This window comes from Oncorhynchus nerka, linkage group LG10 (genome assembly GCF_034236695.1).
Source record: "Oncorhynchus nerka isolate Pitt River linkage group LG10, Oner_Uvic_2.0, whole genome shotgun sequence".
NCBI classification, from domain to species: domain Eukaryota; kingdom Metazoa; phylum Chordata; class Actinopteri; order Salmoniformes; family Salmonidae; genus Oncorhynchus; species Oncorhynchus nerka.
Window position 1 is genome coordinate 16,340,801 of NC_088405.1, and position 144,179 is coordinate 16,484,979.

The following is a 144,179-nucleotide window of genomic DNA, read 5'->3' on the forward strand; positions in this document are numbered from 1 at the left end:
AACTAATTATGTGACTTCTGAAGGTAATTGGTTGCACCAGATCTTATTTAGGGGCTTCATAGCAAAGGGGGTGAAGACATGCACAAACCACTTTTCCTTTTTTAAATTTTTTAATAATTTTTTTAAAACAAGTTATTTTTTAATTTCACCTCACCAATTTGGAGTAATTTGTGTATGTTCATTACATGACTTCCAAATAAAAATCAATTTAAATTACAGGTTGTAATGCATCAAAATAGGAAAAATGCCAAGGGGGATTAATACTTTTGCAAGGCACTGTACAGGTCTCCCATGACAGATTGAGTAGCTTGTCAGGCTTTTAAGACTTGGGTTCGGGCTCTGAGATTACTTAGTACTGATTCATCCAGGGCAATTCCTTGCCTGCCCTAGGCAAGACTCCTGCCCCCCCCCCCCCCCAAAAAAAAAAACTCCCAGCGAGCAAAATGACGTTGAAATGACATGTAAAATTTGTATTTTTCAGACGTTGAAGCTAGGTTCTATTTAGGTTCTTATTGAAAGGTGAAAATATTTATTTTCCATATGTTTAAAATTCAAATTTTCCAGGAACGTTGAAAAGGCGTCTTTTCTGAAAATGGAAAAATATCTATTTTTCTGGATGTTTAAATCAGGTTCATCATCAAATCTGAAACAATCATAGACATCTATGATTTTGTTACGTTACAGCCTTATTCTAAAATGGATAAAATATTTTTTCCCCTCATCAATCTACGCGCAATACCCCACAATGACAAACCAAAAACAGTTTTTTTAAAAACATTTTTGCAAATGTATTAAAAATAAATAACAGAAATACCTTAAGTATTCAGACCCTTTGCTATGAGACTCGAAATTGGGCTCAGGTGCATCCTGTTTGCATTGATAATCCTTGAGATGTTTCCACAACTTGATTGGAGTCCACCTGTGGTAAATTCAATTGATTGGACAGGAGTTGGAAAGGCACACACCTGTCTATATACGGTCCAACAGTTGAAGTAATTGTCTGTAGAGCGCAGAGACAGGATTATGTCGAGGCACAGATCTGGGGAAGGGTACCAACACATTTCTGCAGCACTGAAGGCCCCCAAGAACACAGTGGCCTCAAACATTCTTAAATGGAAGATGTTTGGAACCACCAATATTCTTCCTAGAGCTGGCCTTCTGAGCAATCTGGGGAGAAGGACCTTGTTAAGGGATGTGACAAAGAACCCGATGGTCACTCTGACAGAGCTCCAGAGTTCCTCTGTGGAGATGGGAGAACCTTCCAGAAGGACAACCATCTCTGCAGCACTCCACCAATCAGGCCTTTATGGTAGAGTTGCCAGACGGAAGCCACTCCTAAGTGAAAGGCACATGACAGCCCGCTTGGAGTTTGCCAAAAGGCACCTAAAGGACTCTCAAACCTTGATTAACAAGATTCTCAGGTCTGATGAGACCAACATTGAACTCTTTGGCCTGAATGCCAAGCGTCACATCTGGAGGAAACCTGGCACCATCCTTATGGTGAAGCATGGTGCTAGAGGCGTCACTACAGACCCTGGTTCAATTCCAGGCTATATCACAACCGGCTGTGATTGGGAGTCCCATAGGACAGCGCACAATTGGCCCAGCAACGACCGGGTTAGGGTTGGCCGGGGTAGGCAGTCATTGTAAATAAGAATATGTTCTTAACTGGACTTGCTTAGTTAAATAAAGGTTAAATAAATCAAAATTAAAATAAATGATGGTGAGAGGATCATGCTGTGGGATGTTTTTCAGCGGCAGGGACCGGGAGACTAGTCAGGATCGAGATAAAGAGGAACAGAGCAAAGTACAGAGAGGTCCTTGATGAAAACCTGCTCCAGAGTGCTCAGGACCTCGGACTGGGGATGAAGGTTCACCTTCCAACAGGACAATGACTCTAAGCACACAGCCAAGACAACGCAGGTGTGGCTTCGGGACAAGTCTGAATGTCCTTTAGTGGCCCAGTCAGAGCCTGGATTTGAACCCGATCGAACATCTCTGGAGAGACCTGAAAATAGATGTGCAGCAACACTCCCCATCCAACCTGACAGAACTTGAAAATCTACAGAGAGGAACGGGACAAACTCCCCAAATACAGGTGTGCCAAGCTTGTAGCGTCATCCCCAAGAAGACTTGAGGCTGTAATCACTGCCAAAAGTATTTCAACAAAGTACTGAGTAAAGGGTCTGAATACTTATGTAAATGCAATATATCCATTTATTTTTAATACAATTGCAAAAAATAAAAAAAATAAAAAAATAAACTGAGTTTTTGCTTTGTCATTATGGGGTATTGTGTGTAGATTGAGGGAAAAAAACTATTAAATCAATTTTAGAATAAGGCTGTAACGTAACAGAATGTGTAAAAATCCTAGGGATCTGAATATTGAATTATGTGAGATTTTATGTGTTGTTGTTGGAGGTGTGTCTTGGTCAGTTTAGCTCAGAAAATGCCGCCCTCGTCAATCTGCCACCATAGGCAGCCGCCTAATCCTGCCTAATGGATTCATCACTGCAGTGACATCTAGGTTAATCTAGCAGCTCATCACATGAGCACTGTGTTAATATAGACCTCAACAAGACCATATAGCTTCTAGCTGCTATAGACAAGGGGTAATCTGCTGCAGTTTAGGTTGGGTTGCCAGGTTACACTTTATTTGACAGACCACATTTATTTTTACTCTTTGGGAGTCATTCAATCGAGCATTTAACACATGCTTTCTGAACAACTAACAGCCATGTAAAACAACTTCCAGGACTGTAAAATTGAGTTGCTGTATTCCATCATACGAGCACAGAGAGACAGAAAGACAGAGACGGGGGGGATAGATAGAGGAAAGACTAATACTCACAGCCAACATCCTGTGCCCCAGATCCCTAAAATAGTCCTAATCAGTCATTTCCCTGTGTCACACACACACACACACCATAACTCTACAGAGGGATAGTCTGAAGAAACAGCCTTTCTTCCACATGAGACAGAGAGGGGAGTGCCTACTCCTTTCCAAGAAATAAGAGGAATAGCAAAGCTCTGTACCTGACAGCTGTGGGGGGGATTTATTTTCACTATAAACCGACTTATTCTCATTCAGTCTAATGCCATCATTGAGGACATTAACGTTTTCTGAGCATACATTTAGCTGAACGTGGTGCAAGCCTTTTAAAACAACATGTGGCAACAATATCACCTTGACACTGTCGCTGGCACTCAAGTTACGAAAAGGCAGTACTTTGAACGAACAGCTAGCTGTCTTACCTCCTGCATGGACGGTGTGTCACATTTTCCGATGTTGAAGCGCGCCCCCGTCATCTGTCAACGCGCAGCCCCGCGGTTCTGACAGCGAGCGCTCTGGAAGCCAGCAGCCTAAAGTCCGATAGGAAATAGGCTAAACATTTGACCACTAAATAGTACTCGTTGCAATACCAGCAACGATAAGCCTATGCAGCATAGAATATTATATTTCTATTAGGCCTACACAGCTATAACCTAGGAGGCCATCGTATATAATACAGGAAGAGCACATCAGCATTGACTGGCATCAGAGTCGCAACAAAATAACCAACCCAAAACAGTAGGCTATACAGGGTTATTGCTCGATTCATGGCTACCATGCTGTAAAAGGCTAGGCTACTTACCGTCCACTGTTTCAGCAGTTACAATCAGGGGAACAAAGTGACATCCACATAAACCAATGTTCTTCTCCACAAGACCGCACAAATTACAAGAATTAATGATATGTTGTGGTCCTCTGGTATATCGACGCAAAATATATTTGGGCTAGTCCTGAACAGCTGGCTTTGGAATGGTCTAGACATGGCGAAACAAGGAAACATTTTTCTCTATTTCCCATTAATACACACATTGGTTGTTATTATAAATGACATATATTACATTAATGTCATCAAATTAACATAGTCATTTTCAAGACTTCATTAGGCTAGGATATATTTCCTCTAAATACAATAATGTGGAACTTGTTGATAAATAAATCCCCTCAGAACTCAAATGGTTCAGTCCGGGATCAGCTGTGAAAATGCATGATTTGTTCCAAAGGAACCATAGAGAAAGTAAGGAATGAAATTAAAGGAGAACATCAGTCATTTAATTTGTGTAAGCAGATATGTCTGATTGTGTTATAATTACTAAGAACTACCTGCTACACACAGTGCATGGATTTCACTACACTTAAAATCAGCTTTTCTTGTGAGGCCAGCCCCCCTTTGGAGGAACGAGAGGTCGACAGGATGGTGCTGAGAGGTAGCCTACGGTGAGACACGTTTTAGTGTCTAGAGACAATAATGCTTTATTTTAAATTGGTCGACTCACTGTGCGGTGCTGGTGACCTCATGATAATAATTCACTCATCTTTAAATAATGTGCATGTTTTGGTAGGCAGAGACGGTATAGAAATTATAGAATTCCGTCAATATCTCTGGTACTAGGTATCCTAGTAGCCTAAATAGCCCATTGACTTGGACTATCCTGCTTAAGGCAATACACATTTGATTATATGTTTAACATTTAATTTCTTGAAAAGTGAGGTGAGCAAGCGAAGAAAAAAATGTTGTTAAATTACAATTGCAAATGCAACCTTAGTTCAACACCTATAGTAATCAATACATGTTAGCCTCTTGAAGACGTTACAAGTGGCATAGTTCTATAATTTTCTATAATGAATAAAAAAATATTCCTTAAAGGGGAATGAAAACGTTTAACAAGCTCAAATAAAACAATCTATTCAAACCCAACATGTATGACCTGGGTGTTTGTCATATACACATTTCCACCTTAAAATAAAATACTAATTGGGTGCTGCATTGAAATTGCCATGGTAACGAGATGCTAGCTGCAACATCATCTGCTGGATAGAACAACTTGGATTGTTGATTTAGGATGGATTTTACTGTGGGGAGGGAATGCTCTCTCCTTCAAATTTTGAACAAAATGACCTTGTTAAAATTCAAAGTAAACAAAAACCAGTAGTCACTTTTATTATTGCACTACAGTAGCTATTATTTATAGTAGCCTAGCTAGCTACTAAGATCGTAATACACTTTTGATGTGATTAATTACAGGTGTTTTCTGAAGAAAAAAAATCTAAATATATTTTATTTTTTATTCTATTATACTTGTTGGACATAAAAGCAAATCAGCTCCAAGTGATTTTAATTTTGAAAATCTGTTCCCACGCATAATAGAGAGCTATATGTGATTGTATACAAATGTAAGCAAGGTTTGAAATGATTATATTTTTGTCAAATATTATATCTGTTTGGGCTTCTTACGGTCAATTTGCAGTCTACAAATTATTTGTTATTATGTTCCGGCCCCCTGACCAGCCGCACAAGAAAAAATTGTCCCGTGCTGAATCAGGTTAATGATCGCTGCCCTGTAAAAACAGAGCGATGAAGCATCCGTCTATTCCAATCATTTGAGCCAAACTTTGAGCCACACAAAACTACAGTATATACAATTAGTGGAACTGTAGACAATGGTTCTACTAGTTCTACTAGTATAACCTTAATGTAACAGATATGTGGTGATAATGAAAACAAACACAGCAGACTGTCTTCAGTAGTTTATTACACAAAAGGATAGAGGGGTCTTTCTGCAGATACATGTTTTGACACAGGAGAGGGAAGTGTGGGCTGTCCTTCCAACATAAAGACTCGACCAAGGTCTTCTCAGTCAGTAACTGCTTTGCTGCTGCTGCCCTCTGCTGGAGAGGAAGAGAAACATTATGTCAAAAGTTCCGTGGTGATGTTTCCCCTATGTACTGATCTAGGATCCTCTTCCCCTCCCCCAACGCATAACCTTAACCAATAGTAGGAAACATTACAAAACTGACCCGAGATCAGGGTCTAGAGGCAACTTCATCCTAAACCCAGTCACACTCAACACTGTAATGCTATCGATACACTGATAACAATGAGGTTAGCTGGTCACAATGTGATGAAAAAGTTTTACATGCAGCAAAGTAAAAAGACAAAAAAAATTGTGTGTTTAAAGGCCGACTTTGGGTACAAGAAACTGTCCATCGCTGCCTCTTTTTGATTTGATTTGATTCGTTCTAAATTTTCAAACAGAAATGGGCTGTGCCTTTGGTGGTTTATGGATGTGTCAACGCGCACCTCGACCAATGTAGCTAGCTAAGCTAGGCAATTTAGCTACCCAGTAACTCTTGCAGTATGTAAAAACTAAAATAAATCTTCCAGTATGTGTTGACGTCATTTCACAGGATTTGTTTTTGGACGGATGCGGTAGAGATCGGTTAGAAATTGCACTTCTGTTGCCAAATTCAACAATTATGTTTTGTTTTTAAGCATTAAATGACCTGGTATGATGGTGCATTGATCAGTTATACAGTTGAAATCCGTTATTTGTTAGTTTTTGCCCAAAGTCGACCTTTAAAGAGTGATGTTTAGTACACATAGTAATGTGGTGTTGTCTGTATCTTTGTTGAGAGATCAGCATCATCTGGTACAACAGACAGAGGAGACACCAACAGAGGAGACATCAATCTATTTTCAACATAATCATCAGAACTATATTTCTTGGAATTGCGTAGAAAATATTTGACTGGGTGGTTGAAATGATGTTGAATTTTAGATTTGATTAAACATATTTTATTTAACCTTGTTTCAATGTTGATAGTAAAATGGTATGTTTCAATAAACGTCATTGTTTCAACGTCATGCTATTAACCTAAATAAAGAGGTGGTGCAGTGGTCTGAGGCACTGCATCTCAGTGCTAGAGACATCACTACAGATCCTGGTTTGATCCTGGGCTGTAACACAAACGGCTGTGCTCGGGAGTCCCATAGGGCGGCGTACAATTGGCCCAACTTTGTCCGGGTTAGGTGAGGGTTTGACTGGGGTAGGCCGTCATTATAAAATAAGAATTTGTTCTTGCGACTCTCAAACCCGGATCCGGGAGCGTAATCATCGCCTCAAACTAATTAGCATAACGCAGCGGACATAATTATCCATAGAAAATCTTTCTATTCATGAAAATCACAAATGAAATATATTGAGACACAGCTTAGCCTTTTGTTAATCACACTGTCATCTCAGATTTTCAAAATATGCTTTACAGCCAACGCTAGACAAGCATTTGTGTAAGTTTATCATAGGCTAGCATAGCATTATGCCCTGCTAGCAGCAGGCAACATTTTCACGAAAATAAGAAAAGCAATCAAATTAAATCATTTACCTTTGAAGAACTTCGGATGTTTTCACTCAGGAGACTCCCGGTTAGATAGCAAATGTTCCTTTTTTCCAAAAATATTATTTTTGTAGGTGAAATAGCTCCTGTATGTTCTTCACGTTTGGCTGAGAAATCGACTGGAAAATGCGGTCACTACAACTCTGAACTTTTTTCCAAATTAGCTCCATAATATCGACAGAAACATGGCAAACGTTGTTTAGAACCAATCCTCAAGGTGTTTTTCACATATCTATTCGATAATATATCAGTCGGGACAATTGGTTTCTCATTAGAAGCGATTGGAATAATGGCTACCTCAGTACTTTACGCAAGATTTTCTGTGGGAGCCATCATGTGACCACTTGCTCAATGTGGTCCCTTACGGCTATTCTTCAACATAAATGCGTAAAAAGACGTCACAATGCTGTAGACACCTTGGGGAATACGTAGAAAGCGTAAGCTCATTCGTAGACCATTCACAGCCATATAAGGAGTCATTGGCATGCAGCGCTTTCAAAATATGGGGCACTTCCTGATTGGATTTTTATCTGGGTTTCGCCTGTAACATCAGTTCTGTTGCACTCACAGACAATATCTTTGCAGTTTTGGAAACATCAAATCAAATCAAATCAAATTTTATTTGTCACATACACATGGTTAGCAGATGTTAATGCGAGTGTAGCGAAATGCTTGTGCTTCTAGTTCCGACAATGCAGTGATAACCAACAAGTAATCTAACTAACAATTCCAAAACTACTCTCTTATACACAGTGTAAGGGGATAAAGAATATGTACATAAGGATATATGAATGAGTGATGGTACAGAGCAGCATACAGTAGATGGTATCGAGTACAGTATATACATATGAGATGAGTATGTAGACAAAGTAAACAAAGTGGCATAGTTAAAGTGGCTAGTGATACATGTATTACATAAGGATGCAGTCGATGATGTAGAGTACAGTATATACGTATGCATATGAGATGAATAATGTAGGGTAAGTAACATTATATAAGGTAGCATTGTTTAAAGTGGCTAGTGATATATTTACATCATTTCCCATCAATTCCCATTATTAAAGTGGCTGGAGTTGGGTCAGTGTCAATGACAGTGTGTTGGCAACAGCCACTAAATGTTAGTGGTGGCTGTTTAACAGTCTGATGGCCTTGAGATAGAAGCTGTTTTTCAGTCTCTCGGTCCCAGCTTTGATGCACCTGTACTGACCTCGCCTTCTGGATGATAGCGGGGTGAACAGGCAGTGGTTCGGGTGGTTGATGTCCTTGATGATCTTTATGGCCTTCCTGTAACATCGGGTGGTGTAGGTGTCCTGGAAGGCAGGTAGTTTGCCCCCGGTGATGCGTTGTGCAGACCTCACTACCCTCTGGAGAGCCTTATGGTTGAGGGCGAAGCAGTTGCCGTACCAGGCGGTGATACAGCCCGCCAGGATGCTCTCGATTGTGCATCTGTAGAAGTTTGTGAGTGCTTTTGGTGACAAGCCGCATTTCTTCAGCCTCCTGAGGTTGAAGAGGCGCTGCTGCGCCTTCTTCACGACGCTGTCAGTGTGAGTGGACCAATTCAGTTTGTCTGTGATGTGTATGCCGAGGAACTTAAAACTTGCTACCCTCTCCACTACTGTTCCATCGATGTGGATAGGGGGGTGTTCCCTCTGCTGTTTACTGAAGTCCACAATCATCTCCTTAGTTTTGTTGACGTTGAGTGTGAGGTTATTTTCCTGACACCACACTCCGAGGGCCCTCACCTCCTCCCTGTAGGCCGTCTCGTCGTTGTTGGTAATCAAGCCTACCACTGTTGTGTCGTCCGCAAACTTGATGATTGAGTTGGAGGCGTTCGTGGCCACGCAGTCGTGGGTGAACAGGGAGTACAGGAGAGGGCTCAGAACGCACCCTTGTGGGGCCCCCGTGTTGAGGATCAGCGGGGAGGAGATGTTGTTGCCTACCCTCACCACCTGGGGGCGGCCCGTCAGGAAGTCCAGTACCCAGTTGCACAGGGCGGGGTCGAGACCCAGGGTCTCGAGCTTGATGACGAGCTTGGAGGGTACTATGGTGTTGAATGCCGAGCTGTAGTCGATGAACAGCATTCTCACATAGGTATTCCTCTTGTCCAGGTGGGTTAGGGCAGTGTGCAGTGTGGTTGAGATTGCATCGTCTGTGGACCTATTTGGGCGGTAAGCAAATTGGAGTGGGTCTAGGGTGTCAGGTAGGGTGGAGGTGATATGGTCCTTGACTAGTCTCTCAAAGCACTTCATGATGACGGAAGTGAGTGCTACGGGGCGGTAGTCGTTTAGCTCAGTTAACTTAGCTTTCTTGGGAACAGGAACAATGGTGGCCCTCTTGAAGCATGTGGGAACAGCAGACTGGTATAGGGATTGATTGAATATGTCCGTAAACACACGGAGTCAGAGTCTTTTCTATCCAAAGCTGTCAATTATATGCATAGTCGAGCATCTTGTCATGACAAAATATCTTGTTTAAAACGAGAACGTTTTTTATCCAACAATGAAATACCTCTGCCAGAGTTCCAAGAGGTTCTGACTTGCCTAGTTAAATAAATTACAATGTGAAGCCACAGTCCAACAATTCCTGCCTAAACAGTGACTCCTACTGGTATATGATGGGTAATGCACATCAGAGACAACGAGTCTACCATCCAGGTGCCTTTCTCTTTGAACGCTGCTTAGCTTTGGAAACGAGCTGTGTTCAACTCAGCTAAACTGTAATGTCAGCACATTGATCATTTTCCACACTCAATTTCCACACTCATTTGCATAGACTACCTACTACTATAACATGAAATAGTTGAAAGTAACTTCTCTAACTTTTCTTACACAAGCTGTACGTGAAAGTAAATTCAGAGTGAGGTTGGGTTTATGTAGGCTACACTGACATCTGATTAGCCCAACAACAAACACCATAATTTCAACGTGAAGCTAGGTATGCTATCATTCGTCCATGGTTGATTGTATCTTTGTAAGTTTAGAAACTTGAAGAGATAAAATGTTTACTGTTGAAATTACGTTAGTTTTATGTGTGCAACATGACCTTGCAAATGAGAGAGTGAGAATAATACCAACATTGCGGCTACTTCTCACAAGGCAACCACAGAGATGTTCTACCCAGGAGGAAGTGATAACAGTCTCTATATGCATTTAGGGAGGGTGTTTGGTTTGCATTAACTGTTGTAGTGTATGATGGAATTGTAATGTTTCTCTGAGTTCATATTATCTAACAACATGTGGGATAAAACATCTGAAGGAGTGATAATAACCTCTGGTGGACTTCCTCCATGTTCCCCTCATCTCCTTGACTTGTGTTGTCAGTCTGAACAGGCTCAGCAGTTGGAGAGGCAGAGGGTTGTTGAGGGGTTGGATCTTGGGTTGCTGTGAGGTAAAACAACAATATCATCAATGAAGTTAATGGTAAACCAGATAGTCAGGTTGTATAGCAACATCACATTCATAGTTCATATTACAATTAGTTCCAGATAATACCAGTGGATAAAACAAAGTGAATCATATTGATCATAAAGTATGTGATTGATCTACTAACTTGAGGTCATCTTAGAGGTTCTCTGTGTTGCAGTTTGTTGACTGACAGTGATGTGAACAGGCATCTCTAGTTCTCCAACTCTACACCAATACCAGTCAGTGTTCTCCATCTTCAGTCCACTCATAGTCACTGTTAAGACTTTTCTGTTGTTGGCATCACTAGTCCGCGTTAATGCCACTGATGTTCCATGTAAAGTCCCAGAATACCCACTCACACAATCACCACCCATCCTGCACCACTTCATGTCTCCAGAGTTACTATAGTAACAACAGACAGTGACACTCCCTCCTTCTACTCCAGTCACTTCCTGTTGGTCCACATAGAGTTCTGGAGTACCTGAACACAGGTAAAAAACAAGAATTCAGGGGAGAAAAAATGACTTTTACAACAGCCTCCTTACAAATTCCTTCAAGCTGCATTCTGTGACTGGTACATCCATTTTTGGTCTTTTAAATTCATAATAATTATATTTAGCCGTTGATTCTTGAAGAATGTAACTTGCATCACAAGCTCAGTTACATTATTCCCCATCATGACCCAAAATATAATATTGTTTTACTCAGCTGTTTTTAAGCAATCTAATTGTAAACAAACACTGTACAGCTTCAAGACATGGTCAGTTCATTGCACATAGATGTAAGGTATAAATCTGTCTATACATTTCAAAGTGGTTGCACAATTCTCATTTCATTTGTTATAAATAGCTAGTCATAATTGGGTCATTATTTCGTATTTGACATTGCAGGATTACAGGACACTCCATAGGACATTGCTGAGCACTATTCATTCCACTTTACTAGATACAAGCAGTGAAGGGATCTTACCTGGAGTGACAGACAGGTAGAACCATTGTATCATGATATCTGGTCCTCTATTGATCTCCACAACACACCTGTAAGTATTAGAGTCCCTTGAAACCAGGTCAGTCATGGTCACAGTGAAGATTCTCTTGTTGATGTCATCAGAGATTGAGGTCTTACCACTGCTCTTAGGATGGTCAGTACGTACTACATAAGAACATACATCCCAAACTAATCCTTTACACCAGTACTTCACATGGTTGATGTAATACTGATCATAGCTACATGGGATGGTGATGGAGCCTCCTGTCTGCACAGACACAGTCCTCACTGTGGACACATCAACACAAATCACATTTCAATTCGAGTTAGCATTTAACACAATCTGTACAGAGGAAAAATAACAAAAATTGCATTGCTCGAAACACTTTTAAACAGCTTGTTCATGATTGAGATCGATTATACAGTGTTTAAAGTGAATTGACTCAGGGGACTTCACCCTTAATTCATAGAAATGTTACCCTTACCTGCTGAGACTCTGTAGAAGATGAGGAGGAGTTGGAGGAGGGAGAGATGAAGAGCCATGTGAGAGTTAGAGTCTGCCTGTTATGTTATATTGAACTTGAGCACAAACGTGTGTCAAGGACAACGGCACCAGTGATAATTACTTCTTGTTCACAGACCTCACTTTAACTTTCTTCCTGTTTGTGTTTGTATGGACATGCCCCCCTCAGTGGAAGATAGGAACTATTGCATCATATAGACTACTTTAACCCCAAAATCATAGTCACAACACTATATTTCAGCTTCTAGCTTTCTCCAAGAGCTCTTTGGGACCAAGAGTCACTGTTATCATGTTACTCCCTACTGGAACATAGAGGCCACTAATGATTATCAAGATTCAATAATTGGGCGACATGCACCACATTTCCATTGGCAAAAATCTATTTTCCGTATATAAGAAACTATATCATGAATGTCTATGCTAGATTTGAGGGGTCATGTGCTACTGAGATGTAGTGATGGGTACTAGACCAAGACCTACACAGACTCTCACTTTAAACCAGGTTCATGTTTCAGGATTCTCTGGACCACAACCCAGTCTGATGTGATTTTACATTCAAACAGAACACTCTCTGTTTCTCTCCACCTTCTATAAAGGAAATGTACAGCTCATAACACCAGATGTCCTCTAACAGAAAGTGTGAAAGTTAGCTCAGAATGCTGCAAGTTTCAGCTAAACTCTTTCTATGACGTCATGTTATGTTGAGCTATACGTTCTGTTATTGGCTCCAAGATCTTCGGGGGCTATACTCGGCCTTGTCTCAGGGTAGTAGGTTGGTGTTTGAAGACATCCCTCTAGTGGTGAGGGGGCTATGCTTTGGCAAAGTGGGTGAGTTTTATCCTGCCAGTTTGGCCCTGTCCGGGTATATCGTCGGACAGGATCACAGTGTCTGGCATGGGCCCTGTCAAAGAGGTGGGCATGGGCACCGTCAAAGAGGTGGGCATGGGCGCCGTCAAAGAGGTGGTCATGGGCACCGTCAAAGAGGTGGGCATGGGCACCGTCAAAGAGGTGGGCATGAGGCCCTGTCAAAGATGTGGGCATGGGCACCGTCAAAGAGGTGGGCATGGGCACCGTCAAAGAGGTGGGCATGGGCACCGTCAAAGAGGTGGGCATGGGGCCCCGTCAAAGAGGTGGGCATGGGCACCGTCAAAGAGGTGGGCATGGGCACCGTCATTGAGGTGGGCATGGGGCCCCGTCAAAGAGGTGGGCATGGGCACCGTCAAAGAGGAGGGCATGGGGCCCCGTCAAAGAGGTGGGCATGGGGCCCCGTCAAAGAGGTGGGCATGGGCACCATCAAAGAGGTGGGCATCTAATGAAGTCCGGCCATTTTTGTTGACCTTGTGGTAAACAGAGGCCTTACCATGGCAGAGGCTGCCAGATTGGTTCACCCATATCTGATAAGATCAACTGTCAATTCAACCATGATAACATTTTGTCAAGAAAACCGGCAAGTCTGCAGAATATACACTATGGTTTACAATTGCATTTACAGTAAATGACATATTGTAGTACATGTAAATTCACAAAACATGTTACAGCATTCCTACAGTATGAACTATTGACAGTACACTCTGTTCTACCACCAGAATTGACAGAAGACCCCATGGTGGTGGCCGTGGCTGTGTGCTGACCGTCCAGCAGTAGTGGGACTTGGTGGAAATGGTGAGGGCCAGGAATGACATACGGCTGTCCGAAATCAAGCAGGCCATTGAGGAGAACGATGACACCTTTGCCAATGTGGCATCCATCAGCCTACCAACAATCGGCCACCTTATGAAGAGGCACCAGGTATCTATAAAACACATTTACCTGGTGCCTTTTGATGACCGGGTGAAACAACTGCGGGCTGAGTGTGTTCAGGTACAGCCCTGTATTACTGTTACTATTTGATGCACATGCTACTTCACAATATTATGAAGGAACAATACTGTAAAAATAACTAACCCAAATGTATTTTGACTGTCACACCCTGATCTGTTTCACCTGTCTTTGTGATTGTCTCCACCCCCCTCCAGCTGTCGCCCATCATGTCATTATCCCCTGTGTATTTATACCTGTGTTCTCTGTTCATCTGTTGCCAGTTTGTTTTGTTCCATCAAGCTTACCAGTGTTTTTCCATCTGCTCCTGTCTCTGGATTGTTCCTGTTTCCTAGTTTCCCCGGTGTTGACCATTCTGCCTACCCTGACCCTGAGCCTGCCTACCCTGACCCTGAGCCTGCCTGCCCTGACCCTGAGCCTGCCTACCCTGACCCTGAGCCTGCCTGCCGTGCTGTACCTTTGCCCCACCTATCTGGATTACTGACCTCTGCCTGCCCTTGACCTGTCATTTTGTCTGCCCCTGTTCGAATAAACTTTGTTGTTTCGACACTGTCTGCACCTGGGTCTTACCTTAAATGTGATAGTGATGGTGCTTGACACTGTTGTTAACCATCATAAGTATATCTTTGTTGATGAAGCGGGCTTTAACCTGGCTAAATGTCGGCGCCGTGGGTGGACTCTCATCGGCCAACGGGAGACCGTCCAAATGCCTGGACAATGTGGTGAAACATCTCCATGTGTGCTGCTACCTCTGAAGATGGTGTGGAGGACGTAGGCCATTACTTGGATCTTACAACGCTGCACACCTCATTGTGTTTCTTAATGAAATTGAGCAGATCTGTCAAGGTGAAGGGGTCACCTATGTGGGACAATGTCAGGTTCCACCATGCAGAGGTTGTTCAGGCATGGTTTCTGCCCATTCCCATACCGTGACCCTATATCTGCCCCAAAACTCTCCTTTCCTCAGCCCTATTGAGGATTATTTTTCAGCATGGAGGTGGAAGGTGTGAGGTCACCATCCCCATGAGAGTGCCATCCTCCTTCTGGCCATGGATGAAGCAGGCTACGACATCAATTCAGAACAATGTCTTCATTGATCACACCTTTAATTACACATTGGATAGATATTATGGAAAGTTAAAGATTTTCTGTCAATTTTGTTGGGTAATGTAAGTGTATTGCCTAATGTGATACAATGTAATGTAATGTAACCTAATGTAATTTACAGTACTGTAGCATATTACTTTCAGCACTTATAAGGGCGATTTAAAACACTTATCTTGCATTGTTTGCTATTGGATTAACTGGTAGTTAAAAGGACTAAATTCATTATGTTGAGTTTTTGTGATTAAACCAATGTCCTCAGTACATTTCACAAAAAACATATATTTTGAATCAGTGGTTGTGTGGTTAGAGATGTTGACAATCCAAATGTCGCACAATGACAGGTTATGAATGAAAGACTGACTGCATTACAAGGTTGACCAGTTTGGAGTTTTGTACTAAGAGTTGTGAAAATGAACTACATACTTTCGAAAATAGAATCAAAGCACTAAAAAAAAACTTTAACTAAGCATTTATATATTCCATTAAAGCTGGAGAAGGTAAAGACAGAATAGTTCTCCAAGGCTCTGATTCAACAAGGAGACGATTTGTTACAGAAAACCAGACAACCAAATATCAACAATGAAGCAACTCAAGAACTCAGGATTCATATATGAACCAAAAACATTTAAATGTAACCTTGATTTCTGTGTGTGTGTGTGTGTGTGTGTGTGTGTGTGTGTGTGTGTGTGTGTGTGTGTGTGTGTGTGTGTGTGTGTGTGTGTGTGTGTGTGTGTGTGTGTGTGTGTGTGTGTGTGTGTGTGTGTGTGTGTGTGTGTGGTTTGGTTTTCCTATCCTTGTGGGTAACAAAAGTCGTTACAAGAAAGTCAAAAATCTACATCAAATCAAATATTCCATTAAAGCTGGAGAAGGTGAAGAAGATAAAGACATAGCCCGCAATGAAAAATGTGCAAATGCTAAATAAATCTAGTTTCTACTCTTCCTGTTTCACCTCAGAGTCGGGTTGCTCTGAACTTCACCACAGCAATGACGTTGCACAGGATGAAGAGCACTGCATTAACAGTTTTTGGAAGGTAGAAGAGTGTTCTCTCCCATCTGTAGAAGAACAACACTGCTTTGAGGACATGATACTCTGCAAATGTCAATCAGACATATAATTTAAGAATGAGGCATTCAGGGGACATATCTCTTTTGTATGTGCTTTTAAAACAACACAATTCATTAATCCAATAATTGACATTTAAATAAATGACCTTTTTGCTTGTTGAGTACCGGTTGAAGAGGTGGTAGTGTACACTTACCCCTGGGCTACATGGTGTGTGTTGTTGACTGGGGCCTGAGAGGTGGAAGAGGAGACAGCAGTTGACTTCAGTTGGATTCTGTGAATTTGAAAGACTCATTCCACTATTTTTGGTTATAACTGGTCTCTCATTACTTACTAATGATGGTGTCAGTCTGTGTTGTGGTCAGTTGATTAACAGTGGAGATGATGATGGTGGAAGAGGGGGTAGGGGTGGTGGTGGAGGCAGGTGTGGTACTATAGTAACAACGGACAGTGACACTCCCTCCTTCTACTCCAGAAACTTCCTGTTGGTCCACATAGAGTTCTGGTGTACCTGAACACAGAGGTGCCGACACAAATTCACCAAGGGAGAAGCAACACATGTCATATCATAGGCAATGATGTACACTGATGGACAAAACATTAAGAACACCTGCTATTTCCATTATATAGACTGACCAGGTGAATCAAGGTGAAAGATACAATCCTTTATTGATGTCACTTGTTAAATCCACTTCAATCAGTGTAGATGAAGAAGAGGAGACAGGTTAAAGAAGAGTTTTTAATCCTTGAGACAATTGAGACATGGATTGTGTATGGTCAAGACAAAAGCTTTAAGTGCTTTTGAACAGGGTATGGTAGTAGGTTCCAGGCGCACCGGTTTGACTGTGTCAAGAACTGCAACGCTGCTTTGTTTTTCACAATCAAAAGTTTCCCCTGTGTATCAAGAAAGGTCCACCACCCAAAGGTTATCCAGCCAACCTGACACACTGTGGAAACCGTTAGAGTTAACATGAGCCAGCATCTCTGTGGAATGCAACTCAATGTTAGTGTCCCTAATGATTTCTACCCTCAGTGTATACAAACACTAGATTGCTGAAGCTATGTATTGGCCAATGCGAGGCTTTGAAGCACCTGTCTACCATATTGGTACTCCTCAGAAGGAGTCGTCTTCAACAGGAATGAATGGAATTCCACAGTATTTCAACTTAATGTCTCAAAGATAATTAATGCATGTATTTAAAGACACACTCCAGCTATTAATGAACATTTCCTGTTGAGTAATAAAATCCCAAATACATTTAAGGGTAAAAAAAATAGGTTTTGAGCAAAATAGTGTTTTTTGTTTCAACGTTTTGGTCTAATGGGAATCTGTGATGTCATCGGCCTCATCCTTGTGGGAACAATAGAGGAACGATGGACAACAAAAGAGGAAAGGTCCATCCCCCACTTGTGCCATGTCATGAGGATACCTCGACCACCTATTGAGATGTGATAAATGAGGTGAAAAGGTGACTGGAGTGAGACTTTATGTATTTCTCTGGTTTAGTGAGGACAGAAATATTAGTACTCTCAAGAAATTTGATTGAAAATGTTTTTAAATGTTTTTTTACTCCAATATTTGTAAACATGCTTAAAACTATAATTGTGTTAGCTTGGATGGTCACGCCTTGCATCCATAGCTCTGTCTATGATTTTTAGTGGTTACATTTCTCCAGGCTCATTCCTCATTACCTGTTCTTGGTAGATAGCTGTGGAACTCTCTTTCTTATTGGTCTTAAAGTAGACCCGGAGGTCTGTCTACTGGGTAACTTTACTAACACCAATCTTAGGCAAAGCCATACTATAAAGCTAACAGAAATATTGCTAGCGATGGCCAAGAAATATATTGCCTTGAAATGGAAATTGGATTCCTTCCTGCCAGTTGCAATGTGGCTATCGGAAGTTAATCTGTATCCCTTTGGAGAAAACCACTTACTGCTTGAGGAATAAGTTAAAGACATTTTACAGAATTTGGCAACCTTTTATTGACTATATGGAGAATCTCTCCCCACATCTCATTGATTGAATCTATATATAATCCTTTTATTGACTATATGGAGAATCTCCCCCCACATCTCATTGATTGAATCTATATATAATCCAACCTTTTATTGACTATATGGAGATTCTCCCCCCACATCTCATTGATTGAATCTATATATAATCCAACCTTTTATTGACTATATGGAGAATCTCCCCCCACATCTCATTGATTGAATCTATATATAATCCTTTTCTTGACTATATGGAGAATATCCCCTCTCATCTCATTGATTGAATCTATATATAATCCTTTTATTGACTATATGGAGAATCTCCCCCCACATCTCATTGATTGAATCTATACATAATCCTTTTCTTGACTATATGGAGAATATCCCCTCTCATCTCATTGATTGAATCTATATATAATCCTTTTATTGACTATATGGAGAATCTCCCCCCACATCTCATTGATTGAATCTATATATAATCCTTTTCTTGACTATATGGAGAATATCCCCTCTCATCTCATTGATTGAATCTCTATATAATCCTCACATAATGTTTCACACGTAATGTAGAATATGTAGCCTACGGCAGGTGATCCAATGTCTCGTAATTTTTTTTTTCTTATTGTATGTTTGTATATATAATAATAATTATAATTATTTTTTTGTTACGCTCGTCTGTTACTGTCACTTTGTCCTATCGTTGTCTAATATCTTTTCACTTTTGTTTTGAATGTTCTTAATTGGAAAATGCAAAAATAAAATATTTTTAAAAAAGAAAGTAAAAAGTCACAAGGGGGTGTGGTATACGGCCAATATTCCACGGCTAAGGGATGTTCTTTCGCACGACGCAACGCAGAGTGCCTTGATACAGCCCTTAGCTATAGTATATTGGCCATATACCACAAACTCTTCAGTTGCCTTATTGCTATTTAAAACTGGTTACCAATGTAATTAGAGCAGTAAAAATACCTGTTTTGTCATACCTGTGGTATACGGTATGATATACCATGGCTGTCAGCCAATCAGCATTCAGGGCGGGAACTTCCAAGTTATTTGAACTAATTTACAGCATGGTGATTGCACCATGGATTGCCACAACTCCATCCCACCAAAACAGGCTGACATTTTAGGCTCTTTCCAAACAGCTCTTACACTAAAAGAGCATTAACATAATTTTCACAATTTCACAGTATTTGTCCAACCTCATAGTGTGGAAATACAGTATATATAAAACACAGGAAAATCACGTTTTGGGACTTTAAGGTGTCTGTAATAGAATATACTTGGCAAAAATATTTGTAGACATTACTAAATGCATTTCTATATCTTCAGATAATGGCAGTGCAGTTGCTTTAAAATAGAAGGTTGTTCTCATTGTAATGGCTGGAATGGAATAAATGGAACGGAGCCAAACATGTAGTTTCCATTTGTTTGATACTGTTCCATTTATAACATTCCAGCCATTACAATAAACCTGTCCTCCTAAAGATCCTCCCTCCAGCCTCCTTTGGTGTTTATATATAACATTGGATATAGGAGGATAGCAGCAGTGCACTGAACCATGAGACTTTATTACTTCATAAAAACATTTTACGCTTATCTGAGAGTCTAGAGAAGATGAGGAGGAGGAGGGAGAGATGAGGAGCCATGTGTAGTTTGTGTTTCTGTGTGGTACAAACTGTACACAAATGTATGTGTCAAGGGAAGAGGCACCAACGACAATGTCTCCTATACACATCACAGTCTGTACCCCTCTTTCTGCTTCTGTTTAAGTGAACATGCCCCTGATTGGCTGGTAACAATACATTCTGTGGATCAGTCAATACAACTGATATGACTTGATTTATTCAAATAAATTAATTTACATTTTTATTTATGTACTTTTTTCCAAGTGAAGTTTGACCAATATCTCCACAGACCAGACCAAAAATCAGATTCAAAGTAAACCCATGATTAGACCTACCATAATCCAGTCTACGTGATTTTATGGTGTTTTGACAAAATCCAGATATGAATGTCTTAAAAATACTAAAAAGGAATAGAAAAATAAACCCTGGTCATAGACACATCTCAAAACCACATTGTTCTGTAAGGTAGCTCATCAGCAGTAGCTCAGGAAGCTGCTGTACCACAGGACTCATTTCATTACATGTTGATAAAAGACAGTTTAGCTAAACTGTAGGGTTAGTTGACCCTGCACTACTAGAGTGGAGGCAGCGGCTGGTGTGGAGTTACTATTGGTTTATTTGACAAAAATGTAGTTTTAGACGATGCCCATATGTCTTGGGCCCTAAACGCTACATTCTTCTGCATTTACGGTTCATTGCTGCATTCACTTGCTATCGGAGTTCTGTGGAACTCCTAGTTCCGGAATTACAACAGAAACTGAGAAAAAGCTGCTGCCGAGTTGCCGATTGTGTTACGTTTCACCACTGACCTTTGAACCTTTTCAACCAAAAGATGACAACAAATTCGTTGTTGACCAATACAGCCTCATCAGTATGTATAATGTAGCTAGTTCGACCATATTGTCAATGTTAAGAAAGCTAAACTCTTATTGGTTGAAGAATTGTTCCAAACAAATCAGCAAAAAGCACAAGAATGAAACATGTGGAGAGTCTATATACCAGTATTCCCTGTACAGGGGCTGGCAGCACTAGCTCACTACTTGAGAGACAGAGATACTAACGAATATCCACCAACAAACTTTATTCTATAGCTGAATATGTTTTGACGTACAGCTATTTCAGGTTTGATGATGAATACCACCTACAAACGAATGGAACGTCGATGGGCTTCACATTCACTCCGAGACATGCTAACCTTTATGTGGGTCTTTTTGAAGAACGTTTTGTTAATAATGAAAACAAAAATCAATTTTTGAATAAAGTCCTGAAGTGGTATCGATATATTGACAGCATGTTTTTGCATATGAGGAGGAACGGAAAAAGAGCTGTCAGACTTCATGGCATTACTCAATGATATTGACCCCAATCTCAAATTCACTATTGAATGTGACACTAAACGTGTTCATTATCTCGATATGTGGATTGAGAAATGAAATGGAACCCTGTTTACCACCCTGTATAGAACAGAAACGGACAGAAATAATATATTACAGGGGGACAGTTTCCAACCTGAGCCATTAAAAAGAGGACTTCCAAGAAGCCAGTTTTTCAGACTGTGCAGTAAATGCCTCCACAGAGGATTATCTAGAAAAAGCAGAGGAGATGCGTGATAGGTTTCTAAGAAGAGGCTACTCTCCACAATGTGTGGATGAAGCTCTTCATTTGGCATTGGGGAAAACACGAGATGAACTGCTACAAAAAGACCCACTGGAGCTAAATAACATTCTGGAATGTTCACCAACACATACACTTTAAACTCGTAAAAAATGGTTGATGCTGTCAAGAAATGTTTTATCATCGGACCCAGCTTTTCCAGCTGAATTTAAGAATCCACCACTTATTGTATATCGGAGAGGTCGCAATTTACGAGATAAATTGGTCCAACTGCCAGCCACAAAAGAAAATCAGCCAGGCTCTTTACCGCCCTCTTCAGAATGGTTGCTATAAATGCAGAGGTTGCGCACAGTGCAACAATATGTTGAAGTGTGAATATTTCTGCCACCCACACACAGGAAAATGGTTCCAAATAAATGACATTATTACGTGCTCCACCACCCATGTTATTTACATTATTAAATGTCCATGTGGGCTCTGTTATGTCGGTAAAACCTCTCGTTCTTTCTAACAGATAATCTGTGATCTTAAAAATTCAATCAGGAGAAACGACAGGGATTATCCAGTCGCAGTACATTTGAATGACCTAAAACATGACATTTCTACCTTTATATTTTGTGGCAGAGGGAAAGTTAAGATATCAGACAGGGAAGGTGATATAAATAATACTCTGAGCAAACATTATTTCCTAAAGGTCTTATTGATGAAATACCTATGTATGTTATGTTGTTAATGTGACCATGAATTATGTCCCTATTTCAGATTTCTCTGACCTTTTTCTTGCGCTGTACCCAATGATTGATGAAAATTATCTTTTTTGCAGGTGCATGGTAACAGTTGAATCAACTTGAAAAAAATAAGAAACCAGCACACTGCCCTTATATTTTTCTTATTTTTCACATTTATTCAACTCTTACCATGCACCTGCAAAAAAGACAACTCAGATGTGCGAGTGCCTTTTGAATTGTCAAGTTAGGAAATAGGAAGTTCTGATGAGCACGTAATTGCAGCATTTGATAGTTGTCACTAGCTTCCATAGCCACAAAGTCATAAAGCCCGCCCATTTCTACAATTAATCTTCTTAAAATTGTATTTTAAACCTATCTTTAACCCTAACCTAGCCACACTGTTAACCTTATCCATAACCTTAAATAAAATGCTGACTTTGTGGCTGTGGAATCTGACTCTGTGGCTGTGGAATCTGACTCTGTGGCTGTGGAATCTGACTCTGTGGCTGTGGAATCTGACTCTGTGGCTGTGGAATCTGACTCTGTGGCTGTGGAATCTGACTCTGTGGCTGTGGAAGGTAATGGAATCTGCTTATCATGGTCTGCCCACGTCTCCGGTTCTGGGACGAGCTCAACCCCAGCCTTTAAAACAATACATTCAAAATGACAAATAATATTCAAAATAACATAATAAAAGGTGCCATAAATGAATCAAAGTAAATGTTGATGGATACCAACTTAGGGTACTTAAACAGTAACCTATGATAAACGCCCCACTGTTAATAACCCCCCTCCCTCATACTTTAACAGATTTGGTTTGAACCCCGGGAACTCCTTTACATGTGTCCTTCAACTCTCCACTTGGGTTCATCATTTATTTTGGGCAGACAGAGACCAGGACACGTGAGTTTTCAATGGCGACCACAAACAGTTCTGATTTTGTATATAGGTTTATAACTTTCATGAAACAGCACAGTTGGAAAATATATGGCAAATATAAATCAACACTGAGATAGGGAGGGGAGGGGTAGAGGGGAGGGGTAGGGGAGAGGGGAGGGGTAGAGGGGAGGGAGGGGAGGGGAGGGGGAGAGGGAGTAGAGGGGAGGAGTAGAGGGGAGGGGTAGAGGGGAGGGGTAGAGGGGAGGGGTAGAGGGGAGGAGTTGAGGGGAGGGGTAGAGGGGAGGGGTAGAGGGGAGGAGTTGAGGGGAGGGATAGAGGGGAGGGGTATAGGGGAGGGGTAGAGGGGAGGGGTTGACGGGAGGGGTAGAGGGGAGGGGTTGAGGGGAGGGGTAGAGGGGAGGGGTAAAGGGGAGGGATAGAGGGGAGGGGTAGAGGGGAGGGTAAAGGGGAGGGATAGAGGGGAGGGGTAGAGGGGAGGGGTAGATGGGAGGGGTAGACGGGAGGGTAGAGGGGAGGGGTAAAGGGGAGGGGTAGAGGGGAGGGGTAGGGAGGGGAGGGTGAGGGGAGGGGAGGGGAGGGGGGGGAAAGGGGAGGGATAGAGGGGAGGGGTAGAGGGGAGGGGTAGAGGGGAGGGATAGAGGGGAGGGGTAGAGGGGAGGGGGGGTAGACGGGAGGGTAGAGGGGAGGGGTAAAGGGGAGGGGTAGAGGGGAGGGGTAGAGGGGAGGGGTAGAGGGGAGGGGTAAAGGGGAGGGTAGAGGGGAGGGGTAGAGGGGAGGGGTAAGGGAGGGGAGGGGTAGAGGGGAGGGGTAGATGGGAGGGGTAGACGGGAGGGTAGAGGGAGGGGTAGATGGGAGGGGTAGAGGAGGGTAGAGGGGGGGTAAAGGGGAGGGGTAGACGGGAGGGTAGAGGGGAGGGGTAGATGGGAGGGGTAAAGGGGAGAGGGGAGGGTAGGGGAGGGGTAAAGGGGAGGGATAGAGGGGAGGGGTAGGGGAGGGGAGGGGTAGATGGGAGGGGTAGACGGGAGGGTAGAGGGGATGGGGGGTAGATGGGAGGGGTAGAGGGGAGGGGTAAAGGGGAGGGGTAGAGGGGAGGGGTAAAGGGGAGGGATAGAGGGGAGGGGTAGAGGGGAGGGGTAGAGGGGAGGGGTAGATGGGAGGGTAGAGGGGAGGGGTAGAGGGGAGGGGTAGAGGGGAGGGGTAGAGGGGAGGGTAGAGGGGAGGAGTTGAGGGAGGGGGGAGGGGAGGGGTAGAGGGGGGGAGGGGGCAGAGGGGAGGAGTTGAGGGGAGGGGTAGAGGGGAGGGGTAGAGGGGAGGAGTTGAGGGGAGGGGTAGAGGGGAGGGGTAGAGGGGAGGAGTTGAGGGGAGGGGTAGAGGGGAGGGGTAGAGGGGGAGGAGTTGAGGGGAGGGGTAGAGGGGAGGGGTAGATGGGAGGGGTAGAGGGGAGGGGTAGAGGGGAGGGGTAGAGGGGAGGGGTGAGAGGGGAGGAGTTGAGGGGAGGGGTAGATGGGAGGGGCAGAGGGGAGGGGTAGAGGGGAGGAGTTGAGGGGAGGGGTAGAGGGGGGAGGGTAGAGGGGAGGGGTAGAGGGGAGGAGTTGAGGGGGGGGGGTAGAGGGGAGGGGTAGAGGGGAGGAGTAGAGGGGAGGGGTAGAGGGAGGGGTAGAGGGGAGGGGTAGATGGGAGGGGTAGAGGGAGGGGGAGGGGTAGAGGGGAGGGGTAAAGGGGAGGGGTAGATGGGAGGGGTAGAGGGGAGGGGTAGAGGGGAGGGGTAGATGGGAGGGTACAGGGGAGGGGTAGAGGGAGGGGTAGAGGGGAGGGGTAGAGGGGAGGGGTAAAGGGGAGCTGAAGGACTAAAAACAAACAAAATACAACTAATGTCAAATATACTGTGTCAGTAAAATGTATATAGTATGTAAAAGCTGGATATAGAAGCCTAAGTGTTGTTGTCAATTTTTAAATATATATATATATATAAATGATTCCCAGGGTAAAATGATTCCCAATAAATATATAATGATTTGCAAAAAGAAAATGTTTGTGTAATCCTACAAATAGTTGTAGAATTTTAAAAATTGCATTAAAGAATCAATTTCCATTGTTTAATATATATAGTACATTTGATTATTGCAGTACAGTAGTTATTATAGTAGCTGTCTATACTAAGATCTTAATACACGTTTGATCATGATTAGTTACAGGCATAGGACATTGAACTAGAATAAGATCATGATGTAAGAAATAAGAGACAAGGGGAAAGGTGGTGGAACATAACTAATAACAGAAATGTGATGATAATCAGAACAAACACAGCAGACTGCCTTCAGTAGTTTATTACACTATAGAATAGAGGTGTCTTCCTGGGATGGGTGAAGAGGTATGACAGAATCATATTGGAGGCAGATAGATGTTGTGACACAGGAGAGGGGAGTGTTCTATACTTCCAGTAAAAGGAAGGTCTTCTCAGTCAGTCACTATTGTGCTGCTGCTGCCCTCTGCTGGAGAGGAAGTGAAACATTCAGTCACAATCTCCATTGTGACGTTTCCACTAGATACAGATCTAGGATCAGGTTCCCCTCCTCCTATCCTAACCTTAATCTTCAGTGGGATTTAAAAACAAATCTGACCCAAGATCATCATCTAGGGGCAACGTCACCCTAAACCCAGGTACAGTCCACACTGTAATGGTATGGATACACACCAATAACAATAGTTTAGCTGGTCACAATGTGATGATAACATTTTACATGCAGCAAAATAAAAACACTAAGAAAGATTTATGTGGTTAAAGAGTGATGTTTAGTACACATAGTAATGTGGTCTGTATCTTTGTTGAGAGATCAGCATCATCTGGTACAACAGACAGAGGAGACACCAACACTGACCTGTGTGGTCACCTGTAGAGCTAGTGAGCTGTAGACCACATGATCATCTGGTTCTGCTGACTACAGAGGAGGAACAGGTAGAGAGGTGAACAGGGACAGTTCTGTCATGATGGAGAAACACTATAAAACACACTTCTATGTGAAATTAAAAGTGTAGACAGTTATAATTGTGATATGTAACATAAAGGTGATATATTAGGCCTACAGCTATAATGGTGATGTAACCATGACTATATTAACACTGAGGAAACATTCACCTACTGTTGTTTCTGATAACATAATACTAGCTGTGGATAATCAGTAGAACAGCTTTACCTTGGTCTGTCCTTTTAGTTGGGTCTTATGCTGGGGGATGACAGTGCTGTATGTGACATCATCATCAGCTTCAGGAAATGGATCCTGTTGGTAGAGAGACGCCCAAGTAACAAAAACGTGTTGTTATACTGTTATAGTGTACATTTACCTATTGCTTGTTCCAAGACAGAAAGTGATACTGGAAATACAATTGTTTTCTAAACCGATGCACATTTGCCAAGGCAGTGACGTTTTATGAGTAACAGCAATAATGTTGTCTACGAGTCGAGATGATTGTAGCCACATGTTGACATTCTCTTCTGTCCTGAACTGATCAGGCATCACAGTGCTGTACATGACGTCATGGCGTCTCTCTGGGTTTGGCCTCTGAGAAATGGACAGCACAGAAGATAAACACCTGGCTACATGCATTGGAAGAGACCCAGAACTTCAGATGCTCAGCTCACTTCGCTCACCCTAGAGGAGGAGCTCAACCATTTCCAGGCCCAGGGACATGGACTAGTCTGTGGCGACCTAAATGCCAGAACTAGACAAGAAGCCCTTAGCACGCAGGTGGTGAAAACACCTACCTGGAGGTGACAGCATTCCCTCCCCCATATGTCCCCCTAGACACAACTACGACAACATAACCAACAAAAATGGGTCACATCTCTTGCAGCTCTGTCGGACAATGGGAATGTACATAGTCAAAGGTGGTTTTAAGGGGACTCCTACGGTATTTACACCTATGGCTCATCTCATGGCAGTAGTGCTGAGACCCCTATCAGATCACAGCAAAATCACACTCTACTCAAACAGGGCTATGCTCAATCATGAGGCATCAAAGCCAAAGGACCTGAATAATATTAAGAAATGCTATAGATGGAAGGAAATTATTGTGGAAATCTACCATAAAACAATTAGGCAAGACACATTCAATCCCTTCTCAACAATTTCCTGGACAAAAATACACTACAGAACAAGAATGTACCGAGCAAATGTCAAATTGGCTTTTTACCAAATTACGGTATGACAGACAACGTATTTACCCTGTTCACCCGAATCGACAAACAAACAAACCAAAACAAAGGCAAATTCTTCTTCAAATTCTTGTTAGTTTCAAAAAAGCTTTTGAATCAATTTGGCATGAGGGCCTGCTGTACAAATTGAAGGAAAGTGGTGTTGCGTGAAAAAAATCGTAAAATCCTTATCGTAAAATCCTTGTACAAAAAACTACACATTTCTTCCACAAGGCCGGGGGGTGAGACAGGGATGCAGCTATATATATATATATCAACGAATTGGCGAGTGCACGAGAACAGTCTGCAGCATCCGGACTCACTCTACTTGAATCTGAAGTTAAATGTCTACTGTTTGCTGATTATCTGGTGCTTCTGTCTTCAACCAGAGGGCCTACAGCAGCACCTAGATTTTCTGCACAGATTCTGTCAGACGTGGGCCCTGATAATAAATCTCAGTAAGACAAAAAATAATGGAGTTCCAAAAAAAGTCCAGTTGACAGGACAACAAATACAAATTCCATCTTGACACCGTTGCCCTAGAGCACACAAACTATACATACCTTGGCCTAAACATCAGCACCACAGTAACTTCCAGAAAGCTGTTAACGATCTTAGAGACAAGGCAAGAAGGGCCTTCTATGCCATCAAAAGGAACATAAAATTAGACATACCAATTAGGATCTAGCTAAAAGTACTTGAATCAGTTACAGAGCCTTTCGTGGTTGTAAATTCTGGGGTCTGCTCACCAACCAAAAATTCACACAATGGGACAGACATCAGATTGAGACTGCATGCAGAATATTGCAAGAATATCTTCTGTGTACAACGCAAAACACATAATAATGCATGCTGAACAGAATTAGGCCGATACCGCTAATTATCAAAATCCAGAAAAGAGACGATAAATTCTACAACCATCTAAAAGGAAGCGATTCCCAAACCTTCCATAACAAAGCCATCACCTAAAGAAATATTTGACTATGTACAGACTCAGTGAGCAAAGCCTTGCTATTGAGAAAAGCCGCTAAAGGCAGACCTGGCTCTCAAGACAAGACGGGCTATGTGCTCACTGCCCACAAAATGAGATGGAAACTGAGCTGCATTTCCTAACCTCCTGCCAAATGTATGACAATATTAGAGACACATAATTCCCTCAGGTTACACAGATCCACAAAGGATATTTTTTGTTTGTTTTGTTTGATAAGCTGCCATATCTACTGGGTGAAATACCAGTGTGCCATCACGGCGGCAACATTTGTGACCTGTTGCCACAAGAAAAGGTCAAGCTGTGAAGAACAAACACCATTGTAAATACAACCCATATTTATGTTTATTTATTTTCCTTTTTTTTTTTTAAATGTTTTGTACAATTTGCACATCGTTACAACACTGTATATAGCCACCACATTACATTTGAAATGTCTTTATTCTTTTGGAACTTCTGTTAATGTAACGTTTACTGTAATTTATATTGTTTATTTCACTTTTGTTTATTATCTATTTCATTTACTTTGGCATTGCTAACATATGTTTCCCATTCCAATAAAGCCCTTTGAATTGCATTGAGAGAGAGAGAGAGAGAGAACCCCAGCTCACACTTCAGAGATCGAGGAGAAAGAGAGAGGGAGAGAGAGAGAGAGAGAGAGAAAGAGAGAGAGAGAGAGAGAACCCCAGCTCACACTTCAGAGATGGAGGAGAAAGAGAGAGGGAGAGAGAGAGAGAGAGAGAGAGAGAGAGAGAGAGAGAGAGAGAGAGAGAGAGAGAGAGAGAGAGAGAAAGAGAGAGAGAGAGAGAAAGAGGGAGAGAGAATACCCCAGCTCACACTTCAGAGATGGAGGAGAAAGAGAGAGCGAGAGAGAGAGAGAGAGAGAGAGAGAGAGAGAGAGAGAGAGAGAGAGAGAGGAGAGGAGAGAGAACCCCAGCTCACACTTCAGAGATGGAGGAGAAAGAGAGAGGGAGAGAGAGAGAGAGAGAGAGAAAGAGAGAGAGAGAGAGAGAGAGAGAGAAAGAGGGAGAGAGAGTACCCCAGCTCACACTTCAGAGATGGAGGAGAAAGAGAGAGCGAGAGAGAGTTTTGAGTTTTTACAAAACCTTTATTTTTTACTCAAGTGTTAACATAAATAATGACACACTGCCTTTTCAGAAATGAAACAACAAATGTAATTCCTAAACAAAAATAAATATATAACATATACATTCAACTTATATCATCAGCAAAAAATAATTTCCCCTCCTCTACAAAACAAAGCGCTCTTTCGTAGGCCCACTTCTCCTCAAATAATAGGAGATCTTTTACAGCTGAAAATAACTCAAAATCTACTTTTATTCTTGCTTTCACTAATCCTTTAAAAACACATCTTACATCCTTCCCATATCCCGTTACTATCTTATGTTTCCCACTCAGAAAAATTGACATCTTAGCTTGTCCCAAAATAAAATTTAACATTTGACATTTTCTTTTCTGTTGTTTACTATATTGAAACCCCAAAATAAAAACAGTGTTATTGAAAAACTCCCCTACAGCTTTAAACAAAGACTCCAGCATTTCCAATAGAGGTTTTATCCTCTCACACTCCATAAAACAGTGAAAAATGGTTTCTCTTATATTACAAAAAGGACATCCATCTCTAACATCTGAGTTAATAACAGATACAAAAGCATGAACTGCAATGATGCCATGTAAAACCCTCCATTGCATATCACCAGTACCCTTTTGTAACGGTGGCTTGTACAGTGCTCTCCATGCTGGCTTTACCTTGTCATCAATGCCCAATTTTTCCCTCCATGGAGTGTCTTTTCTATTTTTCAATTTATCTTTATTCAACTCCTTGACACACCCCCTATACAAGTCCTTCCCATTCACCTCATCCAAACCCACCTCCTCCAACCCTCTCAAATCCAGCAATAACGCCTTTCTTTCTGACTCTGGGATATTTGGTGTAATCCCTAGTTTTGGAAATGAGACGTCTTCATCTTGCACCTTCTTCTTGTGGCTACTAAGCATACCCCATTCTTCCGCTGACAGAGCCTTCCTACAGCTCCCCAGCATTTGTCCGACAATCCTTTCCGACCTCATCCCCAAATGTTCTGCCACCCGTCTTCCATCCATTAAGGCGGGCCCAGCCATGGCCATTAACTGTCTTAAGGTGATGATTTTCCCCTTCACCAGAATCTTGGAGAAATGTGGAACAGCTGCAGTTGTACAATCCAGTCTTGCCCCATACACCAGAGGTTCCTCCAACAGCCAATGCACTGACTCCGCTGAAGTTCGTCTGGACACCTTCATTATGCTCCACACTCTGAGAAGGCCTCTGTAAAACGGAGGTACTCCCTCCCTAGAAATCTGGCTACTATCAACCAGAAATAAAGCCTTCTTTAAACCTAATCCTCCAACCCGCTGTAATATAAGACCTGCCACCCCTCTCCACACCACATTTTCCGGTCCATAAAGCAACCTTTGAATAAACTGAAACCGGAAAGCAGCAGCCCTACTAGCAAGATGTACAAGACCTTGTCCCCCCTCCTCTTTTGACAAATACAAAACACTTTGTGGAACCCAGTGATATTTATCCCAAAAGAAATCCACAATAATTGCCTGTATCTTAGCCAGAAGGCCAGATGGTGGTTCTAAAACTGACAACCGATGCCACAGTGCAGAGGCAATCACATTGTTAACTATAATAGTATGACTTACGAGATAATAACCAAGCCATCTCCTCATCCTCCCTTCCACCATTTCAACCACCCCACTCCAATTTTTTTCCATAGTCCCCTCATCTCCTAGGTACACTCCAAGATACTTAAAACCTCCCTTACACCATTCTAGCCCGCCTGGCAAAGCCATGATCCCTCCAGACCATTCTCCAATCTGTAAAGCACAACTCTTTTCCCAATTTGCCTTTGCAGAGGATATTCCCCTAAAACGATCAACCATTAGACTCAAGTTATCCACCTCCGCTTGATTTTTCACTAGCACAACTACATCATCAGCATAGGCTGAGAGACGAATAGGAGGAATATCCTCTGAAAGGCACACCCCTGCAATGCGACTTCTAATGCTATTTAGTAGTGGCTCTATAGCAATGGCATATAACATTCCTGACATAGAACATCCCTGCCTAATACCTCTACACACTTTAAAAGGAGCACTCAAACCACCGTTAACTTTCAATACACTTTCAATGTCACCATATATCACCTTTATCATGGCAATAAAACCAGAGCTGAACCCAAACGCCTCAAACGTGTGCCATAAATATTGATGTTCAACTCGGTCAAATGCCTTTTCCTGATCAATTGAAATTAGACCAGCATCCAACCCAATAGCCCTAGAGACGTCCAAAAAATCACGAATCAGAGAAATGTTATCCCCTATCTGCCTGCCAGGAATACAGTAGGACTGATCCGTATGTATGATTTGCCCCATCACCTCACTCAGCCTGTTGGACAAAGCCTTTGACAATATCTTATAATCAGTGCACAATAAAGCCACCGGCCTCCAGTTCTTCACCTCCCTCAGGTCACCCTTTTTGGGCAGTAGGGTGAGGACAGCCCTTCTGCAGCTTATTGGTAGTAACCCTCCGGTTAAACTATCATTAGCTACGTCTAACCAATCCTCTCCCAACATAGCCCAAAAAGACTTAAAAAAGTAAACGGGAAGCCCATCAATGCCTGGTGCCCTTCCATTTCCCATGCCTTTTAATGCAGTGTATAAATCCTGCAAAGACAATGGTTGCTCAAGCTCAACCTGAGCTTCTGCAGCCACCTTTGGGAGCCCATCAAAGAACTGCTGTGTCACTGTTTTGTCCTCTTTGTACTCACACTTGTAGAGCTCAGCATAGAACTCTACTGCCCTCTTTCTAATTTCACTAGGGCTAGTGAGCTCTTGTCCAACAGCTGATTTGAGACAATTAATAATTTTTCTTTGTCCATTCTTTTTCTCTAAACCAAAGAAAAATTTGGATGAGGCATCCATTTCAGATATTCCCCGAAACTTACTTCTCACCAGTGCCCCCTGTGCTCTGATACCCAGCAGGTCTGCCAATGCAGCTTTTCTCCTCTTGAGGGCCTGAGTATGGCCTCGATCTCCTGTGGTCTCAACCAACGTCACGAGTTCCACTATTTCAATCTCTAGGGCTTTCATTGATCTGGTGATATCCTTGGTGACATTCCTCGTGTATTGATTACAAAATGGTTGAATCTGGATTTTCCCTATATCCCACCACTGTTGAAGGGATACAAAACTGGCCTTTTGAGACCTCCACCTCTCCCAAAAAAAACTAAAACAGTTCCTGAAGTGAGCATCACTCAATAAAGTTATATTAAAATGCCAGTATGCGCTTTTGGGTTTTACATCATTAATGAACACCACCTCTGTTATTAAACAATGATCAGAAAATCCCACTGGGGTTATCACACTTGATTTACAGACCTGAGATTGATGCTCAAAAACATAAAACCTGGCCATAGAGATGATGTTCTCTCTCACATGCGCCCAGGTGTACTGCCTTGTTCCTCCATGTTGACTCCGCCAAATATCACAGTTCATTTGTTACAATGAGGCGTTTTAAAAAACGTCCTTGAGGCTATATGAGGTTCTTGGTGATTTCTATCTAAATCGCTAACTGTGCAGTTAAAATCCCCAGCAATAAACAAATAATCTTCTTTGTTACATTTCTCAATGGTATTTGATAATGTCTCTAAAAAACATACCCTCTCAACTGTCACCACTGGGGCATATACATTTATCAGACATATAGTGATGTTTTCATACCTTGCTCTAACTTTTAATAACCTCCCCTCAACTACCTCTTCAACCTCATATGACAAAGGCAAAAACCCTTTTGAGAACACGATAACCACACCCCCACTTTTTGAGTTTTTATGACTACACACCACTGTCCCCCCCACTCCTGTTGCCACATAACTTATTAATTTTCTAAATTACTATGCCTTTCTTGTAGAAAAATTATGTCACTTCCCTTTCCCCTAATTAACTCATACACCATGGCTCTTTTTTTAACATCTCTTGCCCCATTTACGTTTAAAGAAGAGATCTTAAAACTGCTCATGGATTTTAAAAAATATACAGAGGAAGATACAGCCACCACATCTCTTTACAGAGTTAAAACTGCAACTGAACTCTTTCATTTTCTTTAGAATTTACATCACTTATCACTCTCGTGACCACTTTCTTGAGTCTAGCAATTTCAGGGCTTTTCAAACTTCCCCCTGTAATTTTTGACATCAGAAACTTTGCTGATTCAATAAACAATTCACGTTCAGGGAAAAATCAGTTACATTGTAATCCTGCATATATTTCTTCCCTTTTGTCAACTTCAGAAATTGACGTATCCTCTCGATCCCATACCTCCCTTCCACCCCATTTATATCACTATATTGTTGTGACGCGTCAGATGACTCACTCTCGCTATCCTCCCCAGAAGAATACTTCACCATCTCTACAACTTGTTCATCTTCAACTGATTTATCAATCTCTACCTTTCTCTCAGAATTAGACCCTTCACCACCCCTTAAATTCTTCCTTTTACTCCTCGGTATTCTGAAAACATCCGCTTCCTTTTCCGTTATTTCAATCTCCTCTTGACTTCCAATTTCATTTTCCAGCACCACCTCAGCGACGACAGTCGCAATCTCACCTACTTTTTCCCCTCCCTCTTTGTTCTGATCTACCACAATTGCCCCCGTATTCACACTGCCTTCCTCTCCTACTTTTCCAACCACCTTCTCTCTTCCCCTGCACCCGTAGTATTTTCATCCCTTTGCGGTGGTGCGTTAGTTGCACCTGCACTAAAGCTACTACCAGGCTCAGCTCGCTCATTCTCGGGACAACTACGCACCAAATGCCCCTCTCTTCCACATCCAAAGCATTTCATTGATTCAGTAGATGCATAGAAGACATAATCAAATCCATCAATCTTAAAACTAAACGCTAAATTCAGTTAATCTCCTTCCTTTTTAAAAATCATATGCACTTGTCTCCTATGAGACACGACATGTTTCAACAACGGAGATTTGCATCCAAAAAGAACCTTCTTTATTGTAGATACGATTTGACCATGGCGAGATAACTCTCGCTCTAACACTTCATCTCTAACAAATGGTGGCACGTTAGAAAGCATAACTTTCTTCGCCGGATTCATAAGCGGAAATACCTGTGTGTCGCCCGCAACACAACACCCCTCTCAACTATCTTATTCACCTTTTCAATTGAATCTAAGAATATCACTACAGCGCTATTCATCCTTGAGGCTGATTTGATGCTATCATACCCAATGATAGCACCCACAGCCAAGCTACATTCTTCCACTGAACACCCGGCCGCAGCAGGAATCTTTACTCCATGCCTCCGACTAAGTTTTTCAAACTCTACATTTCCACGAGTGGCCATAGCAACCAGCCCCACCCGCTGGTTGTGCCCTCGCGAAAAACCAACCTCAAAGATCCCACCACCCCTATACGTGCTTATTGATAGTTTAAACAAGATACCCTTAAAACAACTAAACTAATCAATATATATATATATACATACCAAAACCCGATAGAGTGAAAATAAATTCCATTCGCTCCCACAATCACTCCTGCTTGACGACTCACTCCCAGCATGCACTCCGACGAGAGAGAGAGAGAGAGGAGGAGAGAGAAAACCCCAGCTCACTGCGAAGATGGAGTGATTGGTACTAGTCCAAGATCACCACAGACCAAAACCAGGTTTATTCAGTTTGTACCTGCGGTGCTGTTTCTCTGGTGTGGGTCACTGTGCTGTATGTAATGTCCTGCTCAGGGTCAGCAGACTGCAAAGAAATCAATAGCCAAGAGAAACAGGACTTGTCTATTTACCACCTTAACCACAGTTTGTTTCCAATGATATGATGCAGTCAGGTGTATATTTAGTGAACTGACAGTATTCACAACATTTTTCAACATATTGAGCACTGTAAGAGCTTGGGTTCAGTTAGAATATGGGACCTTTTATGTCAACTCATTGATGATCAACTGAAGAGGTAACGCTGGAGTCAAATGGTAGATGATCCCAGATCAAGAACAGAAAAGCAGATGGTTGAAAATAATACAATTAAATAAGTGTATCCTACCACTGAGTTGTTAGTTGTCTGGTCCTTGGCCTTATTGTTCTCTGGAATAAGGAGAGGGAGATGTCAGTAACTTCTGAGTTTGTTATAGTACAATAATACCTCTGAATGGGTTTCTAAAAGACAATTCCTCCAAATGTTTTCTGTCATTCAAGATAAATCACTGGCAAGAAATATACTGTTGGTCACAATATCAATACATTTAGTATTTTCTAAACTATTCTCCTTTTTATATTCACATAAAATGACTACTTACTAGGCCTTCTCCACATCTTCCATGTTACTAGGATACCAGCTGTCACCACCACCAACATGCCCAGAGAGATGAGTAGGACTTTCACAGACCTGATGACAACTTGAATTAATAATACAATTAAAATAGATCATTATAAATGGATCATTTGTGAAAAGGTAACACCTTGTATGATAAGTGGAACAATTATTTATCTATTCACATGTGTGGAAGTTGACCATGCAAATGAAGAGATGATATGATTATCATTGAGATTATTACTATACAAATAATGTTTTTTTTGTGTGTGCAACTTGTCCTTGCAAATGAGTGAGTATAACACAATAATGCTGCTACTTCTCTCAAGGCAACCACAGAGATGTTCTACCCAGGAGGAAGTGGTAACAGTCTCTATATGCATTTAGGGAGGGTGTTTGGTTTGCATTAACTGTTGTAGTGTATGATGGAATTGTAATGTTTCTCTGAGTTCATATTATCTAACAACATGTGGGATAAAACATCTGAAGGAGTGATAATAACCTCTGGTGGACTTCCTCCATGTTCCCCTCATCTCCTTGACTTGTGTTGTCAGTCTGAACAGGCTCAGCAGTTGGAGAGGCAGAGGGTTGTTGAGGGGTTGGATCTTGGGTTGCTGTGAGGTAAAACAACAATATCATCAATGAAGTTAATGGTAAACCAGATAGTCAGGTTGTATAGCAACATCACATTCATAGTTCATATTACAATTAGTTCCAGATGATACCAGTGGATAAAACAAAGTGAATCATATTGATCATAAAGTATGTGATTGATCTACTAACTTAAGGTCATCTTAGAGGTTCTCTGTGTTGCAGTTTGTTGACTGATAGTGATGTGAACAGGCATCTCCAGTTCTCCAACTCTACACCAATACCAGTCAGTGTTCTCCATCTTCAGTCCACTCATAGTCACTGTTAAGACTGTTCTGTTGTTGGCATCACTAGTCCGCTTTAATGCCACTGATGTTCCATTTAAAGTCCCAGAATTCCCACTCACACAATCACCACCCATCCTGCACCACTTCATATCTCCAGAGTTACTATAGTAACAACAGACAGTGACACTCCCTCCTTCTACTCCAGTCACTTCCTGTTGGTCCACATAGAGTTCTGGAGTACCTGAACACAGAGGTACAGACACCATAGAAAGACCTCAGCAGCACACCTTTATTTCTAGTAGGTGTATGACCTTTACCCATAGTGTTACTAGGTGATATGGTGCTGCTTGTGGTAGACAACATTGAAAGACACAATGGAGATAAGCAGACTTGAAACAAAGTTTACACCAACATCTACATATAGAAAACATAAAATAGACATATACAGTGGGGCAAAAAAGTATTTAGTCAGCCACCAATTGTGCAAGTTCTCCCACTTAAAAAGATGAGAGAGGCCTGTAATTTCCATCATAGGCACACTTCAACTATGACAGACAAAATGAGAAAAAAAATCCAGAAAATCACATTGTAGGATTTAATGAATTTATTTGCAAATTATGGCAGAAAATAAGTATTTGGTCAATAACAAAAGTTTATCTCAATACTTTGTTATATACCCTTTGTTGGCAATGACAGAGGTCAAACGTTTTCTGTAAGTCTTCACAAGGTTTTCACACACTGTTGCTGGTATTTTGGCCCATTCCTCCATGCAGATCTCCTCTAGAGCATTGATGTTTTGGGGCTGTTGTTTGGCAACACCTACTTTTCAAATCCCTCCAAAGATTTTCTATGGGGTTGAGATCTGGAGACTGGCTAGGCCACTCCAGGACCTTGAAATGCTTCTTACGAAGCCACTCCTTCGTTGCCCGGGCGGTGTGTTTGGGATCATTGTCATGCTGAAAGACCCAGCCACATTTCATCTTCAATGCCCTTGCTGATGGAAGGAGGTTTTCACTCAAAATCTCACGATACATGGCCCCATTCATTCTTTCCTTTACACGGATCAGTCGTCCTGGTCCCTTTGCAGAAAACAGCCCCAAAGCATGATGTTTCCACCCCCATGCTTCACAGTAGGTAAAAATCTTGCTTGTTTGTAGGTGACCTAATACTTATTTTCCACCATAATTTGCAAATAAATTCATTAAAAATCCTACAATGTGATTTTCTGGATTTTTTTTCTCATTTTGTCTGTCATAGTTGAAGTGTACCTTCAATGAAAATTACAGGCCTCTCTCATCTTTTTAAGTGGGAGAACTTGCACAATTGGTGGCTGACTAAATACTTTTTTGCCCCACTGTACCTACATTCCTCAGGTCAACTTGAACAACAATGGTAATACCAGATACCAGACACGGAACTTGATACAAGGAAATGAAACGAGAACACCAGTCATGTAGTTTGTGAAAGCTGGTATTTTCGGAGAGTCTGATCCTTACTGAGAACTACCTATTCTACTTTACTGAATTGTAAGAGCTGCAGGGATCTTACCTGGAGTGACAGATAGGTAGAGCAGTTGTATCATGCTATCTGTTCCTCCATTGATCTCCACAACACACCTGTAAGTATTAGAGTCGTCTGGCTCCAGATCAGTCATGATCACAGTGAAGACTTTCTGGGTGATGTCATCAGAGATTGACGCCCTATCAGTACTCTTAGGATGGTCAGTGCGTACTACAGAGGAGCAATGAGTCCAACCATACCCTTTACACCAGTACTTCACGTGGTTTATGTAATACTGATCATATCTACATGGGATGGTGATGGAGCCTCCTGTCTGCACAGACACATGCCTCCCTGTGGACATATCAACACAAAACACATTTAGGTTTGAATACAATACAATCTGCACTGCAGAAAACAAAATCCCATTGCTTGTAAACTATAAAACAGCTTGTTAATGATTGAGATTTATTACACAGTGTTTACGGTGAATTGACCCACTGAACTTCAGCCCGTCATATAAACATGTTTCACATACCTGCTGAGACTCTGTAGAAGATGATGAAGAGGAGGAGGGGGAAGGAGAGATGGTTAGCCATGTGAGGGTTTCAGTCTGCATGTAATATTAAATGGTACCTGAGCACAAATGTGTGTCAAGGACCAAGTCACCAGCCAGAATGACTCTACTTCCTAATGTTAGTACACTGTCTGTAACTCTCTTCCTGCTTCTGTTTGTGTGTTTATTCCCCCCTCAGTGGCAGACAGCAACTATTGCATCATATGGACTAATTTAACCTAAAACTAAACCTAAAATATATTTCAGCTTTCTCTAAGGGTTTTGGGACCAAGAATCACTACTATCCTCATACTACTCTCTACTGGAACATAGGTCACTAATGATTACAAAGATTTGATAATTGGGCAACATGCACCATATTTCCATTGGCAAAATTCTATATTTCACTATATATGAAACTATATGATAAATATCCTACATATGCTAAAAAATGTAGTGATGGGTACTAGACCAAGACCTCCATAGACCCTCACTTTAAATCAGGTTCATGGTTCAGGGTCCTCTGGACCACAACCCAGTATGATGTGGTTTTACGTTCCACAAGAACAGACTCTTTCTCTCTCTCCCTCTATACAGGAAATGAACCCTGGTCATGTACAGCTCATAACTACAGATGTCCTCCAAGTGAAGGTGGTAAAGTTAGCTCAGGAAGCTGCATTTCCAGAATGCTGCAAGTTTAAGCTAAACGCATTCCATGATGTGACGTTAAATGCTGAGCTGTACGTTCTGTTATTGGCTCCAACACAGCAAACTACTTCAGATACATCAGAATTGAACTCTCAAACCTACAGACCACAGTGCTCACATTATGTTATGACAAATTATCTTGAGAATAATAAAATGCCTTTGAAAATGTTAATTACAGTTTTTTTAATTGCTTTGGTACTATTATTCACACGTGTGGAAACATTTCACAACGTTTAGTACAAAACAGATCCTCAAAAATGACACACAAAATCACTCAGTAACTTTTTCCACCAAACCTAACCAGTATTTAATCTATAAACACCTTTCATATAAAGTAATTGCCCCTCACAAGGCAATGCTCACAATACTTTTCATATGATTCTCTTCTCACTTGTTGAAATACATTTGACCATGAGGTAATCCAACGGTGCTTAATGGTTAATCACTTAACCGTTTGGTAAACATAACGTTTTTAAACTGGTTTGTCTACTATATATAGATTTTGAGAATGACAGAAATAAAATGTGTTTGTATAGTATAAACATCTAAATGACATGTATAATACATAAAGCCAAGAGTGTGCAAAGCTGTCCTCAAGTTAAAGGGTGGCTACATTGAAGAATCTAAAATCTAAAATATAGTTTGATTTGTTTAACACTTTTTTGGTTACTAAATGATTCCATGTGTGTTATTTCATAGTTTTGATGTCTTCACTATTATTCTACAATGTAGAAAATAGTAAAAATAAAGAACAACTCTTGAATGAGTAGGTGTTGTAAAACCTTTGACCGGTAGTGTATGGAAATAAGGTAAAACTGTTTTTGTTTTGTCGTAATGGGTTAGTGTGTGTAGATTGATTAGGTTTGTTTGTATTTCATCCATTGTAGAATAAGGCTGTGACATAACAGAATGTGGAATAAGGGAAGGGGTGTGAATACTTTCTGAATCCACTGTACATTCTATTGTTGGCTCCAACACAGCAAACTATTTATGATAAGTCAATTTCACACTCAAACTCACTGAGCACAACATCTAGTGACAAATTATCTTGAGAACAATAAAATGTCTTTGAAATGTTTTATTAGCAAAGCCTTTATTTATTCCATTAAAGCTGGAGAAGGTAAAGACAGAATAGTTCTCCAAGGCTCTGATTCAACAAGGAGGCGATTTGTTACAGAAAACCAGACAATCAAATATCAACAATGAAGCAACTCAAGAACTCAGGATTCATAAATGAACCAAAAAACATTTAAATGTAACCTTGTCTTGTGTGTGTGTGTGTGCGGTTTGGTTTTACTATCCTTGTGGGTAAAACGAGAACCATTTAGACAAGTCAAAATTCAAAAGCAAATCAAATCAAATGTATTGGTCACATACACATGTTGAGCAGATGTTATTGCAGGTGTAGCGAAATATATAGAATTAAGAGCACATGAGCTACAGAGATGGAGTGATGACATCCTTCCACTTAGAGATCAACCCTGGTCATAGACGCAGCTCAAAACCACAGATGTCCTCCAACCTAAACTGTTAGTTATCTCAGGAAGCTGCTGTACCACAAGGCTGCAAGGTTCTGGTAAACTAAGTCATGCTATGACATCTTGTTAAACACTTGTTGTCTCCAACAGAGCAAATAACTTCGATACATCAGAATTTCAGATTTTCATTCACGGAATTTCACAGAATTTGGTGACAGATGATCTTGATAACAGTAAAACATGTTTATTAGCAAGTAAATTAAATATTCAATTAAATGTGGAAAATGTGAAGAAAGTAAAGACATATCCCGCAATAAAAAATATGCAAATGCTAAATAAATCTAGTTTCTACTCTTCCTGTTTCACCTCAGAGTTGGGTTGCTCTGAACTTCACCACAGCAATGACGTTGCACAGGATGAAGAGCACTGCATTAACAGTTTTTGGAAGGTAGAAGAGTGTTCTCTCCCATCTGTAGAAGAACAACACTGCTTTGAGGACATGATACTCTGCAAATGTCAATCAGACATACAGTGCCTTGCGAAAGTATTCGGCCCCCTTGAACTTTGCAACCTTTTGCCACATTTCAGGCTTCAAACATAAAGATATAAAACTGTATTTTTTTGTGAAGAATCAACAACAAGTGGGACACAATCATGATGTGGAACGACATTTATTGGATATTTCAAACTTTTTTAACAAATCAAAAACTGAAAAATTGGGCGTGCAAAATTATTCAGCCCCTTTACTTTCAGTGCAGCAAACTCTCTCCAGAAGTTCAGTGAGGATCTCTGAATGATCCAAGGTTGACTTAAATGACTAATGATGATAAATACAATCCACCTGTGTGTAATCAAGTGTCCGTATAAATGCACCTGCACTGTGATAGTCTCAGAGGTCCGTTAAAAGCGCAGAGAGCATCATGAAGAACAAGGAACACACCAGGCAGGTCCGAGATACTTTTGTAAAGAAGTTTAAAGCCGGATTTGGATACAAAAAGATTTCCCAAGCTTTAAACATCCCAAGGAGCACTGTGCAATCGATAATATTGAAATGGAAGGAGTATCAGACCACTGCAAATCTACCAAGACCTGGCCGTCCCTCTAAACTTTCAGCTCATACAAGGAGAAGACTGAGCAGAGATGCAGCCAAGAGGCCCATGATCACTCTGGATGAACTGCAGAGATCTACAGCTGAGGTGGGAGACTTTGTCCATAGGACAACAATCAGTCGTATATTGCACAAATCTGGCCTTTATGGAAGAGTGGCAAGAAGAAAGCCATTTCTTAAAGATAACCATAAAAAGTGTCGTTTAAAGTTTGCCACAAGCCACCTGGGAGACACACCAAACATGTGGAAGAAGGTGCTCTGGTCAGACGAAACCAAAATTGAACTTTTTGGCAACAATGCAAAACGTTATGTTTGGCGTAAAAGCAACACAGCTCATCACCCTGAACACACCATCCCCACTGTCAAACATGGTGGTGGCAGCATCATGGTTTGGGCCTGCTTTTCTTCAGCAGGGACAGGGAAGATGGTTAAAATTGATGGGAAGATGGATGGAGCCAAATACAGGACCATTCTGGAAGAAAACCTGATGGAGTCTGCAAAAGACCTGAGACTGGGACGGAGATTTGTCTTCCAACAAGGCAATGATCCAAAACATAAAGCAAAATCTACAATGGAATGGTTCAAAAATAAACATATCCAGGTGTTAGAATGGTCAAGTCAAAGTCCAGACCTGAATCCAATCGAGAATCTGTGGAAAGAACTGAAAACTGCTGTTCACAAATGCTCTCCATCCAACCTCACTGAGCTCGAGCTGTTTTGCAAGGAGGAATGGGAAAAAAATTCAGTCTCTCAATGTGCAAAACTGATAGAGACATACCCCAAGCGACTTACAGCTGTAATCGCGGCAAAAGGTGGCGCTACAAAGTATTAACTTAAGGGGGCTGAATAATTTTGCACGCCAAATTTTTCAGTTTTTGATTTGTTAAAAAAGTTTGAAATATCCAATAAATGTCGTTCCACTTCATGATTGTGTCCCACTTGTTGTTGATTCTTCACAAAATAATACAGTTTTATATCTTTATGTTTGAAGCCTGAAATGTGGCAAAAGGTCGCAAAGTTCAAGGGGGCCGAATACTTTCGCAAGGCACTGTATATAATTCAAGAATGAGGCATTCAGGGGACATATCTCTTTTGTATGTGATTTTAAAACAACACAATTCATTAATCCAATAATTGACATTTAAATAAATGACCTTTTTGCTTGTTGAGTACCGGTTGAAGAGGTGGTAGTGTACACTTACCCCTGGGCTACATGGTGTGTGTTGTTGACTGGGGCCTGAGAGGTGGAAGAGGAGACAGCAGGATCTACAGTTGTGGGCGAGGTCAGAGAGATGTCTTGAGTGGTCTGTTTGTCTGTCAAGGTGCAACAGTTTCCATATGTAATGTATTAGTGTTGAAGTGACACAATTTCAGCGTGAGATGGCAATGCTTTAAATTAACAAAATGACTTCAGTTGGATTCTGTGAATTTGAAAGACTCATTCCACTATTTTTGGTTAGAACTGGTCTCTCATTACTTACTAATGATGGTGTCAGTCTGTGTTGTGGTCAGTTGATTAACAGTGGAGATGATGATGGTGGAAGAGGGGGTAGGGGTGGTAGTGGAGGCAGGTGTGGTACTCTGTGTTGTGGTCAGTTGATTGACAGTGATGTGAACAGGCATCTGTAGATCTCCTCTGGAACACCAGTACCAGCCAGTATCTCCCATATTCAATCCATTCAGAGTCACTGTTAAAATGTGTCTGTTGTTGTGATCAATGGTCTGCTGTGATGTCACTGATGTTCCATCTAAAATCCCTGAATATCTCCCCACCAAGGGGACATAGTAGATACCCATCTTACACCACAACCACTTCTTAACCACAGTGTTACTATAGTAACAACGGACAGTGACACTCCCTCCTTCTACTCCAGAAACTTCCTGTTGGTCCACATAGAGTTCTGGTGTACCTGAACACAGAGGTGCAGACACAAATTCACCAAGGGAGAAGAAACACGTCATATCATAAATCCACTTTAATCAGTGTAGATGAAGAAGAGGTGACAGGTTAAAGGATTTTTAAGCCTTGAGACAATTGAGACATGGATTTGTATGGGCAAGACAAAAGCTTTAAGTGCTTTTGAAAACGGTATGGTAGTAGGTGCCAGGTGCACCGGTTTGAGTGTGTCAAGAACTGCAATGCTGCTGTGATTTTCACACTCAACAGTTTCCCTTGTGTATCAAGAATGGTCCACCACCCAAAGGTTATTCAGCCAACTTGACAGAACTGTGGAAAGCATATGAGTCAACATGGGCCAGCATCTCTCTGGAACGCTCAATATTAGGAAGGTGTCCCTAATGTTTTGTGCACTCAGTGTATACAAACACTAGATTGATGATGCTATGTATTGGCCAATGAGAGGCTTTGAAGCACCTGTCTGCCATATTGGTACTCTTCAGAAGGAGCGGTCTTCAACAGGAATGACGGGAATTGGACAGTATTTCAACTTAATGTCTCAAAGATAATTAATGCATGTATTTAAAAACAAATTTATTTCAGCTTTTATTCCTTTTGTCACATTCCTAGTGGGTCAGAAGTTTACATACACTCAATTAGTATTTGGTAGCATTGCCTTTAAATTGTTTAACTTGGGTCAAACGTTTCAGGTAGCCTTCCACAAGCTTCCCACAATAAGTTGGGTGAATTTTTGCCCATCCCTCCTGACAGATCTGGTGTAACTGAGTCAGGTTTGCAGGCCTCCTTGCTTGCACACACTTTTTCAGTTCTGCCCACAAATGTTCTATAGGATTTATGGGATTTGTGATGGCCACTCCAATACCTTGACTTTGTTGTCCTTAAGCCATTTTGCCACAACTATGGAAGTATGCTTGGGGTCATTGTCCATTTGGAAGACCCATTTGTGTCCAAGATTTAACTTCATGACTGATGTCTTGAGATGTTGCTTCAATATAACCATATAATTTTCATACCTCATGATGCCATCTATTTTGTGAGGTGCACCAGTCCCTTCTGCAGCAAAGCACCCACACAACATGATGCTTCCACCACCGTGCTTCACGGTTGAGATGGTGTTCTTCAGCTTACAAGCGTCCCCCTTTTTCCACCAAACATAACGATGGTCGTTATGGCCAAACAGTTCTATTTTTGTTTCATAAGTCCAGAGGACATTTCTCCAAAAAGTACGATTTTGTCCCCATGTGCAGTTGATAACCATAGTCTGTTTTTTTATGGCAATTTAGGAGCAGAGGCTTCTACCATGCTGAGTGGCCTTTCAGGTTATGTCCATATAGGACTTGTATGGTATGATATACCACAACTGTCAGCCAATCAGGATTCAGGGCTCGAACCAACCAGTTTATAATAACTAATTTACTGCATGGTGATGTCACCATGGAATGCCACAACTCCATCCCACCAAAACAGGCTGACATTTCAGGCGGTCTTTTCAAACAGCTCAACACTAAAAGGGAATAATCATCATTTTCACAATTTCACAGTATTTTTCCAACCTCATGTTGTGGAAATACAGTATATATAAAATGCTGACCTTCTGTTCTGTCCTGAACTGATCAGGCATCACAGTGCTGTATGTCACATCATGGTGGATCTCTGGGTTTGGGAACTCTTTTTTTGTTGCGTTAGGCATATGAAAGTGACAATACTGTGACTTAACAAAAATATTAACATTAGGTTGTGATTTTGAATTCATTATGCATGGCTTATGAATGTGTTATGACGTCCTTATGTAGGCACCCTTCATAATAAAGTGTTTCTGTTCTCCACAGTGTAACAATGTATACCTACAATATAAACCCATTCCATATTTACATTGTGTCTGCCTGTATGTATAACCATGTAAATGCATTGTATTTAGAGCCTTAAAACAGTCTTCCCCAAATCAATAGCTACATAGCTGTGTCATACTGAACAAATTAACCAAAGGATGATGGCATGTGACCTGCAATTATTACTATAGTGTCTAAAAGACTAGACCAAGTTGTACTCTCTAAGTCAGCTGTCTATGATGATCAAACACAGTGTGATTGAGGAGAGGTATGGAGGGCTAACCTGTGGTGACTGACAGGTGCAAGTATGTACTTTGATCTCGTCCTGCAGTCTCCACAGCACACCAGTAATACCCAGAGTCCTCTGGCTGCAGATCAGTCATGTTAACAGAGAAGATTCTTCGGGTCACATCATCAGAGATGGACACTGTCCCAGATATCTTTGGTTGGTCCGTGCGTACAAGAGCAGAACAAGAATTCCAGTAATCTCCTTGACACCAGTATTTGACATATTGTATGTATCTCTGATCATAGCGACATGGGATGGTGATGTAGTTTCCTGTCTTCACAGACACCTTACTCACAGTTGACACACCGTACGCTCCTGCCTGAGTACCTGCAGACACAGCAACAGAAAACACTTTTAGACTCCTTTCGGTCGACTGATAAGGTTGTCTACCAATTACCCATTCAGGACACCAGTAGGAGTGAGAAGTGCACAACATGGCTGGTATGGCCGGGATGAGTGTGGGCTCAATATATAAGCTAGCTAATATTTTGTCTTCAGGGTTTCAGCATAGCCAGTACCTGACTTCAAACAGCAGTGCACAGAAACATGAGACTTTATCAATTCATAAAAACATTTTACCAGTACCTGAGAGTCTGGAGAAGATGACTAGGAGGAGGGGGAGATGAGGAGCCATGTGTTTCTGTGTGGTACAAACTGTACACAAATGTATGTGTCAAGGGAAGAGGCACCAACGACAATGACTCCTATACACATCACAGTCTGTACCCCTCTTTCTGCTTCTGTTTAAGTGAACATGCCCCTGATTGGCTGGTAACAATACATTCTGTGGATCAGTCAATAAAACTGATATGATTTGATTTATTCAAATGAATTCATTTAAATTGTATTTATTTATGTACTTACTTGATGTATTTTTTCCCCGATAAAGTTAGACCAATATCTCCACAGACCAGACCTAAAATCAGCTTCAAAGTAAACTAATGATCAGATCTACCACGATACAGTCTGTGATTTTAAGGTGGTTAGACAAAATTCAGATACGAAGCCTCTCTGTCTTAAAAGACTAAAAAGGAATAGAAAAAGAAACAATAAACATTGTCTGTGTCGAGGAAATAAACCCTGGTCATAGACACATCTCAAAACCACATTGTCCTGTAAGGTAGCTCATCAGCAGTAGCTCAGGAAGCTGATGTACCACAAGACTACAGGTTTCAGGTTAACTCATTACATTACATGTTGATAAAACAGCTTACCTCTACTGTAGGGTTGGTTGACCCTGCACTACTAGAGTGGAGGCAGTGGCTGGTGTGGAGTCACTATTGGTTTATTTTACAAGAAGTTTGTGGACGCTCATTTTTCTTGGTCGCTAATTAATGAGCCCCCCTAAAATAAATCAATATATCATACAATATATTTTATGTGTTATTTCTTCTTTTTTTCGTCAACATTTCCATCGCAACTTAAAATCCAATTTAGTAGGTGCTAGGACCTGGGGGAGGCTGCTGGCGCTCTAGTGACTGTTATTCTTTAGGACAGATGGCTGACAAAAATTGATTTGCACTTTTTGCACCAAAGTATGTTCATCTCTAGGAGACAGAACGCGTCTCCTTCCTGAGCGGTATGACGGCTGCGTGGTCCCTTGGTGTTTATAATAATAATATGCATATATTAGTACCTGAGACAGAGTAGGAGGCAATTCACTCTGGGCACTCTATTCATCCAAAAATGAACATGCTGCCCCCTATCCCAATTAACTGTGTACCCATTTAATAACCAGACCTTCATACAAACTTGCTATGCTGAATTCTTGCCACACAATCGAACGTGTTGCCAGCACGCCCACAAGCGAGTCACAAGGGGCGGCCTAAGCTGCACGCGGCAATTTACCACTATCTAGTGTACATGCACAGTTAGGCCTACTTGTAGCTAACATTTAAGTTAACCTTAGCTACTTCCGTGGCTTGAGACTGCTAGCTAACAATAAACGGAACGGAGGGAATATGCCAGACCCCCCTAAAAGAGGCTTAGCCCCTCTATCCAGTAATCTCTAGTGACGTCCCTGGGCTAAACACTGCACGCTTCTTTACCAAAGGTTCATTGCCACGTTCATGTGCTTTCGGAGTTCTGTGAAATTCCTAGTTCTGACTGGGTAGTTTCACATGAATGATCCTCCAAGTCGGAATTACAAGAGGAAAATTAGAAAATGTTGCTGCCTGAGTTGCTGAGTTGTGACGTTTCACCACTGACCTAGGAACATTTTCAACCAAAAGATGACAACAAATCTGTTTTTGACCACTACAGCCTCATCAGTATGTAATTTGTAATGTAATTAGATTGACCATATTGTGAATATGAAGGTAGATAAACTCTTACTGGTTGAAGAATTGTTCTGACCAAATCACCAAATAGCACATGAATGAAACAAAGTCGTATTTCCGACACCAAAAATTTGAAATTTTGACAGGCACATGAATGTAGGATTTTTATTTTTTGTTTAACTAGGCAAGTCAGTTAAGAACAAATTCTTATTTACAATGATGGGCTGCCCCAGCCAAACCCGGACGATGCTTGGCCAATTGTGCACTGCCCTATGGGACTCCCAATCATAGCCAGATGTAATACAGCCTGGATTCAAACCAGGGACTGTAGTGACACCTCTTGAACTTAGATGCAGTGCCTTAGACCGCTGCTCCACTCGGGTCATCACTAGATTCCATACCCAGAAAGTCATTAATCCGCCCATTTCTACATTTGATCTTCTTAAAATTTGATTTTAAACCCGACTTTATCCCTGACCTAACCACACTGTTAACCTAACCACACTGTTAACCTCAACCCTAACCTTTAATAAAATGTGGCTACGGAATCTGACTTTGTGGCTGTGGAATCTGACTCTGTGGCTATGGAAGCTAATGGAATCCTATCATGGTCTGCCCACGTCTCCGGTTCAGGATCGAACTCAACCCCAGCCTTTAAAATGCCATAGCACCTCCTACAGAATCCTTCAAATTCAATTTAAAAAACAATACATTCAAAATGACAAATAATATTCCAAATTACTTAATAAAAGGTGCCATAAATGAATCAAAGTAAATGTTGATGGATACCAACTTAGGGAACTTAAACAGTAACCTATGATAAACGCCCCACTGTCAATAACCCCCCTCCCTCATACTTTAACAGATTTGGTTTGAACCCCGGGAACTCCTTTACATGTGTCCTTCAACTCTCCACTTGGGTTCATCATTTATTTTGGGGAGACAGAGACCAGGACACGTGAGTTTTCAATGGCGACCACAAACAGTTCTGATTTTGTATATAGGTTTATAACTTTTATGAAACAGTACAGTTGGAAAATATATGGCAAATATAAATCAACACTGAGATAGATGGGAGGGGTAGAGGGGAGGGGTAGAGGGGAGGGATAGAGTGGAGGGGTAGAGAGGAGGGGTAGAGGGGAGGGATAGAGGGGAGGGTAGAGGGGAGGGGTTGAGGGGAGGGATAGAGGGGAGGGGAGGGGGAGGGTGGAGGGTAGAGGGGAGGGGTAGAGGGGGGGGGAGGGGTAGAGGGGAGGGGTAGAGGGGAGGGGTAGAGGGGAGGGATAGAGGGGGAGGAGTTGATGGGAGGGGTAGAGGGGTGTGGTTGAGGGGAGGGGTAGAGGGGAGGGTAAAGGGGAGGGATAGAGGGGAGGAGTTGAGGGGAGGGGTAGAGGGGAGGGATAGAGGGGAGGAGTTGATGGGAGGGGTAGAGGGGATTGATAGAGGGGAGGAGTTGAGGGGAGGGGTAGAGGGGGGGTAGAGGGGAGGGGAAGATGGGAGGGGAAGATGGGAGGGGTAGAGGGGTGGGATAGAGGGGAGGAGTTGAGGGGAGGGATAGAGGGGAGGGGAAGATGGGAGGGGTAGAGGGGAGGGATAGAGGGGAGGAGTTGAGGGGAGGGGTAGAGGGGAGGGGAAGATGGGAGGGGAAGATGGGAGGGGTAGAGGGGAGGGTAGAGGGGAGGAGTTGAGGGGAGGGGTAGAGGGGAGGGGTAGAGGGGAGGGGAAGATGGGAGGGGTAGAGGGGAGGGATAGAGGGGAGGGGGAGAGGGGAGGGATAGGGGGATAGGGGAGGAGTTGAGGGGAGGGGTAGAGGGGAGGGGTAGAGGGGAGGAGTAGAGGGGAGGAGTAGGAGGGGAGGGGTAGAGGGGAGGAGTTGATGGGAGGGGTAGAGGGGAGGGATAGAGGGAGGAGTTGAGGGGAGGGGTAGAGGGAGAGATAGAGGGAGGGGTAGAGGGGAGGGATAGAGGGGAGGGGTAGAGGGGAGGGATAGAGGGGAGGGGTAGAGGGGAGGATAGAGGGGGGAGGGGTAGAGGGGAGGGGTAGATGGGATGGGTAGAGGGGATGGGTAGAGGGGAGGGGTAGAGGGGAGGGATAGAGGGGAGGGGTAAAGGGGAGGGGTAGAGGGGAGGGATAGAGGGGAGGGGTAGAGGGGAGGGGTAGAGGGGAGAGGGGAGGGGTAGAGGGGAGGGGTAGAGGGGAGGGTAGAGGGGTAGAGGGGAGGGGTAGAGGGGAGGGGTAGATGGGAGGGGTAGAGGGGAGGGGCAGAGGGGAGGAGTAGATGGGAGGGGTAGAGGGGAGGGGTAGAGGGGAGGGATAGAGGGGAGGGGTAGAGGGGAGGGATAGAGGGGAGGGGTAGAGGGGAGGGGTAGAGGGGAGGGATAGAGGGGATGGGTAGAGGGGAGGGATAGAGGGGAGGGGTAGAGGGGAGGGATAGAGGGGAGGGGTAAAGGGGAGGGGTAGAGGGTAGGGGTAGAGGGGAGGGGTAGAGGGTAGGGGTAGAGGGGAGGGGTAGAGGGTAGGGGTAGAGGGGAGGGGTAGAGGGGAGGGGTAGATGGGAGGGGAAGATGGGAGGGATGGATGGGAGGGGTAGAGGGGAGGGATAGAGGGGAGGAGTTGAGGGGAGGGGTAGAGGGGAGGGGTAGAGGGGAGGGGTAGATGGGAGGGGTAGAGGGGAGGGGTAAAGGGGAGGGGTAGAGGGGAGGGGTAGAGGGGAGCTGAACGACTAAAAACAAACAAAATACAACTAATGTCAAATATACTGTGTCAGTAAAATGTATATAGTATGTAAAAGCAGGATATAGAAGCCTAAGTGTTGTTGTATATATATATATATATATATATATATATATATATATACAGCACTGTATATATTTACAAAATAATATATGGGGGATTGGAAATGATGCAGACAATTACCCCATACCTAAAAATAAATAAGTAAAGTGATCCCCAATAAATATAACATGATTTACAAAAATAAAATGCTTCTGTGTAATTCCTACAAACAGCTGCTATAAATAGATGTAACAATTGCATTGAACCATCAATGTCCATTGTTTAATATATATACTGTATATAGTACATTATATTATTGCAGTACAGTAGTTATTATACATAGTAGCTGTCTATACTAAGATCTTAATACACATTTGATCATGATTAGTTACAGGCATAGGACATTAAACTAGATGAGATCAATAAGATCATGATGTAAGAAATAAGAGACAAGGGGAAAGGTGGTGGAACATAACTAATAACAGAAATGTGATGATAATCAGAACAAACACAGCAGACTGCCTTCAGTAGTTTATTACACTATAGAATAGAGGTGTCTTCCTGGGATGGGTGAAGAGGTATGACAGAATCATATTGGAGGCAGATAGATGTTGTGACACAGGAGAGAGGAGTGTTCTGTCCTTCCAGTAAAAGGAAGGTCCTCTCTGTCAGTCACTACTGTGCTGCTGCTGCCCTCTGCTGGAGATGAAGTGAAACATTCAGTCACAATCTCCATTGTGAAGTTTCCACTAGATACAGATCTAGGATCAGCTTCCCCTCCTCCGATCCTAACCTTAACCTTTGGTGGGGATTTTTTTTTTATGTGACCCAAGATCATCATCTAGGGCCAACGTCACCCTAAACCGACAGAGGAGACACCAACACTGACCTGTGTGGTCACCTGTAGAGCTAGTGAGCTGTAGACCACATGATCATCTGGTTCTGCTGACTACAGAGGAGGAACAGGTAGAGAGGTGAACAGGGACAGTTCTGTCATGATGGAGATACACTATAAAACACACTTCTATGTGAAATTAAAAGTGTAGACAGTTATAATTGTGATATGTAACATAAAGGTGATATATTAGGCCTACAGCTATAATGGTGATGTAACCATGACTATATTAACACTGAGGAAACATTCACCTACTGTTGTTTCTGATAACATAATACTAGCTGTGGATAATCAGTAGAACAGCTTTACCTTGGTCTGTCCTTTTAGTTGGGTCTTGTGCTGGAGGATGACAGTGCTGTATGTGACATCACCAGCTTCAGGAAATGGATCCTGTTGGTAGAGAGACGCCCAAGTAACAAAAACGTGTTGTTATACTGTTATAGTGTACATTTACCTATTGCTTGTTCCAAGACAGAAAATTAGACTGGAAATACAATTGTTTTCTAAAAACAGATGCACATTTGCCAAGGCTATGACGCTTTATGAGTAACAGCAATAATGTTGTCTAAGAGCCGAGATGCTTGTAGCCATATGTTGACCTTCTCTTCTGTCCTGAACTGATCAGGCATCACAGTGCTGTACATCACGTCATGGTGGCTCCTTGGGTTTGGGCTCTGAGAAATTGACAACACAGAAGGTAAACATATGGATACACGCACAGGAAAAGAGAGAGTACACTAACTTCAGATACTCAGCTCACACTGCAGAGATGGAGGTGAGAGAGAGAGAGAAGGGGGGAGAGAGAGAACCCCAGCTCACACTACAGAGATGGAGGAGAAAGAGAGAAAGAGGGAGAGAAAGAGAGACAGACATCCCAGCTCATTCCGCAGAGATGGAAGAGAAGAGAGAGAGAGAGAGAGAGAGAGAGAGAGAGAGAGAGAGAGAGAGAGAGAGAGAGAGAGAGATTGAGAGAGAGAGAACCCCAGCTCAAACCGCAGAGATGGAGGAGAAAGAGAAAGAGAGAAGCCCAGCTCACACTGTAGAGATGGAGGAGAGAGAGAGCGAGTGGCATAGGGAGAGAGAGAGAGAGAGAGAGAGAGAGAGAGAAAGAAAGAGATCCCCACCCCACACTGCAGAGATGCCAAAAATACTTTCACCCTGCCACCAAACATCAGCTGATTGTAAGCATTTTGCGAGACAATGCCTCAAAAGCTAATGTCTACCTGACCGTCTATTCCAACCTGGACTTGAACAGCGTTTATGACCAGGTCCACCTCTACAAAGCTTCAATCCCAACTTTCTCCAGGACCCTGAAGGACGTCACCCTGAACCGTACCCCCAGCAACTCACACAGGAGGAGCAGATCAACAGACTCCCCACCCAGATTAGCGAGAAACCCTCCCAGACCTATAAGACCCCCTCCTGAAAGACCTGCACTTAGAGAAGCCATGCCAAGATGACCTACACCCAGACCACAGCATCACCAGCCACAACCCAACCAGCTAAGACTCCCCCAAGCAAAACGTGGTCACACCCTTTATAGGTAACCCCCATTTCAGACATATGCCCCTTCTGCCCACCCCATGCCCCCCACCCCTGTGGCAAGGACCTCAACATGACAGCAGAACATAAGCCCAGGCCGTGAGCAGAGCAACAGCCCCAACCACCACTATAACACCCTCCCAAGCCCCATCCTGCAATCTAAGAGGTACAGTTGAAGTTGGAAGTTAATAAACACTTAGCTTGGAGTAATTAAAAATCATCTTTCTACCTCTCCACAAATGTCTTGTTAACAGAGTATAGTTTTGGCAAGTCATTTAGGACATCTACTTTGTGCATGACACATGTAATTTTTCCAACAATTGTTTACAGAGAGATTATTTCACTTATAATTCACAATATTTACAATTCCAATGGGTCAGAAGAATACATACACTAAGTTGACTGTGCCTTTAAACAGCTTGGAAAATTCCAGAAAATGATGTCATGAATTTAGAAGCTTCTGATAGGCGAATTGACATAATTTGAGTCAATTGGAGGTGTCCCTGTGGATGTATTTCAAGGCCTACCTTCAAACTCAGTGCCTCTTTACTTGACATCATGGGAAAATCAAAAGAAATCAGCCAGACCTCACCTCCACAAGTCTGGTTCATCCTTGGGAGCAATTTCCAAACGCCTGTTCATCTGTACAAACAATAGTACGGAAGTATAAACACCATGGGACCCCGCATACCGTTCAGGAAGGAGACGTGTTCTGTCTCCTAGAGATGAACATTCTTGGTGCGAATAGTGCAAATCAATCCCAGAACAACAGCAAAGGACCTTGTGAATATGCTGGAGGAAACAGGTACAATAGTATCTATATCCACAGTAAAACGAGTCCTATATCGACATAACCTGAAAGGCCACTCAGCAAGGTGGAAGCCACTGCTCCAAAACCGCCATTAAAAAAAAACAGACTAGGGTGTGGAACTGCACATGGGGACAAAGATCGTACTTTTTGGAGAAATGTCCTCAGGTCTGATGAAACAAAAATATAACTGTTTGGCCATAGTGACCATCGTTATGTTTGGAGGAAAAAGGGGGAGGCTTGCAAGCCGAAGAACACCATCCCAACCATGAAGCACGGGGGTGGCAGCATCATGTTGTGGGGGTGATTTGCTGCAGGAGGGACTGGTGCACTTCACACAATAGATGGCATCATGAGAAAGGAACATTATGTGGATATATTGAAGCAACATCTCAAGATCAGTCAGGAAGTTAAAGCTTAGTCGCAAATGGGTCTTCCAAATGGACAATGATCCCAAGCATACTTCCAAAGTTGTGGCAAAATGGCTTAAGGACAACAAAGTCAAGGTATTGGAGTGGCCATCAAAAAGCCCTGACCTCAAGCCTATAGAAAATTTCTGGGCAGATCTGAAAAAGCGTGTGCGAGCAAGTAGGCCTACAAACCTGACTCAGTTACACCAGCTCTGTCAGGAGGAACGGGCCAAAATTCACCCAACTTATTGTGGGAAGCTTGTGGAAGGCTACCCGAAACGCTTGACCTAAGTTAAACAATTTAAAGGCAATGCTACCAAATACTAATTGAATGTATGTTAACTTCTGACCAACTGTGAATGTGATGAAAGACATAAAAGCTGAAATAAATCATTCTCTACTATTATCATGTCATTTCACTTTCTTAAAATAAATTGGTGTATAACCTAAATTGGTGTATAACCTAAAACAGGGAATTCTTACTAGGATTCATTGTCAAGAATTGTGAAAAACTGAGTTTAAATGTATTTGGCTAAGATGCACGTAAACCTCCGACTTCAACTGTACCTATCAGATGCTCAACATGCTCTGCACACACCTACTGTGATGGTCCGGGCCTAAACCACTCAAAAACAACCTTAGGCACTATGGAACACAAATCTTTAACTATCTCATCCTGGAATATACAAGGTCTGAGGTTATCTGGCTTTGGCCTAAAGAGCAGGAACCCAGACTTCATCAAAGAAATTGGAAATATAGATATTGTCATCCTACAAGAAACATGGTATAAAGGAGACGGACCCACTGGTTGCCCTCTAAGCTACAGAGAGCTGTTAGCCACATCCACCAAACTACCAGGTGTCAAACAGGGAAGAGACTCAGGGGTATGCTAATTTCGTATAGAGCAGACCTAACCCACTCCATTTGTCAAAACAGGAACATTTAACATCTAGCAAGAAACTAATAATGAAATTATCTCAACAGAGAAGAATATCCTCATGTGTGCTACCTATATCCCCCAGTAGAATCCCCGTGGTTTAACGATGACAGCTTCTCCATCCTAGAGGGGGAGATCAACAATTTCCAGTCTCAGGGATGTGTGCTAGTCTGTGGCGGCCTAAATGTCAGAACTCGACAAGAACCTGACACCCTCAGAACACAAGGGGACAAACACCTTCCTGGAGATGACCACATTCCCGCCCCCATATGCCTCCCTGAGGCATCAAAGCCAAAGGAATGGAATAATATTATGAAATGCTATAGAAAGAAGGAACGTAGTGTGAAATCTAGCAAAAAACAATTAGTCAACAACAAATTCAATCCCTCTAGAAAATTTCCTGGACAAAATGTTTCACTGTAATACTGAAGGTGTAAACTTGGCAGTAGAAAACCTAAACAGTATATTTGACCTTTCAGCATCCAAAATCAAATATAAAAATGTCAAGCAGACAACCTAAGAAAATTAACAACAATGACAAATGGTTTGATGAAGAATGCATAAACCTAAGAAAGAAATTGAGATACCAATCCAACCAAAAACATAGAGACCCAGAAAACCTGAGCCTACGCCTTCGCTATGGTGAATCACTAAAACAGTACAGACATACACTATGGAAAAAGGATCAGCATGTCAGACATCAGCTCAATGTCATTAAAGAATCCATAGAATCTAACCAATAAACCACTTCTCCAATCTATTTGGCTCTGTAACAACGAACACAAAGCAAAAACATATACGTGATCAAATACAAATCTTAGAATCCACTATTAAAGACTTCCAGAACCCACTGGATTCTCCAATTCAATTGAAGGAACTAGAGGACAAAATACAAGCCCTCCAACCCAAAAAGGCCTGTGTGGCTGATGGTATCCTAAATGAAATAATAAAATATACAGACCACAAATTCCAATTGGCTATACTTAAACTCTATAACATAATCCACAGCTCTGGCACATTCTCCAATATTTGGAAACAAGGACCAGTGGTGTAAAGTACTCAAGTAAAAATATGTTAAAGTACTAATTAAGAAGTTCTTTTTGGTATCTGTACTTTTCAACATATATATCATTCAATTGGCGAGGGCACTGGAACAGTCTGCAGCACCCGGCCTCACCCTACTAGAACCTGAAGTCAAATGTCTACTGTTTCCTCTTGATCTGGTGCTTCTGTCCCCAACCAAGGAGGGCCTACAGCAGCACCTAGATCTTCTGCACAGATTCTGTCAAACCTGGACCCTGACAGTAAATCTCAGTAAGACAAAAAATAATGGTCTTCCAAAAAAGGTTCAGTTGCCAGGACCACAAATACAAATTCCATCAAGACAACGTTGCACTAGAGCACACAAAAAACTAGACATACCTTGGCCTAAACATCAACGCCACAGGTAACTTCCACAAAGCTGTGAATATCTTATTACCTTGTCTCTGAGATCAAAGAACATCAAATGTGACATACCAATTAGGATCTGGCTAAATATACTTGAAACAGTTATAGAACCCATTGCCCTTGATGGTTGTAAGATCTGGGGTCCGCTCACCAACAAGAATTCACAATATGGGACAACACCAAATAGAGACTCTGCATGCAGAATTCTGCAAAAATATCCTCAGTGTACAATGTAAAACACCAAATAATGCATGCAGGGCAGAGATACCCGCTAATTATCAAAATAAAGAAAAGAGACGTTAATTCTACAACCACACAAAAGGAAGCGAATCCCAAACCTTCCGTAACAAAGCCATCACCTACAAATAAATTATCTTCAAGAAGAGTCCCCTCAGCAAACTGGTCCTGGGGCTCTGTTCACAAACACATACATACCCCACAGAGCCCCAGGACAGCAACACAATTAGACCCAACCAATTCTTGAGAAAGCAAAACAATTATTACTGTCACGCACTGACCTTATATATCTCTGTTCTATAAATAGGTCAGGGTGTGACTAGGGTGGGTACTCTAGTGTTGTATGTCTGGGGTTGTTGTATGTCTAGGGTTGTTGTATGTCTATGGGTTGTTGTAGGTCTATGGGTTTTTGTATTTCTATGTTGGCCTGATATGGATCCCAATCAGACAGCTGTTTATCGTTGTCTCTGATTATGGATCATATTTAGGCAGCCCTGTTACCCACTTTCTGGTGTGGGATCTTAACTGTGTGTAGTTGCCTGTCAGAATGATATTGTATAGCGTCACGGTTCGGGTTGTTAGTTTGTTCGGTGTTCAGTCTTTTAATAAAGAGAATGTACGCATACCACGCTGCGCCTTGGTCTCCTTCATACGATGATTGTGACAATTACTTGACACATTGTTAAGAATTGACAAAATACTGAGCAAACTAGAATGTTATTTGGCCCTAAACAGAGAGTACACAGTGGCAGAATACCTGACCACTGTGACAGTCTGCAAATTATGGAAATCTTTCACTATGTATAGCCTTGCTTTTGAGAAAGGCTGCCTGAAGCAGACATGGCTCTCAAGAGAAGACAGGCTATGTGCACACTGCCCACAAAATGAGGTGTAAACTGAGCTGCACTTCCTAACCTCCTGCCAAATGTATGACCATTATTAGAGACACATATTTCCCTCAGATTACACAGACCAACAAAGAATTCGAAAACAAATCCAATTTTGATAAACTCCCATATCTAGTGGTTAAAATACCACAGTGTGTAATCACAGCAGCAAGATTTGTGAACTGTTGCCACAAGAAAAACCTTTACAACATATATTTGTGTATTTATTTTCCCTTTTGTACTTTAACTCTTTGCACATCATTACAACACTATAGGTGGCAGGATAGCCTAGTGGTTAGAGTGTTGGACTAGTACCTGAAAGGTTGCAAGTTCAGATCCCCAGCTGACAATATACACATTTGTTGTGCTGCTCTTGAACAGGCAGTTAACCCACTGCTCCTAGGCTGTCATTGAAAATAAGAAGTTGTTCTTAACTGTAAAAAATGTATAGACGTAATATGACATTGGAAATGTATTTTGGAACTTTAGTGAGTGTGATGTTTACTGTAAATGTTGTTTTGTTATTTAACTTTGTTTACTATCTATTTCCCTTGCTTTGGCAATGTAAACATATGTTTCCCATGCCCCCCTCCCCCAAAAAATTCTCAAGGAAGGGATTGTGCAGCATGAAACAGGGGGTAATTAAACATAATAAATACCATTCCAGCTGGGTTAGGGAGGAATGGATTGTGGGTTTTTAAGTAAGTAAAGAGGGTCGTTAACCTATGGTTGAACCAACTCAACTTAGCTCTGGGATGTTTAGATAAGGCAGCAAGTATCTCCCTAGGTTTTCCATTATCTGGAACTGTCTGCTGAATAGTGATAGACGAAGGTGAGATTTCAGAAGTTAATCTTGATATGGTTTGTGTCTGGAGTGAGTGAGCTAGGGGGTTGGAATAAACCTTTGAACCTTTTTTGCCTTGGTCGATAGGAGGAAGGATATTTTATATCCTATGACGTCAAATTTTGTATATAAACTGTTGTTCGTGGTTCCATGGCAGCGAGCTCCGAGAATAAATACTATTATCTAATTTTGATAAGACTGGTCTCTATCTATTTTATGCAAATAGGAATCTTACCAATTCTTATAAAATAGACTGAGTGAATTTAATTAATGAACACATATAGGAATTATGAAATTCCGATGACAGAGAGAGAGAGAGAGAGAGAGAGAACACTAGCTCAAACTGCAGAAATTGAGGATAGAGAGATAGAGAGAGAGATATCGAGAGAGAGATAGAGAACACCAGCTCACACTGCAGAAATCGAGGACAGAGAGATCGAGAGAGAGAGAGAGATAGAGAACAACAGCTCACACTGCAGAAATTGAGGAGAGAGAGAAGGAGAGAGAGAGAGAGAAGGATAGAGAGAGAGAGAGAGAGAGAGAGAGAGAGAGAGAGAACCCCGGCTCAATGCAGAGATGGAGTTATTGTTTCTAGTCCAAGTTCTCCACAGAAAAAGACCAGTTTTATTCAGTTTGTACCTGCTGTGCTATTTTTCTGGTGTTGGTCACTGTGCTGTATGTAATGTCCTGCTCAGAGTCAGCAGACTGCAAAGAAATAAATAGCAAAGAGGAACAGGACATGTCTATTTACATGTCTATTTCAGATGTATGTTTAGTGAACTGACAATTTCCTGTTATCTGTCTTTTTAACATTGTTTTTCAACATTTTGAGCACTGTAAGAGCTTGGGTTCAGTTAGAATATGGGACCTGTTATGTCAACTCATTGATAGTCAACTGAACAGGTAACGCTGGAGTCAAATGGTAGATGATCCCAGATCAAGAACAGAAAAGCAGATGGTTGAAAATAATACAATTAAATAAGTGTATCCTACCACTGAGTTGTTAGTTGTCTGGTCCTTGGCCTTATTGTCCTCTGGAATAAGGAGAGGGAGATGTCAGTAACTTCTGAGTTTGTTATAGTACAATAATACCTCTGAATGGGTTTCTAAAAGACAATTCCTCCAAATGTTTTCTGTCATTCAACATGAATCACAGGCAAGAAATATACTGTTGGTCACAATATCAATACATGTAGTATTTTCTAAACTATTCTCCTTTTTATATTCACATAAAATGACTACTTACTAGGCCTTCTCCACATCTTCCATGTTACTAGGATACCAGCTGTCACCACCACCAACATGCCCAGAGAGATGAGTAGGACTTTCAGATCTATGGACCTGATGGATTACATATACGAACTTGAAATAAAAATACAATTAAAAGAGATCATTATAAATTGTTCATTTGTTGTGATACATGGAACAATTATTTATCTGTTCACATGTGTGGAAGTTGACCATGCAAATGAAGAGATATGATTATTATTGAGATTATGACTATTTATTAAGTTTGCAACTTGTTCTTGCACATGAGTTAGTATAACACAATAATGCTGCTACTTCTCTCAAGGCAACCACAGAGATGTTCTACCCAGGAGGAAGTGGTAACAGTCTCTATATGCATTTAGGGAGGGTGTTTGGTTTGCATTAACTGTTGTAGTGTATGATGGAATTGTAATGTTTCTCTGAGTTCATATTATCTAACAACATGTGGGATAAAACATCTGAAGGAGTGATAATAACCTCTGGTGGACTTCCTCCATGTTCCCCTCATCTCCTTGACTTGTGTTGTCAGTCTGAACAGGCTCAGCAGTTGGAGAGGCAGAGGGTTGTTGAGGGGTTGGATCTTGGGTTGCTGTGAGGTAAAACAACAATATCATCAATGAAGTTAATGGTAAACCAGATAGTCAGGTTGTATAGCAACATCACATTCATAGTTCATATTACAATTAGTTCCAGATGATACCAGTGGATAAAACAAAGTGAATCATATTGATCATAAAGTATGTGATTGATCTACTAACTTGAGGTCATCTTAGAGGTTCTCTGTGTTGCAGTTTGTTGACTGACAGTGATGTGAACAGGCATCTCTAGTTCTCCAACTCTACACCAATACCAGTCAGTGTTCTCCATCTTCAGTCCACTCATAGTCACTGTTAAGCCTGTTCTGTTGTTGGCATCACTAGTCCACTTTAATGTCACTGATGTTCCATGTAAAGTCCCAGAATACCCACTCACACAATCACCACCCATCCTGCACCACTTCATGTCTCCAGAGTTACTATAGTAACAACAGACAGTGACACTCCCTCCTTCTACTCCAGTCACTTCCTGTTGTTCCACATAGAGTTCTGGAGTACCTGAACACAGGTAAAAAACAAGAATTCAGAGAAGAAAAAAGTGCTTTTACAACAGCCTCCTTATAAATTCCTTCAAGCTGCATTCTGTGATTGGTACATCCATTTTTGGTCTTTTAAATTCATAATAATTATATATAGTCATTGATTCTTGAAGAATGTAACTATCCTCACAATCTTAGTTCTGTTACTCCATCATGACACAAAATATAATCTTGTTTTAACTACATGTACAGTATAGCTCTGTCTAGGAATGATTCATTCTACTTTACTAGATACAAGCAGTGAAGGGATCTTACCTGGAGTGACAGACAGGTAGAACCATGTTATCATGATATCTGTTCCTCCATTGATCTCCACAACACACCTGTAATAATCAGAGTCCCATAACGTCAGGTCAGTCATGGTCACGGTGAAGATTCTCTTGTTGATGTCATCAGATATTGAGGTCTTACCACTGCTTTTAGGATGGTCAGTACGTACTACATAAGAACATACTACCCAACCTAATCCTTGACACCAGTATTTCACATGGTTGATGTGATTCAGATCATAGCGACATGGGAAGGTGATGGAGCCTCCAGTCTGCACAGACACAGTCCTCACTGTGGACACATCAACACAAAATACATTTAAATTTGAGTTAAAATGTAATAGAATCTTTATAGAGGAAACGTTTAAAAATCACATTAATCCAACACTTGAAACAGCTTGTTCATGATTGAGATTGATTACACAGTGTTTAAAGTGAACTGACCCAGGTGACTTCGCCCTTAATTCATAGAAATGTGACCCTTACCTGCTGAGAGTCTGTCGAAGATGAGGAGTAGGAGGAGGAGGGGGAGATGAAGAGCCATGTGAGAGTTAGAGTCTGTCTCTTATGTTAAATGGTACCTGAGCACAAATGTGTGTCAAGGACCAAGGCACCAGCCAGAATGACTCTACTTCCTAATGTTAATAGACTTCACTGTCTGTAACTCTCTTCCTGCTTCTGTTTGTGTGTACATTCCCCCCTCAGTGGCAGTATATAGACTACTTTAAAAAACTTCTTAGGGATAGCCCCCTTTTAAAAAAAATGTTCGCCTAAATTACATACCCAAATCTAACTGCCTGTAGCTCAGGCCCTGAAACAAGGAAATGCATATTATTGGTACCATTTGGAAGGAAACACTTTGAAGTTTGTGGAAATGTGAATTTAATGTAGGGGAATATAACACAATAGATCTGGTTGAAGAAAATACAAAGTTAAAACCAAAACGTACCCAAATTAAACTTCCTATTTCTAAGGCCCAGAATCTAGAATATGCATATAATTGTCAGATTGGGATAGAAAACACTCTAAAGTTTCCAAAACGGTCAAAATATTGTCTGTGGGTATAACAGAACTGATATTGCAGGCGAAAACCTGAGGAAAATCAAACGAGTAAGTGGCCTTTATTTTGAAAGCTCCATGTTCCATAGTCTGCCTTCGCTCCATTTAAAGGGATATCAACCAGATTCCTTTTCCTATGGCTTCCCCATGATGTGAACAGTCTTTAGACATAGTTTCAGGCTTTTATTTTGAAAAATGAGCGAGAAAGATCACATCGCGTCATTGTATGGCTGGGTGCCAGCAGTGTTTTGTATGCGCAACAGCTTGAAGCAGTCATTTTCTCTCTCTCTCCTATTGAAGAAGCTACATTCCCGGTTGATATAGTATCGATTATATATTGTAAAAACCACCCGAGGATTGATTCTAAAAGAACGTTTGAAATGTTTCTACGAACATTACGGATACTATTTGGAATTTTCGTCTGTGATGTCGTGACCGCTCGAGCCTGTGGATTTCTGAACATAACGCGCCAACCAAATGGAGGTATTTTGGATATAAAAATCATCTTTATGGAACAAAAGGAACATTTATTGTGTAACTGGGAGTCTCATGAGTGCAAACATCCGAAGATCATCAAAGGTAAGCAATTGAATTTATTGCTTTTCTGACTTTCGTGACCAATCTACTTGGCTGCTAGCCTTTTGTAATATTTTGTCTACTGAGAGAGATGTGCTTACAAAAACGCTTGGTATGTGTTACGGATATAGGTATCCTGTGAGTGTATCCTGTGTGTGTATTTATTTTCTGTCCTTCTCCCCTCACAGGTGGCAATCATCATTCCCCAATCAGTCACCATGCGGTCATCAATCAGAAGACACACCTCCTGTTTCCATTACCCAATCACATCCACTCTCCCTTGGTTTAAAAACACATTCAGTTGTTTCCTCTGGAGCTCGATCTCTCTGTTTTAATCTCTCTGTGTCGCTCGATCTCTCTGTGTTTCAATATCTCTGTGTCTCTCGCTCAATATCTCACTCTCTATATCTCTCTCTCTCTCTTTGGATTGAGCTGTCTTTTGTTTTTGCAACTACATTTCACTTTGTCCCCACCTGTGAGTATTGTTTTGGTTATGGTGTTTGTTTGATGGTGGGAAAAGGGGGTACCAAGACAAGTTGCCCATGGGCATACATTACCCGTAGGAATACTTTGTCTAAGAACACTAGTTAGAACTGGGCGGACCACCCACTGTATTTTTGGTTAGTTAGCTAGCTGTTCTTAAAGCAGGTAGTCTAGCTTAGGGGTGTTTTTTGATAGTTATTATTTCTTTCCTTGGGTCCAGCTCAGCCCCTTTTCCGTAAAAAAAACTATGAAAAAAGCATCATCTGAGAACGGCACCCAATCCAGCCAGAGAAATATCCGCCATTTTGGAGTCAACAGAAGTTAGAAATAACACCATAAATACTCACTTACCTTTGATGATCTTCATGAGAAGGCACTCCCAGGAATTCCAGTTCGACAATAAATGACTGATTTGTTCCATAAAGTTCCAAAAAGTCCATAATTTATGTCCAAATAGTCACTTGTTGTTAGCGTGTTCAGCCCAGTAATCCATCTTCATGAGGCACAGGCACTTCGTCAAGACAAAAACTCTAAAAGTTCCTTTACAGTCCTTTAGAAACATGTCAAACAATTTATGGAATCAATCTTTAGGATGTTTTTAACATAAAACATCAACATGCTCTGCTCCGGTGCGGAGAGAAGTACCCACGCTGCTCGCGGAAATGGGGCCAGATAGAACGCCGTTCCCGGACTGGGCATCGGTGTAGAGGAGGGCCCCAGCCATGGAGCTGGGTTGTACGCCGCACCCGGACTGGACACAGGCGCCGAAGGCGGCTCCGGCCAGGGAGCTGAGTTGACCGACGTGCCTGGACTGGGCACCGGCGCAGAGGAAGACTCCTGCATTGGAGTGGGACTGGACGCCGTCCCTGGACTGGACATCGGCGCAGAGGAAGGCTCCTGCCCTGGAGCTGGAGGTTTTGGACTTTGGACCGTCGCAGGAGGTTCCGGACTGTGGACCGTCGCAAGAGATTCCGGATTGTGGACCGTCTCAGGAGGTTCCGGACAGTGGACCATCTCAGGAGGTTCCGAACAGTGGACCGTCTCAGGAGGTTCCGGACTGTGGACTGTCTCAGGAGGTTCCGGACAGTGGACCGTCTCAGGAGGTTCCGGACTGTGGACCGTCTCAGGAGGTTCCGGATTGTGGACCGTCTCAGGAGGTGCCGGACAGTGGACCGTCTCAGGAGGTTCCGGACTGTGGACCGTCTCAGGAGGTGCCGGACAGTGGACCGTCTCAGGAGGTTCCGGACTGTGGACTGTCTCCGGAGGTTCCGGACTGTGGACCGTCTCAGGAGGTTCCGGACTGTGGACCGTCTCAGGAGGTTCTGGACTGGGAACTGTCGCCGTCAGCTCTGGACTGGGAACTGTCGCCGAAAACTCTGGACTGGGAACTGTCCCCGTCAGCTCTGAACTGGGAACTGTCACCGGAAGCTCTGGATTGGGAACTGTCGCAGGAAGCCTGGTGCGTGGGGCCGGCTCTGGTGGTACCGAACTGGTGGTACCTTAGGGCGAGCGCGAGGAGCAGGCACAGGACATACCAGACTGGGGAGACGCACTGGAGGCCTGATGCGTGGGGCCGGTACAGGGGGCACCGGACTGGTGACACGCACTTGAGGGAGAGTGCGAGGAGGAGGCACAGGACATACCAGCCTGGGGAGGCGCACTGGAGGCCAGATGCGTGAAACTGGTGCATATGACACCGAACTGGTGTCACGCTCCTCAGCAAACCCGCTCTGCAGCGCTCTAATAGCCAACACCTCTCTCCGGAAGCTTTGGTCGAGTTCCTCCTTCCACTCCCTGACTAGCTCCAGTTCACCCCTCTGCTCCGCGGACCACCCCGTGTGCTCCCCCCTACAAATTTTGGGCTGTCTTTTGTGCTTTCTACCTGGCTGTGAACCCCGGCGTCGTCGCTGTCCTCCCTTCTCTTCTTGCGTCTCCCACCAAGGAAGGCGATCCTGTCCTGCCAGGATTTCCTCCCAAGTCCAGGATCCCTTCCCATCCTAAATCTCCTCCCAAGTCCATGATACTTTCTCCACCTGGGCACGCTGCTTGGTCCTGTTGTGGTGGGATCTTCTGTCAGGATCGTTATAATGAATATCAGACCAAGGCGCAGCGTACGTAGAGTTCCACATGTTTATTAATAAATGACACTCACAAAAACAATAAACAAGAATAAACGATACGTGAAGCTCAAGCAGTGATCACAGGCAACTACACAGAAACAAGATCCCACAAAACACAGTAGGAAAAGGCTGCATAAACATGATCCCCAATCAGAGACAACAATAAACAGCTGCCTCAGATTGGGAACAATACCATGCCAACATAGACATATAATAACCTAGATAACCCACTCTAGTCACAACCTGACCTAACCAACATAGAGAATAAAAGGCTCTCTATGGTCAGGGCGTGACATGTTATCTAACAAACAGTTGATCCTTTTAGATTGGATTGACAGCCTCTGGCATGGTAAGGCCTCTGTTTACCATATGGTCAACAAAGATGGCATGGACTTCATTAGACACAACAGTTCCCTGCCGTCAGCTCTCTCTCTCTCTAATGTCCACCTCTTTGACGGGGCCCATGCCCAGCTCTTTGACCTATTTGACAAGGCCCATGCCCAGCTTTTTGACCTCTTAGACCTCTTTGATGGGTCACATGCCCACCTCTTTGACCTCTTTGACCTCTTTAATGGAGTTCCATGCCCAGCTCTTTGACCTCTTTGACGGGGTCCATGCCCACTTCTTTGACCTCTTTGACCTCTTTAATGGAGTTCCATGCCCAGCTCTTTGACCTCTTTGACAGGGTCCATGCCCACTTCTCTGACAGGCCCCTTGTCAAAGAGCTATTTGATTTCTTCCTCTCCCTTGCTGTCTATCTTGCTCCATGTTGAAATAAATTAGTGTTCACACACACCCTTTTCACACACCCACATTAGTTTATGTGTCGGGGGGCTAGGGTCAGTTTGTTATATCTGGAGTACTTCTCCTGTCCTATTCGGTGTCCTGTGTGAATCTAAGTGTGCGTTCTCTAATTCTCTCCTTCTCTCTTTCTTTCTCTCTCTCGGAGGACCTGAGCCCTAGGACCATGCCCCAGGACTACCTGACATGATGACTCCTTGCTGTCCCCAGTCCACCTGGCCATGCTGCTGCTCCAGTTTCAACTGGCCTGGGCCCTAGGACCATGTCCCAGGACTACCTGACATGATGACTCCTTGCTGTCCCCAGTCCACCTGGCCATGCTGCTGCTCCAGTTTCAACTGTTCTGCCTTACTATTATTCAACCATGCTGGTCATTTATGAACATTTGAACATCTTGGCCACGTTCTGTTATAATCTCCACCCGGCACAGCCAGAAGAGGACTGGCCACCCCACATATGCTCTCTCTAATTCTCTCTTTCTTTCTCTCTCTCTGAGGACCTGAGCCCTAGGACCGTGCCCCAGGACTACCTGACATGATGACTCCTTGCTGTCCCCAGTCCACCTGACTGTGCTGCTGCTCCAGTTTCAACTGTTCTGCCTTATTATTATTCGACCATGCTGGTCATTTATGAACATTTGAACATCTTGGTCATGTTCTGTTATAATCTCTACCCGGCACAGCCAGAAGAGGACTGGCCACCCCACATAGCCTGGTTCCTCTCTAGGTTTCTTCCTAGGTTTTGGCCTTTCTAGGGAGTTTTTCCTAGCCACCGTGCTTTTACACCTGCATTGTTTGCTGTTTGGGGTTTTAGGCTGGGTTTCTGTACAGCACTTTGAGATATCAGCTGATGTACGAAGGGCTATATAAATAAATTTGATTTGATTTGATTTGATTTATATGTTGACCAACTGTGGTTACCACTATGTGAAATCAATTAGCAATAATGAATAGTCATTATGTACGGTTATCATGTATTATACATGTCATTTAGATGTTTATATTGTACAAACACACATTTTATTTATGTAGTTCTCAATATCCATATATAGTAGACAAAACACTTAAAAATCTATAGGTTCACCAAATGGTTAAGTGGTTAAAATTAACCCCAAAATCATAGTCACTATAATATATTTCAGCTTTCATCTTTGTCTAAGGACACTTTGGGACCAATAGTCACTACAATCATGTTACTCTCTACTGGAAGATAGGCCACAAATGATTATAAAAATTTGATAATTGGGCGACATGCACCACATTCCCATTGGTAAAAATCTATTTTTCGGTATATAACAAACAGCGCCTTCAGAAATTTTTCAGACCCCTTGACGTTATCCATATTTTGTTATGTTACAGCCATTTTCTAAAATGTATTCTAAATTGTTTTTATCCTCAGCAATCTACACACAAAACCCCATAAAATGTTTTTAGAAATGTTTGCAAATGTATTACAAATAAAAACAGAAATATCACGTTTACATAAGTATTCAGACCCTTTACTCAGTACTTTGTTGAAGCACCTTTGGCAGCAATTACAGCATTGAGTCTTCATAGGTATGACGCTACAAGCTTGACGCACCTGTATTTGGAGATCCTGGAGATCTTGTCAAACTCTGTCAGGCTGGATGGGAAGCGTCGCTGCACAGATATTTTCAGATCTCTCTAGAGATGTTTGATCGGGTTCAAGTCCGGGCTCTGGCTGGGCCACTCAAGGATATTCAGAGACTTCTCCTGAAGTCACTCCTGCATTGTCTTGGCTGTGTGCTTATGGTCATTGTCCTGTTCAAAGGTGAACCATCGCCCCAGTCTGAGGTGCTGAGCACTCTGGAGCAGGTTTTCATCAAGGATCTCTCTGTACTTTGTTCCATTCATCTTTTCCTCGATCCTGACTAGTCTCCCAGTCTCTGTCACTGAAAAACATCTCATTAGTATGATGCTACCACCACCATGCTTCACCGTAGGGATGGTGCCATGTTACCTCCAGACGTGACGCTGGGCATTCTGGAAGTTTCTCCCAACTCCACAGAGGAACTCTAGAGCTCTGTCAGAGTGACCATCGGGTTCTTGGTCACCTCCCTGACCAAGGCCCTTCTCCCCCTGTTGCTGAGTTTGGCCGGGCGGCCAGCTATAGGAAGAGCCTTGGTGGTTCTAAACTTCTTCCTTTTAAGAATGATGGAGGCCACTCTGTTCTTGGGGACCTTCAATGCTGCAGAAATTTTTTGGTACCCTTCCCCAGATCTGTGCCTCGACACAATCCTGTCTCATTGCTCTATAGACAATTCCTTCGACCTCATGGCTCTGACATGCAGTGTCAACTGTGGGACCTAATATAGACAGGTGTGAGCCTTTCCAAATCATGTCCAATCAATTGAATTGACCACAGGTGGACTCTAAACCAGTTGTAGAAACATCTCACTGATGATCAATGGAAACAGGATGCACCTGAGTTCAATTTCGAGTCTCATAGCAAAGGGTCTGAAAACTTATGTAATTAAGGTATTTCTGTTTATTATTTTTAATACATTTGCTAAAATGTCTAAAACACTTGTTTCACTTTGTCATTATGGGGTATTGTGTGTAGATTGCTGAGCAAGGAGCTCACATCATGTTGTGACAATAACATTTCTTTTAAAAAATGTTGTATTGCTTTCGTGCTATTTTCACACGTCTGTGGCAACATTTCACAACTTTTAGTACAAAACTTAAAACAGATCATCAAAAATGCTGTTTTAACAAAACTTGAAGCACATTTTCAAATGACTAAATACAACACACAAAATCACACAGTAACGTTGTCATGTATTGTCATGTTATGTCTTGTTCCTGTTCTTTCTCTTCACTTCGTTTCCCCCTGCTGGTCGTATTAGGTTACCTTCTCTCCCTTTCCTTCCCCCAGCTGTTCCTCATCTCCTCTAACTACCTCGTTTACTCTCTCCCACCTGTTCCCTTTTTTCCCTCTGATTAGGTCTCTATTTCTCTCTCTGTTTCTGCTTCTGTCTTTGTCAGATTCTCGTTTGCTTCACCCTTGTCCCGTCCTGTCGTAATCTGCCTCTTCATCAGATGCTACGTGTGATCAGGTACCTCTGTCCTCTACAACCCGCGCCTACCCGGAGAGACCAGCAGTCTGTTGCCGCTAACCCTGCTATTCTCCTCTGCTGCTAGAAGGGGACTCTCCTGTAAAGATCAGAGGACTTTATGATTTATTTGTCGCCCTCTCTGCGGGTTGTCTATTTTGTCAACCGATACATCTGAAGAGGATATATGTCTTCCCTGTGTTTGGACATTAAAAGACTCTGTTTCTGTTAAACCGCTTTTGGGTCCTCACTCACCTGCATAACAAACGTTTTCACCAAACCTAATCAGTGTTTCATTTAGAAATACTTTTCATATATAGTAATTTCCTTCCACAATGCAATGCTCACAATACTTTTCATATTATTATCTCTAATTTGTTTAAATACTTTTGACCATCACTTAATCCACCTACGTTTAATGTTTAACCACTTAACCATTTGGTAAACCTATAGATTTTTAATTGGTTTGTCTACTATATATGGATATTGAGAACTACGTAAATAAAATGTGTGTTTGGAGAGTATAAACATCTTAACGACATGTTCGCAGATTTTAGAGAAACCACAAATGTCGGTAAATATAAGTGTCTTATATTGGCAGAAAGCTTACATTCGTGTTAATATAACTGCACTGTCCAATTTACAGTAGCCATTACTGGAAAAAATGCCATGCTATTGTTTGACGAGAGTTCCTAACAACAAAACACTTTTTTCAAAGCGATAGGTTTGATATATTCACCTCTGAAGGGAAATGTGTACTTATATTCTGAAATCTTGATCTGATTTATCATCCAAAGGGTCCCAGAGTGAACATGACGTGTCTTTTTATTAGATCAAATAATTTTTATTATCCTAAAAAGGTCCACATAGCACGCAAGATCGATTTTGTATTTCCACTCGTTCAATTTGTGAAGAAAGGAATCAGTGAAAATCTCACCCTAAACATTGTTTGAATGAGTCAAATTACGTTCATCTCTATTCCTCAGATATCCTAGAAGGTAACAAGACTTCACTAATTTATTAGGGGTGTAGTATATCCTACAGGACACCATATTTGGTCAGAGAGTGACGCCTTCATGGCACGCCGATGAAGCGGGCAGCCATCACTTGAAGGACTGTATCTTTGTCAAATAAGCACCAATCGGGGTCAAACAAAGCTAGCTAGATAGCCAATGAGCTGGGCTTTACGGGAGTATCCGGAAACCCGTCTCGGTCACAAAATGTAGGCGCTAATCTTTTGCGAAGACATGCCTTTTCCTTTTGGACACAACGTAAAAGAATATTCAGAGTTATGAAGTTATGAAAACTGCTTGTTTTGCAAATGTTGAACTTATAATATGGCTACTAATACTTGGAAAGCCAAATCGATGTCCAAGTATACAGATTTGACGATATTCTTGCAGAAAATGGAATATGAATGTGAATGTCCCCTTCACGATTTGCCCAAATGTACTTGGGGTCTTCTCACTAAAAGTATTCTTGTTCACAAATTTTTCAAGTCTTCCATCTGTAAATTTGCTCATACGCTGCTGCCATCTTGTGGACACAATCTGAATTACAACCAGAGGGATCGCTTTAACAATGACCTTTCTTTTGCATTTCAAAGATGGTAGTAAAAAATCCCCATTTGTTTTTAACTTTGTATTTTCTTCTACCAGATCTATTGTGTTATATTCTCCTACATTAAATTCACATTTCCACAAACTTCGAAGTGTTTCCATTCAAATTGTACCAAGAATATGCATATCCTTGCCTCAGGGCCTGAGCTACAGGCAGTTAGATTTGGGTATGTCATTTAGGGGAACATTTTTAAAAAAGGGGGCTATCCCTAAGAAGTTTTTTAAAGTAGTCTATATACTGCAGTGGTTCCTATCTGCCACTGAGGGGGGAATGTACACACAAACAGAAGCAGGAAGAGAGTTAAAGACAGCGAAGTCTATTAACATTAGGAAGTAGAGTCATTCTGGCTGGTGCCTTGGTCCTTGACACACATTTGTGCTCAGGTACCATTTAACATAAGAGGCAGACTCTAACTCTCACATGGCTCTTCATCTCTCCCTCCTCCTCCTACTCCTCATCTTCGACAGACTCTCAGCAGGTAAGGGTCACATTTCTATGAATTAAGGGCGAAGTCACCTGGGTTAGTTCACTTTAAACACTGTATAATCAATCTCAATCATGAACAAGCTGTTTCAAGTGTTGGATTAATGTGATTTTTAAACGTTTCCTCTATAAAGATTCTATTACATTTTAACTCAAATTTAAATGTATTTTGTGTTGATTTGTCCACAGTGAGGCATGTGTCTGTGCAGACTGGAGGCTCCATCACCTTCCCATGTCGCTATGATCTGAATCACATCAACCATGTGAAATACTGGTGTCAAGGATTAGGTTGGGATGTATGTTCGTATGTAGTACGTACTGACCATCCTAAGAGCAGTGGTAAGACCTCAATCTCTGATGACATCAACAAGAGAATCTTCACTGTGACCATGACTGACCTGGCGTCATGTGACTATGGGAATTACAGGTGTGTTGTGGAGATCAATAGAGGAACAGATATCATGATACATTGGTTCTACCTATCTGTCACTCCAGGTAAGATCTCTTCACTGCTTGTATCTAGTAAAGTAGAATGAATCATTCCTAGACAGAGCTATACTGTACATGTAGTTAAAACAAGATTATATTTTGTGTCATGATGGAGTAACAGAACTAAGCTTGTGAGGATAGTTACATTCTTCAAGAATCAATGACTATATATAATTATTATGAATTTAAAAGACCAAAAATGGATGTACCAATCACAGAATGCAGCTTGAAGGAATTTGTAAGGAGGCTGTTGTAAAAGCACTTTTTTCTTCTCTGAATTCTTGTTTTTTACCTGTGTTCAGGTACTCCAGAACTCTATGTGGAACAACAGGAAGTGACTGGAGTAGAAGGAGGGAGTGTCACTGTCTGTTGTTACTATAGTAACTCTGGAGACATGAAGTGGTGCAGGATGGGTGGTGATTGTGTGAGTGGGTTTTCTGGGACTTTACATGGAACATCAGTGACATTAACACGGACTAGTGATGCCAACAACAGAAAAGCCTTAACAGTGACTATGAGTGGACTGAAGATGGAGAACACTGACTGGTATTGGTGTAGAGTTGGAGAACTAGAGATGCCTGTTCACATCACTGTCAGTCAACAAACTGCAACACAGAGAACCTCTAAGATGACCTCAAGTTAGTAGATCAATCACATACTTTATGATCAATATGATTCACTTTGTTTTATTGACTGGTATCATCTGGAACTAATTGTAATATGAACTATGAATGTGATGTTGCTATACAACCTGACTATCTGGTTTACCATTAACTTCATTGATAATATTGTTGTTTTACCTCACAGCAACCCAAGATCCAACCCCTCAACAACCCTCTGCCTCTCCAACTGCTGAGCCTGTTCAGACTGACAACACAAGTCAAGGAGCTGAGGGGAACATGGAGGAAGTCCACCAGAGGTTATTATCACTCCTTCAGATGTTTTATCCCACATGTTGTTAGATAATATGAACTCAGAGAAACATTACAATTCCATCATACACTACAACAGTTAATGCAAACCAAACACCCTCCCTAAATGCATATAGAGACTGTTACCACTTCCTCCTGGGTAGAACATCTCTGTGGTTGCCTTGTGAGAAGTAGCAGCATTATTGTGTTATACTCAGTCATTTGCAAGAACAAGTTGCACACTTTAAAAGAAATGTTATTTGTACAGTAATAATCTCAATGATAATCATACAATCTCCTAATTTCCATGGTCAGATAAACAATTGTTCCTTTTACCACAACAGTGCACATAACAAGTGCATACAGAAAACGATCAATTAATAAGGATCTATTTTAATTGTATTTTTAATAGAATATTTTATATATAATCCATCAAATCAAATCAAATTGATTTATATAGCCCTTCGTACATCAGCTGATATCTCAAAGTGCTGTACAGAAACCCAGCCTAAAACCCCAAACAGCAAGCAATGCAGGTGTAGAAGCACGGTGACTAGGAAAAACTCCCTAGAAAGGTCAAAACCTAGGAAGAAACCTAGAGAGGAACCAGGCTATGAGGGGTGGCCAGTCCTCTTCTGGCTGTGCCGGGTGGAGATTATAACAGAACATAGCCAAGATGTTCAAATGTTCATAAATGACCAGCATTGTCAAATAATAATAAACACAGGCAGAACAGTTGAAACTGGAGCAGCAGCACGGCCAGGTGCCTGGTAGTCCTGAGGCATGGTCCTAGGGTCCTCCGAGAGAGAAAGAAAGAGAATGAGAGAATTAGAGAGAGCATACTTAACTTCACACAGGACACCGGATAAGATAGGAGAAGTACTCCAGATATAACAAACTGACCCTAGCCCCCCGACACATAAACTACTGCAGCATAAATACTGGAGGCTGAGACAGGAGGGGTCAGGAGACACTGTGGCCCCATCGGATGATACCCCCGGACAGGGCCAAACAGGAAGGATATAACCCCACCCACTTTGCCAAAGCACAGCCCCCACACCACTAGAGGGATACCTTCATCCATCAGGTCCATAGATGTGAAAGTCCTACTCATCTCTCTGGGCATGTTGGTGGTGGTGACAGCTGGTATCCTAGTAACTTGGAAGATGTGGAGAAGGCCTAGTAAGTAGTCATTTTATGTGAATATAAAAAAGGAGAATAGTTTTAGAAAATACTAAATGTATTGATATTGTGACCAACAGTATATTTCTTGCCAGTGATTTATCTTGAATGACAGAAAACATTTGGAGGAATTGTCTTTTAGAAACCCATTCAGAGGTATTATTGTACTATAACAAACTCAGAAGTAACTGACATCTCCCTCTCTTTATTCCAGAGGACAATAAGGCCAAGGACCAGACAACTAACAACTCAGTGGTAGGATACACTTATTTAATTATTTTCAACCATCTGCAAATCTGTTCTTGATTTGGGATCATCTACCATTTGACTCCAGCGTTACCTCTTCAGTTGATCATCAATGAGTTTACATAAAAGGTCCCATATTCTAACTGAACCCAAGCTCTTATAGCTCTCAAGATGTTGAAAAATGCTGTTAAAAATACAGAGAACAGGAAATTGTCAGTTCACTAAATATATCTGTGACCACATCCTATCATATAACAATATTACACCTCATGTCTATTTCCAAACCAATTCTACGAGTTCTTGACAAACACATGACATTTTAATTTGCATTAGACAGTTATGACATCTGTTGTTTTCATGCATGTGGTAAAGGAGTTTAGCTCCTATTGCCTGGCTTATCGTGGAAACAAACTGTGGTTTAGGTGGTAAATAGACAAGTCCTGTTTCTCTTTGCTACTTATTTCTTTGCAGCCTGCTGACCCTGAGCAGGACATTACATACAGCACAGTGACCCACACCAGAGAAACAGCACAGCAGGTACAAACTGAATAAAACTGGTCTTGGTCTGTGGAGATCTTGGACTAGAACCAATCACTCCATCTCTGCAGTGAGCCGGGGTTCTCTCTCTCTCTCTCTCTCTCTCTGTCTCTCTCCTCCATCTCTGCAGGTTCTCTCCCTCCCCTCCATCTCTGTAGTGAGCCGGGGTTCTCTCTCTCTCTCTCTCTCTCTGTCTCACTTTCTCCCTCCTCCATCTCTGCAGGTTCTCTCCCTCCCCTCCATCTCTGTAGTGAGCTGAGGTTCTCTCTCTCTCTCTCTCTCTCTCTCTGTCTCTCTCCTCCATCTCTGCAGGTTCTCTCCCTCCCCTCCATCTCTGTAGTGAGCCGGGGTTCTCTCTCTCTCTCTCTATCAATTCAATTCAATTCAATTCAAGGGTTTTATTGGCATGGGAAACATGTGTTAACATTGCCAAAGCAAGTGAGGTAGACAACATACAAAGTGAATATATATAAAGTGAAAAACAACAAAAATTAACAGTAAACATTACACATACAGAAGTTTCAAAACAGTAAAGACATTACAAATGTCATATTATATATATATACAATGTACAAATAGTTAAAGGACACAAGATAAAATGAATAAGCATAAATATGGGTTGTATTTACAATGGTGTTTGTTCTTCACTGGTTGCCCTTTTCTTGTGGCAACAGGTCACAAATATTGCTGCTGTGATGGCACACTGTGGAATTTCACCCAAAAGATATGGGAGTTTTTCCAAATTGGATTTGTTTTCGAATTCTTTGTGGATCTGTGTAATCTGGGGGAAATATGTCTCTCTAATATGGTCATACATTGGGCAGGAGGTTAGGAAGTGCAGCTCAGTTTCCACCTCATTTTGTGGGCAGTGAGCACATAGCCTGTCTTCTCTTGAGAGCCATGTCTGCCTACGGCGGCCTTTCTCAATAGCAAGGCTATGCTCACTGAGTCTGTACATAGTCAAAGCTTTCCTTAATTTTGGGTCAGTCACAGTGGTCAGGTATTCTGCCGCTCTGTACTCTCTGTGTAGGGCCAAATAGCATTCTAGTTTGCTCTGTCTTTTTGTTAATTCTTTCCAATGTGTTAAGTAATTATCTTTTTGTTTTCTCATGATTTGGTTGGGTCTAATTGTGCTGTTGTCCTGGGGCTCTGTAGGGTGTGTTTGTGTTTGTGAACAGAGCCCCAGGACCAGCTTGCTTATGGGACTCTTCTCCAGGTTCATCTCTCTGTAGGTGATGGCTTTGTTATGGAAGGTTTGTGAATCGCTTCCTTTTAGGTGGTTGTAGAATTTAACGGCTCTTTTCTGGATTTTGATAATTAGTGGGTATCGGCCTAATTCTGCTCTGCATGCATTATTTGGTGTTTTATGTTGTACACGGAGGATATTTTTGCAGAATTCTGCATGCAGAGTCTCAATTTGGTGTTTGTCCCATTTTGTGAAGTCTTGGTTGGTGAGCGGACCCCAGACCTCACAACCATAAAGGGCAATGGGCTCTATGACTGATTCAAGTATTTTTAGCCAAATCCTAATTGGTATGTTGAAATTTATGTTTCTTTTGATGGCATAGAATGCCCTTCTTGCCTTGTCTCTCAGATCGTTCACAGCTTTGTGGAAGTTACCTGTGGCGCTGATGTTTAGGCCAAGGTATGTATAGTTTTTTGTGTGCTCTAGGGCAACAGTGTCTAGATGGAATTTGTATTTGTGGTCCTGGTGACTGGACCTTTTTTGGAACACCATTATTTTGGTCTTACTGAGATTTACTGTCAGGGCCCAGGTCTGACAGAATCTGTGCATAAGATCTAGGTGCTGCTGTAGGCCCTCCTTGGTTGGTGACAGAAGCACCAGATCATCAGCAAACAGCAGACATTTGACTTCGGATTCTAGCAGGGGGAGGCCGGGTGCTGCAGACTTTTCTAGTGCCCGCGCCAATTCGTTGATATATGTTGAAGAGGGTGGGGCTTAAGCTGCATCCCTGTCTAACCCCACGACCCTGTGTGAGAAATGTGTGTGTTTTTTGCCAATTTTAACCGCACACTTGTTGTTTGTGTACATGGATTTTATAATGTCGTATGTTTTACCCCCAACACCACTTTCCATCAGTTTGTATAGCAGACCCTCATGCCAGATTGAGTCGAAGGCTTTTTTGAAATCAACAAAGCATGAGAATACTTTGCCTTTGTTTTGGTTTGTTTGGTTGTCAATTAGGGTGTGCAGGGTGAATACATGGTCTGTTGTACGGTAATTTGGTAAAAAGCCAATTTGACATTTGCTCAGTACATTGTTTTCATTGAGGAAATGTACGAGTCTGCTGTTAATAATAATGCAGAGGATTTTCCCAAGGTTACTGTTTACACATATTCCACGGTAGTTATTGGGGTCAAATTTGTCTCCACTTTTGTGGATTGGGGTGATCAGTCCTTGGTTTCAAATATTGGGGAAGATGCCAGAGCTAAGTATGATGTTAAAGAGTTTTAGTATAGCCAATTGGAATTTGTTGTCTGTATATTTGATCATTTCATTGAGGATACCATCGACACCACAGGCCTTTTTGGGTTGAAGGGTTTTTATTTTGTCCTGTAACTCATTCAATGTAATTGGAGAATCCAGTGGGTTCTGGTCATCTTTAATAGTTGATTCTAAGATCTGTATTTGATCATGTATATGTTTTTGCTCTTTGTTCTTTGTTATAGAACCAAAAAGATTGGAGAAGTGGTTTACCCATACATCTCCATTTTGGATAGATAATTCTTCGTGTTGTTGTTTGTTTAGTGTTTTCCAATTTTCCCAGAAGTGGTTAGAGTCTATGGATTCTTCAATTGCATTGAGCTGATTTCTGACATGCTGTTCCTTCTTTTTCCGTAGTGTATTTCTGTATTGTTTTAGTGATTCACCATAGTGAAGGCGTAGACTCAGGTTTTCCGGGTCTCTATGTTTTTGGTTGGACAGGTTTCTCAATTTCTTTCTTAGATTTTTGCATTCTTCATCAAACCATTTGTCATTATTGTTAATTTTCTTCGGTTTTCTATTTGAGATTTTTAGATTTGATAGGGAAGCTGAGAGGTCAAATATACTGTTAAGATTTTCTACTGCCAGGTTTACACCTTCACTATTACAGTGGAACGTTTTACCCAGGAAATTGTCTAAAAGGGATTGAATTTGTTGTTGCCTAATTGTTTTTTGGTAGGTTTCCAAACTGCATTCCTTCCATCTATAGCATTTCTTAATGTTACTCAGTTCCTTTGGCTTTGATGCCTCATGATTGAGTATTGCTCTGTTTAAGTAGACTGTGATTTTGCTGTGGTCTGATAGGGGTGTCAGTGGGCTTACTGTGAACGCTCTGAGAGATTCTGGGTTGAGGTCAGTGATAAAGTAGTCTACAGTACTACTGCCAAGAGATGAGCTATAGGTGTACCTACCATAGGAGTCCCCTCGAAGCCTACCGTTGACTATGTACATACCCAGCGTGCGACAGAGCTGCAGGAGTTGTGACCCGTTTTTGTTGGTTATGTTGTCATAGTTGTGCCTAGGGGGGCATATGTGGGAGGGGATGATGTCACCTCCAGGCAGATGTTTGTCCCCCTGTGTGCTGAGGGTGTCAGGTTCTAGTCCGGTTCTGGCATTTAGGTCGCCACAGACTAGTACATGTCCCTGGGCCTGGAAATGATTGATTTCGCCCTCCAGGATGGAGAAGCTGTCTTCATTAAAATATGGGGATTCTAGTGGGGGGATATAGGTAGCACACAGGAGGACATTTTTCTCTGTTAGGATAATTTCCTTTTGAATTTCTAGCCAAATGTAGAATGTTCCTGTTTTGATTAATTTAATGGAGTGAGTTAGGTCTGCTCTATACCAAATTAGCATACCCCCTGAGTCCCTTCCCTGTTTCACACCTGGTAGTTTGGTGGATGGGACTACCAGCTCTCTGTAACCTAGAGGGCAACCAGTGGGTCTGTCTCCTCTATACCAGGTTTCTTGCAGGATGACAATGTCGGTGTTACCGATTTCTTTGGTGAAGTCCGGGTTTCTGCTCTTCAGGCCAAAGGCAGATGACCTCAGGCCTTGGATATTCCAGGATGATATAGTGAATGCTTTTTGTTCCATAGAGTGTCCAATGTTGTTGGTCGTGGTTTGGCCTCAGGCCAGAAAGTGTGAGCAGAGCCTGCTGAGCATCTGGTACATGCCATTGGCTTGGGCGAGTGTGAGAGTGGGGGTTGGGACTGTTTGCCCGCTCACTACCTGGGCGTATGTGTGGCTTCCATGTTGAGGCCCTCTTTGCGGGGTGGGGTGCATGGGGTGGGCAGGAGTGGCATAGGTCTGATATGAGGGGGCCTAAATGGGGTGTGGGCATGGTTGACGTGGGGGGGTGTTGATTGGTTGGGGTGGGGGTGTGGATGTGTCTGGGTGTGCGGTGGTCTGGATGTAATTCCTCTTGGCGTGGGTCCTCTATGTGTAGGTTCAGGGGGGGGGTCCTGCAGGTCTGGGAGGGTGTCTCGCCGGTCTGGGTGGGGTGTCTATTGATCTGTTGCTCCTGTGTGAAGTGTTGGGGATACGTTTGAGAGCGATGTCCTTTAGAGTTCGGGCAAAGGTGGGCACTGCTGCCTTGTAGAGGTGGACCTGGTCATAGAGGCTGTTCAAGTCCAGGGTGGAGTGGTGTGCCAGGAAAACATTTGGTTTTGAGGCACAGTCACGGGAAATACTTGCATTTACCCGCTGTATTGTGGCAGGGTGGAAGTCTTTTCGTGGTAGCAGGGTGGAGATAACCACTTGTGCGTTGGGGAAAGTAGAAGAAGCCTTTTCAATCACTCCCTTCAGTGCTGTGGCCACTCTTTCTTGCTGTGCTCTCAGGTCGTTTGTGCCTGTGTGTATTATTATGTGGCTGGGTGACCCTAGTTTGGCCTCAGACAGAAGGTCTAGGGCGCGCTGGGTGTTTGGACACCAGAGTTTAGACACACTGTGTTTGGGAAAAAGTTTTTTTTTCTTCTATATATTTCCCATTTGAGTCTATAAGTAGTACAATCTGTGTCTTGTGTTTGTCCTCAGTGGGTGTGGGGGGGTTGTCAGAAGGGCTATCAGGCAGGCTGACAGGGGGGGTGCTCAGAGGGGGTGAGAGCCGCTGGGCTTGGGGTTCTTCATTTGTCTGTTCTGCTGTGATGTCGACTCTATGGTCACGGTCTGGTGTGGACTGTTCTGCTGTGGTGTCGAGACTTTTGTTGGGTGCTGAGGTGGGCTGTTCTGCTGGCTTCTCTGTGGGGGTAGCCACCTCTCTAGTGGGTTGTTCTCTGTCGCACGCCGTCCCCCTCAACCTCTCCTCCATCCCCCTCACCCTCTCCTCCATCCCCCTCAACCTCTCCTCCATCCCCTCAACCTCTCCTCCACCAGCAGTCTGACACTCTCCTCTAGTGCTCTGTTCTGCTCCTCTTTCTCCTGTTGTATTTGTCTCACCACTGTCCAAAGTGCAGATATGTCTCTGTCCACCTCCAGCTCTCCGGGTCTGGTTAAGGGGCTGTTGTTGTGCTGGACTGTTGTCTGGGTCTGTGCTGACTGAAGTGTAATCACCTGCTGTTCCAGCTCCACCTGCCTTATCTCCAGCTGGGTGAATTTGTCCTTCATTTCAATGAGGGAGTGGTAATCTGTGCTGGGAGGTTGACTCTCTGCTGGGGGTTGCTCGTCTGTGGGGTTACATAATGAAGAGGTCTGGTCTGACCCGCTCGGTGTGGGGGTATCTTTATCAAGGGAGAGCTTCTCCTGCTGGGCTAATTCTTTGATTAGGTGAAAGTCCAGCTGAAACTGTTTGTGATTACCCTGTGCCATTACTGTTCCGGACTTATAGATATTTATATTACTTGACTCAGAGTCCTCGTTATCAAGTATTCTGAGTTTCCACCCCTCGTTAATCCCCGCTCTCATAACAAGGGGGTAGTGTGCTAATATAGCACTGTGCCATGCCAGGGGATGGTTTGTGTGGAAGATAAGGTTGCTGATGTTCCCATTTTTGTAATAGTCAGCAAAAAGTGTCTCTTGATTTTCCATAAGGAGCTTCATTTTGTAATCTTTTCTTGCCTTATTATTCTTTACATGCACAGGGTACTGTATTTTAATTACCTCTGAACAGCAGGAGGGAGCTTCTAAGGCCTCTCCATTTGGTTGGGGTAGACTGTGTGACTCTCCTGCCATTGTTGGGCTAATGGGCTTTGACACCTCTCACTTGACACGTCGGTGCTAGTTGAAGCTGTATCAAGCTTGGCAGAATTATGTTAGAATTCAGTCCTTATAAAGTAATGTTGTGTATTTCTTCTATCTCTCTATAGTGCTGTTTCTTGTATTATGGTCTCTTGTTTCTTTAGAGGTTTCACTTTGTTGTCCTTTTGCTTTTCCTTTTTCTTCTGTCCTTATTTTATCTTCCTTTCTTCTGTTAACTAGATATTTTTTGTTGTTATTCTTTGTAAGCTAGCTAGCTTCTTCCAGGAGAGTCCCTAGCAACTGCTTAGCAACAAGTAAACAATTCAGCTAGCTAAGATAACTGTACAATTTTATGAAAAATAGTTACTTTTTCAAAAGCCTGTCTTTTTGGTTTGTTCCTTGTTTTGTCTTCTATTGAGTCTTGCAGTTTTCTCTTGATTTTTTTGATGTACTTCACTCTAAAAAAACATTTAAATCTCAATATATACAGGAGCTCATTTTTCAGCAGCTGCTCAATTTGGAACTCCGGAACACTTATCTATCTCTGTCTCTCTTTCTCCCTCCTCCATCTCTGCAGTGTGAGCTGAGCATCTGAAGTTCTGTTTCTCTTCCTATGCATGTAGTCATGTGTTTATCTTCTGTGCTGTCCATTTCTCAGAGCCCAAACCCAGAGAGACGCCATGATGTGATGTACAGCACTATGATGCCTGATCAGTTCAGGACAGAACAGAAGGTCAACTTATGGCTACAAGCATCTCGGCTCTTAGACAACATTATGGCTGTTACTCATAAAGCGTCATAGCCTTGGCAAATGTGCATCTGTTTTAGAAAACAATTGTATTTCCACTATCACTTTCTGTCTTGGAACAAGCAATAGGTAAATGTACACTATAACAATATAAGAAAACATTTTTGTTATTTGTGTCTTTATCAGCAGGATCCATTTCCTGAAGCTGATGATGATGTCACATACAGCACTGTCATCCCCCAGCATAAGACCCAACTAAAAGGACAGACCAAGGTAAAGCTGTTCTACTGATTATCAACAGCTAGTATTATGTTATCAGAAACAACAGTAGGTGATTGTTTCCTCAGTGTTAATATAGTCATGGTTACATCACCATTATAGCTGTAGGCCTAATATATCACATTTATGTTGCATATCACAATTATAACTGTCTACACTTTTAATTTCACATAGAAGTGTGTTTTTATAGTGTTTCTCCATCATGACAGAACTGTCCCTGTTCACCTCTCTACCTGTTCCTCCTCTGTAGTCAGCAGAACCAGATGATCATGTGGTCTACAGCTCACTAGCTCTACAGGTGACCACACAGGTCAGTGTTGGTGTCTCCTCTGTCTGTTGTACCAGATGATGCTGATCTCTCAACAAAGATACAGACCACATTACTATGTGTACTAAACATCACTCTTTAACCACACAAATCTTTCTTAGTGTTTTTATTTTGCTGCATGTAAAATGTTATCATCACATTGTGACCAGCTAAACTATTGTTATCGGTGTGTATCCATAAGATTACAGTGTGGACTGTACCTGGGTTTAGGGTGACGTTGCCTCTAGATGCTGATCTTGGGTCAGATTTCATTTTCCCCCCACCAAAGGTTAAAGTTAGAGTAGGAGGAGGGGAAACTGATCTTAGATCTGTGCCTAATGGAAACGTCACCATGGAGAATGTGACTGAATGTTTCACTTCCTCTCCAGCAGAGGGAAGCAGCACAGCAGTGACTGACTGAGAAGACCTTGATCGAGTGCTAATCCTTTAAGGACAGAACACGCCCCTCTCCTGTGTTACAACATCTATCTGCATCCAATATTCTTCTGTCATACCTCTTAACCCACCCCAGGTAGACACCTCTATTCTTTAGTGTAATAAACTACTGAAGACAGTCTGCTGTGTTTGTTGTGATTATCATCACATTTATGTTAATAGTTATGCCCCATCAACCTTTCCCCTCTGGTTTCTTACATCATGATCTTATTGATCTCATCTAGTTAAATGTCCTATGCCTGTAACTAATCATGATCAAACGTGTATTAAGATCTTAGTATACTGAACTGCAATAATAAAAATGACTATATATTGCCCAATGGACATCAACGGTACAATGCAATTGTTACATCTATTTATAGCAGATATTTGTGGGAATTACACAGAAGCATTTTCTTGCAAATCATGTTATATTTATTGGGAATCATTGAACTTTTCATTACATTTTTTGGGGGTAGATCAGCTTTAAACGTCCCTTTTTTCAAGACCCTGTTTTTCAAAGATAATTCATACAAATCCAAATAACTTCACAGATCTTCATTATAAAGGGTTTAAACAGTTTCCCATGCTTGTTCAATGAACCATAAACAATTAATGAACATGCACCTGCGGAACGGTCGTTAAGACACTAACAGCTTAAAGACGGTAGGTAAATAAGGTCACAGTTATGAAAACTTAGTACACTAAAGAGGCCTTTCTACTGACTGAAAAACACCAAAAGAAAGATGCCCAGAGTCCCTGCTCATCTGCATGAATGTGCCTTAGGAATGCTGCAAGGAGGCATGAGGACTGCAGATGTGGCCAGGGCAATAAATTGCAATGTCCATGCTGTGAGACGCCTAAGACAGAGCTACAGGGAGACAGGACGGACAGCTGATCATGCTCGCAGTTGCAGACCACGTGTAACAACACCTGCACAGGACTGGTACATCACACCTGTGGGACAGGTACAGGATGGCAACAACAACTGCCTGAGTTATACCAGGAACGCACAATCCCTCCATCAGTGCTCAGACTGTCCGCAATAGGCTGAGAGAGGCTGGACTGAGGGCTTGTAGGCCTGTTGTATAAGGCAGATTCTCACCAGATATCACCGGCAACATCATCGTCTATGGGCACAAACCCACCATCACTGGACCAGACAGGACTGGCAAAAAGTGCTCTTCACTGACAAGTTGCGGTTTTGTCTCACCAGGGGTGATTGTCGCATTCGTGTTTATCATCGAAGGAATGAGCGTTACACCGAGGCCTGTACTCTGGAGCAGGATCGATTTGTAGGTGGACGGTCCATCATAGTCTGGGGCGGTGTCTCACAGTAGCATCAGACTGAACTTGTTGTCATTGCAGGCAGTCTCATTACTGGAAAGACATCCTCCTCCCTCATGTTGTACCCTTCCTGCAGGCTCATCCTGACATGACCCTCCAGCATGACAATGCCACCAGCCATACTGCTCGTTCTGTGCGTGATTTCCTGCAAGACAGGAATGTCAGTGTTCTCCCATGGCCAGCAAAGAGTCCCATTGAGCACGTCTGGGACCTGTGGATCGGAGGGTGAGGGCTAGGGCCATTCCCACCAGAAATGTCCGGGAACTTGCAGGTGCCTTGGTGGAAGAGTGGGGTAACATCTCACAACAAGAACTGGCAAATCTGGTGCAGTCCATGAGGAGGAGATGCACTGCAGTACTTAACTTCTTCGAGATAGGGGGCGCTCTTTTAATTTTTGGATAAAAAACGTTCCCGTTTTAAACAAGATATTTTGTCACGAAAAGATGCTTGACTATGCATGTAATTGACAGCTTTGGAAAGAAAAAACTCTGACATTTCCAAAACTGCAAAGATGTTATCTGTGAGTGCCCCAGAACTAATGCTACAGGCGAAACCAAGATGAAATTTCATACAGGAAATGGTCCAGATTTTGAATGCGCTGTGTTCCAATGTCTCCTTATATGGCTGTGAATGCGCCAGGAATGAGCCTGCACTTTCTGTCGTTTCCCCAAGGTGTCTGCAGCATTGTGACGTATTTGTAGGCATATCATTGGAAGATTGACCATAAGAGACTACATTTACCAGGTGTCCGCCCGGTGTCCTCCGTCGAAATTATTGCGTAATCTCCAGCTCCATGCGCATTTCCAATTTCTTCAGAGGAGAAAGTCAACTGCCACGAATGATTTATCATCGATAGATATGTGAAAAACACCTTGAGGCTTGATTCTAAACAACGTTTGCCATGTTTCTGTCGATATTATGGAGTTAATTTGGAAAAAAGTTTGCGTTGTAATGACTTAATTTTCGGGGTTTTTTCTTACCCAAACGTGATGAACAAAACGGAGCGATTTGTCCTACACAAATAATATTTTTGGAAAAACTGAACATTTGCTATCTAACTGAGAGTCTCCTCATTGAAAACATCTGAAGTTCTTCAAAGGTAAATGATTTTATTTGAATGCTTTTCTTGTTTTTGTGAAAATGTTGCATGCTGAATGCTAGGCTTAATGGTATACTAGCTATCAATACTCTTACACAAATGCTTGTTTAGCTATGGTTCAAAAGCATATTTTGAAAATCTGAGATGACAGTGTTGTTAACAAAAGGCTAAGCTTGAGAGCTAATATATTTATTTCATTTCATTTGCGATTTTCATGATTAGTTAACGTTGCGTTATGCTAATGAGCTTGCGGCTATAATTACACTCCTGGATACAGGTTTTTTTCATAGCCAAACGTGATGAACAAAACGGAGCGATTTCTCCTACACAAATAATCTTTTGGGAAAAACTGAACATTTGCTATCTAACTGAGAGTCTCCTCATTGAAAACATCTGAAGTTCTTCAAAGGTAAATGATTTTATTTGAATGCTTTTCTTGTTTTTGTGAAAATGGTGCATGCTGAATGCTAGGCTTAATGCTATGCTAGCTATCAATACTCTTACACAAATGCTTGTTTAGCTATGGTTCAAAAGAATATTTTGAAAATCTGAGATGACAGTGTGGTTAACCTGTTGCTTCTACTCGGGACGCTTGCGTCCCAACTAGAGCTCTGGAAATGCAAATGCGCTACGCTAAATGCTAATAGTATTAGTTAAAACTCAAAAGTTCATTAAAATACACATGCAGGGTATCGAATTAAAGCTACACTCGTTGTGAATCCAGGCAACAAGTCAGATTTTTAAAATGCTTTTCGGCGAAAGCATGAGAAGCTATTATCTAAACTTTCACAAAACACTTCGAAATACGTTTGTAATGCAACTTTAGGTATTAGTAAACGTTAATAAGCGATAAAATTCATCAGGAGGCGATGTAAAGATCATTAGCTGTCCGTCTGGAAAAATGTCCGGCTAGAAACTCAACGAAAATATCCGGTCCTAGACCGGATTAGATACGGTGTCCTGCATGTGTTTGACCAAGAAAAAACTCGAAGGGAAATGACAAGACTCTAGACACCGTGTGGAAGCTGTAGGTACTGCAACCTCAGTCAATTAATTGTGGTTCACCTTTATCAATGGGATCAAGTAGCGCATGGATATATTTTCCCATTTTCAGTGATCAGTTTTTCCTGTGCTTTTCGATGTAAATGCCGTTCTGGTAAAGCCACAGCAGTGATTTAACCAGTTTTTTAAACGTCTGAGTGTTTTCTATCCACACAGACTAAGCAAATGCATATACTATATTCCTGGCATGAGTAGCAGGGCGCTGAAATGTTGCGCGATTTTTAACAGAATGTTCAAAAAAGTAGAGGGTCGACTGAAGAGGTTAACAAAAGGCTAACCTTGAGAGCAAATATATTTATTTCATTTCATTTGCGATTTTCATGAATAGTTAACGTTGCGTTATGGTAATGAGCTTGAGGCTATAAATAGGATCCCGGATACGGGATTGCTCGTCTCAACAGGTTAATGCAGCTGGTGGCCACACCAGATACTGACTGTTACTTTTGACCCCCCCTTTGTTCAGGGACATTATTCCATTTCTGTTAGTCACATGTCTGTGGAACTTGTTCAGTTTATGTCTCAGTTGTTGAATCTTGCTATGTTCATACAAATATTTACACATGTTAAGTTTGCTGAAAATAAACACAGTTGACAGTGAGAGTTTATATATACACACATGGACAACAACACTTAGGCTTCTACTTCCAGCTTAAAATAGATTTTACTGGCACAGTACATTTTACATTAGTTATCTTTAGTTTGTTTTTAGTCCTTCAGCTTTCCTCAACCCCTCCCCTCTACCCCTCCCATCTATCTCTGAAGACCATCCAGTTCAATAACCAAACACGCACAAGGAGCACAACTAGAATGCAAATGAGGAGTTTATTAGGGAGATTTGCACACTGGAGAAAGGGGGGGGAATTCACCAACCATTTCACAGTCCATAAACCATTCTCGTTGTCCATTCCATTCTCCAGGGGTAATCCTAAAACTCGTGTCCTCAGCCAAACCGGTTCGGTACACAGTGGGGGTAATCACACAGCCATTTCTCTCTTCTCACACTTCCCTCTCTGTTCTCTGCCCCTTTGAGCAAGCCACTTCCTCTTTAATCCCCAAGTACTCTCTGGCTTAATGATCCACAGGCTTGCCTCATTAGGGCAAGAAGTCTATATAAGGCTCGGGGTTGGAGCCAGTGGGCTGCAAGATATCTCCCTTCAATAACCACTCTCACCTCTCCCTGCAGTCTGCCACACTATATACAAAATCAGAACTGTTTGTGGTCGCCATTGAAAACTCACATGTCCTGGTCAGTCTGCCCAAAATAAATGATGAACCCAAGTGGAGAGTTGAAGGACACATGTAAAGGAGTTCCCGGGGTTCAAAACAAATCTGTTAAAGTATGAGGGAGGGGGGTTATTAACAGTGGGGCATTTATCATATGTTACTGTTTAAGTTCCCTAAGTTGGTATCCATCAACATTTACTTTGATTCATTTATGGCACCTTTTATTATGTTATTTGGAATAGTATTTATAAATTTGAATGTATTGATTTTTATTGTATTTGAATGTTTCTGTAGGAGGGGCTATGGCTATTTAAAGGATGGGGTTGAGCTGGTCCCGGACCCGGAGACGTGGGCAGACCATGATAAGCAGATTCCATTAGCTTCCATAGCCACAGAGTCAGATTCCACAGCCACAGAGTCAGATTCCACAGCCACAAAGTCAGATTCCACAGCCACAGAGTCAGATTCCATAGCCACAAAGTCAGATTCCATAGCCACAAAGTCAGATTCCACAGCCACAAAGTCAGATTCCATAGCCACAGAGTCAGATTCCACAGCCACAAAGTCAGATTCCATAGCCACAGAGTCAGATTCCACAGCCACAAAGTCAGATTCCATAGCCAGAAAGTCAGATTCCATTAACTTCCATAGCCACATTTTATTAACATTAGCTTCCATAGCCACAGAGTCAGATTCCACAGCCACAAAGTCAGATTCCATAGCCACATTTTATTAAAGGTTAGGGTTGAGGTTAACAGTGTGGTTAGGTTAGGGTTAAGTTTAACAGTGTGGTTAGGTTAGTTTAGGTTAGGTTAAAGGTTAACAATGTGGATATGTTAGGGTTAAGTTTAACAGTGTGGTTAGGTTAGGGTTAAAGTTGGGTTTAAAATCACATTTTAAGAAGATCAAATGTAGAAATGGGCGGGATTAATGACTTTCTGGGTATGGAATCTAGTAATTACCCGAGTGGAGCAGCGGTCTAAGTTCAAGAGGCGTCACTACAGTCCCTGGTTCGAATCCAGCCTATATCACATCTAGCTGTGATTGGGAGTCCCATGAGGCAGTGCCCAGCGTCATCCGGGTTTGGCCGGGGCAGCCCATCATTGAAAATAAGAATTTGTTCTTAACTGACTTGCCAATTTAATAAAAAATATAAATCCTACATTCATGTGCTTGTCAAAATTTCACATTTTTGGTGTCGGAAATACGACTTTGTTTCATTCATGTGCTATTTGGTGATTTGGTCAGAACAATTCTTCAACCAGTAAGAGTTTATCTACCTTAATATTGACAATATGGTCAATCTAATTACATTACAAATTACATACTGATGAGGCTGTAGTGGTCAAAAACGGATGTATTGTCATCTTTTGGTTGAAAATGTTCCTAGGTCAGTGGTGAAACGTCACAACTCAACAACTCAGGCAGCAACATTTTCTAATTTTCCTCTTGTAATTCCGACTTGGAGGGTCATTCAAGTGAAACTACCCAGTCAGAACTAGGAATTTCACAGAACTCCGAAAGCACATGAACGTGGCAATGAACCTTTGGTAAAGAAGCGTGCAGTGTTTAGCCCAGGGACGTCACTAGAGATTACTGGATAGGGGGGCAAAGCCTCTCTTAGGGGGGTCTGGCATATTCCCTCCGTTCCGTTTATTGTTAGCTAGCAGTCTCAAGCCACAGAAGTAGCTAAGGTTAACTTAAATGTTAGCTACAAGTAGGCCTAACTGTGCATGTACACTAGATAGTGGTAAATTGACGCGTGCAGTTTAGGCCGCCCCTTGTGACTCGCTTGTGGGCGTTCGATTGTGCGGCAAGAATTCAGCATAGCAAGTTTGTATGAAGGTCTGGTTATTAAATGGGTACATAGTTCAATAGTAATATTGTCTAAAACGCTCTGGTGACAAGCAAACTTTGCTGCCCTGTTTCCAATTATCCACATGGCTGGGAGAACCTATTTAGGTAAGTAAACACATGATTATCCACATGGCTGGGAGAACCTATTTAGGTAAGTAAACACATGATTATCCACATGGCTGGGAGAACCTATTTAGGTAAGTAAACACATGATTATCCACATGGCTGGGAGAACCTATTTAGGTAAGTAAACACATGATTATCCACATGGCTGGGAGAACCTATTTAGGTAAGTAAACACATGATTATCCACATGGCTGGGAGAACCTATTTAGGTAAGTAAACACATGATTATCCACATGGCTGGGAGAACCTATTTAGGTAAGTAAACACATGATTATCCACATGGCTGGGAGAACCTATTTAGGTAAGTAAACACATGATTATCCACATGGCTGGGAGAACCTATTTAGGTAAGTAAACACATGATTATCCACATGGCTGGGAGAACCTATTTAGGTAAGTAAACACATGATTATCCACATGGCTGGGAGAACCTATTTAGGTAAGTAAACACATGATTATCCACATGGCTGGGAGAACCTATTTAGGTAAGTAAACACATGATTATCCACATGGCTGGGAGAACCTATTTAGGTAAGTAAACACATGATTATCCACATGGCTGGGAGAACCTATTTAGGTAAGTAAACACATGATTATCCACATGGCTGGGAGAACCTATTTAGGTAAGTAAACACATGATTATCCACATGGCTGGGAGAACCTATTTAGGTAAGTAAACACATGATTATCCACATGGCTGGGAGAACCTATTTAGGTAAGTAAACACATGATTATCCACATGGCTGGGAGAACCTATTTAGGTAAGTAAACACATGATTATCCACATGGCTGGGAGAACCTATTTAGGTAAGTAAACACATGATTATCCACATGGCTGGGAGAACCTATTTAGGTAAGTAAACACATGATTATCCACATGGCTGGGAGAACCTATTTAGGTAAGTAAACACATGATTATCCACATGGCTGGGAGAACCTATTTAGGTAAGTAAACACATGATTATCCACATGGCTGGGAGAACCTATTTAGGTAAGTAAACACATGATTATCCACATGGCTGGGAGAACCTATTTAGGTAAGTAAACACATGATTATCCACATGGCTGGGAGAACCTATTTAGGTAAGTAAACACATGATTATCCACATGGCTGGGAGAACCTATTTAGGTAAGTAAACACATGATTATCCACATGGCTGGGAGAACCTATTTAGGTAAGTAAACACATGATTATCCACATGGCTGGGAGAACCTATTTAGGTAAGTAAACACATGATTATCCACATGGCTGGGAGAACCTATTTAGGTAAGTAAACACATGATTATCCACATGGCTGGGAGAACCTATTTAGGTAAGTAAACACATGATTATCCACATGGCTGGGAGAACCTATTTAGGTAAGTAAACACATGATTATCCACATGGCTGGGAGAACCTATTTAGGTAAGTAAACACATGATTATCCACATGGCTGGGAGAACCTATTTAGGTAAGTAAACACATGATTATCCACATGGCTGGGAGAACCTATTTAGGTAAGTAAACACATGATTATCCACATGGCTGGGAGAACCTATTTAGGTAAGTAAACACATGATTATCCACATGGCTGGGAGAACCTATTTAGGTAAGTAAACACATGATTATCCACATGGCTGGGAGAACCTATTTAGGTAAGTAAACACATGATTATCCACATGGCTGGGAGAACCTATTTAGGTAAGTAAACACATGATTATCCACATGGCTGGGAGAACCTATTTAGGTAAGTAAACACATGATTATCCACATGGCTGGGAGAACCTATTTAGGTAAGTCCACAAACCACATGATTATCCACATGGCTGGGAGAACCTATTTAGGTAAGTAAACACATGATTATCCACATGGCTGGGAGAACCTATTTAGGTAAGTAAACACATGATTATCCACATGGCTGGGAGAACCTATTTAGGTAAGTAAACACATGATTATCCACATGGCTGGGAGAACCTATTTAGGTAAGTAAACACATGATTATCCACATGGCTGGGAGAACCTATTTAGGTAAGTAAACACATGACCATTTTTTTTTTCAACTATGTATTATTAGCTAATTAGCGACAGTGCAGGCTAATTCAAATTAGATGCTAAATTAACTAGCTAGTTGGCTTTTAGTAAAAGCCTGTCTACATATGAAGAGGTCGCAATGAAGAGCAGTGGTTCTCACTTTAACTAGGAAGTATAATTAATAAAGAGATGCTTTACATTGAAATACAGATAGGTCAGTTTTGCATTTCACCTCCTGATTGATGACTAACAATGTTAGAATAAAAAAATAAAACAAGGCTTAAACATGCTCTCTCTCTCTCCATCTGTCTCTCGTCTGCAGATCAAATAAAATCTAATTTATTTATATAGCCCTTCGTACATCAGCTGATATCTCAAAGTGCTGTACAGAAACCCAGCCTAAAACCCCAAACAGCAAGCAATGCAGGTGTAGAAGCACGGTGGCTAGGAAAAACTCCCTAGAAAGGCCAAAACCTAGGAAGAAACCTAGAGAGGAACCAGGCTATGTGGGGTGGCCAGTCCTCTTCTGGCTGTGCCGGGTGGAGATTATAACAGAACATGGCCAAGATGTTCAAATGTTCATAAATGACCAGCATGGTCGAATAATAATAAGGCAGAACAGTTGAAACTGGAGCAGCAGCACAGTCAGGTGGAAGTTGAAACTGGAGCAGCAGCATGGCCAGGTGGACTGGGGACAGCAAGGAGTCATCATGTCAGGTAGTCCTGGGGCATGGTCCTAGGGCTCAGGTCCTCTGAGAGAGAGAAAGAAAGAGAGAAGGAGAGAATTAGAGAACGCACACTTAGATTCACACAGGACACCGAATAGGACAGGAGAAGTACTCCAGATATAACAAACTGACCCCAGCCCCCTGACACATAAACTACTGCAGCATAAATACTGGAGGCTGAGACAGGAGGGGTCAGGAGACACTGTGGCCCCATCCGAGGACACCCCCGGACAGGGCCAAACAGGAAGGATATAACCCCACCCACTTTGCCAAAGCACAGCCCCCACACCACTAGAGGGATATCTTCAACCACCAACTTACCATCCTGAGACAAGGCTGTGTATAGCCCACAAAGATCTCCGCCACGGCACAACCCAAGGGGGGGGCACCAACCCAGACAGGATGGCCACAACAGTGAATCAACTCACTCAGGTGACGCACCCCCTCCAGGGACGGCATGAGAGAGCCCCAGTAAGCCAGTGACTCAGCCCCTGTAATAGGGTTAGAGGCAGAGAATCCCAGTGGAAAGAGAGGAACCAGCCAGGCAGAGACAGCAAGGGCGGTTCGTTGCTCCAGAGCCTTTCCGTTCACCTTCCCACTCCTGGGCCAGACTACACTCAATCATATGACCCACTGAAGAGATGAGTCTTCAGTAAAGACTTAAAGGTTGAGACCGAGTTTGCGTCTCTGACATGGTTAGGCAGACCGTTCCATAAAAATGGAGCTCTATAGGAGAAAGCCCTGCCTCCAGCTGTTTGCTTAGAAATTCTAGGGACAATTAGGAGGCCTGCGTCTTGTGACCGTAGCGTACGTGTAGGTATGTACGGCAGGACCAAATCAGAGAGATAGGTAGGAGCAAGCCCATGTAATGCTTTGTAGGTTAGCAGTAAAACCTTGAAATCAGCCCTTGCTTTGAAAGGAAGCCAGTGTAGAGAGGCTAGCACTGGAGTAATATGATCAAATGTTTTGGTTCTAGTCAGGATTCTAGCAGCCGTATTTAGCACTAACTGAAGTTTATTTAGTGCTTTATCCGGGTAGCCGGAAAATAGAGCATTGCAGTAGTCTAACCTAGAAGTGACAAAAGCATGGATTAATTTTTCTGCATCATTTCTGGACAGAAAGTTTCTGATTTTTGCAATGTTACGTAGATGGAAAAAAGCTGTCCTCGAAATGGTCTTGATATGTTCTTCAAAAGAGAGATCAGGGTCCAGAGTAACGCCGAGATCCTTCACAGTTTTATTTGAGACGACTGTACAACCATTAAGATTAATTGTCAGATTCAACAGAAGATCTCTTTGTTTTTTGGGACCTAGAACAAGCATCTCTGTTTTGTCCGAGTTTAATAGTAGAAAGTTTGCAGCCATCCACTTCCTTATGTCTGAAACACATGCTTCTAGCGAGGGCAATTTTGGGGCTTCACCATGTTTAATTGAAATGTACAGCTGTGTGTCATCCGCATAGCAGTGAAAGTTTACATTATGTTTTCGAATAACATCCCCAAGAGGTAAAATATATAGTGAAAACAATAGTGGTCCTAAAACAGAACCTTGAGGAACACCGAAATTTACAGTTGATTTGTCAGAGGACAAACCATTCACAGAGACAAACTGATATCTTTCCGACAGATAAGATCTAAACCAGGCCAGAACATGTCCGTGTAGACCAATTTGGGTTTCCAATCTCTCCGAAAGAATGTGGTGATCGATGGTATCAAAAGCAGCACTAAGGTCTAGGAGCACGAGGACAGATGCAGAGCCTCGGTCCGATGCCATTAAAATGTAATTTACCACCTTCACAAGTGCCGTCTCAGTGCTATGATGGGGTCTAAAACCAGACTGAAGCATTTCGTATACATTGTTTGTCTTCAGGAAGGCAGTGAGTTGCTGCGCAACAGCCTTCTCTAAAATTTTTGAGAGGAATGGAAGATTCGATATAGGCCGATAGTTTTTTATATTTTCTGGGTCAAGGTTTGGCTTTTTCAAGAGAGGCTTTATTACTGCCACTTTTAGTGAGTTTGGTACACATCCAGTGGATAGAGAGCCATTTATTATGTTCAACATAGGAGGGCCAAGCACAGGAAGCAGCTCTTTCAGTAGTTTAGTTGGAATAGGGTCCAGTATACAGCTTGAAGGTTTAGAGGCCATGATTATTTTCATCATTGTGTCAAGAGATATAGTACTAAAACACTTGAGCGTCTCTCTTGATCCTAGGTCCTGGCAGAGTTGTGCAGACTCAGGACAACTGAGGTTTGGAGGAATACGCAGGTTTAAAGAGGAGTCCGTAATTTGCTTTCTAATAATCATAATCTTTTCCTCAAAGAAGTTCATGAATTTATCACTGCTAAAGTGAAAGTCATCCTCTCTTGGGGAATGCTGCTTTTTAGTTAGCTTTGCGACAGTATCAAAAAGGAATTTCGTATTGTTCTTATTTTCCTCAATTAAGTTAGAAAAATAGGATGATCGAGCAGCAGTAAGGGCTCTTCGGTACTGCACGGTACCGTCCTTCCAAGCTAGTCGGAACACTTCCAGTTTGGTGTGGCGCCATTTCCGTTCCAATTTTCTGGAAGCTTGCTTCAGAGCTCGGGTATTTTCTGTGTACCAGGGAGCTAGTTTCTTATGAGAATTTTTTTTAGTTTTTAGGGGTGCAACTGCATCTAGGGTATTGCGCAAGGTTAAATTGAGATCCTCAGTTAGGTGGTTAACTGATTTTTGTCCTCTGGCGTCCTTGGGTAGGCAGAGGGAGTCTGGAAGGGCATCAAGGAATCTTTGTGTTGTCTGTGAATTTATAGCACAACTTTTGATGTTCCTTGGTTGGGGTCTGAGCAGGTTATTTGTTGCAATTGCAAACGTAATAAAATGGTGGTCCGATAGTCCAGGATTATGAGGAAAAACATTAAGATCCACAACATTTATTCCATGGGACAAAACTAGGTCCAGCGTATGACTGTGACAGTGAGTGGGTCCAGAGACATGTTGGACAAAACCCACTGAGTCGATGATGGCTCCGAAAGCCTTTTGGAGTGGGTCTGTGGACTTTTCCATGTGAATATTAAAGTCACCAAAGATTAGAATATTATCTGCTATGACTACAAGGTCCGATAGGAATTCAGGGAACTCAGTGAGAAACGCTGTATATGGCCCAGGAGGCCTGTAAACAGTAGCTATAAAAAGTGATTGAGTAGGCTGCATAGATTTCATGACTAGAAGCTCAAAAGACGAAAACGTCTTTTTTTTTTTTGTAAATTGAAATTTGCTATCGTAAATGTTAGCAACACCTCCGCCTTTGCGGGATGCACGGGGGATATGGTCACTAGTGTAGCCAGGAGGTGAGGCCTCATTTAAAACAGTAAATTCATCAGGCTTAAGCCATGTTTCAGTCAGGCCAATCACATCAAGATTATGATCAGTGATTAGTTCATTGACTATAATTGCCTTTGAAGTAAGGGATCTAACATTAAGTAGCCCTATTTTGAGATGTGAGGTATCATGATCTCTTTCAGTAATGACAGGAATGGAGGTGGTCTTTATCCTAGTGAGATTGCTAAGGCGAACACCGCCATGTTTAGTTTTGCCCAACCTAGGTCGAGGCACAGACACGGTCTCAATGGGGATAGTTGAGCGGACTACATAGACTGTGCTAATGGCAGACTCCACTATGCTGGCAGGCTGGCTAACAGCCTGCTGCCTGGCCTGCACCCTATTTCATTGTGGAGCTAGAGGAGTTAGAGCCCTGTCTATGTTGGTAGATAAAATGAGAGCACCCCTCCAGCTAGGATGGAGTCCGTCACTCCTCAGCAGGTCAGGCTTGGTCCTGTTTGTGGGTGAGTCCCAGAAAGAGGGCCAATTATCTACAAATTCAAATTCAAAAATACAAATCTTTTGGGAGGGGCAGAAAACAGTTTTCAACCAGCGATTGAGTTGTGAGACTGCTGTAGAGCTCATCACTCCCCCTAACTGGGAGGTGGCCAGAGACAATTACTCGATGCCGACACATCTTTCTAGCTGATATGCACGCAGAAGCTATGTTGCGCTTGGTGATCTCTGACTGTTTCATCCTAACATCGTTGGTGCCGACGTGGATAACACTATCTCTATACTCTCTACACTCGCCAGTTTTAGTTTTAGCCAGCACCATCTTCAGATTAGCCTTAACGTCGGTAGCCCTGCCCCCTGGTAAACAGTGTATGATCGCTGGATGATTCGCTTTAAGTCTAATACTGCGGGTAATGGAGTCGCCAATGACTAGGGTTTTCAATTTGTCAGAGCTAACTGCTGAATGAGCGACACCGGTTGAGCGTTCCTACAGCATTTCCTTCCAGAAACCGTGAGAAAGTTGTCCGGCTGCGGGGACTGTGCCAGGGGATTTATACTACTGTAATGACCTGACTAGATCATAAATGAACAATTGTCCAGACAGAGGCTTGAGTTTGCGAATTGACGGTTTATTGAACCAACTTTACACAGGCTACTGTTTGGGCCGTAGCACACGCCAAATAGATGACAGATAACCCACAAGCCAATCGTGACCTTCTCTTGTGAAGCCCATACGTAAGAGAGAGAGAACAAAGGCTGAACCTGGTCTTAACTTTCAATGCCCAACCCCCCTCCACGCCACTCCGCCAACCACCAGGATGCCCGGCATCAGAACATTCCAGGCATTCCCGTGATTGGCAGATAGCAGGTTGATTGACATGTCGGACCCCGCGAACACCGGGTACTGGTCAGTACAACACAACCACCTCCTAGCCTAGCACATAACACACAGCTGTCTGTGCGGGTCGCTACACAACTATCTGTACTTACTGGTGGCACAGACGCTGTTTCATCCTTTCCTACACTGAAATTACCCTTGCCTAACGATTGCGTCTGAAGCTGGGCTTGCAGCACAGCTATCCTCGCCGTAAGGCGAGTACAGCGGCTGCAATTAGAAGGCATCATGTTAATGTTACTACTTAGCTTCGGCTGTTGGAGGTCCTGACGAATCGTGTCCGGAGTGAAAAAGTTGAGGAAAAAATAAATATATGAACGGTAATTAAAAAGTGAAAACCGTAAAGTTGTCAGGTAGCAAAATAGGTTGGCAACAAAACGCACAGCAACTCGAAAACAAGCCTGCAAGTTGTGACCGGAAATGACGTAGGCCAGTATGTAAACACAATATGTTTTGATGTGAGAGGATGCCAACCCCCAGTCCCATCGCCACCTCACCTCTTTTAAGATATTGTCTCTCGTTGGCCCAAAGGTTTTGTAATTGTGATGAACTGAGAGAATATTTAGGGAGCACTGTGATTCATTAATCATGTGCTGCCTTTCCTGCTCCATTTTAATGACCTAAAACATGACATTTCTACCTTTATATTTTGTGGCAGAGGAAAAGTTAAGATATCAGACAGGGAAGGTGATATAAATAATACTCTGAGCAAACATTATTTCCTAAAGGTCTTATTGATGAAATACCTATGTATGTTGTTAATGTGACCATGAATTATGTCCCTATTTCAGATTTCTCTGACCTTTTTCTTGCGCTGTACCCAATGATTGATGAAAATTTGCTTGGTAGGTCGATGTCCTCATTGTGGTTATACAGACGTGTTTAATACGTTTCATGTACACACTTTATTAGAATATTTATTAAATGTATATTGTTATATTTGGTAGCACTTATTTGTTATCCCTCGACTCCAACCCCATGTGATGTGTGGAACGGATGTAGGTGGGGCTAGGTCTACAGAAGGGTGCTAATTTAAAAAACTCACTAAAGCTCTGACGAAGGCTGTGGGTGTTTAACTGGCGGCAGAGAAGTCAGACGCAGGAGAGAAATAACTGTTTCCAGCAGCACAGTTTATTTACAAAAAAACACTGGAAAACATAATAATAAAAATCAATGGGTAACAACCCGACGCACACCAGTACAGACGTACACTTACAATAAACAATCACTGACAAAGACATGAGGGGAAACAGAGGGTTAAATACACACCAGTACAGATGTACACATACACTTACAATAAACAATCACTGACAAAGACATGAGGGGAAACAGAGGGTTAAATACACACCAGTACAGATATACACATACACTTACAATAAACAATCACTGACAAAGACATGAGGGGAAACAGAGGGTTAAATACACACCAGTACAGATATACACATACACTTACAATAAACAATCACTGACAAAGACATGAGGGGAAACAGAGGGTTAAATACACACCAGTACAGATGTACACATACACTTACAATAAACAATCACTGACAAAGACATGAGGGGAAACAGAGGGTTAAATACACACCAGTACAGATGTACAACATACACAGAGGGTTAAATACAATAAACAATCACTGACAAAGACATGACAAAGGGGAAACAGAGGGTTAAATACACACCAGTACAGATATACACATACACTTACAATAAACAATCACTGACAAAGACATGAGGGGAAACAGAGGGTTAAATACACACCAGTACAGACGTACACATACACTTACAATAAACAATCACTGACAAAGACATGAGGGGAAACAGAGGGTTAAATATACACCAGTACAGATATACACATACACTTACAATAAACAATCACTGACAATGTAAGGGTTTTCCTCCTCTTCATCTGAAGAGGGGAGGCGAGAAGGATCGGAGGACCAATATGCGGTGTGGTAAGTGTCCATGGTTCTTTTTAATAAGAAATACTTAACATGAACACAACTGAATACAAAAACAATAAACGTGGAACGAACGAAAACCGAAAACAGTACCGTGTGGTGAAAAGCACAGACACGGAAACAAACACCCACAAACAAACAGTGAAACCCAGGCTACCTAAGTATGATTCTCAATCAGAAACAACTAATGACACCTGCCTCTGATTGAGAACCATACTAGGCCGAAACATAGAAATCATAGAAAAACAAACATAGACTGCCCACCCCAACGCACGCCCTGACCACACTAAATAATGACAATACAAAGGAAATAAAGGTCAGAACGTGACAGACAAGGACATGAGGGGAGAAAGAGGGTTAAATACACAACATGTAATTGATGGGATTGGAACCAGGGGTGATGGTAGACAAGACAAAACCAATGGAAAATGAAAAATGGATCAGCGATGGCTAGAAGGTTGGTGACGTCGACCGCCGAAAACCGCCCGAACAAGGAGAGGGAACAATAAACATTTCGCTTCACTCGCATTAACATCTGCTAACCATGTGTATGTGACAAATAAAATTAGATTTGATTTGACTTTGGCGGAAATCGTGACAGTGAGGCCAATATGTAAAGCTCATTAAAGAGCAGTAGAAATGGGCGGGCTTTATGACTTTGTGGCTATGGAAGCTATTGACAACTATCAAATGCTGCAATTACGTGCTCATCAGAACTTCCTATTTCCCTAACTTGAAAATTCAAAAGGCACTCGCACATCTGAGTTGTCTTTTTTGCAGGTGCATGGTAACAGTTGAATCAATTTGGAAAATAAGAAACCAGCACACTGCCCTTATATTTGTCTTATTTTTCACATTTATTCAACTGTTACCATGCACCTGCAAAAAAGACAACTCAGACTCTGTGCGAGTGCCTTTTGAATTTTCAAGTTAGGTACTGTATATATTTACAAAATAATATATGGGTGATTGAAAATAATGCAGACAATTACCCCCATACCTAAAATAAAATGTTTGTGTAATTCCTATAAATAGTTGCTATAAATAGATGTAACAATTACATAAAAAAAAAAAAAATTCCATTGCTTAATATATATAGTACATTTTATTATTGCAGTACAGTAGTTATTATACATAGTAGCTGTCTATACTAAGATCTTAATACACATTTGATCATGATTAGTTACAGGCATAGGACATTAAACTAGATGAGATCAATAAGATCATGATGTAAGAAATAAGAGACAAGGGGAAAGGTGGTGGAACATAACTAATAACAGAAATGTGATGATAATCAGAACAAACACAGCAGACTGTCTTCAGTAGTTTATTACACTATAGAATAGAGGTGTCTTCCTGGGATGGGTGAAGAGGTATGACAGAATCATATTGGAGGCAGATAGATGTTCTGACACAGGAGAGAGGAGTGTTCTATACTTCCAGTAAAAGGAAGGTCCTCTCAGTCAGTCACTATTGTGCTGCTGCTGCCCTCTGCTGGAGAGGAAGTGAAACATTCAGTCACAATCTCCATTGTGACGTTTCCACTAGATACAGATCAGCTTCCCCTCCTCCTATCCTAACCTTAATCTTCAGTGGGATTTAAAAACAAATCTGACCCAAGATCATCATCTAGGGGCAACGTCACCCTAAACCCAGGTACAGTCCACACTGTAATGGTATGGATACACACCGATAACAATAGTTTAGCTGGTCACAATGTGATGATAACATTTTACATGCAGCAAAATAAAAACACTAAGAAAGATTTGTGTGGTTAAAGAGTGATGTTTAGTACACATAGTAATGTGGTCTGTATCTTTGTTGAGAGATCAGCATCATCTGGTACAACAGACAGAGGAGAGACCAACACTGACCTGTGTGGTCACCTGTAGAGCTAGTGAGCTGTAGACCACATGATCATCTGGTTCTGCTGACTACAGAGGAGGAACAGGTAGAGAGGTGAACAGGGACAGTTCTGTCATGATGGAGAAACACTATAAAACACACTTCTCTGTGAAATTAAAAGTGTAGACAGTTATAATTGTGATATGTAACATAAAGGTGATATATTAGGCCTACAGCTATAATGGTGATGTAACCATGACTATATTAACACTGAGGAAACATTCACCTACTGTTGTTTCTGATAACATAATACTAGCTGTGGAGAATCAGTAGAACAGCTTTACCTTGGTCTGTCCTTTTATTTGGGTCTTGTGCTGGAGGATGACAGTGCTGTATGTGACATCATCATCAGCTTCAGGAAATGGATCCTGTTGGTAGAGAGACGCCCAAGTAACAAAAACGTGTTGTTATACTGTTATAGTGTACATTTACCTATTGTCCTCCTAGACACAACTACGACAACATAACCAACAAAAATGGGTCACATCTCTTTCAGCTCTGTCGGACAATGGGAATGTACATAGTCAGTGGTAGGTTTTGAGGGGACTCCTACGGTATTTACACCTATAGCTCATCTCTTGGCAGTAGTGCTGAGACCCCTATCAGATCACAGCAAAATCACACTCTACTTGAACAGGGCTATGCTCAATCATGAGGCATCAAAGCCAAAGGACCTGAATAATATTAAGAAATGCTATAGATGGAAGGAAAGTGTTGTGGAAATCTACCATAAAACAATTAGGCAAGACACATTCAATCCCTTCTCAACAATTTCCTGGACAGAAATACACTACAGTGTAATGTAATTGAAGAATCCATAGAATCTAACCACTTAGATTTGGAAAAACCATTTAACATTGAAAAACTCTAAACAAACAGCAACACGAAGAGTTATCTATCCAAAACGGAGATGTTTGGATAAACCACTTCTCCAATCTTGTTGGTTCTATAACAAAGAACAAACAGCAGAAACATGTACATGATCAAATACAAATCTTAGAATCAACTATTAAATACTAGCAGAACCCACTGGATCCTCCAATTGCATTAAATGATCTACAGGAGAAAATACAAACCCTACAACCAAAAAGGCCAGTGGGGTTGATGCTATCGTAAATTTAATGATAAAATATACAGAACACAAATCTATCCTGGCTATCCGTAAACTCTTTAACACCTTCCTCAGCTCTGGCATATTCCCCATTATCTGGAACCAAGGACTGATCACCCCAATCCACAAAAGTGAAGACAAATTTGACCCCATTAGAGAGCCCATGGGGTTCTCTATGGTGCAATAGGTCAGAGCGTGACTAGGGGGTGTTCTAGTCTTGTATTATGTTGGTGTGAGTATGGTTCCCAATTGGAGGCAGCTGATGATCGTTGCCTCTAATTGGGGATCATACTTAGTGTGGTCCTTTTCCCACCTGCGTTTGTGGGATATTGTTTCGTTTTGGTTTAGTGCTATGTGCACTACGCACTTTACGTTTGTTTATTCGTTGTTGTTTTTTGAAGATTCACTTTAATAAATATGTGGAACTCTACTCACGCTGCACCTTGGCCCGCTCATTATGTATACGACGAACGTGACATAACCGTGGGAAATGCGTCAACAGCAACCTTGGGAAAATTATCATTAACAGCAGACTCATACATTTTCTCAGCGAAAACAATGTACTGAGCAAATGTCAAATTGTCTTTTTACCAAATTACAGTACGACAGACAACGTATTTTCCCTGCACACCCTAATCGACAAACAAACAAACCAAAAAAAAGGCAAATTCTTCTTCAAATGCTTGTTGCTTTCAAAAAAGCTCTTAATCAATTTGGCATGAGGGCCTGCTGTACAAATTGAAGGAAAGTGGTGTTGCATGAAAAGAAATGACGTAAAATCCATGTACAAAAAAAACACACATTTCTTCCACAGGGCCGGGGGGTGAGACAAGGATGCAGCTTAAGCCCCACCCTCTTCAACATATGTTTCCCATGCCAATAAATCCCTTTGAATTGAGAGCCCCAGCTCACTGCGGAGATGGAGTGATTGGTACTAGTCCAAGATCCCCACAGACCAAAACCAGGTTTATTCAGTTTGTACCTGCTGTGCTGTTTCTCTGGTGTGGGTCACTGTGCTGTATGTAATGTCCTGCTCAGAGTCAGCAGACTGCAAATAAATAAATAGCAAATAAATAGCAAAGAGAAACAGTTTTTTTCCACTGATATGATGCAGGTGTATATTTAGTGAACATACAATATTAACAACATTTTTCAACATATTGAGCACTGTAAGAGCTTGGGTTCAGTTAGAATATGGGACCTTTTATGTCAACTCATTGATAATCAACTGAAGAAGTAACGCTGAAGTCAAATGGTAGATGATCCCAGATCAAGAACAGATTTGCAGATGGTTGAAAAAAATTAATGAAGTGTATCCTACCACTGAGTTGTTAGTTGTCTGGTCCTTGGCCTTATTGTCCTCTGGAATAAAGAGAGGGAGATGTCAGTTACTTCTGAGTTTGTTATAGTACAATAATACCTCTGAATGGATTTCTTATAGACAATTCCTCCAAGTATTTTCTGTCATTCAAGATAAATCACTGGCAAGAAATATACTGTTGGTCACAATATCAATACATTTAGTATTTTCTAAACTATTCTCCTTTTTATATTCACATAAAATGACTACTTACTAGGCCTTCTCCACATCTTCCATGTTACTAGGATACCAGCTGTCACCACCACCAACATGCCCAGAGAGATGAGTAGGACTTTCACGGACCTGATGACAACTTGAATTAATAATACAATTAAAATAGATCATTATAAATGGATCATTTGTGAAAAGGTAACAACTTGTATGATAAGTGGAACAATTATTTATCTATTCACATGTGTGGAAGTTGACCATGCAAATGAAGAGATGATATGATTATCATTGAGATTATTACTATTTATTAAGTGTGCAACTTGTCCTTGCACATGAGTGAGTATAACACAATAATGCTGCTACTTCTCACAAGGCAACCACAGAGATGTTCTACCCAGGAGGAAGTGGTAACAGTCTCTATATGCATTTAGGGAGGGTGTTTGGTTTGCATTAACTGTTGTAGTGTATGATGGAATTGTAATGTTCCTCTGAGTTCATATTATCTAACAACATGTGGGATAAAACATCTGAAGGAGTGATAATAACCTCTGGTGGACTTCCTCCATGTTCCCCTCAGCTCCTTGACTTGTGTTGTCAGTCTGAACAGGCTCAGCAGTTGGAGAGGCAGAGGGTTGTTGAGAGGTTGGATCTTGGGTTGCTGTGAGGTAAAACAACAATATCATCATTGAAGTTAATGGTAAACCAGATAGTCAGGTTGTATAGCAACATCACATTCATAGTTCATATTACAATTAGTTCCAGATGATACCAGTGGATAAAACAAAGTGAATCATATTGATCATAAAGTATGTGATTGATCTACTAACTTGAGGTCATCTTAGAGGTTCTCTGTGTTGCAGTTTGTTGACTGACAGTGATGTGAACAGGCATCTCTAGTTCTCCAACTCTACACCAATACCAGTCAGTGTTCTCCATCTGCAGTCCACTCATAGTCACTGTTAAGACTGTTCTGTTGTTGGCATCACTAGTCCGCGTTAATGCCACTGATGTTCCATTTAAAGTCCCAGAATACCCACTCACACAATCACCACCCATCCTGCACCACTTCATGTCTCCAGAGTTACTATAGTAACAACAGACAGTGACACTCCCTCCTTCTACTCCAGTCACTTCCTGTTGGTCCACATAGAGTTCTGGAGTACCTGAACACAGGTAAAAAAAAAAACAAGAATTCAGAGGAGCAAAAAGTGCTTTTACAACAGCCTCCTTACACATTCCTTCAAGCTGCAATCTGGGTTTGATACATCTATTTTTAGTCTTTTAAATTCATAATAATGATATATAGCCATTGATTCTTGAAGAATGTACATTTCCTCACAAGCTTAGTTGTGTTACTCCATCATAACCCCAAATATACTCAGTGAATAAAGAAACGTCCCCCCACTGTTGTTAGGTTCTTATTTTTCAGAGAAAATAACTCAAGGACACTAAAGAAGCTTTAACCAAGTTGAATTCTTCCCAAAGGTTCTGTACAGCTGTAATTCAGACAACTCAACATTTCTTCCAGCCAGAAGACACTCCTCCTTCTCCCTAATCCTTACATCTTATAGTTTAACAGGAAAAGAGTAACAAGATACGAAATCCTTATTACTCCCTTCAGGGAATTTGTCCTCACCTTCTGACCTCAACTGTCTTTCCTGTATCAACACGGTGCTCTCCTCTTGTCACTCAACACATTCCACAGCTATCTGTCTTTCTACAGAGACCCAGTCTATTTCACTCCTTAATATTCTATGCTTCTTCTCTATCATTTATTTAATATCTCAATGTTCAAAATGTCGAATCCAACACTGTCAACTGCGTTTATTTTCAGCAAACTTGCCGGTGATGTCTGGTGAGGACCTGTCTTACAACAGGCCTACAAGCCCTCAGACCAGCCTCTCTCAGCCTATTGTGGACAGTCTAAGCACTGATCGGGGGATTGTGAGCTCCTGGTGTAACTCTGGCAGTTGTTGTTGCCATCCTGCACCTGTCCTTGCAGGTGTGATGTTTGGATATACCGATCCCTTTACATTGAAGATCTGTGAAGTTATTTGAATTTGAACTAATTATCTTTGAAAGACGGGGTCCTGAAAAAGGGATGTTTCTTTTTTTTCTGAGTTTATAATCTTGTTTTACCTACATGTACAGTATAGCTCTGTCTATGATTTTCAGAGTGGTTACACAATTCTCATTTCATTTGTTTTAATAGGTTATTTATAATTGGGTCATTATTTAGTATTTGACATTGCAGGATTACAGGACACTCCACAGGACATTGCTGAGCACTATTAATTCTACTTTACTAGATACAAGCAGTGAAGGGATCTTACCTGGAGTGACAGACAGGTAGAACCATTGTATCATGATATCTGTTCCTCCATTGATCTCCACAACACACCTGTAATTCCCATAATCCCATGACGTCAGGTCAGTCATGGTCACAGTGAAGATTCTCTTGTTGATGTCATCAGATATTGAGGTCTTACCACTGCTCTTAGGTTGGTCAGTACGTACTAAATACGAACATACATCCCAACCTAATCCTTGACACCAGTATTTAACATGGTTTATGTGATTCAGAACATAGCGACATGGGAAGGTGATGGAGCCTCCAGTCTGCACAGACACATGCCTCACTGTGGACACATCAACGCAAAACACATTTAGGTTGGAATGCAATCACTTTATTTCTGCACTATAAAACAACTTGTGTATGATTAAGATTGATAACACTGTTTACAGCCCTTTATTGAAAGATGTATACAGTCTAAATACTGTAGTACAGTATATTTATATACTATGGTATTCGCTACACTGCTTTTGTGGAATTTACTGTAGTATTCACTATAGTGTTTTGCGGATTGATGACTGTAGTATATTGTAGTGACATCTGCCGACTATGCAAGTTACTGTTTAATGAGGGGAACACCTCAACCACAACATAAAGACACACAGTTTTGTGACAGGCCACCTATTGAGTTAGGTCAACAGAGGATTAGGTTTTTTTTTGTTTGATACAGATAATACACATTAACAGGAGTACACCAAATTTACTTATTAGCTTTATGAAATACAACAGTGCTTTCACAGAGATTCAGCTGACCAAGTAAACAAGATGACCAAAAACTGTGACAAACAATACTGTACTTCTGATGGTAGAAAATAATAAACAGGTAACCACAGTATTTACAGGGGTGTAAAGTACTTAAGTAAAAATACTTTAAAGTACTAGTTAAGTATTTTGGGGAGTTATCTGTACTTTACTATTCATGTTTTGGACAACTTTTAATATTACTTCACAACATTTCTAAAGAAAATAATGTACTTTCTGCTCTATACATTTTCCCTGACACCAAAAAGTACTTGTTACATTTTGAATGCTTAGCAGGAAAATAGTCAAATTCATGCACTTGATCATCCCTACGGCCTCTGACCAGGTAGACTCACTAAACACACATGCTTCGTTCGTAAATTTTTTTTTATTTTTTTTTATTTCACCTTTATTTAACCAGGTAAGCAAGTTGAGAACAAGTTCTCATTTACAATTGCGACCTGGCCAAGATAAAGCAAAGCAGTTCGACACATACAACGACACAGAGTTACACATGGAGTAAAACAAACATACAGTCAATAATACAGTAAAAAAAAAAAAAAAAAAAAAAAAAAAAAAAAACAAGTCTATATACAATGTGAGCAAATTAGGTGAGAAGGGAGGTAAAGGCAAAAAGGCCATGGTGGCAAAGTAAATACAATATAGCAAGTAAAACACTGGAATGGTAGTATTGCAATGGAAGAATGTGCAAAGTAGAAATAAAAATAATGGGGTGCAAAATAAATAAATAAATTAAATACAGTTAGGAAAGAGGTAGTTGTTTGGGCTAAATTATAGGTGGGCTATGTACAGGTGCAGTAATCTGTAAGATGCTCTAACAGTTGGTGTTTAAAGCTAGTGAGGGAGATAAGTGTTTCCAATTTAAGAAATTTTTGTAGTTTGTTCCAGTCATTGGCAGCAGAGAACTGGAAGGAGAGGCGGCCAAAGAAAGAATTGGTTTTGGGGGTGACTAGAGAGATATACCTGCTGGAGCGTGTGCTACAGGTGGGAGATGCTATGGTGACCAGCGAGCTGAGATAAGGGGGGACTTTACCTAGCAGGGTCTTGTAGATGAATGATGTCTGAGTGTTGGAGTGTGCCCCTGGCTATCTGTACATTTAAAAAAACAAGAACATGGTGCTGTCTGGTTTGCTTAATCTAAGGAATTTGAAATTATTTATACTTTTACTTTTGATACTTCAAGTGGAATATCACTCAAAAACTAACTTTGGTATTTTTTTCATTCGTTTACTGTTGATACAGTCCCAAAATGTTTTGCAAGTCAGCAGGGGTAGACTGAAACGATAATTCAGGCTGGGAATTTGACTCTATCCCATGCCACCCTGTTCACGCAAACCACCAGACAGCTAATTTTGTAGGGTAACCCTATTTGTTGTTGTAACGGGTACCAAACGAGGTATATATTTGGCCACTATGTTCATCTGGGAAGAAATGTATCCACATTACAAAATACAAACATTTGGGACTGACTAACAAGTAGCCTATCTGAACACTGAGTTTTCAAGGTATGCTGTGGCTGTGGGTGCACCCTCAAAAACTCACTAGGAATACTCCAATCATAGCACATACAAATGTACAAGGCTAGACACACAAAACAATTAGCCTACACTTTTTAAAACAATAATTAGATACACAGAGTTAGCTCAAATGTTCAAGTGATTATCTTTATATTCAAGCATCAAGCATATCAAAAGTATCAAAAAACTTCACACACACATTCACTGAACGTGAACATAAGCTACAACAATGTAAGTAAGTTTAATACAAAAGTCGAAAAAACAGTCCTCTACAAACAAAAAAAATTACAATGTTCACTCACTGATGTCCATAAAGCAAACAGGACAAAAATAAACACATCTACACACTGAGTCAATGAAATTGAACATTGGCTACATAACTGCAAGTATAATACGAATGTCCAAAAAACATGCCTCTGTAGAAAAGCTTTAACTCACAGCAAATGTTGTTTCACCCTTGTCAGCCTGTTAAGGAAGAGTCATAGCATAGCTACTTCAGAGTAACCAGGAAGTAATTACCACTAGTAAACCAGTAGGCGGCGCAGTAACTCCCTGCTCTCCGCCATCTTGTCAATGATGTCATCTTTGTCAAGTTCCAAAAGAATCTCCTTCTCTGTTGCATTCAAAAGGAATGCTTCAAGGTTCTCTTGAGTGAGGGAGGTTCTTTGGCGGTTCTTCACGAATTTCAGGGTGGAGAAGGTCCTCTCACAAGCCACTTGAGTGACGGATAGGGTGAGGCGGAACTTGTAGCCCAGACCCCATGATGTGATATGCATCCGTGAGCAGATTGTACTGAGACAGGAGCAGCATATCGGGCAGTTTTTACATGTAGAACAACTTCTGCTTACCAACTCCACACTTTCATCAGGATCCTCAAAGCCTTCCTGTGAGTCATCACTGGCGGCGGTGGCCCTGGTGTTGTACACCGTCAATGCTGACTGTTTCAGTCTTTTCCACTGTTGTGCAAGGCTGATCAGTTCAACCTGCAATGCCTCAACAGTGGCATGTTCATCAAATTCCAGTAAGCATTTGCTGAGCTCCTTCATGGCTGTCTTTGGAAGGCCCTTGACCCACTCAACAAAGTCGTCTGCTGCCCTCTTCACACCCTCAAAGTCTCAAGGCACACCGTCAACGAGTGCTGTGCTGTTACGATATCCATGCCACTTGTTTGCAAGTATTTAGAGAGAGGGGACGTCTTCTCAAAAATGCTGAGAAAAATCTCAGTTGTAGGTATGGTTTCATACTTTAGGAGAGCATCCTTGTACCCTTGGGCCTTGCTTCGGGTGGCAGGTTTTATGGTCACATCCTTTTCAATTCTTTCCATAGTGATGACCACATGCGTGTAAATTGCCCCCGTCAGGCTTTGCAAAGCTTCCAAAAACTTCCCTCAAGGCCTCGTCTTTGGCCCACCAGCGTGTTTCACCAATTACATCAAGCCGTCTGTGTCTCCTGTCTTCACTGGTTTCCTCTCATAGCTTCATGCGCTTGTAGGAATCTCGAACGAACACTGCTATGTCATTCAGTAGTGAGAAAAGGGATTCACTTGCCACAACAACCCCAGTGGTGTCAGTTAGCACAAGGTTGAGGACATGTGAGTACACCATATGTGTACTTGGTTAGGAGACTCTCCTGTAAGCAATGCAGAGAAGCCCCTGTATTGTCCCTGCATATTACCTGCGCCATCTTTTGCATTACCAACACATTACCAACACATTACCAACACAACACGTTTGATATCTGTCTGTTTCACAAGATCCACAAAGTACTGTCCAGTTGATGACTCACAGTCAATGACCTCAATGAGTCTCTCGTGGACAAGATCAGTGACATATCACAGAACTACTGCACACTGGTCTTTGGATGTTAAATCCTGTGTTGTGTCCATTTGTATTGAGAACATCCCTGCCTTTCTCACTTCAACAGCAACTGTCTGCTGAATCAACATTCTGATGACTTCAATTACTTTATTTGCTATTGTTTTGGACATCATAGTTACCAAGGACCCATTACTTCCCATCTGTTTCTTGCTCTTCTCAATGCAATCCCTAACATGCTCTTGTAGGAAGACATCATATTTGCTAACAACTAACACTATCTGGAGTGAGATGAGCAAAAATCTAATGAGGGAACATCAGATAAACCCTCAAGCTTTTTCAGCTAGTTGGCCGTCAAAAACGCACTGATAAACAATGGGGAATAGTAGCCTGCTACTGCAGCTTGCCTGCCAATGCATGCTTCTCCCAGCCCACATTTTGACAAAGTTGGAACTTGCCTGCCTGTCCGCCTATTTGATCGATGAAAAATATATTTGATAGAATATCTCTTAGTTGTCGATCTGTGGATAACAGTCGTTCATGTTCAGCATAGCTAGCTAGTTAGCAAAGTGATTCACATTTCTTGCTAGCTAACCAAATGACACCAGTATGACTAGCTGTAGCCACCGAAAAACGATGAAGGGGAAAAGTCGGTCACTCATTCACTCACGCCTCCAATTAATGACATAGAATCTTTCCAGCAGCTAGCTAGCTAATGTTAGGCTCCGTGTTTTTAGCTTGCTAAATAAATATCTACATAAATAGATACCCTAGCCTTTTAGCCACATTATGACTAACTTGTGATTATTTCCCTTGTTAGTTTGATTGTACTGACTCTTCCTTGGCTAAATGGAGAAATCTGGAAACTGATGAAAGAATGAGATCGTGCTCTAAAAACATCCCTAAAGTCCAAATTAGAGCAGGCCAGACATAGGTTTACTATGTTGAGAAATAAGGTGATGAAAGAAATCAGACAGGCCAAGGCAAACCTTTGTATTAACATAATTGGTGAAGCAAAGGGAAATTCTAAATTGATCTGGGAGAATCTAAAAAAGTGAACAGGGAAAGACCATAGTAACACTGCAAAAAGACTAAGAATCAAGGTGAATGACAATCTAACAAAGGATGCAGTCGAAATAGCAATAGTCCGGGGTTGTTTCCAAGGGTCTGGAAGTCGGCCATAATAACGGCCATCTTTAAATCGGGTGACCCTGCTGACGTGAGTAACTTCAGGCCCATTTGTGTACTACCTGTGGTGTTGAAGGTTGTTCAAAAGTGTGTAGCAGAACAACTGATTGCCCACCTCAACATCAGCCCCTTCACATTACACTCCATGCAGTTTGGCTTCAGAGCAAAACACTCCACAGAAACGACCAACTGCTATCTTCTGGAAAATGTGAAGTCCAAGATGGACAAAGGAGGCATTGTTGGGGCTGTGTTTCTGGACCTAGAAGGCCTTTGATACTGTTAACCATGAGGTTCTCATCACAAAATTGTCCAAGTTCAACTTTTCCCCCGATGACTTGAGATGGATGAAATCATACCTTGAAGGCAGAACTCAGCATGTCAGAGTGAGCAATGAGCTGTCGCCCACTCTTAGCTATGATGTGGGCGTGCCTCAAGGTTCAATACTCGGGCCCCTCCTGTTCAGCCTGTACATTAATGATCTGCCCTCCGTCTGTACTGGGTCTGAACTTCAAATTTATGCAGATGATACAGTGATATATGTGCATGCAAAGAGCAAACAACAAGCTGCACAAGAACTCACTACTGTAATGGTCCAGGTGACAAAATGGCTCAGTGACTCATGTTTGCATCTCAATGCAAAAAAAAAACGTCTGCATGTTCTTCACAAAGAGGGCAACTGATGCTACTGAGCCAGATGTCTATGTATCAGGGGAGAAGCTCCAGGTGGTATTTGAGTTTAAGTACCTTGGCATCATACTTGATTTCAACCTCTCTTTTAAAAAGCAGGTGAAAAGGGTAACTCAAATAACCAAATTCAACCTAGCTAATTTCTGATTTATACGAAATTGTTTGACTACAGAGGTAGCAAAACTGTACTTCAAATCTATGATAATCTCCCACTTAACACACTGCTTGACTAGTTGGGCTCAAGCTTGCTGTACAGTATTAAAACCCATTCAGTCTGTCTACAAACAGGCTCTCAAAGTGCTTGATAGGAAGCCCGATAGCCATTATCACTGTTACATCCTCAGAAAGCATGAGCTCCTGAGTTGGGAAAATCTTGCAATACACCGACGCATGTCTTGTCTTATTCAATATCCTAAATGGCCTGGCTCCCCCTCCACTCAGTACTTTTGTTAAACAGAAAACCCAAACATATGGCAGCAGATCCACAAGGTCTGCGATTAGAGGTGACCAACAATACATTGAATACAATACTTTAAATCAATCAAATCAAATTGTATTTGTCACATGCACAGGGTTAGCAGATGTTAATGAGAGTGTAGCGAAATGCTTGTGCTTCTAGTTCTGATAGTGCAGTAATATTTAACAAGTAATCTAACAATTCCCCAACAACAACCTAATACGTCATTTCTTCAGCCTCCTGAGGTTGAAGAGGCGCTATTGCGCCTCCATCACCACACTGTCTGTGTGGGTGGACCATGTCTGTGATGTGTATGCCTAGGAACTTAAAACTTTCCACCTTCTCAACTGCTGTCCCTTCGATGTGGATAGGGGGATGCTCCCTCTGCTGTTTCCTGAAGTCCACAATCACTACAGCCATGTCAGCAAAAACACTACAGTGAATACTATAGTATACCAGTCATGCCCCCAGCAGTTCAATCCATCTAAAAAATTCTAAATTAAGTACTACGTGATTGAGGACTACTAGAAGAAGAATAGAATAGAATTCTCCATTATACAACAAAAGTATATTGTAAGCACTACACGATCGAAAGGGATACTACAATCTATCATATAGTATTCTCCAGTATACTACAATCAATGTATACTACAGTATACTGGGGCGGTTGCAGGCAGTTTTTTTAACATATGGATGAGCTAGTTAAAAAGCTAAGATTTAAAGTGGGCTTTTTATAAATAGATATTGCCTCTTGCTAAATAGCAGGAAGCAGAATGTACAGGTGACTTTCCTGCCGGTTCTTGATTATGATGACAACATTTACCAGTGGTTAGAGTGTTGGACTAGTAACTGGAAGGCTGCAAGTTCAAACCCCCGAGCTGTCGTTCTGCCCCTGAACAGGCAGTTAACCCACTGTTCCTAGGCTGTCATTGGAAATAAGAATTTGTTCTTAACTGACTTGCCTAGTAAAATAAAGGTAAAAATAAATAAATAAATACTACAGTGTGGTGTAGAATTCTACAGTATACTACCGTTTACTATAGAATTTGTTCTTAACTGACTTGCCTAGTAAAATAAAGGTAAAAATAAATAAATAAATACTACAGTGTGGTGTAGAATTCTACAGTATACTACCGTTTACTATAGAATACAGTTTTCTATAGTAAACTGTAGTATTGTTGTTTGTAGGAGATTACACATACCTGCTGAGAGTCTGGGGAAGATGAGGAAGAGGAGGAGGATGAGATGGGGAGCCATGTGAGGGTTTGACTCTGTGTGTGTGTGTGTGTGTGTGTGTGTGTGTGTGTGTGTGTGTGTGTGTGTGTGTGTGTGTGTGTGTGTGTGAGAGAGAGACAGGTATCTATGTACTGATGTGTGTGCCAAGAAAAAAAGTCAACAGCGAGAATGACTCTATTTCCTTATGTTCACAGACCTCACTGTCTGTAACTCTCTTCCTGCTTCTGTTTGTGTGTACAATCCTCCCTCAGTGGCAGACAGCAACTATTGCATCCTATGGACTAATTTAACCCCATAATCATAGTCACTAAAATATATTTCAGCTTTCTCTAAGGCCTTTTTGGGACCAAGATTCACTACTATCCTGTTGTCCTCTGATGGAAAACAGGCCATTAATGATACAAATATTGGATGCAGGGACATGATGCACCACATTTTCAATGACCAAATTCAATATTTCTGAAGAAGGCCATTAAAGGCTAAAATGTCAGTCTTTTAAAACTAGTAATGTTTAGTAGTGAGCTAGCATTGCACCTTTTTGTTTCCAAATTCAGTATTTCAGAATTAATTCTTTATAAAAAAAACTCTCATACATTTGTATCAAAGAAATTGATAGAATTGAGATGTGCTGCAGAGGTGGAGTGATAGGAACTAGACCAAGACCTCCATAGACTCTCACGTTAAACCAGGTTCATAGTTCAGGGTCCTCCAGACCACAACCCAGTCTGATGTGGTTTTCCTTTCAACATGAACGCTCTCTATCTCTCTCCCTCTTCTATACAGGAAATAATGCCTGGTCATACAGTAGACGCAGCTCATAGCCACAGATAATGTATTCATAGCCAAAGTGTCAAAGTTAGCTCAGGAAGTTGCAGTACCACAAGGCTGCAAATCTTGGGTAAACTCATTCCATGACGTCATGTTAAATACTGAGGTATACCTTTTATCTTTGGCTCCATCTCAGTAATCTACTTCTGATACATCAGAATGTAACACTCAAACTCACAAAGCACAGAACTCACCATTTTTGATAGCCCATAGGCACTTCTTCAGTATGACATTTTCTTTTGAATTTCCTCTATTGTATTTTTGTTTTTCAGTCCTACTACCCTTTGTTACTGCCTGCAGGATTGGCCCAGCGGTTTAAGGCTTGAAAGTATTAAAGTGGAGGCAGACGTTGCTGATGCATGCCAGATCTTACAATGCCTGGATAGGTATTTTACATATCAGCAAACCACATAAAGGTTGTGTTCCCCTGCTCAGATGTTGCATGCATCAACCAATGGTTGCCACATTGTCATCAATTGTGCTGTCGGGCACTAGATTGCTATAATGCGACCATGACTAAATACATGTTGTTCTCTAGTTCTCGCAAGAATATTCCAGATGGACTGCATATTTATTCATTGGATAGTTCTCCCATTTATTGGCTTACCGCCGACTAATATCTGGGCATCTGGATTGACGAAGACTTTATTTTTTATTTTTAACATATGGATGAGCTAGTTAAAAAGCTAAGATTTAAAGTGGGCTTTTTAGAAATAGATATTGCCTCTTGCTAAATAGCAGGAAGCAGAATGTACAGGTGACTTTCCTGCCGGTTCTTGATTATGATGACAACATTTACCAGATTGCAGCAGCCACTACTCTTAAACCTACCACAGCGCCGTTCCTTTTATCACCGGTGACAGTTTTAATACTCACCACTGCATCCTGTATCAAAAGGTTGGCTGGTTCTCAAGTAGATCAGTTAATGACTTCCTTTTTGTTTACAAAGCCCTACTACACAAGCTTCCAACCAACCTAACTTCGTTGCTGACGTATAAAAGAATGAGATACCAAACCTGCTCACAGTGTTGGTTAACTCTTCAGACCCCTCAGGTCTCCACGAAATTAGGTAAATCCGCTTTGAGTTTCCAGGCTCCACATTTTTTTAAATCACTTACAAAATCCATTAGATTTGGATTCCCTGGTGCCACTGGAGCATTTTAAACCCTGGGGATAAATTAGTTCACGGGGTATACAATTGATTTAATAATTTGTTTATGATGTCTGTGATGTTCTAATGTAATGTATTTGTTATTATATCTTGTTATGCTATCTTGTATTTTATATTTGATTTGATGTCCTCAGGGCACCATTGAAAATGACACCCTGGTCTCAATTGGGTTCCCCTGATGAAATAAAAGTGAATAAATTATAATAGCATAGGATGTGGTTAGCTGATACATAAAATACCTGTCTAGGAGATATAAGATCCAGAATGCGTCAGCAACATCTGAGCAGAGGAACATGTTATAGAAATGAACGGACAGTCGATGACATGGAAGGCAACCATTGATGCATGCAACATCTGAGCAGGGGAACACAACTTTTATGTTGCCTTAGCTCCTCCTACAGAGACCAACCAGAAAGGTTAATCAATCAAAAAACAACACATTCAAAATGACAAATAATATTGTCTGCAACATAAAGTAAACTACCATAAATAAATCAAAGTAAATGTTGACTGCAAACAACAGTTACAAAATGACCATGGAATAAAGTGCATGGATGCATGGGTTATGTGAACAGCGCTAGACCACACGGTCAATAAAAAATGGCGCCAGAGAAGAAGGCTGACGTTTTTCGTTTCCACAACCGATTGTGTTTTTTAGTTCGTTTATTTGACGAGTCCGACTCGAATGACATACTGCTTACTTGGGAACAGGCCCAGATCCCCGTGATTTGCGTGAAGAAGAGGCAGAGAAAAAGGGGCTAAAGGGCGGGCGGGCTGACTTCTGAAAATTCGTAGGCGATCTAAAAAACAACAAAATTTCCTTCCATTCTGCTAGCAAACGTGCAATCTTTGGAGAATAAAATAGATGACCTACTCGGAAGATTAAACTACCAACGGGACATTCAAAACTATAATATCTATTGCTTCACGGAGTCGTGGCTGAACGACGACACTATCAACATACAGCTGGCTGGTTATATGCTGTACCGGCAGGATAGAACAGCGCGTCTGGTAAGACAAGGGGCGGCGGACTATGTATTTTTGTAAATAACAGCTGGTGCACGATATCTAAGTCTCGAGCTATTGTTCACCTGAGGTAGAGTGTCTCATGATAAGCTGTAGACCACACTACCTAACTAGAGAGTTTTCATCTGTATTTTTCGTAGATGTTAACATACCACCACAGTCAGAGGCTGGCACTAAGACAGCATTGAATGAGTTGTATTCCACCATAAGCAAACAAGAAAACGCTCACCCAGAGGCTGCGCTCCTAGTAGCTGTGGACTTTAATGCAGGGAAACTTATATCCGTTTTACCAAATTTCTATCAGCATATTAAATGTGCAACCAGAGGAAAACAAACTCTGGACCATCTTTACTTCAACACAGAGACGCATACAAAGCTCTCCCTCACCCTCCATTTGGAAAATCTGACTATAATTATATCTTCCTGATTCCTGCTTACAAGCAAATATTTAAGCAGGAAACACCAGTGACTAGATCAATAAAAAGGGGTTAGATGAAGCAGATGCTAAGCTACAGGACTGTTTTGCTAGCACAGACTAGAATATGTTCTGGGTTTCCTCCGATGGCATTGAGGAGTACACCACATCTGTCATCGGCTTCATCAATAAATGCATCGATGACGTTGTCCCCACAGTGACCGTACGTACATACCCCAACCAGAAGCCATGGATTACAGGCAACAGCCTCACTGAGCTAAAGGCTAGAGCTGCCGCTTTCAAGGAGCGGGACTCTACCCCTGAAGCTTATACGAAATCCCGCTATGCCCTCCGACGAACCATAAAGCAGGCAAAGTATCAATACAGGACTAAGATCTAATCGTACTACACCGGCTCTGACGCTCGTCAGATGTGGCAGGGCTTGCAAACCATCACATACTACAAAGGGAAGCACAGCCGAAAGCTGCCCAGTGACATGAGCCTACCAGGTGAGCTAAACTACTTCTATGCTTTCTTCGAGTTAAATGGCACTGAAACATGCATGAGAGCACCAGCTGTTCTGGAAGACTGTGTGATCACGCTCTCTGCAGCCGATGTGAGTAAGACCTTTAAACAGGTCGACGTTCACAAGGCCGCAGTGCCAGGCGGATAACCATGATGTGTACTGCGAGCACGCGCTGACCAACTGGCAAGTGTCTTCACTGACATTTTCAACCTCTCCCTGTCCGAGTCTGTAATACCAACATGTTTTAGGCAGACCACCATAGTGTCTGTGCCCAAGAACACTAAGGTAACCTGCCTAAATAACTAACGACCCATAGCACTCACATCTGTAGCCATGAATTGCTTTGAAAGGCTGGTCATAGCTCACATCAACACCATTATCCCAGAAACCTTAGACCCACTCCAATTTGCATACCGCCCCAACAGATCCACAGATGATGCAATCTCTTTTGCACACCACACTGCCCTTTCCCAACTGGACAAGAGGAACACCTATGCGAGAATGCAATTCATTGACTACACCTCAGCATTCAACAACATAGTTCCCTCAAAGCTCATCAATAAGCTAAGGACCCTGGGACTAAACACCTCCCTCTGCAACTGGATCTTGGACTTCCTGACAAGCCGCCCCCAGGGGGTAAGGGTAGGTAACAACACATCCGCCACGCTGATCCTCAACACAGGGGTCCTTCAGGGGTGCGTGCTCAGTCCCCTCTTGTACTTCCTGTTCACTCATGACTGCATGGCCAGGCACGACTCCAACACCATCATTACATTTGCAGATGACGCAACAGTGGTAGGCATGATCACTGACAACGATGAGACAGCCTATAGGGAGGAGGTCAGAGACCTGGCCATGTGGTGCCAGGACAACAACCTCTCCCTCAACGTGATCAAGACAAAGGAGATGATTGTGGACTACAGGAAAAAGAGGACCGAGCATGCCCCCATTCTCATCGACGGGGCTGCAGTGGAGCAGGTTGAGAGATTCAAGTTCCTTAGTGTCCACATCACCAACAAACTAACATGGTCCAAGCACACCAAGACAGTTGTGTAGAGGGCACGACAAAACCTATTCCCCCTCAGGAGACTGAAAAGATTTAGCATGGGTCCTCAGATCCTCAAAAGGTTCTACAGCTGCACCATTGAGAGCATCCTGACTGGTTGCATCACTGCCTGGTATGGCAACTGCTTGGCCTCTGACCGCAAGGCACTACAGAGGGTAGTGTGAACAGCCCAGTACATCACTGGGGCCAAGCCCCCTGCCATCCAGGACCTTTATACCAGGCGGTGTCAGAGGAAGGCCCTACAATTTGTCAAAGACTCCAGCCACCCTAGTCATAGACTGTTCTCTCTGCTACCGCACGGCAAGCGGTACCGGAGCGCCAAGTCTAGGTCCAAGAGGCTTCTAAACAGCTTCTACCCCCAAGCCATAAGACTTCTGAACACCTAATCAAATGGCTACCCAGACTATTTGCATAGCCCCCCCTCCCCTATTTTACACCACTGCTACTCTCTGTTGTTATCATCTATGCACAGTCCCTTTAATAACTCTACCTACATGTACATATTACCTCAACTAACTGGTGTCCCCGCACATTGACTCTGTACCGGTATCCCCCTGAATATATTCTCGCTATTGTTATTTTACTGCTGCTCTTTAATTACTTGTTACTTTTATTTCTTATTCTTATCCATATTGTTTTTTGTTAACTGCATTGTTGGTTAGGGGCTCGTAAGTAAGCATTTCACTGTAAGTCTACACGCCTGTTGTACTTGGCACATGTGACTAATACAATTTGATTTGAGTTCATTTGATTTAACATGTAATCTGATGTGTCCCGGCATGATATTACTATTCTTCCCGCCCAGATCAGAAGGCTAAAACAACACTGGAAAAAATCATTTTGAGTCTTGTTGTTTTAATTCATAACAAGTAAATGTTTATATGAGGCCACACAACTCTGATCTCTCTCTTAGTACCAGCCATAGTATTACATATAGAACTATTTAGGCTAATAGGATCTCTGTGGTGCCAGAAAACTCATTGTGTTCTGACTGCCGTCTCATTCAGATTATGCCTATCTTCATTAAAGCTTTATACAGAAGACCATTATTCAAATTTAAAGTTAGTCTTTTATAGAGAGGGCATCCATTGAACTCCTATACATACCCTTTAAGCTCTGGACCTGTTTCTGATTCTGTAGTGAACTCTAGGCCCTGTATAACTGTCCCAACAGAATGTTTGGCCCGCTGGATACTGATGAATACTGTATTCATCCAACAGGGGTCAGTAAAGTTCCACCTGGGATGTAAAGTGATGAACATACAGTAAGTGCAATGTACAGCCAAGATAAGGAAGGAGACAAGGACAACACTGCTGGTTTAAAAAAATATATTTGCACAAACACTTTTCAGAATGATTATTGATACAATTTACCCATTGATCTCATCATAAGGCCGTTGTCAACTTCCATGAATGAAAAAAGCTAGAAAACATTCAACTACTACATGTTCACATTTAGGGAAGCTTGTAGAACAAATTTGCATATTTATGATTCTGTACATCTAAAGTTTTGGCATATTGATAGTTTATTTCCTAACTTGGCATAAGCTACGCTATTCATGAATATTCACGAAGAGTCGTGGTCACTTGTGACAGAGTCTACACACCTCTTGACAGTTTTCACAGTTTGCTGCTATAAGATACATCAAAAGTTTGTTTTGAAGTGTTGGTCCTCTCTATATCATGGATCTACAGTATATCTCTCACATTTGTGGGAGTCTCATCTTTCCATAGAGGGGGTCATGGGTCATACTAGTTTGTAGCCCAAATCGTTTGGATTCTACAGACGTTTTCTTGAGAAGACCGAATTTCGTAATGTCTCCTGGTCTGACAAACACCGCAGATGTGGAAGGCCGCCATATGCAGATGTGGAAGGCCTCCATATGCAGATGTGAAGGCCGCCATATGCAGATGTGGAAGGCCTCCATATGCAGATGTGGAAGGCCGCCATATGCAGAGGTGGAAGGCCTCCATATGCAGATGTGGAAGGCCGCCATATGCAGATGTGGAAGGCCGCCATATGCAGATGTGGAAGGCCTCCATATGCAGATGTGGAAGGCCTCCATATGCAGATGTGGAAGGCCGCCATATGCAGATGTGGAAGGCCGCCATATGCAGATGTGGAAGGCCGTCATATGCAGATGTGGAAGGCCGCCATATGCAGATGTGGAAGGCCTCCATATGCAGATGTGGAAGGCCGCCATATGCAGATGTGGAAGGCCTCCATATGCAGATGTGGAAGGCCGCCATATGCAGATGTGGAAGGCCGCCATATGCAGATGTGGAAGACCGCCATATGCAGATGTGGAAGGCCGTCATATGCAGATGTGGAAGGCCGTCATATGCAGATGTGGAAGGCCGTCATATGCAGGTGTGGAAGACCGCCATATGCAGGTGTGGAAGGCCGCCATATGCAGATGTGGAAGGCCGCCATATGCAGATGTGGAAGGCCGTCATATGCAGATGTGGAAGGCCGTCATATGCAGATGTGGAAGGCCGTCATATGCAGATGTGGAAGGCCGCCATATGCAGATGTGGAAGGCCGTCATATGCAGATGTGGAAGGCCGTCATATGCAGATGTGGAAGGCCGTCATATGCAGGTGTGGAAGACCGCCATATGCAGATGTGGAAGGCCGCCATATGCAGATGTGGAAGACCGCCATATGCAGATGTGGAAGGCCGCCATATGCAGATGTGGAAGACCGTCATATGCAGATGTGGAAGACCGTCATATGCAGGTGTGGAAGACCGCCATATGCAGATGTGGAAGGCCGCCATATGCAGATGTGGAAGGCCGCCATATGCAGATGTGGAAGGCCGCCATATGCAGATGTGGAAGGCCGTCATATGCAGATGTGGAAGACCGTCATATGCAGATGTGGAAGGCCGTCATATGCAGGTGTGGAAGACCGTCATATGCACAGGTGGAAGGCCGCCATATGCAGATGTGGAAGGCCGTCATATGCAGGTGTGGAAGACCGTCATATGCAGATGTGGAAGGCCGTCATATGCAGATGTGGAAGGCCGCCATATGCAGAGTGGTGGATTGAGATGCAGCCTATGCAAAAAAAAGAATCTATTTTAAATAGACGTATTTTTAATGGGTATTTTATTATTAGATTGCTGCACAGTTATCGACTATCTTTTAAATGCAAGGGTCGTATTCTAAACCGTATTCCAGCCCTTTGTTAGTGCATGATAACACTGCAACTGATAACTCCTATGTTTGCCCTGAGTCTAATATCTATGATGTTGTTATTCTCCATGATGTATTTTGTGGTAATTGTCAACTGCTGTACCTTTGTAACCCCTGCCAACTGACGTAATGCAACGTATGACTGATAAACACTATTCAACTGGAAATCTGTCTCATGGTCCTCTCAGTCTGTAGTTCAAGTCAGTGTTTAACCATCGCACGCATCTAGATTCACCAATATCTAGTCTAGACTTCTTTCACTAAATATTATGTTGCACATGGATAGGCACAAAATACTATTTGGATAGGTGTGAAATACAATTTCATATGATCAAATCAAAATCTAATTTTATTTGTCACATGCTTCATAAAACAGGTGTAGACTAACAGTGAAATGCTTCCATACAGGTTCTTCCCAGCAATGCAGAATACAATGAAACAAATCTAATAACAATAATAGAAATCACAAGGACTAAATCCACAATGAGCAATGATAGCTTGGCTATATACATGGGGTACCAGTACCAAGTCAATGATAGCTTGGCTATATACATGGGGTACCAGTACCAAGTCAATGATAGCTTGGCTATATACATGGGGTACCAGTACCAAGTCAATGATAGCTTGGCTATATACATGGGGTACCAGTACCAAGTCAATGATAGCTTGGCTATATACATGGGGTACCAGTACCAAGTCAATGATAGCTTGGCTATATACATGGGGTACCAGTACCAAGTCAATGATAGCTTGGCTATATACATGGGGTACCAGTACCAAGTCAATGATAGCTTGGCTATATACATGGGGTACCAGTACCAAGTCAATGATAGCTTGGCTATATACATGGGGTACCAGCACCAAGTCAATGATAGCTTGGCTATATACATGGGGTACCAGTACCAAGTCAATGATAGCTTGGCTATATACATGGGGTACCAGTACCAAGTCAATGATAGCTTGGCTATATACATGGGGTACCAGTACCAAGTCAATGATAGTTTGGCTATATACATGGGGTACCAGTACCAAGTCAATGATAGCTTGGCTATATACATGGGTTATCAGTACCAAGTCAATGATAGCTTGGCTATATACATGGGGTACCAGTACCAAGTCAATGATAGCTTGGCTATATACATGGGGTACCAGTACCAAGTCAATGATAGCTTGGCTATATACATGGGGTACCAGTACCAAGTCAATGATAGCTTGGCTATATACATGGGGTACCAGTACCAAGTCAATGATAGCTTGGCTATATACATGGGGTACCAGTACCAAGTCAATGATAGCTTGGCTATATACATGGGGTACCAGTACCAAGTCAATGATAGCTTGGCTATATACATGGGGTACCAGTACCAAGTCAATGATAGCTTGGCAATATACATGGGGTACCAGTACCAAGTCAATGATAGCTTGGCTATATACATGGGGTACCAGTACCAAGTCAATGATAGCTTGGCTATATACATGGGGTACCAGTACCAAGTCAATGATAGCTTGGCTATATACATGGGGTACCAGTACCAAGTCAATGATAGCTTGGCAATATACATGGGGTACCAGTACTAAGTCAATGATAGCTTGGCTATATACATGGGGTACCAGTACCAAGTCAATATATACCAAGGCTATATATTCACATAAGTATTCAGATCTTTTACTCAGTACTTTGCTGAAGCACCTTTGGCAGTGATCACAGCCTTGAGCCTTCGTGGGTATGATGCTACAAGGTTATTACACCTGTATTTGGGGAGTTTGTCCCCTTCTTCTCTGTAGAGTCTCTCAAGCTCTGTCAGGTTGGATGGGGAGCGTCGCTGCACAACTATTTCTCAGGTCTCTACAGAGATGTTTGAGCAGGTCCGGGCTCTGGCTGGACCACTCAAGAACATTCAGAGTCCTGTTCCGAAATCACTCCTGTGTTGTCTTGGCTGTGTGTTTAGGGTCATTGTCCTGTTGGAAGATGAACCATCGCCCGAGGTCATGAGCATTCTGGAGCAGGTTTACGTCAAGGATCTCTCTGTACTTTGCTCTGTTCATCTTTCCTTCGATCCTGAATTGTCTCTCAGTCCTTGTCGCTGAAAATCATCCCCACAGCAATATGTTGACATAGTTCACCGTAGGGATGGTGCAAGTTTCCTCCAGACATGACGCTTGGCATTCAGGCCAAAGAATTTAATCTTCATTTCATCAGACGAGATTCTTGTTTCTCATGGCCTGAGAGTCCTTTCGGTGACTTGCCTACTTAAATAAAAAAAGATGTGTCTTTTAAAGTTTAATTGTATAGAAAAGCAGTAAATGAGCTTGAAAAATAATAATATCCCCCCACCCCTTTCAGGACCTGTCTGAAACTCCCTGGTTATGGCCCTGCTTGTGAGTCATCACCAGCATAATGGGTTTGGCTGTATTATAGGTAGCAGGTAGCATGGCAATCACATCAGAGCACCTGGGGGCGGTAAGTACGTATCGGTTAAGAGTGCTGATTTAGGACACATTTTGCCTATTTAGATCACATTGAATCAGATTAAATGGACAGATCAGCACTGCTACTCTGAGACGCTTGATACATAGGGCCACATATTGCCATCTAACATTACCGGATAGGCCCCAGATCTAACACTACTGAATAGTTCCCTGATCTAACACTACTGGATAGGCCTCAGATCTAACATTATGGGATAGGTCCCAGATCTAACATTACTGGATAGGCCCCTGATCTAACATTACTGGATAGGCCCCAGATCTAACATTACTGGATAGGCCCCAGATCTAACATTATGGGATAGGTCCCAGATCTAACATTACTGAATAGGCCCCTGATCTAACATTACTGGATAGGCCCCAGATCTAACATTACTGGATAGGCCCCAGATCTAACATTACTGGATAGGTCCCAGATCTAACATTATGGGATAGGTCCCAGATCTAACATTATGGGATAGGCCCCAGATCTAACATTATGGGATAGGCCCCAGATCTAACATTACTGGATAAGCCCCAGATCTAACATTATGGGATAGGCCCCAGATATAACATTACTGGATAAGCCCCAGATCTAACATTACTGGATAGGCCCCAGATCTAACATTATGGGATAGGTCCCAGATCTAACATTACTGGATAGGCCCCAGATCTAACATTACTGGATAGGCCCCAGATCTAACATTACTGGATAGGCCCCAGATCTAACATTATGGGATAGGCCCCAGATCTAACATTACTGGATAGGCCCCAGATCTAACATTACTGGATAGGCCCCAGATCTAACATTACTGGGACAACTTCAAATAACATCAAGGGACCACTTCAAATACTTTCCCACCATCACAGTCACAGCAGGTCAATGATTACCTCAAATCAAAACACATTTTATTTGTCACATACACATGGTTAGCAGATGTTAATACGAGTGTAGCGAAATGCTTGTGCTTCTAGTTCCGACAATGCAGTAATAACCAACGAGTAATCTAACCTAACATTTCCACAACAACTACCTTATACACACAAGTGTAAAGAGATAAAGAATATGTACATAAAGATATATGAATGAGTGATGGTACAGAACGGCATAGGCAAGATGCAGTAGATGGAATTGAGTACAGTATATACATATGAGATGAGTAATGTAGGGTATGTAAACATAAAGTGACATTGTTTAAAGTGGCTAGTGATACATGTATTACATAAAGATGGCAAGATGCAGTTGATGGTATAGAGTACAGTATATACATATGAGATGAGTAATGTAGGGTATGTAAAAATTATATTAAGTGGCATTGTTTAAAGTGGCTAGTGATACATTTTTTACATACATTTTTCATTATTAAAGTGGCTGGAGTTGAGTCAGTATGTTGGCAGCAGCCACTCAATGTTAGTGGTGGCTGTTTAACAGTCTGATGGCCTTGAGATAGAAGCTGTTTTTCAGTCTCTCGGTCCCTGCTTTGATGCACCTGCACTGACCTCACCTTCTGGATGATAGCGAGGTGAACAGGCAGTGGCTCGGGTGGTTGTTGTCCTTGAGGATCTTCATGGCCTTCCTGTGACATCGGGTGGTGTAGGTGTCCTGGAGGGCAGGTAGTTTGCCCCCGGTGATGCGTTGTGCAGACCTCATTACCCTCTGGAGAGCCTTACGGTTGTGGGCGTAGCAGTTGCCATACCAGGCGGTGATACAGTCCGACAGGATGCTCTCGATTGTGCATCAGTAAAAGTTTGTGAGGGCTTTTGGTGACAAGGAGGATCACTACCCTCTTCTATACTGAAGAGAGGATCACTACCCTCTTCTATACTGAAGAGAGGATCACTACCCTCTTCTCTACTGAAGAGAGGATCACTACCCTCTTCTACACTGAAGAGAGGATCACTACCCTCTTCTATACTGAAGAGAGGATCACTACCCTCTTCTATACTGAAGAGAGGATCACTACCCTCTTCTATACTGAAGAGAGGATCACTACCATCTTCTTTATTGAAGAGAGGATCACTACCCTCTTCTATACTGAAGAGATGATCACTACCCTCTTCTATACTGAAGAGAGGATCACTACCCTCTTCTATACTGAAGAGAGGATCACTACCCTCTTCTTTACTGAACAGATGATCACTACCCTCTTTTTTACTGAAGAGAGGATCACTACCCTCTTCTATACTGAAGAGAGGATCACTACCCTCTTCTTTACTGAAGATAGGATCACTACCCTCTTCTTTACTGAAGAGAGGATCACTACCCCGGCGCCGACAGAGATGGCCGCCTCGCTTCGCGTTCCTAGGAAACTATGCAGTTTTTTGTTTTTTTACATGTTATTTCTTACATTAGTACCCCAGGTCATCTTAGGTTTCATTACATACAGTCGAGAAGAACTACTGAATATAAGATCAGGGTCAACTCACCATCAGTACGACCAAGAATATGTTTTTCGCGACGCGGATCCTGTGTTCTGCCTTTCAAACAGGACAACGGAATGGATCCCATGCAGCGACCCAAAAAAACGACTCCGAAAAAGAGGGAAACAAGGCGGTCTTCTGGTCAGACTCCGGAGACGGGCACATCGTGCACCACTCCCTAGCATTCTTCTCGCCAATGTCCAGTCTCTTGACAACAAGGTTGATGAAATCCGAGCAAGGGTAGCATTCCAGAGGGACATCAGAGACTAACGTTCTTTGCTTCACGGAAACATGGCTCACTGGAGAGACGCTATCGGAGGCGGTGCAGCCAGCGGGTTTCTCCACGCATCGCGCCGACAGAAACAAACATCTTTCTGGTAAGAAGAGGGGCGGGGGCGTATGCCTTATGGCTAACGAGACATGGTGTGATGAAAGAAACATACAGGAACTCAAATCCTTCTGTTCACCTGATTTAGAATTCCTCACAATCAAATGTAGACCGCATTATCTACCAAGAGAATTCTCTTCGATTATAATCACAGCCGTATATATCCCCCCCCAAGCAGACACATCGATGGCTCTGAACTAACTTTATTTGACTCTTTGCAAACTGGAATCCATTTATCCGGAGGCTGCATTCATTGTAGCTGGGGATTTTAACAAGGCTAATCTGAAAACAAGACTCCCTAAATTTTATCAGCATATCGATTGCGCAACCAGGGGTGGAAAAACCTTGGATCATTGTTACTCTAACTTCCGCGACGCATATAAGGCCCTGCCCCGCCCTCCTTTCGGAAAAGCTGACCACGACTCCATTTTGTTGATCCCTGCCTACAGACAGAAACTAAAACAAGAGGCTCCCACGCTGAGGTCTGTCCAACGCTGGTCCGACCAAGCTGACTCCACACTCCAAGACTGCTTCCATAACGTGGACTGGGATATGTTTCGTATTGCGTCAGATAACAATATTGACGAATACGCTGATTCGGTGTGCGAGTTCATTAGAACGTGCGTTGAAGATGTCGTTCCCATAGCAACGATTAAAACATTCCCTATCAGAAACCGTGAATTGATGGCAGCATTCGCGTGAAACTGAAAGCGCGAACCACTGCTTTTAATCAGGGCAAGGTGACTGGTAACATGACCGAATACAAACAGTGCAGCTATTCCCTCCGCAAGGCTATCAAACAAGCTAAGCGTCAGTACAGAGACAAAGTAGAATCTCAATTCAACGGCTCAGACACAAGAGGCATGTGGCAGGGTCTACAGTCAATCACGGACTACAAGAAGAAATCCAGCCCAGTCACGGACCAGGATGTCTTGCTCCCAGGCAGACTAAATAACTTTTTTGCCCGCTTTGAGGACAATACAGTGCCACTGACACGGCCTGCAACGAAAACATGCGGACTCTCCTTCACTGCAGCCGAGGTGAGTAAGACATTTAAACGTGTTAACCCTTGCAAGGCTGCAGGCCCAGACGGCATCCCCAGCCGCGCCCCCAGAGCATGCGCAGACCAGCTGGCCGGTGTGTTTATGGACATATTCAATCAATCCCTATACAAGTCTGCTGTTCCCACATGCTTCAAGAGGGACACCATTGTTCCTGTTCCCAAGAAAGCTAAGGTAACTGAGCTAAACGACTACCGCCCCGTAGCACTCACTTCCGTCATCATGAAGTGCTTTGAGAGACTAGTCAAGGACCATATCACCTCCACCCTACCTGACACCCTAGACCCATTCCAATTTGCTTACCGCCCAAATAGGTCCACAGACGATGCAATCTCAACCACACTGCACACTGCCCTAACCCATCTGGACAAGAGGAATACCTATGTGAGAATGATGTTCATCGACTACAGCTCGGCATTCAACACCATAGTACCCTCCAAGCTCGTCATCAAGCTCGAGAACCTGGGTCTCGACCCCGCCCTGTGCAACTGGGTACTGGACTTCCTGACGGGCCGCCCCCAGGTGGTGAGGGTAGGCAACAACATCTCCACCCCGCTGATCCTCAACACTGGGGCCCCACAAGGGTGCGTTCTGAGCCCTCTCCTGTACTCCCTGTTCACCCACGACTGCGTGGCCACACACGCCTCCAACTCAATCATCAAGTTTGCGGACGACACAACAGTGGTAGGCTTGATTACCAACAACGACGAGACGGCCTACAGGGAGGAGGTGAGGGCCCTCGGAGTGTGGTGTCAGGAAAATAACCTCACACTCAACGTCAACAAAACTAAGGAGATGATTGTGGACTTCAGGAAACAGCAGAGGGAACACTCCCCTATCCACATCGATGGAACAGTAGTGGAGAGGGTAGCAAGTTTTAAGTTTCTCGGCATACACATCACAGACAAACTGAATTGGTCCACTCACACAGACAGCATCGTGAAGAAGGCGCAGCAGCGCCTCTTCAACCTCAGGAGGCTGAAGAAATTTGGCTTGTCACCAAAAGCACTCACAAACTTCTACAGATGCACAATCGAGAGCATCCTGGCGGGCTGTATCACCGCCTGGTACGGCAACTGCTCCGCCCACAACCGTAAGGCTATCCAGAGGGTAGTGAGGTCTGCACAACGCATCACCGGGGGCAAACTACCTGCCCTCCAGGACACCTACACCACCCGATGTTACAGGAAGGCCATAAAGATCATCAAGGACATCAACCACCCGAGCCACTGCCTGTTCACCCCGCTATCATCCAGAAGGCGAGGTCAGTACAGGTGCATCAAAGCTGGGACCGAGAGACTGAAAAACAGCTTCTATCTCAAGGCCATCAGACTGTTAAACAGCCACCACTAACATTGAGTGGCTGCTGCCAACACACTGACACTGACACTGACTCAACTCCAGCCACTTTAATAATGGGAATTGATGGGAAATGATGTAAATATATCACTAGCCACTTTAAACAATGCTACCTTATATAATGTTACTTACCCTACATTATTCATCTCATATGCATACGTATATACTGTACTCTATATCATCGACTGCATCCTTATGTAATACTTGTATCACTAGCCACTTTAACTATGCCACTTTGTTTACATACTCATCTCATATGTATATACTGTACTCGATACTATCTACTGTATCTTGCCTATGCTGCTCTGTACCATCACTCATTCATATATCCTCATGTACATATTCTTTATCCCCTTACACTGTGTATAAGACAATAGTTTTGGAATTGTTAGTTAGATTACTTGTTGGTTATTACTGCATTGTCGGAACTAGAAGCACACGCATTTCGCTACACTCGCATTAACATCTGCTAACCATGTGTATGTGACAAATAAAATTGGATTTGATTTGATTTACTGAAGAGAGGATCACTACCCTCTTCTTTACTGAAGAGAGGATCACTACCCTCTTCTATACTGAAGAGAGGATCACTACCCTCTTCTCTACTGAAGAGAGGATCACTACCCTCTTCTTTACTGAAGAGAGGATCACTACCCTCTTCTTTACTGAAGAGATCAATTTCATCAAGAGGAAATAATGCTACAATTTCCAACTTGAATGGAGAATGTGAAGATGACGATGCTGTCTCCTGACTCAATGAAGGGTTGACTAATCATTTATTAATTATAATCAGTTCATATGTGGCCTTAAAGTGGTTAAAGTGATTATTATATTCTAATGGAAGAATATATGTCTTCTTTATTTCTCGTTCTCTCTCTCTGCTGCATTCCAATCACTTCCATTGATCATTCATCCTTCCCATCACTTCCACTGATCATTCATCCTTCCCATCACTTCCACTGATCATTCATCCTTCCCATCACTTCCACTGATCATTCATCCTTCCCATCACTTCCACTGATCATTCATCCTTCAAATCACTTCCATTGATCATTCATCCTTCCCATCACTTCCACTGATCATTCATCCTTCCAATCACTTACATTGATCATTCGTCCTTCCCATCACTTCCACTGATCATTCATCCTTCCAATGACTTCCATTGATCATTCATCCTTCCCATCACTCCCATTGATAATTCGTCCTTCCAATCACTTCCATTAATCATTCGTCCTGCCAAGCACTTTCATTGATCATTTGTCCATTCAAGCACTTCCACTGATCGTGTATCCTTCCAATCCCTTCCATTGACCAAGTATCCTTCCAATCACTTCCATTGATCATTCATCCTTCCAATCACTTCCATTGATCATTCATTCTTCCAAACACTTCCAATGATCATTCATCCTTCCAATCACTTCCATTGATCATTCATCATTTCAATCACTTCCATTGATCATTCATCCTTTTAATCACTTCCACTGATCATCCATCCTTCCAATCACTTCCATTGATCATTCGTTCTTCCAAACACTTCCAATGATCATTCGTCCTTCCAATCACTTCCATTGATCATTCATCCTTTTAATCACTTCCATTGATCATTCATTCTTCCAATCACTTCCATTGATCATTCATCCTTTCAATCTCTTCCATTGATCATTCATCATTCCTCTGTTGTGTTGTCTCTTCTTTATGTTGTCCTGTAGAGGCCAGAGTCACACACATTTGTTCCTACTCTGTTCCATTTAATAAAGGGAAAGAATTATTAGTCAATGATGTTGTAGATTTGCATATTCCAGCTGGGGATTGTATTGTGTGAGAAAGAACAGTTTACATTCATAAAATTGTTCCCATTTGTTTCCCTGTTACCAAAAACACAAAAACACTGTCTCTCTCTCTATGTAAGTTCAATGGCATCAACTGTCATCTTTTTCACTGAGTGTCTCTCACACACACACACACACACACACACACACACACACACACACACACACACACACACACAAAGACTGATTATTGATGTCAAGCTGTGACAGGGCTCTGGAGATATCTGTCATTATGAGTTATCTTTACATCGTTAGTCTCTATAAAGAGTTCATACATTTGTAGAAAAAAAGGTTTTATATTGAGATGTGAATGGAGGAATCTTGGCTGTCTACCATTTCCTTATTAGACAGAGCTCATTGACACACAGTAATGGCCTAATACTGTATATCAATTTCAGTAGATGTTTATTTTACCTTTATTTAACTAGGCAAGTCAGTTAAGAACAAATTCTTATTTTCAATGACGGCCTAGGAACAGTGGGTTAACTGCCTGTTCAGGGGCAGAACGACAGATTTGTACCTTGTCAGCTCAGGGGTTTGAACTTGCAACCTTCCGGTTATTAGTCCAACGCTCTAACCACTAGGCTACCCTGCCGCCCCTAAGGAACTCACAGTGGGTCGGAGTCGGGACCTAGATGATGTGTCCTGGAAACTTGGATTAGGACTGAGTGCTAAGACTAAGACAGTGTGTGTGGGGGTAATCTATAAAGTCAAAACTAAGACAGTGTGTGTGGGGGTAATCTATAAAGTCAAAACTAAGACAGTGTGTGTGGGGGTAATCTATAAAGTCAAAACTAAGACAGTGTGTGTGGGGGTAATCTATAAAGTCAAAACTAAGACAGTGCGTGTGGGGGTAATCTATAAAGTCAAAACTAAGACAGTGTGTGTGGGGGTAATCTATAAAGTCAAAACTAAGACAGTGTGTGTGTGGGTAATCTATAAAGTCAAAACTAAGACAGCGCGTGCTGTGTGGGGGTAATCTATAAAGTCAAAACTAAGACAGCGCGTGCTGTGGGTAATCTATAAAGTCAAAACTAAGACAGCGCGTGCTGTGGGTAATCTATAAAGTCAAAACTAAGACAGCGCGTGCTGTGGGTAATCTATAAAGTCAAAACTAAGACAGCGCGTGTGGGGGTAATCTATAAAGTCAAAACTAAGACAGCGCGTGTGGGGGTAATCTATAAAGTCAAAACTAAGACAGCGCGTGCTGTGTGGGGGTAATCTATAAAGTCAAAACTAAGACAGCGCGTGTGGGGGTAATCTATAAAGTCAAAACTAAGACAGCGCGTGTGGGGGTAATCTATAAAGTCAAAACTAAGACAGTGTGTGTGGGGGTAATCTATAAAGTCAAAACTAAGACAGCGCGTGCTGTGTGGACACTTGTTTACACTACCCTGTCTGTCCGTCTAATGATCCTGGCACTGACAGCTCCCTCTACAGTGAAAAACTGATAAAGAGCTTTTCTCCTCCTCTGTCACGTCTTTAAGAGGGTTTTGGCAGGACGTCTGAATGCAGCAGCACTTTGTGATTGACTCAGACCTTACACTCTTAGGATGAGAGCTCCTCATCTCTGACAAGCTCTGTTAGTATGAGAGCTCCTCATCTCTGACAAATTCTGTTAGTATGAGAGCTCCTCATCTCTGACAAGCTCTGTTAGGATGAGAGCTCATCTCTGGCAAGCTCTGTTAGGATGGAAGCTCCTCCTCTCTGACAAGCTCTGTTAGGATGAGAGCTCGTTTCTGACAAGCTCTGTTTGGATGAGAGCTAGTTTCTGACGAGCTCTGATAGGATGAGAGATTATCATCTCTGACAAGCTCTGTTAGGATGAGAGCTCATCTCTGGCAAGCTCTGATAGGATGAGAGCTCGTTTCTGACAAGCTCTGATAGGATGAGAGCTCGTCTCTGACCAGCTCTGTTAGGATGAGAGCTCATCTCTGGCAAGCTCTGATAGGACGAGAGCTCGTTTCTGACAAGCTCTGTTAGGATTAGAGCTCATCTCTGATAAGCTGACGGACGGGAAACTTTTGAGAAATGAAAATAATCAGACATTCCCTGTGGCATTTAATTATAATCCTTGAGCAATATTTAAGAACTAGAGCATTTAGCTTTCTCTCTATGGAACTACGTATCTGTTCAATTTGTATTCCGTGTGCTCCTGCCTACCTGATCTATGTTGTCCCACTTCTACGTTCTGCACCTGTGTGATCCAGCTCATTTGATCTGTGTTATTCTATTTGTATGTTCTGCACCTGTGTGCTGCCGCTGCGTTCCAGAGGTACAGAGGTAGCTAGCTATGGCAACGCAACATGTTGTCATGGCAACTTTGGGGAGCATTGCGATGTTTTCGGAGACACTACAGGCGTTTACAGTGAGAATCTACAGGCCCCTTTCAGGCATGTGTGTGTGTGTGTGTGTGTGTGTGTGTGTGTGTGTGTGTGTGTGTGTGTGTGTGTGTGTGTGTGTGTGTGTGTGTGTGTGTGTGTGTGTGTGTGTGTGTGTGTGTGTGTGTGTGTGTGTGTGTGTGTGTTTAATGGAATGAGAGTGTGAATGTTTCCACCAAAAAGATAGAGAGAACATTAAGGCGGAGACTGAGGGTATTTATAAGAGTGTACGCTCATGTGTGTATTTTCGTGCACCTGTTTGTGAGAGAGTTTATAGTAGTGTGTGTGATGGTAAGAGAGACAGATTTAGGGAACTGATGGGAAGCTGGAGGTACTATGTCATGCTGCAACAGAGAGGAAACTGAAGGGAGGCTAGAGATACTATGTCATGCTGCAACAGAAGGAAACTGAAGGGAGGCTAGAGATACTATGTCATGCTGCAACAGAGGGGAAACTGAAGGGAAGCTAGAGACATGCACTATGTCATGCTGCAACAGAGGGGAAACTGAAGGGAGGCTAGAGATACTATGTCATGTTGCAATAGAGAGGAAACTGAAGGGAGGCTAGAGACATGCACTATGTCATGCTGCAACAGAGGGGAAACTGAAGGGAGGCTAGAGACATGCACTATGTCATGCTGCAACAGAGGGGAAACTGAAGGGAGGCTAGAGACATAGTGCACTATGTCCCTCAACTCTGGACCTGGATGCCAGTTCCACTGCATTTATTCATTGTTGCCTTCGATTTAGGAAATTATTTAGATCTGAGACACCAGGTGCGATTAATTATCAGGTAGAACAGAAAATCAGCAGGCTTCGAACCTCGTAGGGTAAGAGTTGAATACCTCTGCACTATGTCATGCTGTAACAGAGAGGGAACTGAGGGGAAGCTAGAGAGACTATGTCATGCTGCAACAGAGAGGACACTGAAGGGAAGCTAGAGATACTATGTCATGCTGCAACAGAGGGGGAATGGAAGGGAAGCTAGAGACACTATGTCATGATGCAACAGAGCGGGAATGGAAGGGAAGCTAGAGACACTATGTCATGCTGCAACAGAGGGTGAATGGAAGGGAAGCTGGAGACACTATGTCATGCTGCAACAGAGGGGGAATGGAAGGGAAGCTAGAGACACTATGTCATGCTGCACCAGAGGGGGAATGGAAGGGAAGCTAGAGACACTATGTCTTGCTGCAACAGAGGGGGAATGGAAGGGAAGCTAGAGACACTATGTCATGCTGCAACAGAGGGGGAATGGAAGGGAAGCTAGAGACACTATGTCATGCTGCAACAGAGGGGGAATGGAAGGGAAGCTAGAGACACTATGTCATGCTGCAACAGAGGGTGAATGGAAGGGAAGCTAGAGACACTATGTCATGCTGCAACAGAGGGTGAATGGAAGGAAAGCTAGAGACACTATGCCATGCTGCAACAGAGGGTGAATGGAAGGGAAGCTAGAGACACTATGTCATTCTGCAACAGAGGGTGAATGGAAGGGAAGCTAGAGACACTATGTCATGCTGCAACAGAGGGTGAATGGAAGGGAAGCTGGAGACACTATGTCATTCTGCAACAGAGGGTGAATGGAAGGGAAGCTAGAGGCACTATGTCATGCTGCAACAGAGGGTGAATGGAAGGGAAGCTGGAGACACTATGTCATGCTGCAACAGAGGGAGAATGGAAGGGAAGCTAGAGACACTATGTCATGCTGCAACAGAGGGGGAATGGAAGGGAAGCTAGAGACACTATGCCATGCTGCAACAGAGGGGGAATGGAAGGGAAGCTAGAGACACTATGTCATGCTGCAACAGAGGGTGAATGGAAAGGAAGCTAGAGACACTATGTCATGCTGCAACAGAGGGGGAATGGAAGGGAAGCTAGAGACACTATGTCATGCTGCAACAGAGGGGGAATGGAAGGGAAGCTAGAGACACTATGTCATGCTGCAACAGAGGGGGAATGGAAGGGAAGCTAGAGACACTATGTCATGCTGCAACAGAGGGGGAATGGAAGGGAAGCTAGAGACACTATGTCATGCTGCAACAGAGGGAGAATGGAAGGGAAGCTAGAGACACTATGCCATGCTGCAACAGAGGGTGAATGGAAGGGAAGCTAGAGACACTATGTCATTCTGCAACAGAGGGTGAATGGAAGGGAAGCTAGAGACACTATGTCATGCTGCAACAGAGGGTGAATGGAAGGGAAGCTGGAGACACTATGTCATTCTGCAACAGAGGGTGAATGGAAGGGAAGCTAGAGACACTATGTCATGCTGCAACAGAGGGGGAATGGAAGGGAAGCTAGAGACACTATGTCATGCTGCAACAGAGGGGGAATGGAAGGGAAGCTAGAGACACTATGTCATGCTGCAACAGAGGGGGAATGGAAGGGAAGCTAGAGACACTATGTCATGCTGCAACAGAGGGTGAATGGAAGGGAAGCTAGAGACACTATGTCATGCTGCAACAGAGGGTGAATGGAGGGGAAGCTAGAGACACTATGTCATGCTGCAACAGAGGGGGAATGGAAGGGAAGCTAGAGACACTATGTCATGCTGCAACAGAGGGGGAATGGAAGGGAAGCTAGAGACACTATGTCATGCTGCAACAGAGGGGGAATGGAAGGGAAGCTAGAGACACTATGTCATGCTGCAACAGAGGGTGAATGGAAGGGAAGCTAGAGACACTATGTCATGCTGCAACAGAGGGGGAATGGAAGGGAAGCTAGAGACACTATGTCATGCTGCAACAGAGGGGGAATGGAAGGGAAGCTAGAGACACTATGTCATTCTGCAACAGAGGGTGAATGGAAGGGAAGTTAGAGACACTATGTCATGCTGCAACAGAGGGGGAATGGAAGGGAAGCTAAAGACACTATGTCATGCTGCAACAGAGAGGGAATGGAAGTGAAGCTAGAGACACTATGTCATGCTGCAACAGAGGGGGAATGGAAGGGAAGCTAGAGACACTATGTCATGCTGCAACAGAGGGGGAATGGAAGGGAAGCTAGAGACACTATGTCATTCTGCAACAGAGGGTGAATGGAAGGGAAGTTAGAGACACTATGTCATGCTGCAACAGAGGGGGAATGGAAGGGAAGCTAGAGACACTATGTCATGCTGCAACAGAGAGGGAACTGAAGTGAAGCTAGAGACACTATGTCATTCTGCAATCATCAAACTCCTTTTCTGTCTTTCCTCTCTTCTCTCATAAAATTGATCAGTTTACCTAGCTCCCCTTCTACTATAGTGGGCAGCAGGATCATTATATTACTCTCTCTCTCAATTCAATTAAATTCAATTCAATGGGCTTTATTGGCATAGGAAACATGTGTTATCATTGCCAAAGCAAGTGAGGTAGATAATATACAACATTGAAATACATAAATTAATAAATACATTACAATAAAGACATTAGAATAAAGACATTACAAATGTCATATTATGTATATATAATGTATTTATACGGTGTTGTAACAATGTACAAATGGTTAAGTACACAAAGGATAATAAATAAGCATAAATATGGGTTGTATTTACAATGGTGTTTGTTCTTCACTGGTTGCCCTTTTCTTGTGGCAACAGGTCACAAATCTTGCTGCTGTGATGGCACAATGTGGACTTTCACCCAGTAGATATGGGAGTTTATCAAAATTGGATGTGTTTTTGAATTCTTTGTGGATCTTTGTAATCTGAGGGAAATATGTCTCTCTAATATGGTCATACATTGGGCAGGAGGTTAGAAAGTGCAGCTCAGTTTCCACCTCATTTTGTGGGCAGTGTGCACATAGCCTGTCTTCTCTTGAGAGCCATGTCTGCCTACGGCGGCCTTTCTCAATAGCAAGGCTATGCTCACTGAGTCTGTACATAGTCAAAGCTTTCCTTAAGTTTGGGTCAGTCACAGTGGTCAGGTATTCTGCCACCATGTACTCTCTGTTTAGGGCCAAGTAGCATTCTAGTTTGTTCTGTTTTTTTGTTAATTCTTTCCAATGTGTCAAGTAATTATCTTTTTGTATTCTCATGATTTGGTTGGGTCTAATTGTGCTACTGGGTCTAATTGTGCTGCTGTCCTGCGGCTCTGTGGGGTTTGTTTGAGTTTGTGAACAGATATATCTATCTATATTTCTCTCCCTCTCTCTATCTATCTATATATCTCTCTCTCCCTCTCTATCTACATCTCTCTCTCTCTCTCTATCTATATCTCCTTCTCTCTATATATATATATATCTCTCCCTCTCTCTCTCTCTCTATATATATATATATATATATATATATATATATATATATATATATATATATATATATATATCTCCCTCTCTCTAGCTATATCTCTCTCTTTCTCTATCTATATCCCTCTCTCCCTCTATCTATATCTCTCCCTCTCTCCCTCTCTCTCCCTCTATCTATATTTCTCCCTCTCTCTATCTATCTCTCCCTCTCTCTCTCTATATATATATATCTATATCTCTCTCTATATATATCTATATCTCTCCCTCTCTCTCTATATATATATATATATATCTATATATCTCTCTATCTCTCCCTCTCTCCCTCTATCTATATCTCTCCCTATCTCTATATATATCTATATCCCTCCCTCTCTCTCTATATATATATATATATATATATATCTCCCACTCTCTATATCTATCTCTCCCTCTCTCTCTATATCTATATCTCTCCCTATCGCTCTCTATATCTATATTTCTCCCTCTCTCTCTATATATATCTATATCTTTCTCCTTCCCTCTCTCGATCTATATCTATATCTCTCCCTCTCTATATATATCTATATCTCTCTCCCTATATCTATATATATCTATCTCTCCCTCTCTCTATATATCTATATCTCTCCCTCTCTCTATATATATACATCTCTCCCTCTATCTACACCTCTCCCTATCTCTATATATATCTATATCCCTCCCTCTCTCTATATATATATATATATATATCTCCCACTCTCTATATCTATATCTCTCCCTCTCTCTCTATATCTATATCTCTCCCTATCGCTCTCTATATCTATATTTCTCCCTCTCTCTATATATATATCTATATCTTTCTCCTTCCCTCTCTCGATCTATATCTATATCTCTCCCTCTCTATATATATCTATATCTCTCTCCCTATATCTATATATATCTATCTCTCCCTCTCTCTATATATCTATATCTCTCCCTCTCTATATATATATACATCTCTCCCTCTATCTACACCTCTCCCTCTCTGAATATATCTATCTCTCTCTCTCTCTCTCTCTCTCTCTCTCTATATATATATATATATATATATATATATATATATATATATATCAATATATCTCTCCCTCTCTCTCCCCTCTCTGTATATATCTATATCTCTCTCTATATATCTATATCTCTCCCTATCTATATATATCTATATCTCTCTCCCTCCCTCTATCTATATCTCTCCCCCTCTCTCTATGTATCTCTATTTTTATTTTTTTTATTTTTTTTCACCTTTATTTAACCAGGTAGGCTAGTTGAGAACAAGTTCTCATTTGCAACTGCGACCTGGCCAAGATAAAGCATAGCAGTGTGAACAGACAACACAGAGTTACACATGGAGTAAACAATTAACAAGTCAATAACACAGTAGAAAAAAAGGGGAGTCTATATACAATGTGTGCAAAAGGCATGAGGAGGTAGGCGAATAATTACAATTTTGCCAATTAACACTGGAGTGATAAATGATCAGATGGTCATGTACAGGTAGAGATATTGGTGTGCAAAAGAGCAGAAAAGTAAATAAATAAAAACAGTATGGGGATGAGGTAGGTGAAAATGGGTGGGCTATTTACCAATAGACTATGTACAGCTGCAGCGATCGGTTAGCTGCTCAGATAGCTGATGTTTGAAGTTGGTGAGGGAGATAAAAGTCTCCAACTTCAGCGATTTTTGCAATTCGTTCCAGTCACAGGCAGCAGAGTACTGGAACGAAAGGCGGCCAAATGAGGTGTTGGCTTTAGGGATGATCAGTGAGATACACCTGCTGGAGCGCGTGCTACGGATGGGTGTTGCCATCGTGACCAGTGAACTGAGATAAGGCGGAGCTTTACCTAGCATGGACTTGTAGATGACCTGGAGCCAGTGGGTCTGGCGACGAATATGTAGCGAGGGCCAGCCGACTAGAGCGTACAAGTCGCAGTGGTGGGTGGTATAAGGTGCTTTAGTGACAAAACGGATGGCGCTGTGATAAACTGCATCCAGTTTGCTGAGTAGAGTGTTGGAAGCCATTTTGTAGATGACATCGCCGAAGTCGAGGATCGGTAGGATAGTCAGTTTTACTAGGGTAAGCTTGGCAGCGTGAGTGAAGGAGGCTTTGTTGCAGAATAGAAAGCCGACTCTTGATTTGATTTTCGATTGGAGATGTTTGATATGAGTCTGGAAGGAGAGTTTGCAGTCTAGCCAGACACCTAGGTACTTATAGATGTCCACATATTCAAGGTCGGAACCATCCAGGGTGGTGATGCTAGTCGGGCATGCGGGTGCAGGCAGCGATCAGTTGAAAAGCATGCATTTGGTTTTACTAGCGTTTAAGAGCAGTTGGAGGCCACGGAAGGAGTGTTGTATGGCATTGAAGCTCGTTTGGAGGTTAGATAGCACAGTGTCCAATGACGGGCCGAAAGTATATAGAATGGTGTCGTCTGCGTAGAGGTGGATCAGGGAATCGCCCGCAGCAAGAGCAACATCATTGATATATACAGAGAAAAGAGTCGGCCCGAGAATTGAACCCTGTGGCACCCCCATAGAGACTGCCAGAGGACCGGACAGCATGCCCTCCGATTTGACACACTGAACTCTGTCTGCAAAGTAATTGGTGAACCAGGCAAGGCAGTCATCCGAAAAACCGAGGCTACTGAGTCTGCCCATAAGAATATGGTGATTGACAGAGTCGAAAGCCTTGGCAAGGTCGATGAAGACGGCTGCACAGTACTGTCTTTTATCGATGGCGGTTATGATATCGTTTAGTACCTTGAGTGTGGCTGAGGTGCACCCGTGACCGGCTCGGAAACCAGATTGCACAGCGGAGAAGGTACGGTGGGATTCGAGATGGTCAGTGACCTGTTTGTTTACTTGGCTTTCGAAGACCTTAGATAGGCAGGGCAGGATGGATATAGGTCTGTAACAGTTTGGGTCCAGGGTGTCTCCCCCTTTGAAGAGGGGGATGACTGCGGCAGCTTTCCAATCCTTGGGGATCTCAGACGATATGAAAGAGAGGTTGAACAGGCTGGTAATAGGGGTTGCGACAATGGCGGCGGATAGTTTCAGAAATAGAGGGTCCAGATTGTCAAGCCCAGCTGATTTGTACGGGTCCAGGTTTTGCAGCTCTTTCAGAACATCTGCTATCTGGATTTGGGTAAAGGAGAACCTGGAGAGGCTTGGGCGAGGAGCTGCGGGGGGGCGGAGCTGTTGGCCGAGGTTGGAGTAGCCAGGCGGAAGGCATGGCCAGCCGTTGAGAAATGCTTATTGAAGTTTTCGATAATCATGGATTTATCGGTGGTGACCGTGTTACCTAGCCTCAGTGCAGTGGGCAGCTGGGAGGAGGTGCTCTTGTTCTCCATGGACTTCACAGTGTCCCAGAACTTTTTGGAGTTGGAGCTACAGGATGCAAACTTCTGCCTGAAGAAGCTGGCCTTAGCTTTCCTGACTGACTGCTTGTATTGGTTCCTGACTTCCCTGAACAGTTGCATATCGCGGGGACTATTCGATGCTATTGCAGTCCGCCACAGGATGTTTTTGTGCTGGTCGAGGGCAGTCAGGTCTGGAGTGAACCAAGGGCTGTATCTGTTCTTAGTTCTGCATTTTTTGAACGGAGCATGCTTATCTAAAATGGTGAGGAAGTTACTTTTAAAGAATGACCAGGCATCCTCAACTGACGGGATGAGGTCAATGTCCTTCCAGGATACCCGGGCCAGGTCGATTTTGACACACAATTCCTCACAATCAAATGTAGACCGCATTATCTTCCAAGAGAATTCTCCTCGATTATAATCACAGCCGTATATATCCCCCCCCAAGCAGACACATCGATGGCTCTGAACGAACTTTATTTAACTCTTTGCAAACTGGAAACCATTTATCCGGAGGCTGCATTCATTGTAGCTGGGGATTTTAACAAAGCTAATCTGAAAACAAGACTCCCTAAATTTTACCAGCATATCGATTGCGCAACCAGGGGTGGTAAAACCTTGGATCATTGTTACTCTAACTTCCGCGACGCATATAAGGCCCTGCCCCGCCCCCCTTTCGGAAAAGCTGACCACGACTCCATTTTGCTGATCCCTGCCTACAGGCAGAAACTAAAACAAGAGGCTCCCACGCTGAGGTCTGTCCAACGCTGGTCAGACCAAGCTGACTCCACACTCCAAGACTGCTTCCATCACGTGGACTGGGACATGTTTCGTATTGCGTCAGATGGAAATATTGACGAATACGCTGATTCGGTGTGCGAGTTCATTAGAACGTGCGTCGAAGATGTCGTTCCCATAGCAACGATAAAAACATTCCCAAACCAGAAACCGTGGATTGATGGCAGCATTCGCGTGAAACTGAAAGCGCGAACCACTGCTTTTAATCAGGGCAAGGTGTCTGGTAATATGTCCGAATATAAACAATGCAGCTATTCCCTCCGCAAGGCTATTAAACAAGCTAAGCGTCAGTACAGAGACAAAGTGGAATCTCAATTCAATGGCTCAGACACAAGAGGCATGTGGCAGGGTCTACAGTCAATCACGGACTACAAGAAGAAACCCAGCCCAGTCACGGACCAGGATGTCTTGCTCCCAGGCAGACTAAATAACTTTTTTGCCCGCTTTGAGGACAATACATTGCCACTGACACGGCCTGCAATGAAAACATGCGGTCTCTCCTTCACTGCAGCCGAGGTGAGTAAGACATTTAAACGTGTTAACCCTCGCAAGGCTGCAGGCCCAGACGGGATCCCCAGCCGCGCCCTCAGAGCATGCGCAGACCAGCTGGCCGGTGTGTTTACGGACATATTCAATCAATCCCTATACCAGTCTGCTGTTCCCACATGCTTCAAGAGGGCCACCATTGTTCCTGTTCCCAAGAAAGCTAAGGTAACTGAGCTAAACGACTACCGCCCCGTAGCACTCACTTCCGTCATCATGAAGTGCTTTGAGAGACTAGTCAAGGACCATATCACCTCCACCCTACCTGACACCCTAGACCCACTCCAATTTGCTTACCGCCCAAATAGGTCCACAGACGATGCAATCTCAACCACACTGCACACTGCCCTAACCCACCTGGACAAGAGGAATACCTATGTGAGAATGCTGTTCATCGACTACAGCTCGGCATTCAACACCATAGTACCCTCCGAGACCCTGGGTCTCGACCCCGCCCTGTGCAACTGGGTTCTGGACTTCCTGACTGGCCGCCCCCAGGTGGTGAGGGTAGGCAACAACATCTCCTCCCCGCTGATCCTCAACACGGGGGCCCCACAAGGGTGCGTTCTGAGCCCTCTCCTGTACTCCCTGTTCACCCACGACTGCGTGGCCATGCACGCCTCCAACTCAATCATCAAGTTTGCGGACGACACAACAGTGGTAGGCTTGATTACCAACAACGACGAGACGGCCTACAGGGAGGAGGTGAGGGCCCTCGGAGTGTGGTGTCAGGAAAATAACCTCACACTCAACGTCAACAAAACTAAGGAGATGATTGTGGACTTCAGGAAACAGCAGAGGGAACACCCCCCTATCCACATCGATGGATCAGTAGTGGAGAGGGTAGCAAGTTTTAAGTTCCTCGGCATACACATCACAGACAAACTGAATTGGTCCACTCACACTGACAGCGTCGTGAAGAAGGCGCAGCAGCGCCTCTTCAACCTCAGGAGGCTGAAGAAATTCGGCTTGTCACCAAAAGCACTCACAAACTTCTACAGATGCACAATCGAGAGCATCCTGGCGGGCTGTATCACCGCCTGGTACGGCAACTGCTCCGCCCTCAACCGTAAGGCTCTCCAGAGGGTAGTGAGGTCTGCACAACGCATCACCGGGGCAAACTACCTGCCCTCCAGGACACCTACACCACCCGATGTTACAGGAAGGCCATAAAGATCATCAAGGACATCAACCACCCGAACCACTGCCTGTTCACCCCGCTATCATCCAGAAGGCGAGGTCAGTACAGGTGCATCAAAGCTGGGACCGAGAGACTGAAAAACAGCTTCTATCTCAAGGCCATCAGACTGTTAAACAGCCACCACTAACAT

General features: G+C 42.4%; 6 protein-coding genes across 22 annotated transcripts in view; 1 reads left to right on the top strand and 5 right to left on the bottom strand.

The window, feature by feature from the left end:
* Positions 1–3,786, bottom strand: part of LOC115117075 (CREB3 regulatory factor-like) — an 11,957-nt gene extending 8,171 nt beyond the window's left edge. For 2 of the 3 annotated variants that reach the window (XM_029645522.2, XM_029645521.2), the window contains exons 1-2: positions 3,636–3,786; positions 3,256–3,363 (exon numbers count right to left, since the gene is read on the bottom strand). The gene's annotated coding sequence lies outside the window, so the exon portion shown is untranslated. Of the gene's footprint in view, positions 1–814; positions 920–3,255; positions 3,364–3,635 lie in introns of all 3 variants that reach the window. The other variant, XM_065023057.1, reaches the window with a different exon arrangement.
* A 6,550-nt stretch (positions 3,787–10,336) lies between these two features.
* LOC135573689 (polymeric immunoglobulin receptor-like) lies at positions 10,337–11,920 on the bottom strand (the record flags this gene model as incomplete). The annotated part of the gene is made up of 3 exons (XM_065023277.1): positions 10,337–10,605; positions 10,775–11,110; positions 11,599–11,920. Coding segments are annotated over 3 exons (813 nt in total), but the record flags the coding sequence as incomplete, so codon positions are not given.
* A 13,153-nt stretch (positions 11,921–25,073) lies between these two features.
* LOC115117076 (CMRF35-like molecule 5) lies at positions 25,074–38,621 on the bottom strand. 2 transcript variants are annotated; one of them, XM_029645526.2, is made up of 9 exons: positions 38,484–38,621; positions 37,994–38,299; positions 36,070–36,181; positions 35,554–35,642; positions 35,301–35,341; positions 34,935–35,000; positions 26,186–26,269; positions 25,871–25,930; positions 25,074–25,483 (listed from the first exon to the last, which is right to left on the bottom strand). In XM_029645526.2, the coding sequence occupies exons 1-9, from the start codon at positions 38,542–38,544 to the stop codon at positions 25,460–25,462; spliced, it is 843 nt and encodes a 280-aa protein (XP_029501386.1). In that variant the 5' UTR covers positions 38,545–38,621; the 3' UTR covers positions 25,074–25,459. The 2 variants fall into 2 exon arrangements, with proteins under 2 accessions (XP_029501386.1, XP_064879142.1); XM_065023070.1 differs by lacking the exon at positions 34,935–35,000 and adding an exon at positions 36,351–36,686.
* A 1,651-nt stretch (positions 38,622–40,272) lies between these two features.
* LOC135573660 (polymeric immunoglobulin receptor-like) lies at positions 40,273–46,961 on the bottom strand. 2 transcript variants are annotated; one of them, XM_065023059.1, is made up of 6 exons: positions 46,696–46,961; positions 46,417–46,485; positions 45,826–46,158; positions 43,277–43,705; positions 42,998–43,061; positions 40,273–41,157 (listed from the first exon to the last, which is right to left on the bottom strand). In XM_065023059.1, the coding sequence occupies exons 2-6, from the start codon at positions 46,463–46,465 to the stop codon at positions 41,055–41,057; spliced, it is 978 nt and encodes a 325-aa protein (XP_064879131.1). In that variant the 5' UTR covers positions 46,466–46,485; positions 46,696–46,961; the 3' UTR covers positions 40,273–41,054. The 2 variants fall into 2 exon arrangements, with proteins under 2 accessions (XP_064879131.1, XP_064879130.1); XM_065023058.1 differs by having other exon boundaries at positions 42,998–43,109.
* Positions 46,962–51,145: 4,184 nt separating this feature from the next.
* On the bottom strand, positions 51,146–113,920 carry LOC115125957 (polymeric immunoglobulin receptor-like). Of its 8 annotated transcripts, none has more exons than XM_065023063.1 (11): positions 62,054–62,236; positions 61,554–61,859; positions 60,922–61,257; positions 60,641–60,752; positions 60,141–60,235; positions 59,888–59,928; positions 59,534–59,599; positions 52,380–52,454; positions 52,090–52,170; positions 51,775–51,834; positions 51,146–51,581 (listed from the first exon to the last, which is right to left on the bottom strand). In XM_065023063.1, the coding sequence occupies exons 1-11, from the start codon at positions 62,109–62,111 to the stop codon at positions 51,561–51,563; spliced, it is 1,251 nt and encodes a 416-aa protein (XP_064879135.1). In that variant the 5' UTR covers positions 62,112–62,236; the 3' UTR covers positions 51,146–51,560. The 8 variants fall into 8 exon arrangements, with proteins under 8 accessions (XP_064879135.1, XP_064879134.1, XP_064879136.1 ...); XM_065023062.1 differs by having other exon boundaries at positions 51,146–51,584; XM_065023064.1 differs by lacking the exon at positions 59,534–59,599 and having other exon boundaries at positions 51,146–51,584.
* On the top strand, positions 71,625–83,445 carry LOC115117077 (polymeric immunoglobulin receptor-like). 6 transcript variants are annotated; one of them, XM_029645530.1, is made up of 11 exons: positions 71,625–71,780; positions 71,975–72,280; positions 72,577–72,912; positions 73,082–73,193; positions 74,237–74,367; positions 74,582–74,622; positions 75,085–75,150; positions 81,990–82,064; positions 82,266–82,352; positions 82,609–82,668; positions 83,055–83,445. In XM_029645530.1, the coding sequence occupies exons 1-11, from the start codon at positions 71,723–71,725 to the stop codon at positions 83,076–83,078; spliced, it is 1,296 nt and encodes a 431-aa protein (XP_029501390.1). In that variant the 5' UTR covers positions 71,625–71,722; the 3' UTR covers positions 83,079–83,445. The 6 variants fall into 6 exon arrangements, with proteins under 6 accessions (XP_029501390.1, XP_029501392.1, XP_029501391.1 ...); XM_029645532.1 differs by having other exon boundaries at positions 83,058–83,445; XM_029645531.1 differs by having other exon boundaries at positions 82,269–82,352.
* Positions 113,921–144,179: the final 30,259 nt, after the last annotated feature.

Excerpts from the sequence above, each read along its gene's own strand:
- LOC115117076 (XM_065023070.1), bottom strand. The coding sequence starts at position 38,544 with ATGGCTAACCATCTCTCCTTCCCCCTCCTCCTCTTCATCATCTTCTAC. Across the intron at positions 38,300-38,483 it reads CTTCTACAGAGTCTCAGCAG|GGAGGCATGTGTCTGTGCAG; the intron begins GTATGTGAAACA and ends ATATGTCCACAG. Across the intron at positions 35,643-36,069 it reads ATGGAGGAAGTCCACCAGAG|GTCTGTGAAAGTCCTACTCA; the intron begins GTTATTATCACT and ends AGTTGTCATCAG.
- LOC135573660 (XM_065023058.1), bottom strand. The coding sequence starts at position 46,465 with ATGGCTCCTCATCTCCCCCTCCTCCTAGTCATCTTCTCCAGACTCTCA. Across the intron at positions 46,159-46,416 it reads CATCTTCTCCAGACTCTCAG|GTACTCAGGCAGGAGCGTAC; the intron begins GTACTGGTAAAA and ends CTGTGTCTGCAG. Across the intron at positions 43,706-45,825 it reads GCACCTGTCAGTCACCACAG|GTACACCAGAACTCTATGTG; the intron begins GTTAGCCCTCCA and ends CTCTGTGTTCAG.
- LOC115125957 (XM_065023062.1), bottom strand. The coding sequence starts at position 62,111 with ATGGCTCTTCATCTCCCCCTCCTCCTCCTACTCCTCATCTTCGACAGA. Across the intron at positions 61,860-62,053 it reads CTTCGACAGACTCTCAGCAG|TGAGGACTGTGTCTGTGCAG; the intron begins GTAAGGGTCACA and ends ATGTGTCCACAG. Across the intron at positions 52,171-52,379 it reads AGTTCAGGACAGAAGAGAAG|GATCCATTTCCTGAAGCTGG; the intron begins GTCAACATATGG and ends CTCTACCAACAG.
- LOC115117077 (XM_029645530.1), top strand. The coding sequence starts at position 71,723 with ATGGCTCTTCATCTCTCCCTCCTCCTCCTACTCCTCATCTTCGACAGA. Across the intron at positions 74,623-75,084 it reads AGACAACTAACAACTCAGTG|CCTGCTGACCCTGAGCAGGA; the intron begins GTAGGATACACT and ends ATTTCTTTGCAG. Across the intron at positions 75,151-81,989 it reads CCAGAGAAACAGCACAGCAG|AGCCCAAACCCAGAGAGACG; the intron begins GTACAAACTGAA and ends TCCATTTCTCAG.